Below are 132,572 nucleotides of genomic sequence, written 5' to 3'. Positions count from 1 at the left end.
ATGTCAGCAAGATGAACGCGAGGTATTTTAAAGCGTCTGCAGGCCGGGACTGAATGTTTGCTGGCCCCAGCGTACAAAGCAGAAATGATCAAGTTGGCCCACCAGTCCCCAGTAAAACAGTTTATAGGTGAATTTATTTTACATTTCTCTATGCATTTAAATCCAAAGCAGATCAGAAATGAATCATTGGTGCACTCTAACACCTTAATGTGATTAAGTAAAGTGAAGTAATCATTTGGTGGAACGAATACAACAACCAAGAATATTAGTCTTTGCTGTTGTGCTTTTACAGAACTCCTATCAAGACAATTAGAAAAGCAGATCAAGCCCTAATTGATTTGAAGTACCACACTTGGTCAATACTCAGCACACAAAACAGGACCTACACCCTTTATTCTCAGATCCGTCATCTGTGTTTGCAAGGCAGACGCTACAAGAAGTCAAATTAATGCACGTTTTCTGCTCACGCATTTCTTTTTATTCTACACTATGTGGAACTTGTAGATCCACGACTGGGGACACTGCTGGGGAGGGTTGCCATAAGATGTTACTGCATCAGCCTGGATAATTTACCCCCCCCCCCCCCCCCCCGCGCAGTCTATTCTGGCCAACTGAACTGGGATACATGGTGTGGGAACATAATGTAAAGGAATGTTTGAACGGAGTCAAAGTGGATTCAGCAGAAACCCGACCAAACCTGAGCCGCGTGTCACCGGAGATTTAAGCCGCTTTCCAAGCAGTTCATGAGGAAGGCGTGCTGCGTTCGCAAGTCGGTAATCATCTGTCTGAATACAAGTCTGGCGCCCAGCTGTGCGTCGGAACTTTAAAGCTGCATAACCTCGGATCATGCAAAATGCGTACGGGACGCGCTCCTGAGCGGGAGGCGCAAGTCGGTACCGGGACTTTTATCACAAAGGAAATAAAGGGTGAAGAACGAGGGCAATTCAAACGACCACACCGATGATCTCGTGACCCCAGCGCGTCGTACCAGCGAGATGCTGAATGCGCACGAGTCGCCACTGCAGATGAAGCGGAGGATAAACCCTTTAAAGCCCCTGAAGAAAGAAAAACCCTGGAACCGTTGACGTTATGATGCGGCGCAAGCGACGGCTCACCTTTTTAAGCCGGCTGTGGATCATTGTTTGGAAGACCTGAGCCACGAGCAGGGCGATCCCCACAATCAGGAGGTGCGCGCACACGATGCCGGTGGCGTAAATGGCACAAGATCTCCGAGTCATGATACAGGACGGACACAACTTCACTGAAGTCAGATATACCTTCTACCCCCCCCACAAAAAAACAAAACCAAAAACAGAGCAAAAAGCAGCTAAAGAGATCAAACAGTCTCACGAGCAGCTGCTGGGGTTTGAAGTCGTCTCTCCACCCGCCCAGCTGTGGCCCCCCCTTCGGTGAGACTGAGGGTGAAAAATACTCTCAAAAATCTAACGCTATAAACCGGGACCTGGGGAGCAGAGGGGGGGTCGGACCGCGCTGCTCGGGAGCGGCGGAGAAGTGAAACGGCAGCGCGCAGCACACCGGGGCGTAAAGAGCCGTCGCCCCCTCCCCTTCCTGAATGGACCCGGTCAGGCGAACAGCGTCCTCCCGGGGAGGCTGCATGGGCGGTGGAAAGGTTCATGGAAAAAAAAAAAAAGCAGAGACGGCCCTTGCTTACATGGATTACGCTGCAAACATTATAGGATTCAATCAGAACCAGCTTTTACGCATTGGTCCTTTATTTGGGCGCCTTTACGCACGCCCCTTGTCCTTTGCTATTTACCCACTAAAGACTTTGCAGGTGGGGATCTCATTTGAAGCTCCTCGCGTGTATTAATTAGGCTTGCGATTCATGAATGAATGAAAGGAGCCGGAGCGTGGGCTCTCACACGTGGACGCGCTCTTGGTGATGTTGGTAATCCGTCCAGGATTATGTGCAGATCAATGATTTATGTCACCGTAACAATATTTGCTGAAACTCCACCGGTCTCTAAAGACGCAGCAGAATGCGAGGACGGCGGGTTTCTCGCCTTTTATAAGCGTTCCCGGATCTCGCCTGCTCGCGTCACCTTAAATCGGCGCAGCGGGAACATGAATAATGCGCCGTTCAGGCGGCCGACGATCGGCGACGCGCACCCTTTGTTCGACCGTCTGGAACGCTGATTGGCTGCTGTCCTCACGGACCACCGTCTCGAGACCACCCCCTCTGCGCTGTGATTGGTCAGACGCTGTCGAGTACGATGCTGAATTTGATCGACTGATTTCAAGGCGGGGCTGCTATAAAGGAGGAACGGCGAGATGTTCTTCATCGTCGTCACCGCCGCAGGTTCCAGGAGAACCAAACACGATGTTGTGAAATTAACGGAATCAAAGTGGACGATAGAAACTAAATATTTATAAACAATTACAATTAGGAAACAGAGGTCAGTTTAGAGCAGGGTTGTGTTTTCCTGAACTTTAACAGAAATAATAAGAAACCCAATCCAATTTAGAAATTGTTTTATGAAAACTGTAATGCACACAGACATGACAGAAGACTTTTATTAAAGGTCATGATCCGTTTCCGGAATGGCGGCGCGTACACACCCTGCGGCCCGAGGCTCCCGGCTTTTCGTGCTTGTTTTGTTGCTGCTGGTGCTATTTTGCACTACTGCCTGTGATTCTCACTCTCTCTGTGTGTATTTAAGAGAGAGAATTTAGTTTATGTTATGATGTGTGCCTTAAGCCGTGGGCCTTCTCACGATTTTATTATGCTCGCATAATGACAATAAAGTATCTTGAATCTTGAATGATAACTCATTTTCTTGACTTTGTGTTGTCTGAGCTGTTGCTGCAATTGTATTAAATACAAATGTAAAAGAGACAGATTCAGAAATGATTCTGAAGTTTTAAAGTGGGCACATGCTGTATGTCACAATGGCATGAAATCAGTTTCTTAATGGTGAATCTGTTTGATGTCTAGAATACAATTCATATTTCCCAGGCGACTTAGATAAGGCAAATTCCTAGCATGCCACTCAGAGAAAAACATCAATGGCATTAACTTGGAGCCGTACTATGCTGCATTTTGGTGCTGATCAGTTTTCACACAGCTTTGGTCCTGTGAATGTTGATTTTTAATCAAATGTAAAAATAAATGTCAATTTTTCACAATGATTTGGCGAGCATCTTAAAAACTAGCACACAGAACATCCGGAAAATAACAATGCAATGAAAGACAATTAAGATTTAATTAAAAACTGGAAAATGATTTTAAATTGTTGGCCTTGGGGTTTTGTAGCCACCGTATAATAAAACAGTGAAAAATGAGGTGAAACATCAACCAATGCGGTTAAGGAGTTGATGTTTTACACATTTAAATTGCGTCAATCCTTAACCATGTCAAGCTCATGAATGTGTTACCGGACGGTTGACATATCGTCACATATTAATGTCACAAAAATGTCAAAGGTAACATTTATCTTGGATTCAGTATCTCTTACAGACTGTGGTATGGGACACTGAAACAGGACACTGGGAATTGTGTGTCATCTCCCTATTTACAGAAAACAAAGGCTGCTTTTACCCAAAATTCTAGAGGACAAAATATAAGTTGAGACGCCAGGTCACTTAATGAGAAGAGAAGGCTGAATAAAGCCGCCTACATTCACTCCCCGGTTCAACCAATCATTTCCAGAGGCAGCCAACTTTTTCACTGGAGTTATTTTTTTGGAGGAACACACGCTAAAGTGCTTCAAATGGACCGAAAGGTGAACGCGGTCATACAGCCGCCTCTTTCATAATCCATTCATGAATAAAGTGGGACAAAAGACTACAAATTTTCCTCAGGAAGTGATATACATCATGTTGTTTGATGTTGCTTACTGGAAGGAACTGGCTGGGCTGGACTCTTAACATTAACGTAATTGGGTGTTAGTTCATTGTACTAAGCCTAATGGCAATCCCAAAGGATGGGGCTGCAGGAGGGGGGGGTGGCATCTGTTCAAACAAGAGAAGTAAAACATGCTAAAGAAAATCATCAGGGGGGAAGGACAACAGTCAAATAATACAGCAACATTGTTCCTGCCAAAAGAAAGAGCGGGAGGGCGAAGAGCTCGGGGTAAAACAGTTCAACCTTTGTAATGGTTTCTTTTTATGTTTGGTCAGCAGAGCGACGCTAATTTTTGGAAAATGTTTTTTTTGTTTTTTGTTGTTGGACACTAAGACAGCTTTGAAGGCTCACAAGAAGCTATTTGATGACTAGAGTTTGTTGTTTTTTTTTACATGAATATTTCCGTGCACAGCAGCATTAAAAGGATTCATGGAGAGAATAAGGAAAGAATTCAAGCTTATCACAACAAGAACATTTTTCCAGAGGTTAAATCATTTTGGTCAAGTTTTTCAAAATAGTGTCCCCACAAATCGTTCATTGTGTCCTAACGGTTCCTCCGCCCTTCCCTCAAGAACTTGCACCGATGGCTTTTGGTTTGCCCTTTGATGGCATGGCTATGGTGCAAATGGGGCTAAACAGTGAGTACATTTATTTGGATACAAAAGTGCATTCATGCCTTTGGAACACAAACTATTTTGTGAATGCTTCATAGATTCTGCACCATCAGCGCCGAGGTGAAAAATGAGTTGCATGCTCACTCTGGTGAGCCTCATATTGTGTTTCGGATCATTTAAGGCCGTCTCCCTCACCCAGTAATTAAAAGAGAATCACAACGTACTTGTTCTTTTCGCTTCTTTTTCTTGCATTTTTTTATTTGAATGGATTTTGCAGCACAATTTTAATGCAACACATTTTGCATATCTTTTTTTTTTGCGTTAAACACCCCCCCCCTTCTTCACTGGTTCATTCTGAGTTGGAGTGCAGTTTGACTGCAGACACAGTCACAGCTGCTTGAGGTTTGATGGGTGGAGTAAGGTACTCAAACAATGATTCATTTCTTTCAGACTCACATATCATTCAAATTAAAATTTGTTGCACTGTAGCAAATAATAAAGCCAACGCCCTGGTTCACAGTCATTTGAGGAGATAAACTGAGCCTGCAGTTATGCCAGCAGCCATGGAGCTATATGCAAGCGGAATGGTGCTTTTAGCTGCTGTGATGACAGCTGATGACAGCAGGTTTAATAAAATTTGCTGATACAGCCGTGGCTGATGGGAATCTTTTTAATTTTGCAGGAATTTGATCGGAAATGACACATTTCTGAAAGGTTGATATTTTATACCTGGATGATGGTGCTAGATGGAAAGTCAGAGTATCACCAAATATATCATTCATCTTTTCAACATTTCAAGCAAGCATTATCTTCCAATGTTTCTACGACCATAGTGTTTTAAACTCTAATAGAAAAATCACTGCTGGAAGTTTACAACATTAGTTTGATTAGAGAATTTTCACTTTGGTAGAAACTGCTAAAAAAAGCTAATACAATACAAATACAATCTAAAATAGGATCACAAAATTAATCTCAGAGCCACAAAGGAATCATTTACAAATCAGAGCTGCTTTTCTTCAGCATTTCTACCCCAAAGCAATCGGGGAGTAAAATATTAGAACCAACCACATAGACTACCAGTCACATTTCTTCACGTGTCCTCCTTATCTGCAGATCCCAACTTGTTCCAACAAAAGAGAAACAACATTAATGCTTTCTGTAAATACCGCATGCCAGGGTAAGTGTTGTTCTCCACCCCACAGGCACTGCACCAGAGTGCAGCCTGGTACCAAGCATTAAGTCACTGTACTTTCAAGGATCAGACAGTCTTTGTGAGGCCAGAGACCGATACACAAGCATGGCTGTGGGAGTGGAATCCAGTGAGGAGTGGCAGACCTTTTCACTGGAGGTGATTAATGCAAACCGAGTCGTTAAGTACTATGCAAAGAGTACACTACCCTGAATTTATTTCTGTGCCAAATTCATTACTTGCTCTCCTTGGAGAGGATCACAGTGACAAAAAGAACTTGCTGTGGTTGTAGGAGACAAAAGAAATGTTGAGTTTTATGAGAAATCCAAAAGGTGTGGCCAAACAAAAAGCAGAGAGTTTGGTTCCAGTGTCCCGTACTTCGATCGTTATGCAGCAGTGACCACAGTTATTGTAAGATTAACGTATCATTTTAGATTATCTGAGTATTTCCACTGTCTTCTATGTTCTATTTCCAGTCCACCAATTCGGATACAAGTGTTAGACTTTCTATGCCATCATTTATCTGGCAGCTAGTAGTACCATAATCCTATAAAATAGGAAATTTGGGGTTTCCAACATTTGGTGACCTCTCATACAAAAGTAGCATCGTCGCTCTCACCCTATGCCCTCTCCACTCATATCACAAGGCACTTACATATGTGTGTGTGCGGAACACATATGGCAATAAAGACTTCTTTCCCTTTTTGTAAATAATTAAATGTTTATTACTTTGTGAATATAATATACACTTGATCTACATTTGAATGGAAATTTGATTATGAGCTTTGCTGTAAAATTATAAATCACTATATTATTCACAAAATGAATCAAATGGGAAAAATAAATAAAAAATTGTGCTGCTGAACAGAACTCTTATTTTCTTTGACCCACACATACAATCTCTTGAATGGTCCCAACAGCTAGTTCAGGTGCCACAAAGCCCAACAGGTTTTTTTTCCATGATATGACATGGGTGTGTACATGAGTATTTATATATTGTAGTTTTAATACATTCATTTAAGTACTCTGCACTGTCATAGCATGTATTGTGTTTGGATTCTCATGGCAAGACTCTTTTGTTTATTTATTCAACAGCAGTTAAGTGATGGACTGACCATAGCAATCCTTTGTCCAGCTAGGTGTGATTCCTTTCCCACCATTCAGCCAATGTGTCGAACAGGAGACTCCTTGTTCCCACATAAAGTGACATTCAAAAATGTACGTGTTAAATTAGGAATTCTGGGAAGAAGCACTATCAAACAATATAATAACAGCAGTAAAACAATAGCAGCATCCAAAGCAGTACATATTTAAAACATGGAAAGTGTTTGTGGTGCTAATTTCTTTTTTGCATGACCCTGCTTAGCGCTGTTAGCTTATATAACAATGCATGCCTTGTGCATAGTCTGACAAAATCAATGCAGAACTTAGCTTCACTCACCGTTATAACATGAAGAAAAAACGAAAGCTGCAATTCGTACAGTATATTATGTATAGAGGGGAGCTCAAATGAAACAACAGAATAAACCTAAAGCTTAAAACTAACTTGCTGATATAGAAGTTTGAAAAGCAGGTCATTTCATCTGGCAGCAGCAGAATATAGAGTAAAATGATAAGTGTTTAGACAAAAAATTACCAAACTATTCTATTAATATTAAAAAAATGTGAGTGTTTAATTTTAAGATGAATATATTTTGGCCTTTTGACTGCTGGTGGGACAAAAGAAGCTCTTTAAATGTGTTATATTGGGCTCTGGGAAACTCTGATTTCAGATAATACCCCCCCCCCCCACAATTGTCAGATGTGTTTTTGTTCTTTATTTTTATATAAACATAGACACGCAGGTCTACTTCAAACAAAGGAGTCAACTTCCACAACTGGAGGAAAATCCGACGCAGAATGATGAAAAATAACGTACAAAAACATGGCCTGCACAAAGGAGGTCAAAACCTTGACTCAAATGCTGTGTACAGAGAGCATGTTAGGGAGTTTTGTACATCCTCTCCGTTTTATTGTTTTCTCTAGTTGCTCTGTATCTTAGAGGTTATAGGGAGCTGTTAAAAATGGCAGTCGACGTTTTTCCATGCCAAGCCTGCATACGGCAAAACCCTCGGGTTGTACCATAAACAAAGACATTTCCTGTGTATTACACCATTTCCCTGAATTGTACTCATCCTGTTGATGAAAATTAGAAAGTCTCTGGCGGAAAATTACTGCTGTCCTGTTGTGTTTTCTTTTAACTTTATTGTGAATGTATGGTATTCAACAACAACAACAACAATTAAAAATGGCAACACTTTACTATTAACAATTCCAAATTACATTGCTGAAAAATACCTTTGAAATTATTACAACTCAAATTGTACCAATTCACTATTCCTCCACTGAACATACAGCACATCAACCGATCCGATGCCTTGGAGCAGTTCAAGTCCTAATATTTACTCTCGGAAAGGGGCGGGCCCATCAAGTCAGGCCATCTAAGAATAACCATTTAGAGAGGAGTTTGTAGACAATGGCCAATTACACAGGTGTCCTATTTCAATATTTATACATCAGGATGCTTGAGAAGGAAATCCTTTTGAAGGGGAAAGACGAGTGTGGAGTATACACACAAATTTCAAGCACTTCCTTGCTGCAGTCATGAAGATGGAGGAGAAAAAGAGAACACATCCAAAAATAAAACATGAAATTGTATCTGAATAGGGTTTGTGCTAAATTTACACTTGGAGAATTTAGATGGCTGGTTTTCCTATGTGCTTTAAATAAAGTTCAATCAACAATTGCCAGGTTCATACATAATCAAATAAAGCTATCCCGTGAATACTAGTTTTGAGACATGGCAAAGTTTTAAGTAAGCACCCGAAGCGCAGACCTCCACCAAGTAGCTCATTTCCCTCATAATTAGATTTACATCATCCACATGGTTAAAATGTAATATTTTTCCTGACCTCATTCTGGATCAGATCCAGAAGACATTTTGCATGATAGTGCATATCGGACCCTTTTATGACTGCGATTTCTGGTGAGTGTATTGAATGCATATTTTACAAAATATTATTTTTTGAAAAAGCCTCAACTAGAGTAATTCCTCGAAGTACGAGTATACAGGGGTCAGGGGGTCGTGGACTGACGACAATTGGGTCCGAGGATTTTGTCGTAAACAGAGTTGGTCGTAAGTATTAAAATACCGACAGTGGTGAGGACAGCCATGATGGACGGCTTAGAGACTGTGACTCTGAGGAAAAGACAGGAGGCGGAGCTAGAAGTGGAGGAGATGAAGATGCTGAAGTTCTCCTTGGGAGTGACCAGGTTGGAAAGGATTAGAAATGAAACAATTAGAGGGACAGTGAAGGTTAGACGTTTTGGAGACAAGGTCAGAGAGGACAGACTTCGATGGTTTGGACATGTCCAGAGGAGAGACTATATATATGCAGGTCCTCAGCTGTCCAGAGGGAGACTGAAAATGCATAATGGCCTGACTTTTGGCCTCCGCAGTTCACAGGACACCCCACCTGACTTTGGTATGTGGGAGAAAGCCGTTAAAAACTTTGTTGGGAGACTCAGTCATGTGAGGAAAATCCAAAATCCAATTACAGATGGGAAATTCCTGGCACCGCACTGAGGTAACATGATCGTAACAACGTCCCCCATTCATATAACCCTATCGGCGATGCTGCATCATGAACATCAGGACAGTCCTGTGACCGCACGAGAAAACTATAGGCAGAAGAAGAGGCCCAAGACAACTGGAGGGATAAATAAATCATTAAATAGTAAACAATAGTCTCATCTGCAAGAAAATGGATGGATGGATAAACTCAACATTTACTGCTGCTTTAACCACTCAGCAATAAATACAGTTATTTTGTAACATTTATACCTACAATAATAATAATGAAAGAGGTGTCTAAGTCATTCTAATCTCAAATGTGCATTCAGATGCCACTGCTCTACGGGTACTATCAAAGCCATTGTAATACTGGCAAACAAACTAAAACAATGCATTTAGACAGTTCACCGACTCCATAGCAACCGGTTAGAACTTTAGTTTGTGGCTGTGAACAGAGAGATCATCAGTGTTGAATAAAGGGAGACAGGAGTCTCCCTGTCCCACTGGTATTTCCCCTGGTGTCTGAGTCCAGGGACATAAACCAAGGCTAATTAACCTATTCATCAGTGATTAATTACAAAGCCACAAGTCAGATACATTTAGCACATCTGGATGAAAACGCTAAGGAGTTTTCAAAGTAAAAGTTCGAGTAAAGGATTTTCATCTATTGAGTACAAGTACACAAACAATTACTTTTTCCATGTAAGTAGTATTTAAGAAGTATATTGCAGTGTTTTAATGTAATACATTTTTATCGACAGTATTGACAAATTAGTGTTGCATAGCCTAAGGCTCAGTAAATTGTCTAACAGGGACAGCCCCTTAGTGCCCTGATACTCACATAGTAGGGTCAGTGTCCTACTGTCAGAGGACACAATCAGCGTTAGTCATGTTGGAAACGACAAAACTACATATTAACATCACCTCTTCTGTTTAATTCTATACTGTAGCAACCGCCACTCAAACCACACAAGAGCTGTAACAGTTAAACAGGCTATAAATGTACTGAGAGGTAACCAGATATCAACAGTGGTGGAATGGAACCAAGTGGGCTACTTTTACTCAGCTACAATATTAGGCGCTTGTAACTTCAGTATTCTCATTTTACACTACTTCTTGCTTTTAATTTATTACAATTTCATTAGCAAATAATTTAATCTTTATTCTACTTCAATTTTGTTCTCAAATAAGAGGAAGTAACGTTAAGAGACATTAACGAAAGTAAAGATGTAACAAGTTACAGATCATTTACAAAAAACGAATGTTAAAATGGTGATGCATTGGACTTATCTTCTGCTTGTGGAGAATGAAGAGTTAAATGTTACTGAATATATATATATATATATCAGATAAGATATGTCAGCCCAACAAACAGTTTTAGGTCAAGAAGGAGCAACAACCAGGTGAAGTACCTGTAGTTTTGTCTGAAAAGCCAAATAAAGTGAGAGTAAGGGCCACTAAACTAGTAACTAGACTAATCACACAAATTCAAGAGGAAGAAACTGAACTCGTCACGTTAAGGACCGTCATCCGACAAAAAATCTCATGACTATTCATGTGCCGTCACAACAGCTGGTTTGCTGACAGAATGAGCAGCTGAAAGAGATGCGTAACCTTAGCTGCAAGGAGTTCTGTAGTAAACAAATGTCTTGGACTACCAAGGGTAAACAGCAACAGGAGGAGGGCATTCAAAAGGACAGCATACTCTGAGCATGATGGGAAGGATGACACTGTACAAAGAACTCAAACGCAACCACATCTAAAATTTTATTGGCACAATGAAATATAAAAATACACACGATTGGTGATTTCATAAAACAACCCTTTGACAACTTCATCCATGGAGCCTTTCAAAATTAAAAAAGGGATCTTTCTGAAAGACAGAAAACAAGAACAAGACCAAAAGTTACACCCAACAAAGGATTCAAGGGACATTTTGTCTTGGTGAAATACTGGCTTTATGAAATTTAGTGAAAGACAAGTGTAATAGGGAAATCCTATTGCTTCAGAAGACCGTATAGGCGCTTCAGTTGGCCCATCACGTCCTACCGGACTCCGAGCTGCGAGTTACAGGTGACGTAACCAGTGTGAGAACATTCTTCTCATTTATTCCTTTAATGCATTTGACGTGTGTGTTTATGTTGTTCACCTTTCCCCCTCAGTAAATATACAGTGCAGCATGACGCTGTCACATACAGCTGAAAAAGCGTATTCAATAAAAACCCACCAATGGTATAGTCAGTGTGAGCAGACGGCTCTAAGTAAATCAGAGAGATCTCTTGTAATTGTTGTTCACTCTGCTCACGGTGGTAGGATACATTGTGTATATAATGTACAATATTAACTACTTACTGATAAGAGGGACCAGCCTCTGTCTGTTATGTCTATTTAATGATCACTTTTGGCTGTTAGGGTCAGAGGTCAGGAGAGAGTAGACAGGAGACCTGCGCCCGAGTGACAGCAGCTGTGTGGCGGAAGCGTGCCTCCCTGCCAGGACTGCACTTGGACCTGGGGAAGTCACATATATGTTTGAGAATTCAGTATGAATAATGAATTTTTATTTTGTGGAATTTAGTCAATTTTAAGTAAGACTGAAATAAAAACGTTTTTTAAACAGATAATTTGTGCTTTTATTAATCAATCATTATTTGAACAAAACAAAAAAGCTTGAAAATTACAATTAATGATTTTATCCCCCCCCCACCCCGATTGATGTTGTATGGCAACGGGTGACTTTATGTTGGAAAGTGTCAAATGCAGAGCGGCTCAAGACTCACTCTCACTGAGGAATGCGTTGATTATTTTCCCATTCAGCTCAGATGTCTTCAGAAAAAGCAGCTCACTGGACAAAGTTAATGAACAGTCAGACATGAAAAGCATCAGACGATACAGCCTGTAGGCCTTTACTGCACCTGGGCACGAGTTGTGATCATCTATTAGCCTCACAGTCGTTCACAAAGCTGTTAAAGACACCCAATTTGGTTACGTCTGGGCATGGTCCCTACCTGTTACAGGTTTTTCTTCTAAATCTGGAAACAGGCTTGACCTCTTCGTGCTTGTCATCACTCCTGTAGGTGGCAAGGGAAGAAAAAAATATCTCATCACATTCCATGAATCCGTAGCACCCATTTATGATTTGTGTTCCAGGACATGTTTGCCATGCTAGTGGAAAAACACAATTTGTGCTGATGTGGATAAACCATATCCCTCATCACAACAAGATAATAGAAGAATTATATATATATAAAAAAGCCCCAACAATGTTCAAATATACCGAAAAAAATTAAACCTAATTTGAAATGTACAACAACTTTAGAGCCCAACATACCGGTATTAATTTCTGATTAATTGTGTTCATTGGTTTTTGAACAGAAGTGGACAGGCCATGTTTAGTTGCTTACACATGCAAGGACATACAAACAATGGTAAACCACCTTTGGTGGGGACATGAAGATTTATTTTATTTTAACTTAGTTGGAAGATAATTTCTGTTAATATATAAAATACTCTGAACATAGAAATCCTAAATTGTAACAAAACTAGTGATCTATAAATCTCAAATGAAATTAAAATGATTTCCCCTCACATACTGCCAGAATAATGAGGGTTTTGTCACAAATAGCAATGGACCAAAAGAGAAAAGGAAACTTTTGGTGAAACAAAGTTCAGGAAACAGGCAGCATATATTATCTGGAGGACTAAATGGTGAGCTTGAAAGTAAAGGCAAACACACAACATTGGCTTGTGTCACCATGGGCTTAGAGAGGTAAACGTCCATACCTCTAGAACCATCAAGGAAATCACTTAAACCATTAATAGTTTTAAGAAAAGCAGCACAGCGCACTTAAGTATGGATATCCCATTCCTCACCCAAATGCCTTCTTGCTCATTTAGAATCACATGATTCTCAAATGTTATCTCAGCTAACCTCAGAGCAAAGCTGCTCCTTCTAGCGTGTGGGAATGCAGTCAGACATACAGTTTTGTTCTGTGATCGTTCTCCGGAGCGGACCTCCTTCTGTGGAAGCTGCTGACTGTGGCGTTGTTGTCTCTGTGTGGTCTGTGAGCATTCTCCGAAATCACCGCTTCCAACCCTTTGACCAGAGACTTGAGCTCTCGGGTGGGGCTCTCCTGCTGCCTCTTTGTCTTCAGCAGCCCAAGGAGGACAAAGGGGACAATGTGAATGCACTGCTGTGAAGATGTTCACATTTCATGTCGCTTATCTGATAGGCTAGCAAATGAGGCGAGGAAATGAATTTCACACATAGCAAATATATAACTATAAGACAAAACAAAACACGTTATGGCTGTGCTGAACTCATCTAGCTTTAGGGCTTCTTTCATTCCCACAGAATTGTGATGACGTCTGTGTCTGCGCAACAAAATAATCTATTATTCACAGCTGCCAACTGCAAAAGACAGGGAAGGTGTAGGGAGTTCCCGACTGTACCGTGATCTGGGTGTTGAAGGTATGCTGGAAAGAGGGTGGATCATTGAGTGCAGATGGGGACATGGAGGATAGGTGAGGCAAAGGTGCATTCAAAACTGTGTTCATATTTTGACCTTGGAGCTCCTGAAGAGAAGATAACTCAGGTCATAAATCAAGAGTTGTTAAGTTGTTGTTCAAGTGTGTCTAGACATTATTATCAGACAAGAAAAAGATAAAGAGGTTATGATGCTTATTGTAAAGCAACTAGAGTAAATAAGGCCATATTACACAAAGAAATGCCGTGCAGTCTACAAGGTTTGTAAGCCTTACTCGCTTTTAAATAATAATAATTATTATTAAATAATAATGCGTAAATCAGGCTCTACCTTCAAATCCAGGGCATGTCGAAGTTTCATACCGAAAAACTCCTGCTCCTGCAGCTGGACGAAATCTTGACATTCTGCAAAGCTCTCCGTCATCTTGAGGAAGATACAGAGCACATGAAACGATGGCACAAACAGAAGCAGAACTGGACTGATAAGGTTCTGTTTGGTCTGAATATATAAACATACGTGTCTATTTAGTTCCAGAGGGAGATAACTGGGGAATGGTGACCCAAAACCTTTCAGACAGTAGATCATGACCATGATCACAAGCTGTTTGCGTTTTTTGTTTCAAAACAGAATATATGAAATATAGATTTCCTGACATGACTATTGCTCTGTCTTTAAAGGGTGATATTCTTTTACAGAGATTGGAGTGCTCAGTCTTGACTCGACTGTATGATTTGGTGGTAATGTATTGACTGGAATAACAGCCGACTGTGCGTTACCTTGTGAAGGATCGTCTCCAGCTGGCTGATCCGGTCTCTGAGCTGTTTGTCTTTGGAGTGAAGGGCCTCCAGCTCGTCGCCAAGCTGTCTCTTTTCCTCTTTAACGAAGGCAAGTTCCTGGAGCCGGCGCTGGTTCTCCAGGATCTGGGAGCGCTTCTCCTGGACAGGATGGGAAAGTTGACAAAGAAATGAAATAAATGTTGGACATGTGCAAATGAATTCACTCTATTTTGTTTGGTTAGAGTTTGTACTTGAATATGATAATAGTATACAATTAACAAAGATATAATAATAGCTACCGGTACTCTGCTTCAAGGTTTAACAAACACGCTCTGGCTGAAATGATATCATTGCTGAAAAGTCACTGTTTGCTGTTTTCATTTCTACTTGGGTCGAAGAATGAGTACATTTAAAATAGTTTAAGAAATTTTAAATGAATGATTAGAGATGTTCGGATAAACAAAGAATTGTTTAAAAAAAATAAGACAAAACATAATAGATCCATAAAATAATGTTTAAGTGAAAAGTTATTAAATTCTCCAAATAAAAAATCAATTAACTATGTGTACTTGTACATGCAACTCAAACACTGATTTGAGTGACATGCAGTGTACTTCATGAACTGATAATGTCAGACACTGGTTTTCACCTGGTGCAGTTTGCCCATCGTCTCCTTTAAATGCTGGATTTTGCCCTGCAATGTGTCGATCTGCTCTCTTCGGGCAGTGATCTTCTCCTGCATGTCCAACGCTGCTAGGAGGCCTGAATAGGGAAGAGAATCCACACAAAGATAGATCCACAGACGGCGAGAAAGAGGGCAGGGAGTTGATCAAAGCCTTGCTTATTTCATGTACACATGTTCTTTATTATCATATCAAATCATATTTCTCACACTGGAATGTAGAAGGAGGAGGATATCTAATAGCTGAACTTTCACTGAACTATACCGATTAACTGATCTGAGAATTGGCTTCAGTCCTAGATTTCTTTAAGATAAAATATATATATATATATGACATTTGATCACAAACTAAATCATAAGAATGCTCTGATGTTTCTTTGTACATGAGGTCTTTTAATTAGGTTTCAGTTTAATCAATTAAACCGTGTCCATCAGCTCCTTCCAGGGTCCTCAGAGTCCTCTTGACCTGGCCCAACTCATCGTGGACATTCCTGAGCTGACTCTGGAGCTGCAGCACCACACCCTCCTGCTCCTCCTCCTTACAGCTGTGGAGCTGTTGCAGCTGCTTGTACTCATCTGAAATTGGGCCCGAACAAACACATACGTTACATCCACTGAGAGAAACACACTTGCAAATGTACACAACGAAAGGGCTCGGTTGACAATGAAAACATACCAAACATATGTCTTTTTTTTTTTTTTTTTAAACACAGCATGATAAGACGATCATTTGCCTGTGAGAGCAGAACTCTTTTTAGGAACAGTAGTAAGTACAAGACATTACTGGTGAATGTAGACTTTACAGTTTACAAATTTGCTGTTTTCTCCAACAGGACAAATAAAAATGTTTGTTTATAAAGTAATGTAATCTGGTAACTAATTGGTGATTAGTTACCAGGGGACCCTCAACCTACTCTTGAGATTGAGTGACTCGATGCGCTGGAGCTCCAACTGGATGGTGACCTGCTGCTTCTCTAGACCGTCCTCTTTGACGAGCTGAGTTTGTTCATCCACAAAGGCTTGCAGCCGTTGCTTCTCACGCTCCACAACAACCAGGTCTGACTTGTGTTGGTCTAACTCAGCCTAATCAGCATACAGAACAGAAAGGTGGAAACGGGAGAAACAGTGGGAGGCCAGTGAGCCAGGGTCCAAACGTGTACTTTGATGATCTCATTATATTTCATTCAAGTTCTCGGCCTCCTCACTCTGAGCTGTTGATTCTCCATCTTTTGCTGATTTAGCTGGTTGCTGAGGAGGCTGTTCTCCTGGTGAAGATTGTCGATGGAGAGGGTATGCTGCTCCACCATCATCTGGGTGCTCCTCTCCATCTGCAATCTTAAAATACTTATCCCCTTCTCTCGGTCATCCAATGTCTCTCCATCTCCAAGTCGGGTCTTGTATTGTCTCTCAGCCTCTTCCATCCTGCTGAGATGCTATAAAAATAAAATAGCTTGAAGTTAAAGTTGTATGAACCACGAAAACAGGCAGGTAGCATGATTGTATTTAATCTGAACAGAATGTGTCATGCATTATCCCCTCTAGAAGGATTTACACACACACACACTCTATACCTAATTACCTGCTGAGCTTCTTGGTGCCTCAGCTGGACTTCCTGACATTTTTCCTCCAGGAGTTCTTTGAATTTTCTCCCCTCCCGAGTCCTCCGTTCCAACAGAACCTGTAGGGAGGTTTTCTCCTCCATACCCCTGCAGAGCTGCTCCTCTGCCACCTCCAGCCTTCCTCTCAGGGCCTTTAGCTCCTCTTGGTGTTCACACTGCTGCTGATTATCACATCTCTGGGAGGATAAAGAACAGTTTGACAATGTCAAGAAATAGAAACAAAAGCTAAGGACCAAACGGATAAAATGTTATTTGTTAGGCGATGCAATTTCCATTTCTGCTAAGTCACAAGATTGTTGCCCCATGATGCCGATGTCCTAGTAATGTAATGTACAGTAGAGAGCACAGGCTGTATCATCTCAGTAAATAAAGCGACAAACACTATGCCCTATCCAGCACCTCCATCCGAACCAGGAAATCCAGTTTGATTCCTCCGACTCGTGAATTCAGTACTTAAGTCATCGGGTTTCACACCACCAGCTCTTAACTTTACTCCACCCTGAAGTACGAGACGCCCCTCAATAAATCCAAACACAAAAGGCCTAAGAAGCCTGGGATGGAAGTCCTCATTGTTAAACAGCCACCACTGTCAATGAAATTTAGCTGACTGGATTCCGGGAGAAATACTGAAGGATTATGTTTTAACGTTTCTATTATGCTATTTTTTATTCAGGTTTGTGGATTCACTCTCTGACTCTTGGAAGTTATAGTGCAGGCAACAAAATTAAAAGCTATGCTTAAAATTATGTTTTTCCATCAGTTTTAAACTTCTTAGAAATGTGTATGATAAATGACAGTACCCAATTCAACAGAAATTACCTTTTCTTATACTTTTTAAAATCTTTAAATTATGATCTTTGCTAACCTGCATCTATATACACTGGGTACAATATAAAGGGAACGTGACAACATGCTGGGTTCATTGTATTTTTCTTTTGCCCAACCTTAATTTGGTCAAGCTGAGAGTGAAGCACCGCTGCTTGTTGTGAAGATTTCTCCTTCTCTCTTTGGGCAGCCACCAGCTGGGACTGAGCCTGAATGAGCTGCTGCTCCAGGCCATTAACCTGCATCACAAATCAATAAAAAAAATACAAATAAATTCAGCCCAACATCAGAAACATCTGCTTTATTGGCAAGACAAAAGTTCCTTATATTCCTAATGATGTTTGGAATTTTATATGATCCTAATAAAAGGTACTTGTTGATTATTGCATTTATCTCATTTTTGTAGTGAAGTGGATAAATATTAACTTTTAACAACCCCAGTGTGTCAGTGCTTCTCTCAAGTGCATTATTCATAACATAATTACATCCTTCCCACCTTATCTTTATGCCTGCAGAGGGTTGACACAAGTTCACTGACCTGACACTGATGAAGTAACGTCTGTCTCTCTGTAAGTTTACTGGACATAGAAATGACATCTGTTTAGACAAAAAAAACTCCATCTATAATTCAACAATCTCTGATCATTTAAGAAGTCTCTGATATTATTTGAAAAGCAAAACATGGAAAAACAATGTAGGAGCTCTTCTTACTTTAACAACTCCAGCTTGACACTTAAACTGATGCCGTTATCTTTTGACGAGCACAGTTTATCAGTCAACAGTGACATCTCCTGGCCAAGACTTGCAATCAGGTCTTCCATTCTGAGACACAACAAAGAGAGAGGACTTGTGGTGTCAGTAAGTTAGATATAGTGACATAGTTTTTCAGATTTTAGTCAGTTGTTCCATTTTAGCATTATGTAATAAAACGCTCACTAAAAAGGACGACAAAAAAAAAAGATCACATTCAACAGGCTGAAAATACACCTGTTCTGCATATCAAGAAGAAGATTTGTCATGTAGCACGCTTGTACACACACGGAATGTCGTTTACTCCCGACTATGGGCCCGTCTAACAACCACACACATGCATACATATATACATTATGTAGGCCCAATGGCATGTGCGCAGAGGGCATAGGGTGATGGCCGGAGCGGTGGTGGTGGGGGGTCCGTGCCTTGCTCAAGGGCACCTCATCAGTGCCCTGGAGGCAGACTGGCCCCTCTCCAATCACCAGTCCATACTCCATATTTTTGTCTGGGCCGCGACTTGAACCAGTGTCCCTCCGGTTCCCGACCCACTGAGCATATTTCTTGGAATTTCCCCTTCTAATAAAATTTGTGCTGAAGTGGTCACCTGAGGTCAGACACAATGTCCGGCTCCATCTGGACCTGACGCAACTCAGTTTGCAGATTCACGATGGCTTTGTCTGAATTGATCATGTCTTGTTTAGGTTGTTCCTGCGTCTGAGTTGGAGAGAGTAACATATTTAATTCAGTCATTCAGACTACATCAAAACATTATGGCTATAATGTATGAACCAGGTTGACCTGCAAACAGACAGCCATCTATTGCGTTCTCAAACACCTCCTCTTCAGGAGTACCGGCACTTATATTTCGGGGAGTTACCTCTTGGATTAAACTGTTCAAATCACAGACGATGGGTCGGGCAACGACCTGCTGACGGTTTGGAACAACAGTGGGATCCACGGGTGAGTCATCTGTTCAACAAGCAAAGGAAGTTTGAAATACATGTCTTTGCTCTAAAGGTTTAGGGTTGGCGGAATATACCCTTGTATGGGCGTTTTCCTCATCTTAAATTCATGAAATAATATAATTTGATCTCCCATGTGTTTTTCTCTGACACATCTGAAAACTGATATTTAGATTAAACTGCCATAATGAAATATCCGATAGTTTTGAAGAACCTTCAGCTTTACCGCTTCGTGGGGCGTTCAGGCGTTGCACCATAATGTAGATGTTGTGAAAAGTGATACAAATATGCTTGTTAAACAATAATCTTTCATCTCTGAGCCGAGCTACTGCTGCATTAACAACTTGCCGGGTGACACTGACATCACTCACTGTCATTTGATCTGTGGTTGTGGCGGCTTCGCCCAGGGGTCTTGTGGATACTATACGTGTAGCCAAACCTCTCCAAGGTTAGTTTGGTAGCATTTTCCACTTCATTCTGGAGCCTCTGGGTTTCCTTTGTGCGTTTATCCAGCTCTTCACTGCAAAAAAAAAAAAAAAAAGATTGAAAAAGGACAAATGTTTCACTTATATCACAGTACCGGTAGTATTAAATAACAAGTGGAAAAATAGTCAGGGTCCAAATCATGACTTACTATTAAAGGGGTCAGGCGACAGATCTATGGTACAGGTACACCTGACCGCCCTTGTTTTTTCTGTGTTATTTGCTGTACATTTCTAGATAATTGGTATAATGTGCTTTCTTTTATTATAAATAAATAGCCTGAAACAACAGTTCCTGCTTTAATGTGTTATGAGAGTCAGTCTTGCAGATCTATTAAATACATAAATGCTTGGCTGCTCGTTAGTTTCATGAGTTGAACCCTCAAAGCACACCAGCTCGCCGTTTCCAAACTGAGAGGTTTTCTCGGTGTTGCCTTTACCTCAGCTCATCCAGAGTCAGGCTGCGAAATCTCAGCCGCGGAGAAGCGTCTCTGATCTCTGTAAACAAAGTTCGAAAAAAAAGCCTCCAAGTCAGGACAATCAAAAGCGAATTGTCTGACAGATAGTTCCCAAGCCCAGCGGGTTGTAACTTACCACATGTTCCAGCTTCATCTTGCGTTGGCTTTGCTTGGGTCGGTGAAGATCTCAATTCCAAAATGTGAAAATCACCATTGCTGGTGAGCGCAGGGCTCTGCGGAAAGCCCGAAGACATCCCAGTTCACATTTGCAGCGAAGCTTTGGTGTGGCTGAACATTAATAACGCGCTAACTCGGCCGTACCTCATAGCAACGAGCGATGGGACGAACAACGCTGGCGCGTCAGCACCGCGTCGAGTGCGCAAGCGCGAAAGCCCGGCTTGGTGCGCGTATCGCTTTAACACAAACCCACGTGACCGATGCAGGAGTTGCGTCGTCCGGATGTGCCGCGACAAAAGGAAACAAAATGTATCGACTTGTTGCGGGTTCGCTGTCGCTGTGCCGACCGGATTTCCGCTTTGCTCCCATTCATGGATCGTTCTCGGAAATGTGGGGATGAATCCATTTTTAGTGTTATTTCATATGATTGAACACTTTGGTTAACAAAATCCCATATAAACATTTTAACTCTGATTTTTTTTTTACATACATTTGCTATATTTTACATGCAAACTCTTCAGCATTTACACAAACAATCAGAATTTGAACCCTTTGAACAACTTCACTCAGCAAACAAGTGAGAACATGATATTATACAAAGATTATCATAGTTTAAGTAAGAGACCAGCAATGGAAAAAAGATTAAATGTTATTTCACAGGCTGATGTTGGGTTTACAGCTTGCAAGTTTTCCCATTTTGTTTACCTGCAATGATTTTAGATCTACAGCAGAGGTCACTGTTGAGTGACCAACACAGTGTCGACACAGTTTGTGTAATGTATCGATACGCTCCTTGAGGTATCAATAACCCATCACTAATTAATACTACTACTAATATTATCCGTGTCTGACCAGCTGTGATAGTTATAGGCTTGGGTAAATACATTTAACACTGAAATGACAGCTTCAGCAAACGTGAACACTTTGAAACATCCGCTTGTTCCCCCCGCAGCATATGACGTAAGGCGTTCTCATTGGGTATCCAGTGTTGCATGCCGGTCATTGTCGTTTTTGATGACGAGTGGCTGTTGTTTGTGTAGCCAGGGAGGGATCCTCCCTTTCCAACAGGGAACAAAGCTCTTATTTTTTTAAACTTTTGAGGCCCATCATTAGTCATCAGGTGGAAGTATGAAGAACTGGAAGGTGTAGAGAAATTGCAGCGCTATTTTTATTTATTTTCGTGGTCCTCGGTGGCGTCTGGACAAGGTAAGAAGACCGTTTGCAAACGAGCGTTGCATGAAAGCCTTCGCTTTGGCATTCTGGATGATGTTGTTGAAAATGTTAAATAATTTTCTGATGCAGTATAATATCGTTCCTGCTTATAAGTGTGTGTGTGCGTGCGCGTGTGCGCGTGCGCGCGGTATTTAGGTTAGGTAACATTTAACAACTAATTGCATGAACGCAGCCCCTTATAATAAAACATTAATGTCGATAATTGTTTTCTTACCCTTTATATTGCACCAACAGTGTTGTTGTGATACCAGACACCGTGTTGTGGAGGCCTGGGAGACGCTTCATGTCCCTCTCTGTCTGTCTCCGCTGTCTCCCTACGCTGCACAGTTTAGGTTCTGTTCGATGCCCACACAGATTGATTGGTACATGTTTGTGTTTGTTTTTAAGGATGAGGGATCGTCAAGTCATTGACAGCCTGCTCTTGAAGGAATTGAAGTCGTGCTGTGCTCAAGAGGACAGCTTTCTTCCCAGAGAGACGGGCCTGAAGCTGATGGAGTCAGCCTCCACAGAGGTATACTGTACCCCACTGACACCGTTTTACCGTTCTGCTTTTAGCTTTGTCGGTTTCCGCCGTTAAGCAAATAGAAAGCAGTTATACATCGCTGCTGAACGAAATGGCGCTGCAGCTGTGGACTCTGTTACTCCCAGTATTTTGTCAGTAAATAAATGGCTGACCTGTAGTTTAACTTTTACAAGCTGTTAATTTTTAAAAGAAGGCTGAAAGCTGGCCTCTTTGCTTTAGCCTTTAACTTGCTTTTACTTTGCAAGGACTTGCTTGAAAGTCATCTGTGCGTTGTACTTCCTGTTCTGCTGCTTCTCAAATGTCTTTTATTTTATATATTTTACACGTGATATTCTCAACTTATCAGTCACTTGTATTTCATCTTCATATCATCATTGCTTTTGTACTAATTATTACTATCATCAGTAGTCCTACGAATATTATTTTTACAAAGATTTGTATCTTCTGTTTTTATGTCCTTTCTGTATATTTTAAGCACTTTTTCTTTGCTGTAAAGCATTTCAGCTGCATTTCTTAAAAGACAAGTACCATTGGGATAAAATGATTGTTCAGATTGTATTGCTCCGATACTGTTTCCGTGTGTGTTCTAATGAACATTGGTGCATTTTCAGAAATACAGTGGGGTGTCTGCAAGAAGCAGAGACATGAAGGTTGAAGAATTGTGGGGCCTGACCAGTTTCTTTGGCTACAGCACCCAGACTTTTGTTCAGGCTGTCAGTTTGCTCGACAGATTCCTCACAATTATGAAGGTAGGAAATGAAACAAACCGTTAAAGTGTAATACTGTGCTTGTTTGACTTTAAACCCTAAGATCCTTACTCATAGCTGTCACTGCTGTACTCTATTGCGATAGGTGCGGTCCAAACACTTGCCCTGTGTTGGAGTCAGCTGTCTTCACATTGCAGCCAAAATGGCTGAGGAAGACAGCAATGTCTCGCCCATCCATGATCTCATCCGCATCAGCCAAAGCAAGTTCACCGTGTCTGATTTGTGCCGCATGGAGAAAATCATTTCAGAGAAGCTCGGTGTGGAGCCTGAACCGGTCACAGCCTTAACATTCCTTCACCTCTACTACTCAGCCTTCTCATATGGGCCTGCTGGAAGGTAAATATTTCACCCCCCCCCTCTGCTTTCGCCATTACTGCTGTTGTGCTGCTCAAATTTGCATGGAGTTGGTCAAACTGATTCTGCATAAGGTTTGCACTGGCAGATCAACTTCCCTCTCTATTTTAAGGGAGGAGATCCCAAGCATTGGGAGTCTGGAAGCCCAGCTAAAAGCCTGCTTATGTCGGCTTGTTTTCTCTAAAGCCAAAGTAAGGATTGTTCTCAGGCGGCAGAGTCGCATTCTTCACTTTAAATGATGGGATTTGCTAATCTGCTGTTTTTTTTCTTAACAGCCGTCAGTGCTGGCGCTGTCCCTCGTTGCTCATGAGTTTGACACCCTCCATTCCATTGCCTTGTTGAAGATTGTCCAGCAAATCCAAAAACATCTGAAGGTACGAGGACCTGTATCCAAGAATGTTTATTTTCGAAAGTGACTGGCAAAAGAAATGACTAACAAATGTGATGAGAGTCATGAGACACCAGCGGCATTTTCTTTTTTGTCTAATTAGTCATGATAATAGAAAATTTACGAAATCTTAAAACATTCAAAAGAAAACCTTCACAGACTTGACAAGTTGCCTTTTTGGTCAAATTTGCATAAATAAATTGATTAATCAACCAATCTTTTAAATGCTAGCATAATTCTCCCATAAAGTCCTTCAAAGTGTCTGATTTCAGATTTATCCTTTGGCTTGTCTGGACATATTTAAATGTCTTTATTCCAGTATTTTTGACTTTTGTTTGATTTTTATATTGATTTATTGATGATGGCCTATTTTGAGGGCTATTTCTATCGTTCGCCTCTGAGATGTTTATTGCTTTCACAGATCAGCGATGGTGAGCTGCTCTCCTGGAAGGAACGTGTGGCAAAGTGCATGACTGAATACTGCTCAGGTGAATGTATCAAACCAGACAACAAAAAGCTTATTTGGATCGTGTCCAGGAGGACAGCACAGAATCTACAAACGAATCACTTCAGAGTCCCCGGCCTTCCAACGATTCCTGAGGGGAGCTGGGACGAGTGTGAGAGGTTAATAGAGCACTTTTTGCTTTTCATCCTACTGAATATTCTCAACTGTGATGTGAGATATTGACAAAATAGGCATGCTTGAAAAGAATCTTGACTGCGGACTAACTTTGGAGTCTGTAAATGCTTGAATCAGCTACTAATTGAAACAGTATTAATAACTTCTTCTCCTACAGCGACGAATCCAGTGAGGATATGAGCTGTGGAAAAGACAGTCCATGGGGCTCACCAGGAAGTGATGGTGAAGGAGCCTTCTTCCCCTCCAACTTTCTGAAGTGCAGAAAATGATGAGTTGCAATCGCGCAGTAGCAACAGAAGTGGAAATGCCCCCTGACTTATAACTTAAAGTTGTCACCATATATCAGAGCAAGCCTGCGTGTTTCACTTGCCATACCATGTGTACTTGTAGGTATGCCAAGTGACAGGTTTTAATCATTAAGTGCCTGTGTTAATTACATTTACTGTCTGCGTGTTCAAAGGACGTATCGTTGTAATGCAAGAGGCAATATCTTTGCAGCCTGAACGTAAAATATCCGATTAACTGTTGTGACTGAACTTGGCACATTCCAGGAAAAACAGTGACGCACAAGAGAGATTTTATGGTTGGTCAGTCATGAGGTACAATTATTTTTAAATACCAGCCAGCCAACCAGCACATCTTGAGCTTATTTTAGTATTTATACTTGATACCTTCAATATATACAGCACTCTAATAATGTATCCCATATGTGTCCTACTGTGACGTATGGTGTGAAATTACCATGTTGTATATGCACGGAGACATAGAAATATGTGATTATGAATGTATGTTGTTCGTGTTTAACAAAATATAAGCTTACTGATAAAAAGTGTTTGTTTTTTTAAATAAATGAAATTTTATGTTTTGTGAATGCTATGATGTGAAAAACTAAATTGGAAGTGTAAAAAAACCAAAAATTAAAGTCCTTTTAAATAAATACCTTTTTTGTAAATGCAATTTGTTCCCACCTTGTTAATGAATCAAAAAACGAGCAGGAAATACAGGTCAAGAAGATTAAACTGCCAGCATCTGAACAATGCATGTAATCATTGAGACTAAAAGCTTAGGCCTACATTTCCATGAAAAAAAATATTGCAGCATCATGTATAAACCTAGAAAATGGAGCGCATAAACCTCCGCCAAGCACCTCATTCCCCTTATCGTAATTGGATTTACATTTTCCACATGGTGATCTGCATCATCAAAAGACCCGTTACGACTCATTTTTGGTGTGTGACTTGAAAGATAGGATTATTTTCTCAACTATAAATTGTTTTTTTTTAATCATGACGGGTAATCGTTCTCAAAATTTCATGGGCTTGAAATTAGACCAAGACCTATTTTCTGATTATTATTTTTTCTAGATCGATGCGGCAGTTTTTCCGCAGTCCTGCTAACAAACAAACAAACAAACAAACACACCCAAAATCATAAAATCCTTGGAGGAGATAAATATCAGATTTTACTGTTACACGTTTACATCTTATTCGCTTGGGGGGGAGGGGGGCGGGGTTCCTTCATAGATAGCGCTGTGTGGGGGAGGAGGCGGGGGAGGGGATGCTGATGCTGCTGGAGGAGGACGGGGCTTGTCTTTCAGCTGACGGGGGGGGATGCTGAATGCTCCATCTCTCATTAAACCGGCTGCCTGGAGGAGAGTGTGAGGAATCAGCAGCAGGCAGGCTGGAAGGGGAATGAGACCCGGGACATCTTCACCATGCATCCATCCGCCCACCACCAGCCGTCCATTTTACACGCTCACACGAGCCGCTGAGAGCCAGTTTGTCTGTCTTACAGACGGGCAGCATCAGTGAGCTCCCCCGGCGATGACAGCATAGCCGCTGCCTCGGGAATGAAAACGCTGCCAAGATGGTCCGCATCGCCAAGGCCCTGGGTTTGGTTATTCTGTGCGTCGCTGTGCTCATACTGTCCCTCATAAGTTATGTGTCTCTGAGAAAAGACAGCCTTTTCGCCTCCTCTAAATACATGGGAGGCCCGAGGATTATGTTCCACGCAGGATTCCGGTGAGTACTAGCAGATAGTAGATGCTGCGACATAGCTGTAAGGCTGCATCCTCATCAACAGATCGCCGCACCGCGAAGGTGTTTAGTCACATACATGGGACTAATAGTAATTATGTTTAAAATAATATTACTATTAATAATAATATTCTTTGTCCCACGTGCACTAAGACTGTACAACTACTCACTGGGGGGCAACAGGAAGAGTGCAGAGCATGGGGCGGGATAGACAGACAGACAGACCAATAAACATGGTCCATGGCCCACATTTATACCAAACTCAAATGCAATAACAAATCTAACTGTTATTTATTATTTAATGGGGATACTCATGTGGTGTGTATATTTTAAACTTTTAAATTTTATATCCTTTTTTTCTTGTACCTGTTTTTTGTACTGTGGTGCATCCAGAGGACTCTGTCTGCATGGATAAATAATGTGTATCGTATTGTACAAAGTACTTAGAGACGAGCTGGAAATGTTCAAAAGTTGAAAAAACAACAACAGCAACACCAACATAGAAATGGAATTCTTTCAATGGCATATGTATAAAAATAGAAGTGATGTTTCCAGGAAAAAATTTAATTATAATGGGGATCATAAAATAGTAAAGAAAATATATCATAATTAATGTACTGGTTGCTATAGGTAATAGAATGTAGGTGGATCCATGATTTTATATTGAACACATGAACAACATAGAATGACAAGATGTACTAAGTACATAATTATTTTATGGAAGTGCAATGTTACTTTTAAAACATAGATACAAAATAAACTCAACAAATTCTGGTGTATTATTATTTCTATTATTTCTAATGGAGTCTGTATCATGTGCAACATTAATCCAGTAATAATCCAGTAACAAAATGTACTTAATTTTGAAATGGCCTGCTTTGCTTTTGGTATTTTGCTTATGCTTATTAAAACATTGTTTGTATGATTTTTTTTTACTTGTATTATGTTAGTATTTCTACAGTGCAATATTGCTTTTAATTGAGCAAAAACATATTTGTTTGTATTTGCAGCAAGTTTCTATCTAGACTCAACAACCACTGAAAATCATTGTGGTGCCAAACATGAATTGCTATTTGAATAATCCTTTAAATTAAATAGTGAATAGCTGCCTTTTCTATTAAAATAAAGGATTGTTGATTACCGGGATAATCATTAATGGCTATTTCTGTCAAATGTATCCAGGAAACCTTCTGGATACTTTGAGACAACTATTATAAGACAGCACCAAATTAAAAAAAGAGACAGTTTGTAACATTATTACATTTTTATGATTGCTGTTTGCAGGTCTCAGTTTGCCATGAATTTCCTAGATCCCTCCTTTATCCCCTTAACTAATGCCCTGAATGAGGAGCTCCAAGGAAAACCATCCAAATGGAAGTTCAACAAGACTGCTTTTAATCAGCAGAGGTAAGAGACTTTGATTCAGCTATTTCTACGGTTTGTCAACATTTTGCTTCTGTCAAAGCTGAAGTCCGGGGATCATCTCATTAGTTAGTCTGTCTAGTTTTAGAGACTAAGCAAGTGGGTCGGAGCTGTGTACGGTAATCTTCTACTCAAGTAAAGAAAGAATGCCACACTTCAAAAACTACTTTACATGTAAAAATTAGAATGGTTAGAATTCTGCAGCTGTTATGTTTACATTATTCCTTTTGTAGAAAGTGTCATATTTTACAGACTCTTTCTTAATAATGGATTCCGATGTACAGAGACTTTTTCAAACACAAAGAAGGGCTTAGCAGGAGGGAGGTTTTTCATTGGTTACATATCATTTCCTTTTTTCCAACTTGCCAGCTCTGCTCTGGAACTGAGTATAAGACACTTTCAGAACCTTCAGCATCTTTTAAATCACTTCTTCAAAAAATATCGCTTGAAAAAATATCTTCAAATTCTAACATACCATTGTTGCCATCAATATATGCTTATATTGTGTAACTAACATTGTGAATATTCCATTCTATAACTTTTATTCATTAAGGCTGTTGTCAGTGGTTAAGTGGGTATTTGCATTTTTTATTATTGTGTAATAGTTGGACCTTGTTGCAAAACAACAGATGTGTTAAATGATCTTCTTCTTTCCCAGGAAAGATATCTTCAGCTACATTGACATTCCCAACAACTTCTCCCTCACAAAGAACAGAGTGCGCGTTGGCCAGCTGATGCACTTTGACTACTCCAGTCACAAGTACGTCTTCTCCATCAGCAACAACTTCAAATCCCTGCTCCCAGACACTTCTCCAATCCGTAACAAGCATTACAGCATCTGCTCTGTGGTGGGCAACAGCGGCATCCTGACTGGCAGCCACTGTGGTCCTGAAATCGACCAGGCCGACTTTGTGTTCAGATGCAACTTTGCCCCCACAGAAATTTACTCAAAGGATGTGGGCAGGAAGACCAACCTGACGACCTTTAACCCGAGCATCCTGGAGCGGTACTACAATAACCTGCTGACTATTCAGGATAGGAATAATTTCTTCCTCAATCTCAAGAAGCTGGAGGGAGCTATCCTGTGGATCCCTGCCTTCTTCCTTCACACGTCCGCCACGGTAACCCGGACCCTGGTGGACTTCTTTGTGGAGCACAAAGGCCAGCTGAAGATTGAACTGGCCTGGCCAGGAAACATCATGCATGACGTCAACAAGTAAGAGTGTTGATATGGCTCTTGAGAAATCATAAAATAAATTACTAAAATATAATAAGTAATAACTAAGTTGATCATAGAACTTTTAAACTTTAAGTCAGGTGTTTTTTGGGGGGTTGTGGGGGCTCATAACCTCAGTTGGATGGAAAACATGAGAACGTACAGTCACAAGGTAAAAAAAGGATTATGGTGGGTTGATAGTGAAGGATCAGTCATGATATTTTGCAGATTTTGGCTATAATAACTTTTTTATTTTTCTGTCACAGGTACTGGAAAACTAAAAACCTGTCCCCTAAACGTCTCAGCACTGGAATCCTCATGTACACGCTGGCGTCTGCCATGTGCGATGAGATCCATCTCTATGGCTTCTGGCCTTTTGGCTGGGACCCAAATACAGGCAAGGACCTGCCTTACCACTACTACGATAAGAAAGGGACAAAATTCACCACTAAGTGGCAGGAGACCCACCAGCTGCCCAGTGAGTTCAAGTTGCTCTACAAGCTGCACAGGGAAGGCGTGATTAAACTCAGCCTGACGCACTGCACTTAGACACGCAGTGAGCGGTGGGTGGTCTAAGCGCTGGCTCCAGAGACCTTCGTCCGGCTACATGAGCTCAGCTCAATGCTTCTGTTGTGACCCACAATGCATGATAATTATTAAGGGACGGCAGCATTCTACAAACACACTCACACGACACTGTAAGTTCACATGAAGATGTCAAGCGTACTCTGGATTGAAATCACAGTTGTTGTCGTCTTGTGCTCCGGTTAGGACATGGATGCTCCTCAGTTACTTCCGTTGCTCTCTGTTTGCATGGCTGCTTGCTGCGGCGAAACAGCTCAAACAGAACAAACATATATTTTAAACCGGGGTTCTCTAGGGGATTCAGCTGTGGAAACACAAAGAGTTAAATTTTCCTGTGCTGTTTGACACAAGGTTTGATTGATTCATCACCTTTTAAAACGGTTCAACGATTCCACGATCGAAATCACTGCCTAATCTCAGGGAAGGAGTTAGATCAGTGTTTATTTCTTTTTGTAATTAGATTCAACGTTCCCAGAGAGCTGCAGAGCTGCAGTTCCTGTTTCTAGGACCCCCACCCACCCCCCCCACTAGGTGTCAGACAGTCTGCACTACTCTGGAAGATGGGATTTGTTTACAAGACTGTGCTCTCAACATTTGTGTCTTTTATGCTCTGTAGAATGACTGTCCACTTCCAATTTTGTTTAGATTCGTAAAAGAAATTTGGAATAATAATCAACATTCCTATAAAAAGCCATAATTCATAGACGTCTGATGGTGTGTTGCCATTAAAAGGCTGAGGTGTACAAAGTATTCCTGGACATTTGAAGCATCCACTCACGACAGGCCTGCAGCCACGCTAGCAGCAGCATTTGAGTCATAGCGCTTTTATCTTTGATAATTGCACATTGCTGTTTATCAATCCTTGCCACTGTGCTGAACGTATCTCTTATATAAATATATGGCTGCTCAGCAGTTTTTTCTTTGCTAATTATAATGTGAATAAAACTTATAAACATCTTGTATGTGAACATTTATGCTTCACCTCAGATAGATTCTCATCACGACTTTTCAAATAACGACAATAACGTCCATGACGCTCTGTTGCTTCCATATTTGATTAAACACAGTATTTGTTTTATTATTTTCAATGATTCGCTTATTTTGTTTTTACAGAAATTACATCTGTGGGTTGAACTTGAGAGTCTTTGACGAAATACCTTCAGAACAGCCATATATAATGAAAGCATCCTGACATCCTTGGTTTGTCCAAGAATCCAGGATGCTGATCAGATAAACAAGATATTTCCAATCATTATGTTTGTGTAATTGAAATACAGGTTGCACCAGCTATCTGTAAATCTATTACAAAATATTTTCTTTTTACAAGTTCTAATCCATTTCTAGTCCTCTTACAACCTCACATTCGTTGCAAGACTCAAGGCAGTCGCTGCTGCTCCTGGATAATACATAGTAGTCATCTGTAAATCTACCAAGTGAAAATCTGCAGATCATTTAAATCAGTAAAACTGCACCAGAGACCGTCTTGAAAAAAGCAATCAAAACCGCATATAGCCCCATATCAGCCCAATCTGTATGTGGCCTTGAAAGATAATCAATAAGCATGATGGCATGTTATGTCCGCCTGTCGTTCTCTGAATCAAAGCTGGCAGAAAGAAAGGGGTTTCTTTTCCTTGAGTTGGGTGTGCATGCTTCAGTAACCAGGTTCTGTGTTCCTTGCCCCAGCCCGACCCACACTCTTTACCTTTTCTGATTTTTGGATGAGCAGGGACTTGGATAGGGCAAACATGGTGATAGCTGGAGCCAGCTGGTGAGATTATTAAGGGCTCTGCAGACACCCGTTGGTGACGTCGCAGTGGCTCAATCCACGTTTTGTGATATAAAAGCTTCTTTAAAAAAAAAGATACATTGTTGAACTTTAGATGGTCTGATTTTTTTTTACAATAGCGCACAGCCTGGATAGGTGTTTCCTCAATTAACAGTCTTTATGCTAGTTGGCTCAAATCAAGTACTGTCAAAGTCTTTATTAACATCCAAATGTAATCAATCAAATGTTTAGATTTTGGTGATAGGCCCACAACCCGGTTACAGATACAACAATTGGAAAATTAATGATTGAATATTATTTTTGCAGTGTAGTTTGAAATCTCCTCAGATTAAAACTACTATACAGTTTAATTTCACAACTCATTCATTATCTTTTAAACTGAGCCGTTATGGATTAAACCTACGCTGACACCTTAATGCCTTTGTTGACAAGACCTGGACAAGCCAGTGTTGATGATGACACCAAACAAAACAACATTCACAATAATTGAAATATTAAATCTAAGGGAATAGAACTTCTTTGTTTGGCCAAAGAGCTGGAACTGGCTCTAAAAAACATAATTTTGTAGTTCATACATTTTTTAACCAGTCTAACATCTTATGACTTTAATCATGCTGCTAGCGTGGCTAAAATCATCAGGAAATTGTACATTGAGGACACATTATATGAATTATTTAACATGTACCAACTAATAATATTTCTACCACTATTTCAATTAATGCTACAAAATATTAATGAAGAGAATAAACTCTTTATTTTAGAACTCTTGTCGGATAAAGGTTTTATTCATCATGTAACCGTTTAAATTCCAACATTTGTGATGTGAAGCAGATAACTGAATGATAGCTATACTTTTCTGCATCTTGTATAAATAGCATGATCCATTTAAAAGATATGCATGTGAAGCACTAAAAACTCTCTTAGACAAGTTTTTTTATATATATCATTTTTAGGGTATTAATTATAAAATTATTGTATTAATTAAGAATATTAACAGTTTCTTTTCATGCAAGATGTTTGAAGGCTAAAAACAGAACACTGCTGCTATATTTCACTTGGGACCAAACCTCTACAGATCAACTTAACGATGAACAAGCCTTATTTTCTTTCTATGTAGCTCTTGTGTCTGAAACAGAAAGCCCCAAACACCTCATCACATGATCATCTCATGATTGCAGCAAGAGCTGCTCCTTACAAATTCTGGCTTTGGCTTAGTTCTAATAAACAGCAGTGCTTTCTTATACTCTCACCAAGTGTGTGCTTTTTGTGCTCTTTCAAATTTACTGCGGTTGACATTTGCTTGATATCCTGTCTCACACAGATACCTTTTTGTTTGTCTCTTTAGGCAAGATGAACATAGTCAGATAGTCAACTTATGTGTCTTGTCTCGACATCACAGTGCAATCACTACCAAGAACCATGATCTCCATGACATATCTGATGAAGACGTTTAAAAATCTGAATTCTGGGGTGATGATGTCATAGACGTGTACATTTAGAAATGATTTATTTTCCGTACTTCCTTAGGAATGTTCTATAGGTACACCAAAGAGTATAGTTCAGTGTGTGGAGGATAATGTTACTTTAGTTTGACAGCAATTCATTTGAGATTTTCAAAACTGTATTACAACATGCATTATATCGATATGGAATATCACTTTTTATGCCACAAAATCATTCAATACTTTTTTATTTATGGTGTCAGCCATAGTAATGTAGAATTTGTATAGAATATATATACATACAGATGAATATATTCCAGCAGGTTTCTCTTAATGTTCAAAGTCAATATGTGTGTAAACAGTAATTCTACTTATGTCTGTGATGATAACGGCAAAGCTTGCTGTGCAATGCATTAACAGGACAGGACAGTGACATACATAATCTGGACATAAAATGTCTTTATTCCTACATAGGATCAGCTCCAACAACCCTTTAACATTCCTGTACTTGTGTTTGATCTGCATGATAACTTTGTTCCACAATGCATAAAAAAGCTTGGCTGCTTATGTACATTTTGTAGAAAAGTCAGACCACATAAATGGACTTTGCAATGTTGTTTGTTCTAACAAAAACAATCATCCATATAACAAATGCAATCATGATTTAAATGTTTTTTTAAAATATTATTGCAACTTGTGATGAATATACACTGTGTGCCTGCATATTTCTTCCATCAAATGTGTCAAATAAAATAATAAAATAATTTTTTCCAACATGACATTAAAATATGGTGATTATTTGGTCCTTTCTTTTGTTGAATCACAACCATTTGGTCCATCATCAGGGTTTTTGGAAATGACACACATTCAGCTACTATGCTCAATCGTAACTGAAGTATCCTCTACCTTATTTTTTCTCGCAATGCAGAGGTGAATAAATAAAAGTATAACAATGCTGCTTCAAGTGAATTGCAAAAGATTTCCACTACGAGCTTGGATTATATTTTAGTTGAGTCAGTCGAACTCCAGAAAACAATAATATTGAAAAATGCAGTGCTAACTGGGACAAGTGTAAAGGAGAGCCTGCTTCTAGCACCATCAGCAGGCACACCATCTCCTGGCATGGGTTCCCTGTAAACCTTGGCCGGTGACAACGCTGCCGTTGAGTTCAGAGCCACGGCCGCCGTAAGTGCTCTGTTCCATCCTCTTCATCACCAGGTCCAGCAGTGTACTCACGGCCTGGTCCACTTCAACACCCGTCAATGCACTCGTCTCAAAGTAGGGGATGCTGAGGAGAGAATATCAACCCTATTTGAAGATGTTTTTTTCTGCGTGTGATCTGTGTTAACTGAATGTAGATTCTAAATGTGACCCATGTCACAGCTTGTATATTTCTACTAGTATTTCAAATAAATACAGATTTACTTTTCTTTTCTTTTTTTTTTTACTGCTTCTTCGATTATGTAGTTCTGAAAATAACTGTTGTCATATTTGATTTCTTCTTTTATTTACATGGTTCCAAGCATTTATCTTGTCACTTATTGGGGTTCCTGGCCCACAGGATGAAAACCATGTTCTAAAAATGCAGCAGAAAAATCAGAGGAAGGTTGAAAACAGCTCACTAACACCTCCCTGTGGGTAAGAGCAGCATCGTGTCTTTAGTGCTGGTCAGTCAGTCAGTCAGTCAATCAGACAGACAGACAGATGACAGTGCCTCACCCATATCTGTCTGCCAGATCTTTGGCCTGTTTCATGTGAACATCCCTCACATATGGCAGATCTGCCTTAGTGCCCACCAGCACGATGTCTGGACTGTCACAGTAGGCATTGGCCTGCAGCTGACCTGGAACAACACAGGCTGAGACAGTTAAACCCATAAGATGCAAATAGACATGCATGAGCAAGATTGAAAAGCTAAAGAAATGTCTGAAGTCGAAGTAAAAGGAAGTTTAGCATCCCTCTCCTCGTGGCAACCAGACAAAAATCATTGATCTGACAGACAATTGATCGGAAGCATAGTGGGCCGCTGAGACGACACATACTCATCCAGTTCCTGACGTTCAGGAAACTTTGCTGATCGGTCAGGTCAAACATCAGCAGGAAACCCATGGCATCCCTGAAGAACGCTGTGGTGAGGCTGCGGAACCTGGAAACACACGGACAACTGGTGTACTTTTAGGCATCCTGACAGTCATCCGGTCCCGACTAAATCTTCTCAGCAACTGTTGGATGGGAAGCTAAATCCCACTGATTTTTGTGACGTCCTGTTTTTGCTACATCACAAGACATTTGATGTGAAATGATTCAATATATGGGTTTTCTATTCTTATTCTAACCTCTGCATGAATTGTAAGTAATATGGTGGGCCCTTAACTTTTTCTTTATTGTCATCATCAGATCGGAAATAATTCAATGCTTTTATATCAGAGGTGTCAAACCTGTTCCACGAAGGGCTGAGACACTCCAGGTTTTCTTTCCAACCATCTCTCCAGCAGCTGATCTCACTAATGAGCGCCTTTTCTCAAATTGAAGGAGGTGTTGATAATTACAATCACCTGGTTTAGTGACCGGCTGGAAGAAAAACCTGCAGCGCTTCGGCCCTTCGTGGAACAGTTTGGACACCCCTGCAGTTTATACCCAAATAGCAGCATAACCAGTTGCATTTCCATCAGCCACAGCCATAGTTTGTGGTCAACGCCCCACACTAATGGTGTGTTCTGAGCTCGAAGTGAAATGTGTCCGATCTTGTTCAGCATACAAACTTATACAGCTCTGGGTGTTAGCAACTTGCTATCTAAGTATTGAAGTTTATCTGAAACAAGTTGAAACTTTTTAATTTACTGAACATTTGTATTGCGCCATGCACATAATTTGCATTTACAAGTGACAGACTGCATTTAATATGCATTTTCTTGCTGTGTGAAAGATTCTAGGGTTAAGATCTGTTAGCCTTTAACAGATTCGTATAGCTTCTATCTTGGCACTCGTTTTTGTGATCACAGCATATTTTATTTTTTTGGCTCGTTCCAATAGTATTTTTAATTACATTTTTCAATGTTAAATACATTCTGAATATGATGTCAGATTTACCTTTCTTGTCCCGCCGTGTCCCAAAGTTGAAGATGGACTTTGAAGTTCTTTTCTGTTCTCCCATCGGCCCCCGTCTCTGTGTACACCTGAACCAACCACAAGGCAAGATAATCCAAATCAAACTCTGAAGTATGATTGATTTAGATCTTAAATCCTCTAGTCTACGGGCTCACTAAACCATGAGGTTCTTTGTATCACTCACCACTCTTTTTTCCCTGAAGTCAATACCCACTGTGGTTGTGAACTTGCGGTTGAACTTGTTGTCAGTGTACCTGTGGAGAAAGGTGGTCTTTCCCACCCCTGAGTCCCCAAGGGCCAGTAGCTTGATCAGATAGTCATAGTCCGAGGTTGTCATTGTGCGGACGATTGCGCTGCCTGCCACAGAACATCATTATGTTGTTTTGATGCATGCTGTTAGATCAGTACATTCCAAAGAATTAATTCAAAGATGCAAAGGAAATCCAGTACTGACAACTCTCAAAACAATAGATGAAATAGTTTTCAGTCTACAGATTCAGGATAATAACAGGCTTTGTCCCCTCTCATTAGCCACTGATCAGAGAGGTACGAGCACATGACTGAGGTCTGCTTCCACATGAGCAGTGAAATGTCTCACTGGTTTTCTCTTTACCCTGAATGTATAAAAAAAAGTCTGTTTAGCAAACAGAACTCCTTTCATTGACTTGAAGATTCAGTGCAGACAACTCAACACTGCATGACACCACGAATGTCACAGCAATGATACTGCTACATTTCCAGCTGGGGCAAGAGAAGACAAAAATGCAAGCACGGATAATTCGATTGGACCATGCAAGAATTCTTTGCGTCCCCAAGGGCGCAAAGAATTCTTAGGAATCTATTTTTGGGAATATAGAATGTTAGAAAAGTAAAACATTTAATTTAGCAGCAATTAAAACATGGGGCAGGAAAAGGAAAGCTAGCGTGATTTCCAACATGTAACACTGATGGTATTAAGATCTTTGCAATGAAAGAGATTAAGGAGAGGCTGAGTGATCAATCCTCCGACACAGAGAGCAATCTGATTTAAAACTACCATCAACACATTTCTAGGAGGAAACTCAGACATAGCTGATCATTTCCAAAAAATATTCCCATGTTCAAATGCCCATCGACAATTTCAAAGCTCCTTTAAAATGATTAAAAAGTACCTTACCAGTCTATCGGGATGAAGTGCCAGAGTCCATTTGAAGGCTGTTCAACTTGTTCTGTACAATATAATTACTGTCATGATGCAATGGCACATCCATTCCCCTTCTTTCATGTGATCCAGGGAGGAGTTCAAAGCAGAAAAAAAGATAGAGAGGCTGTGCCTTACTGACTTTGGCTTAATGGCATTTAATGAGAAAAAAAGGTCCTTTGAAAACTGGACCTCTGTTGAAGAATAATTTGAGCCGTTGTGGAGTTCATTAGAAATCACCCAACCGCTTTAGAGGCTCGATGAAGGAATCCTTCCTCTGTGGACGTATGTCTAAACAGTACACAAGCGGTTAAAGAACAGACTTAATTCAGGTTTCCCTTATATTTTATTTTGCAACACTAAATGCATATTAACTCTGGTACAAAAACAAGAATGCCACAGCTAAAACTCAAAATATACTCAAACTTCCCAAGTCCTGCTCATGTCAGCAGTGTTGGTTTAAATCACAAATGACATGTGGCTATTTATTGCTGACTTTAGGGACAGTATTTTTATACACAAGCAAACAAAACCAACGACACCATTACATTAAAGCACTGCAGAGAAGCAGGTTTAAGTTTTACCTCATATTTGCGCACAAGCTGAACGATAACATTTGAGTCAGTAGCTTGTAAACAATTTAACTCAATCATTAATCAATTATGTGAGGCTTTTATTATTCACTTAGATGTGGTGCGTCATTTCCTTTGCATTTGGTCATCTATTTCCATGTTGCCGTCTTTTTAATCTTCAAAATAAGTTGATAGGCAACAAATGATTTGGTCGTTATGGTAAATCCTACACGTAAGATCATGAATACTGCCTACAGCGCTTAGAGAGAAAACACAATTTGACGTCCCATAAAATCTGCCACAGAATGATCTGGTGAATTATAATCTAGATCTGGTGATGCAGAATCCCATTTCAGACCATCATGAGACTATTACTATTAGATACAATGACGTAACGCCAAAGCTGAGCCGCCTTGGCAGAAGCAAAGCAGCGCTGCGTTCGCTAAAAGAAAATCAAAACCCCCTGACCCAACTGTTCTGTGCTGAATGGATATTTTATAATGTTAGACGCACTGTTTATTCAACAATTCACCAAAACAAAAACCATTTAAAAAAATGAAACATTTAAGAGAAGTAAAAGATTAACATGTCACTGTCTCTCTCTAACTGGGTTTGAAATACTTCAACAAATTGTTTTCTTGACTGGGTTTTCCTGGAGCCTTTCTGTCTTTGGCCATCAGGCTCCTTGCTGGTTTCCTGGTCGGAGAATTCTTCAGGACCGGATTCTCTTGTTTCCATTCAGACATGAGCTCCATTTGAACATCCAACGGAAGTTCAGAAAACACTTTGGGGTCCACATTCCGTGGGAAACAGAATGACAGCCTGCCTTCTCCCTTGACCTTTTCTCCTGCATCCACAGAACCCTGCCGGTCAGGGGGGCAAGAGTCATCAACTGCTTCTTTTACGTCACTGGCGTTTTCTGAACCTGTAAATGACTTTGAAGATTTGTTTGTCATTGTGCTGGGGGCATCATTAGCTGTATCTGAACTCAGTGAAGTGCTGGGGAGAGAGTTTGCATAGATTGGTGTTAACAGTTCCTTCTGAATCTCCTCAGGGAGAAGCCTGAAAACTTCTGGGTCAACATTTGGTGGCAATGGATTTTTCAGCTTGCTGTCACTTTTGTCAAACTCTGATCCGTCTGTGCTGCAGAATACTTTTAGCAAGGAACGGTCTTCGACAGCAACAACAGGGCTCCCATGAGATGCTGCATCAGAGCTCCGGGGGCTTTTTATGGGAGCAGCTTTTTGAGAGGAATCTTGAGAAGTCAAGCTGTGTGCGTGGAACTGATGATCCATGAAGGGACCCCCTCTCTGAGATGAATCATCCTATTGGAGGACAAAACAGGAGATGCATTAACTGAGGCCAGACAAATAATTACATGTAACAAAGCATGTATGCAGGACTTACAGAGCTGCATTTTTGACTGTTCAAGAACTTTTTAATAAAACAAACATGTAATCCAAACCTGTTTTACAAATCATCTATCCAAGAAATTAATATACCGGGTATAATGGGGAAAAAGGTAAAGGGACTATAATAGATTATGGCACTTTTTAGTACTTCCACAAGAGTATTTACCGTAGTATATATTAAAAATAATTAATCTGCCTATTTATTTACTGTTTTATAGTTATTACATTCTTATTATTGTCGGAAAAATAGTCTGCAGGTATTTGGAAAGAATATAGATACAATGTCACTGTTGTACCTGACATTGTATTCGTCTGGAAGACATTCGCTCGGTGAAGAACGAGGTGATGGAGCCCTTTCCCCTCGTCTGCAGGTTACTGAAGCAAACATTGATGAGGGTGAGGTGGAAGGCAGCACTGCTGTCCACCAGCTTGTGGAAGAGCTTCATGGCCAGCGGGACCAGCTGAACAACAACGTCTTCGGTTCTACCTGTCCAGAGATCACCGGCAATAATGCTTCAGCGGTAGTTTACGACACCCGAGTCCACATTTGTCCAACTCGGAGAAACGACACACACTTTTGAATATTACAAACGAAATAAAAGTGCATTTACGCACTGCAAAAAGTTGTATTTCTAAAAACTTGTTGACACCTCTAAATGTCCAATTTCCTTTTATGAATCTCAAATCAACTTGTTTGGATAAGCTCAAATCAATCCTCTACAAATCCACATTTTACCATGAATTGTCAATGTATATTAAAATACTAATGTGTATAAATAACTACTTACTAATGCTGACTATTCATCCTGTACCTCTATTTATTTATAGACAATTTATTCAATAGGTTAAGTCATTTTTAACAAAGAAGCAGAGGAAACAAACGCTGACTTTTTATTAGACAGTAATGGTAGCTGCTAATATTAATGGTAGCTTCCTTGGAGAATACTTCTGGCCACCGGTGATCCGATGTTTACTATCCTTTGGCTCTGATTTTACCGTAGTCTTCACCAAAACCTGAAAAATATTTGGCTTTATGTTCTATAATATTCAATTGCTGGTCAATAAATTTGCATATCTTTGCCTGAAAATAGCGAATTTATCTGAGCTAATACAACCTGTTATTAAAACCTGATGAGACCAGCGACAGCAATGCGAAACAATAAACCTGCAGACCAGAGAATCAGGAACACTTTTGCTCCTGCTGTTGTTCGGTTTTACAATGACAATTGTTCTCTCTATATGCAATTGCTCTTTTATCTGGAATGGCTATTCATGTGAATATTTTATTTGTTCCTTTTCGGTTTGTGAATTTGAATCAAATTGGTACTGAGCTGTTGCACTGATGCTCCAGTGGGCTTCAGCAGAGTCCGTAATAAGGATGCTTATTTTGTGTTGTGTGATGAATGCTGAGAGTCCATGGAATTTTTAATTTCCCCATTTGGAGATTAATAAAAGATATCTATCTATCTAGTCAGAGTGCCTGCATGAACAGTAGGTATTCAGCTGATTGTTACTGATTTGCATTTTATATACAATTGAAGACAATACATTAATATTTTGTGGGTTTAATATTAAACTCGGTATCAAATTAAAAACTAAAATGTATTATTCCAGTTTACACATAAAACAACATCCTTGCTCCCTGCTGATTTATAAACCCTTTCAGCAGAGAACTCAATGGTGCTGCAGATGATTCATTTGGATGCTGAGTACAACTGAAAGAGTTCACCTATTTTAAGAGTATTCTTAAATTTCTCAAATATAACATTTCCTTTTATTTGTGACACGAGTAGAAATGCTGAAATGACTAGACTCTAGAGTTTGTGCAGGTGGAATGTCACTGTGACCATAAGCTTACCAGAAGTGAATAAGTGTCCTATGTCCTTGGGGACTGGACACTGACGGCTCTCCCGACTGAACCACTTGTTGGTGGCGGCGTATCTACGGATGGTAAGCCGAAAGGTTTGAGGCTGCCTGCCGTCTTTGTGCATCCTAGTTTTCAAACAGACGACAAAGTTAAATTTAGCGACTTCACAGAGAGGCTTTAAACAGACGACACAATATCCCACCTCTCCACCAGGCTGCTCAGCAGTTCTTCAATCTTTTCCAAAACATCTTGAGTTGAGGATATTTTTTTGAAGGAGTCTTCATCACTGAGAGACTAAAACATGAGGAGCATGTGGAATAAATGTTGTAAAATAAATCATTGTACATCATTACTGACAAATTAAAAATAGCAGACATTTTCAGAATTTTGTACCGAGTTGAAAACTTATTAAAGGAACCTGCTTTCTCTACGTTGCTTGGTCTGAAAGAGAGTGTCTGAAAAACTTCCTACCCTACCTGAGGGGCTCCAGTAGGTGTGACAGGTGAGTCATCAATACCAAGGGCCAGATTTTTCAAGCGTTGTGCGCTGGGACCTCCAAACTCTTTCACTAAGTCACTCAGTGGGAAAAGCTGCAAGTCTTTCACGCTGACCAATCCCAGAGCTTGAAGTCTCCTGGCAGTTTGGTGACCCACTCCTAAAAATTCAGTCTGGGATTTAGTTCAAGCCAAAACCCCATCAAAGGCCTTTGACTTGAAACATCTCACACTTAAGATGAACACCTTTACCCGGCACTTTGCGAAGGCTAGCCAGACAGCCCATTATGTTGCTGACGTTTTCTGGAAGCAAGGATGTTTGCTGATTGGGTTTGAAGGTGCCTGACACCAGTTTGGCCAGTAGCTTGTTTGTGGCGATGCCAGCGCATCCAGTCAGACCCAGTTTGCTGTGCATGGCTTCTCTTAGCTCCGCTGCAATGTGTGAACCCATCACCAACCTCGGGTGATCACGAGCTTCGACATCTGCACCTGGGCAGGAAAAGAAATCTGAAACTTATGCTGTGCATGGCAGCGAAAACACGACTAGAGGGAAACTATTTGCAATGCAAATAGGCTTTTTCAGGCTTGTTTCACAACTCATTTCCTTGTTTCAATGTGTCAGTTGATAAGACTCACTGAAATGACTGGAGACATGTCCTTTAAATGTAAAGTTACTGGATTCTGGTGTCTCTGCAAGCCTTGTGTCTACCATCTTTGTGACGTCCACAAAGTTTTCATCGAATCCAAGCCTCTCTACCAGTGGAGTATGAGACATCAGCAGCTCTGAATGGAGGGCGAAAAAAATGGGTAAATACAGAACGGGAAACAATCAAAACCACAATGTAACCTGTGAGTTATTATTTACTGTATGCGCAAACAAAGAGTGATACCACAGGGAGACATGTTGAAACAAAGAATGACACCCACATTCTTTATGAAACAATCGCTAGCTCCGTATTTCTTTATGATTCTATATATTTTTTGTCATTGTCTTAAGACTACTTACTTCACGCCCGATTATTAAAGGGAACGAGAGAAAACTCGTTCCCTTAGTAAGAAGACATATATTCGTAAATTTACTGAAAGTGTTTTGGGGTATATATAAATATATATTGTATGTGCCGTACTACCTGTCACTTTATATGACGTCTCTCTGTAGTGCGTTAGGTCTTCTCCATTAACCAGCACCAGCTGCGGACATTTCTCCCTAGCATGAGTAACGGACATCAGCTTGGTGACTCCCTGGTCCCGAGCCACATAGTTGCAGGTGACGACGATGTATTTCTGCTGAATACCTGATGATATGAGGAACATTATTAAACCTCAAATATATTCTGGTTTTTTTTAAAAGCTAACTTTTATGTATTCACTGCAGAGGTTGGAATAATCGTACCTAAAGGGACTCCTCTCAGTGCTGGGTTTCTGATCATTTCTACCTGAGCGTAGAAGCAATCCAGGTCGAAATGCAGAATGACTCTGTGTGCTGCAGGTATTGGTTCTGCTGTCCTGTCCACTCTGGGACCTACAACAGATGAGACAAACGCACAACGTGACGCAAAAGAATAAAGAGACTTAAACTGGTTCAATAGAGCAGAAGTCAATAATTACAAAAACAGATGAGAGACCCAGAGCTGCGACTCTCTGTCGGACTAAAAGTAAAGCGAAATTGAAGAAACACGTTTCGCAGCAGTCGACTTTACCAGAAGCACTGGCGAGGCTGGATGGGACTGAATCCACGAAACTACTCTTCCACTCGGTTTCATCCTCCTCCACCTCATCGTCACTCTTATCCATTTCAAACACCGTGAATTGTGTGCGTTTTTTCAGATTCCATCGGCCACGAGAGACCGCTTAGGTTCGTTTGTTGTGATCGCTGCAGGTAAACTACTTCCCAGTTTCTGCTTCACACCGGCGCCATCTACCGGCCGGGAGGGATCACTGCAATAAAGAGACGCCAGAATAAAATACAGTCACTTGAAATCAATTTCCGTGCTTCGAAATGTTTTGATACTGAAAACAATTATGAAAATATTTTTTTTCCACAAATATGTACACATATTTTGGAACAAAATACGAGTAATATTTAAACGCGACCTACTTCAGCGACTTCATCGGAAGGTATAAAGCTCTGCCGGAGCCTCCGCCTGCCGGCCAGCGGTCAGCTCAGCCGAAGCGAAGCGGCGTTTGTCGCTCCTCGGTGCGGTTTGTTTGGTTATGTTTCCCTCGTCTGGGCTTTTTGCTGATATAAACTGTCCTTTCTCACAGCCTGGGCTTTGTGAGCGACCTCACTGCTTGTACGAGCATGTCAAAGAACTTCGGGATATGGTTGGTGCCTCCGATAATTCATCGATAATTGAGTTTCCAGGTCAGTGTATTGTCGCGTCACAATTTCAGGCGTGCGCTTTTGCGCTCGAACGTTTTGCACTCGGAGGAACGTTCATGTTCTGCGTTCTGATCGATCCCTTTGATTCCATAGAAAGATTTGGTGAAAGGGTGAACGCAATTAACTTGATAATGAACATGGCGATTTATTTCCATTTATGTCCAATTGATCATCCTCCATCTGTGTTCAGACGCGAAAGCATGATCTGTTGGTTTCGTTGGATGGCTTGACCCACAGTTAAAGAACCGCTCTTCTTCAAGAACCAGCTTTAAGTCCCAGATTTCTGCCATAGATGGACAGAAGCGCAGAGTTTTGTCGTAAAATAAATTGATAAGGCGTTTTTCACACGGCTGCACACTAATTTCTCTGTCATGCTCCCTTTGAATATAGGATTCCAAAATGACTCTCTGCATGCTGACGCTGGAGCACCAGTGAATGAAAAGATGAAAGACCAGTGTCTCCAGGAGCTGGAGCGGATCAACAAGGAGATAGAGAGCGTCAGGCATGAGGTGGAGCAGGAGCAAAGACGTCTGTCTCACTACCAAACTGTACAGGCAGATGATCGGGTTCCTGCAGTGAGGTCATCAGATTCCGCGTTTGAGACTGTGGGTAAAAATGTACGAAGTTCGTATGGGTACTCGGCATGCGCGGACGATGCTAAAACACACCCCGGAGCAAGTAAATACGTAGTTGACAACTCGAAACCGAGGACTGATTTGGAGTATGACCCTCTGTCCAACTTTTCTGCTGACTTGCGATCTTGCAGCTCAGCAGGTAAGGACCACAGGTGGAAAATGGGAAGAAACGCTACGCCTTGTAACCAGAAGAAGCCAGTCCCAGACCGGCCTCAATTTGACCAATTCCCACTTGAGGACTCGAACGGAGACGACGTCCTGATAATCGACATTCCTCCCTTGCCTGCCAAAAAGGTTGCGAGAGTTCAGAGGCCTCCAGATTCTCTCAAGGATGCAATAAAGGACTCGAAGAAGGTTGAAGCAATGCCAAGTTTACTTGACTCGCCGCATCGGCGCGTAGCTAAAGGCACGTTTCCACCGGCATCAGCAACACGAAGCAATGGTTATAATAACTGTGCTGAAAACGACAGAGGGCCGTTTACGTTCTGTGAGAATGGGAAATCCAAAAACATACCAGCTGATGGCAGAGCAACTGGCTTTCCTGGATGTTCGAAGGCCCTGCAAAGTGACACCCAGAGAAAGACTCACTTCCAGATTGTGGAAAAAGAAGCAGACAAAGGTCTTGAACCTGCAAGTCCAGCCACCCCACACGAGCATGATCAAAGCGACCTGGTAGTGACTCCCTATGATGCGATCAATCACGATGACGAAACCCCCCAACAGACCACATCTAATTTTCTACCTAACAATTCTCATTTTTCTAAAGCGGGGGCCGCTTACTTTGACTCCCGATGCAGGGAACGCATCAAGCAAGCACAGACGACGGAACCGGCAGTTCAGAACATGTCTAGTAATCAGTGGTCTTCTGCAAATGTACCATTAGCGCTGCTGCCCATCCAGAAAATATCAAGCAAAATCCCCCCCAAAATGCAGAGTAACGCCGGTGTCGACCGAGCTCCACCTGGAAGCCACCTGAAGCTGGTGGAGCCGGCGTCCGCCAGCACCCAACAAAATCTGTCGGCATCGAGTTTGAAGGTCGGAGTTGAATCACAGCCTGCATCAAATGAGCAAGATTTGGAGAAAGTGAATGATGAAGGTACAATCGATTCCAGCTCTGACGAGCTCAACTATTCAGAAATGGAGCTGTCTGACAGTGACCCGATGGAGGAATGCTTCAGGATCTTCATGGAGGAAAATGAAAAGGGAAGTAAGCAGCCGAATGCGTCTGTAAGTATGATGGAGACACCCCAGATCGCAGATGCAGGATTGTCCTCAGTGAAGAGCTTAGTCTTCATTTTTTTTAAATTTAGGTTGGAAGTGTGGCCGTGGAGAAGCCTGACTTGAATTTCAAATCCCAAGAATTGTCAGGAAAGAAGAGGGTGGCTCACGAGGCCCAACATTCAGAGGTAGGTGCCACAAATCAAAGTCTTGATTAAGAGTTGCTAAAAAATGGTCACAAAATTGCATAAAAAAGAAAATGCAAATGTGTGCACTTTTTCCATTTTATCTATGAATTATATATGGTTTGTCTGAATTACCAGCTACTGTTAACATGTCATGGTTAGAAAAATGTGTTATCAAAATGTGATGCAATGTAATCAACCATAGAAACGTAGTAAAAATATTTGAGGTCACAAGAGGCCATCTTTTATTGGTGGATTCCCCTCTCCAACCTACAAACAAGAATGGGGAGCTGAAATTATAATGAGCACATTTTTTGATTGGTGTTCCCTGTTCAGCAGCCGTTGGCTAAGAGCAGGCCTCAGCCTCAGGTGCTGGTTCCCCGCCGCCTGCCTGTGGCGTCAGGATTTGCCTCCCAGCCTTCTATCGCATCCAGGATCCAGCAGGCGCACCAGAAAGTCTCTCTCCTGCCTGCGTCAGTTGAAGGAGGCCAGGCTTCAGTTTCTTCAGCATGTCAAAGGAGGCCAGACACAGATAAGGTGCCCGCTGCCACGGCCGACCCCTCTGAACTCCTGCCGGCTGCTCCTGCACAAAAGGGTGAGCTTATTTTATTCAAATGCCAAAATTGAAGGCTGATTTTTTTTCTTGGTGCTAATATGCTTCTTCTCGTCAAACTTGACGTTAACCTTTAGTAAAACAACTTGACCTACACATCGTGTCGTTTCTCTCTAAACTTTTCATGGAACCTATTTTTTTCTTCCCTTCCACAGCTTACATGAACTGCATACCTGTGGGAACGACTGTGATAGAAGTGGGCAACAACTTGCACTTTATCCTACCAGGGGGCGCCTTCGCTCTTCCTATTGCGTCTGGTTCAGTCCCGGCGACTTCACTGCTAACCCCGGTTCGACCGGTACAAGCGAGTGCCGTCGCTGTGAAACAGACCTACCATCCACCTGCAGTTTCCTCTGTGCAGAGACATCGCACGTCAGCACCTTTGATTATTCCTGCTCCAGTACGAAAACCCACACTGACCTCTTCCTCGGCCCATTTGAATCCAGCCACTTCCTCTGGTCTCAATGCTACTGTTAAGGTGAATAGTAAAAAGCAGCCTTTGTTAAGCCACATTTGCTGTGGCTAATTGTGTGTGTGTATATATATATATATATATATTTTTAAGCAGGTAGCTACTAAACGTAAACTGAAGCAGCAATGTGAAGTCGTTAAAGAGAAAGTGCCGCACGACGTCAGACAGCGTTACGTCAACATGTTCACAGAGGAGTTCTTCAAAACCACAGCCAGTGTTAACGACGCCTTCGAGAAGGTGAGATTGTGCCACTCGATATCATCCTCACTGAGAGGCTACTGTTCAGATACTCTTTTATTACAGCGTTGCCCCTGGTGTTTTTGACAGGCACTTGCAGAAGAGAGGACCGTTTACAATCGCAGCGTGAACAAGCTCAAATATCTGAGCATTGCAGTGAACGCACTAAAGAGGCTGAAGAACCAAAGTGCTGTTACTGTTAAAGGTGAGAGAGCCTCTGGAAAACTCATTTAATTCATCGGTATGTCATTCATTCGTTCTGTCTTTGTTGCAGATCAAAGTGAGACCAACAGCCAAAGGCTGAAAGGCAACATTCCACTTAACCTCAAGAAGTTTAAAAGACATGGTGAGGAGAATCGATTGAAAACATTTGTCATTTCATTCAAATATTTGGAGAACGTTTGGATGAATTTTGTATTTCCAGCAGGTGATATGCTATTTTATGAGAGTTTGAGGGACTATATTTTGACTGAGGACAGGCTGATCGAGAGCAACTATCCGGTCCAGCATCCAGAGAATCCTGGCGGTGCCGTTCTTTTTGCCGACAATAAAAAATGCAGCACAGACCGTAAGTGAAACCTCACACTTCAGCTGCAGCCAAGTTTGATGCTGTTGCATTACGTCACTAGAGGGCAGACTTGGCATGTGCTTCCCATCATGCTTGAGTTTTCTGTCGGTTTCACACGAGTGATGTGCGTTTTTCTGTTTCTCCGGTTGAAGCGCTAAAGAGGATCTGCTGTCGATGTGGCGCTACGTACTCCGTGAGCCACATGGGCAAACACATCCGTAAGGAGGAATGTAATTACCACTATGGAAAAGGAGTAAAGAAAAGAGGTAACCAGTAGTGTTTGCCTTTAAAATCATCTCGGTGGGCAAGTGTCCTCGCTGATTCTACGGTTTAAACTCAACAGTTCCGGGGGGGGTGGAGACCCGCTACAGTTGCTGTGAGGGAGTCATGGGCGCACCTGGATGTCAGGTGTTTATGGTAGGGAATGATTTATTCAGACTTTTTACGGTTTAATCTCCTTTGCCATCTTTAAATGTTCCAGATGGTATATAAATATATTATTTCCTGCTTGTTCTTCACCAGCTGCACGTTCACAATTTGCTCAGCCTGGATGGGTTTGTGTCGACTGTCCCCAGAGATGCCTCGGATACGGGCTGTCCTGGAGTCTACTCCTTGGATTGTGAAACGGTGATGATGATGGCTAATTTGAGGTGGTCATGGTTGTTGTTTTTTTTTAAAATGGGTTCTATATTTGGAGAACCACCTCATTTAAAGTACTTGCATCTGAAGTTGATATGAAAACTGGTATGCAGCAGTGTGAATTGAGCTTGTTTCTGAAGTGGACAAACCTGAATAACAAACTTGAACCGTTTTCAGCTTTTCTGAATACAAATAAACCAAAGTAGTTACTTGCTGACACTATGTGCCTACATGTTCCTGATGGCAAAACAATTATCTCTACAATTTATGCACCGCTCTTTGTCATCTTAGTGTTATACCATTCATGGTCTGGAGCTGTCCAGAGTGACATTGGTTAACTCGAGTCTGCAAGTAATCTATGACACCTTTGTCATGCCTGATCATGAGGTCATCGACTATAACACAAGGTAATGTTTGATATTTGACTGGATTTTATATTCCATGCTTTTCCCCTTGTGCCGGTCTCAAGCCTGGATAAATGCAGAGCGTTGCATCAGGAATGGCATCCGGCGAAAGAGTTGCCACGATAAATTATGCAGACCAATGTAAATAAGGAAGACATAACAGATGGAGTAGGGGTTAGCGTGAAGGAAGAGTTTGTGCAGAGTGTTCTGGAGGTGAATCGCGTGTCGGATAGACTGGTGAGTTTGAGAGATGGGGACTATATCGCTAGAAGGACGCTGAGGATGGAACTGCCAGGGAACGGGGCTCGAGGTCGACCCAGGAGAAGATGCATGGACGGAGTGAGGGAGGACATGAGAGTAACTGGCGTTTGGGAGGACGGGGTGAGGTGGAGGAAGTTGATTTGCTGTGGCGACCCCTTACGGGACAAGCAGAAAGTACAGCAGTAGTAGTAGATGCTTTGAAAACCTATTTAAATTATTTCTGTAATCCCAGAACCCTCCATACATTTCTCCATGAAAGTAAAGCTGATGGGAAAACTGAAACGCATTGAAATACCAGTACTGTAATTTAGAAATAATATGAATACACACTTGAAGCAAATGTTCTTGCCAATAGGTGAACGACACTCGATGTTCGCTTTGCAATATAAAAGATGATGGACGATGATCAATGATAATGACTAACTTTCATTTCTACAAATCAAATATTTATTTTAACCTGCCATCTGCTCTATTGAAAGCTTGTGTGACACTTAAGGTTTTCAGGCATCAGTGAGGAAGATGTGAAGGATAACCATGCCTCCCTGAGGGAGGTGCAGCAGACCTTATTGAGCTTCATTAGCTGCGACACCATTCTGGTTGGACACGGCCTGGAGACGGACCTCTGTGCCCTGAAGGTGATTACTGGAATAAGCTGCTCGCGTCATTTCAACTGCATCCATGTCTAACCTGTGATTTTTGAACAAACCCAGGGCTTTCCAAGAGCAAGCTGTGACCATGTTTGCTTAGGAGGTTTGGAGCCGAAAGTCAGTCAGATTTTAAAATGGCCACCGCAAAATCATTTTCAGCATTATCCAATGGATGCGATGTGGTTCTTTTTTTTTATTTATTTATTTTTTAAGTGAAGTTTTCAAATGTTTCCATTAGTGAGGAGGTGGACTTTTATGGAAGTTTGTACATTCTAGACCATTCATGGGCCGAGTGTTTAGAACTCGTTGCAGTGTATCTTGCTAAATAATGATGATCATTTTTGCCTCCATCAGTTTTAACAGCTGTTCTAACCTCAGTTTATATAAAAAAAGATTTGTTTTAGTTCCTCAGAAATTAACACTAATACGCCATCAGGGACAAATATTATTCGAATGAATGAACAACAAATATTTCTCAAGAGCATTATTATGAATTAAAGTGGTTTAAATGCAGGTTTTGCTTGTTTGAACTTTAGGAGGTATGGCTTCCAAATGAATGCTGTTGTCCCTCAAATAAATCCCAGTGTTGGGATGGAATTAAAAAGTTGCACTTGATGATATTCTATGCAGCATATTGTGCGTGATGTCCTCTGAGGAGAAAGTTACTTTAGGCTGCCCATCGTTTGGTGTAAGATGCATGAAATGTCTGTAATTTTTCCTTGCGTAATGGTTATTGCTCAGAGGGTTGAGCAGTAGTAAGTGCTTCAGATACCTGCCTCTTCACTCTAGTTGCTCCATGGGCTGGTGGTAGACACATCAGTTGTCTTCCCCCACCGTCTGGGTCCCCCTCACAAGCTGACCCTGAACAACCTCACTGCTGAATACCTGAGGAGGATCATTCAGGAGAGTGGTGGGTTAAAGCTGCAGCCACCATACTATTTAAATGTGGAACTACTTTTAAATAGTCAAAGCACTGTATCAATGTTTCTCCCAGTTTGTGGCCATGACACTGCAGAGGATGCCGCCGCCTGCATGGAGCTCATGTTATGGAAGGTCAAAGAAGATGGAAAACTAAAAAAATGAAATTAAAGCATGGTCACCATCACACACATTATGCTGTTATACAAGTTGGAATGTCTTACCCGTTTCAGGATCATTTGCTTTTGTTCTGAGGACATTGGAGTTGTTTATTTTCAAGGCTGGTTATGTCAGTTGATTTATTATTATTATTAGTGGATTTACGTTATCGGATTACTTTGCTTTATTCAGTTTAATCTTCAGCCAATGTGTCCACAAGAAAAATATTGGCCATTGAACGGTTGTCTGAGGAAGACTGGAAGGGTTGGGTGGGGCTATATTAACCAAATAAAGGCACATAATGAAATCCCGTGGTGTGTGTCTGTGTGTTTTCAGCCCGGCTTTAACCAGCCAATAAGAAATCAGCTCTAAATGTCAAATTGATCTCAGGTGCGGTCACAAATCTTGCGCACACCTGTAGGTAATTGCCATCATTATTGAGCAGCTAGTGTCGGACTATAATGAGGAGCAGGTTTATAGTGACAAAACAAGACAAGTTGTCCAATAAAACAAGAGTTTAACAAAAGTGCTGTAAACTGAATACTCGATAGTTATTTCAAAGTTTACAAGAATGAGATGCTGAAGAAAACCGGTCAATGAGTGAACTGTTAGATTCTTGATTCCCAAATGCGTTGAGCAGCAGCCAGTTCAGCCTTTGTCTTTGGAGGAGTGTCACAAAGAGTACTTTATCAATCCCAGTGGTAAATTCCATCAGCAACAGTGCTTCACTCAACAAAAGTTAGAAATAAGAAATTGAGAGCGTGCACATAGTGAATTGATAGAAATGTAATGGATGGTTTACTATGGCATGCCATAATATATATATATATATATATATATTCTATAATACCAGATATTGTAAACAGATTTTAGCATATTGTTTTATATTTTCAAATTAGTACAAAGTAATTTTTTCCAGAAGGACCAACGGACAGACAGTGAACTGCTTCCCTTCAGCCAGTTATTCAGCCTTTGCCTTTGGTTTTCCTGTGCGTCCGCAACACCTCCGTAAGCAGAATGCACAGGTCTTGATGAGGAGGAGTGCGAAGGACAGAATGACTGCCAGGAGGAACACCAGGACATCCAGACTGTGATACTGGTACCAGGTAAGCTCATGGGCCTGGACTCTCAGGTGCTTGGCTCCTTTGTTTCTCATGGTGAACTCGATCCAGAATACGGCCTCATCCAGAGGGCTCACTGGCCGGTCGTGGTGAATCGTGGACAGCCGCATAGCGCTCTCCTTGTACCTGTGAATAGGGGAATTAATGCTTAATTATTTCAAAAATTAAAATATTTGTGTTTAGCAGCGAGGAATCGCTGAACATTACGAGGAGCGGAATGCACTGTTGAGAGGGAGCACGTACATACAGTATGTACAGTATAAATGGCATGTACGTGTGAGGACCAGCTGTACACAAGAAGAAAAGTCCATCCGCTGGTTTAGTGGTAATCTCTCTCATTTGCATTAGATCATGCTCTCCCTCAGCGTATGTTGTGTTAATACCTGAAAACAGACCATGCAGATTGGATAGAGTGCTTACGATTTGTCATTGATGACAGTGTTGATTGCATCTCTTAGGTCTTCACTCTTCAACAAGTTCAAGTCTACGATAGTTGCAGCTCCTCTGGCCTTCATATAGATCATGTTTTCTGGTTGATCAGCGACCATCGGGATGCCCACCATAGGAATAGCGTGGTAGATAGCCTCATAAATCCCATTAGCGCCACCATGGGTGATGAAAGCTCTGGTCTTGGGGTGACCTAATAGGGTACCAACAATAATAACACGTGTAGTGTTTGTTGTTGTGTTGCAACGTTAGGCAAACAATGTCATTTTTATTTTTACTCCATACTATGATAAAAGAACCCTAGCTTGAATATGATGTTGGTGCAATGATTTATTAACTATTTGAAATACATTTGGCATCAGAATCTTCTTTTGTATGAATCAATCAGCTTAGTTGTGCCCCTTGGAATATGATGTTTGCAGATTACATTGTGATCTTCAGTGAGAGCAGGGAGCAGGTAGAGGAGAATTTAGACAAGTGGAGGTCTGCTTGAGAAAAGAGGAATGAAACTGTCACTGGACATTCTGCACATTGAGGTTTCTCCACTGGTGTTTGAGTGGAATATATGCATGCTCTGGTTGTGCTACTCAAGAACATTCATGAATATTTTGGCAACTTGTGTCATTTACCTGTAAGAAGGTGAGCCAGGCCCAGTCTGTAGTGCTGATTACTCTGGACCTATGACCTGGTTCTGGTTATATTCTACACAGATTTCTTGTTAGCATGGTTCTTCCATTTGAGAATTGTGGACATCACTGCGGTCTTGGAAACCTTCAGTGCAACCTAAAGTTTTTTCTTTCTTTTTTTACCTTCCTCATATCTATGCCTTCACTCAATCTTGTCTCTGGGTTCTACAAGCAGTTTCTTGGACTTCTGGGCACATGCTTTGTCAGCTGAGAGGTTTTATATAGACAATTATGTGCTTTACCAAATCATGTCCATTCATCACCAATCAATATAATTTATCACATGTTGACTCAATCCAGGTGCAGAATTATTTCAAAGGTGATCAAAAGGAATGGGCGTTACCTGAGCTACATTGCAAGTGCAAAGTCTCCTAATTATTTGCTTTCTCAGAAATGTCAAAAGAATTAAATACGTTAGTAATCAATGACTGTGGTGGACAATGTATTTCATTTAAAAGTACAAGTCATGAAGACTACTATTTCAAAGGATATTTCAGCAGCTTTATTGAAGTTGAACTTACCCAGTAGGTCATTCTGAGGGATCCAATTATATATTCTCGTGTTGGCAGCCAGACTCTTTGGTTTTTCTCCATTGTATTTCCACAGCACCTAATAAACAGCAGTAAAACCATTTTATACTGGACATCCATTCATTCTAAGCCATATTTTCCTTTATGGCAGTTAATTTCTTTTAGTTTAGCAGAATGTCTTAAACCTTCTCTAAATGTATTGATCACATTCACACACGTCATTGTTTCTCTTTGTCTTAAGTCCTGTACGTTTCGTCATTTATATCAAAAAATTAGATATTGTATTTACATTGAGTTTTACTCACAATCGAATGTTTTTTTTGCGCCATATGTAATACATTTGTTTGATTATATTTGAACAAACCGGTATGTAATGTATTATTTCTACTGGCAAGGGTCTCCTAAACCTCTGACCTTTTGTGGGATCTGAGCAAGCGCCGAGGCTATTATGTCTCCCTTCTCTGAGCTGATATTCTGGATAAATGTTCCCAAACTGAAGACCACAATGCCAGCATCTCCAGAACTCTGCACAAACTCTTCCATATCCTGTAAGCAGGAAACATTGTTTACATGCAAACCAACCAGCATCGTCTTCAATTTTCATTTAAAAAGTAGCGGTAATTGTGTATTTTCATCATTGTATTTGTCAGAAGAATTGTGGAGTTGTAATAAATCATGAATCAATCTGTGTCAGTGGAGACAGCCCTACCTCTGGCAAAGGTTTAGCAGGTCTGCAGTGAATCCCACCAACAAATTTAAAGTTGGGGAGGAGAGGACGAGGGAAATTAAAGTCCCAGTAGGTTCTGATCAGCCACATGTCTGCTCGGCCGATAATGCCACAGGCACTGGTTGGTGCTCCTGTCACAAGCAATGGATCAGTCACCCATTTAAAAGTAGCACCAATGTTGCAGGTAAGATGGTGAGCATTAATTTACGCAAGTTACTGTAATTAAATCCTAAACTATTTAAGTTCTTTTTTATTTTCCATAAAAATGTCTGTTACTACTTGTAGCTGAGTTACTCACCTATGATGTCAGAGTAATACTTATCTAATTGTTTCCAAAAAACTTTGTCCAACACAATATCCTGCAGTGCATAGAAGAGGAAGTTCCACACTCTCTCCAAGAAGTCCATCTTGTCAGTCAGTTTGCTCATAGCACCGGGGACAAAGGAAGGTGGTGCAGGAAGTTGACCACAATGTCTCTCAAAGACATTCCCGATGGAAAACCGCAAGGAGAAGACCAGGGGGATGCTTAAAATCTTTGCTGTTAAGTCACTGCCAGGGAAGACAGGATCAGCTAGGAGGAGGTCATATTTTCCTTCCTTCAGCTTCTTCATGATGGTGTCTGATTTCAGCACACCGTCCAAAAGCTTCAATGAATAATGGATGTTGACCTCCATCATTTCCATGAATCTGATGTATATCTGTAAGTAGTTCATATGAGGCATCTCGTATATGGAAAAATGAAGACATTCTTCCATGAATGCCTCAATGACCTCCATTGATACAGAGACATTGAAGGGTTTGTAGTGAAAGCGAGCAGGCTCACTGGCATTCATAAACATTGATGAACTCGGGACCAGAACTGTCACCTGGTGTCCTCTGTCGATCAGCTTCTCCAGCACAGGCTTTATGTTAATCCAGTGGCTGCCTTCAGTGTACCACACCAAAACGTTCCCTCCATCCGTGCTCCATGTCAAACACAGTGCCAGCAGCGTGCATACACAGAGACGCCCTTCAGCTTTCATGGTGGTGCTTTTTCCTGGAAGAATGATTGCAGCTACATGATTGCTTTTAAAGGATCTGCTCGTAGAAAGGTAATTATTAACTAATAAAATGTGACCTTCGGTTCATAGATTTGTTTGTGCTTCATGAACAAAGAGAAAGTGCAAAGTCCAAGAATAGTCTTCCACTTTAAAATATGTTTTAAATAATCTCTTTTTTTAAATGTCTTTTAGCTGTGGAACGATGGGAGAATACTCCACAACATTGTAATGATTTCTTTATTTGTGCATTAATGTGTGTGCTTGTATGAAAATGCCATGCTATACAATGCATACAATTGGATTGAGACTGTAAGGGATTTCTAAACCCCTCTTCTGGTTCTTGTTCTCCATCGTGGGTGCGTAGTCAATGAGGAGAATGTGCCTGGTGCAGTGTCGGCATGTAATCACATTGTGGAATCCCATCTAATATGGAAATTCCCTACAAGACCCAAATATCTTGTCAACCACCCGAAGAGACCAGGTCGGGCTGTCCTTTTTGAAGTCAATTACAGGAACACTGTAAAAATGGCCTAATGATGAAACTCTTTATATAAACTCAAGTAAGACAAATAACTACACTTATTACTTTTACACTTTCCAGGAGTCAGAGAAGTACCTGAATGTCAGGTGCAAAGGTGGCTGAGGTTAGTTGTGCTCCTTGGAATATGTCGCTTCATTGAGATTAACATATTCGTCTTGTTGCTGCCAGGTTTCATTCAGACAGAAACCATCAATGCTATGATCAGTTATCAGATAATTGATGAGAAGGGATTTAGAAGACAGAGATATAATACTTATAAGTCCACATTTAATTATTGCATTTTTGGTGTTTAAATGTTACTCCTGTGCTTACTTTTAGTCTACTGAGATGGGGGGGATAAACCGTTTCTTTAGGATGGTTAATGGGTTCCTCTTGTAAAGGAAGAAGAGAGAGGGATGTAAAGGTGTAACTCTGTCTCCTGGTCTGGACTCTGGTATGTCAGGGATTTGATCAACTAGAAATCTTTGTTAGATTCCTTGAGATTAGAGCTGCTCCTTCCCAGAAGTGATGGATGCTGCCTCTCCTATCATAACAGTCTTCCCACAGAAAATCTGTCAATTATCTGAAAAGCTAACACTGTTTTCTGGACATCACCTCATCAACCAGCAGTTGAATGATAACAGGTGTTGAAACATCTGTTCACTGATTGATTTAGGCAGGGATCCAGAGAAATCTATTGTGTCCGACATTGGTTTTGCATAAACACACCCTGACACAAGAATAGGTTTTGTGGCCTCTGATTGCCATTTTTGGTGAAGACTTCACAGCACATTCAACTGAGATTTGCTCATTATTTCCTTCTGGTCTTGGGTTCTCATCACGGTATTGCTTATGTGCTGTTAGTTTGGGGCCTCTGTTTGAGGTTGTGTGCAGGGAGGGTGGCCGTGGCTCAGTGGGTTGGAACAAGGGTTGGGAAGGAGAGAGTCACCGGTGCAAGTCAGGCAAAAAGAATAGTGTGGACTGGTGGCTGGAGAGAGGCCATTCTGAGGTGCCCTTGAGCAAGGCACCAATTACCCCAACTGCTTTGGGTGCACTGACCATGGTACCACCATCATCCTATGACCTGTCCACGTTACTTGGCCCCTACTTAAGTATATGTGTGATTGTTTAGAGGGCCCATCATTTGTTGTAAACAAAATTTGATGTTGTGAAATTCTTTATGAAATCGATTTAAACAAATATAAATACAGCATGATCATCCAGACAGTGTGTTAGATTTAAAAAAATGTAATCAGTGCTCTAAATAAATGGATGAATTGTCCACAATCTAAAAAAGGACCCAATAGATATTGTACAGTATCTGATTTTTGCATGATTTAATGTAATTAACACATGTGAAATATTCAATAGGACCACAAACAATCTGCCAGATGAATAATTACCATAGACATATTTGGTGCATTAAACATTTGTGGAAATGTGCTATAAACAGCCAGAGGCTTATCACCACAGTGTGATATTGTGTAATTTTGTTTGAATGACTTGGAAACTGTGAAAGGACAGTACCAGTACATTTCTAGACATAGCCAAAATTGAGTAGGCCAATCCAAAATCTAAATCCTGGAACACCACCTTGTTTCCAAAAAATAATTATGCAGTTATTGTGACCCGCCCTGATTAAAATGAAACATTTCCACAATAATGGTAGACACTGAAAAAAGATTTTGATGCGTTGTCTTAATATTTTCAAATTACAGTAGTGAAACATAATTTTTGCAGAAAGGCCAACGGACAGACAGAGAACTGCTTCCTTATGTAAATTCAGCCAGTTATTCAGCCTTTGCCTTTGTTTGTCCTGTACGTCCGCAGCACCTCCGTAAGCAGAATGCACAGGTCTTGATGAAGAGGAGTACGAAGGACAGAATGACTGCCAGGAGGAACACCAGGACATCCAGACTGTGATACTGGTACCAGGTAAGCTCATGGGCCTGGACTCTCAGGTGCTTGGCTCCTTTGTTTCTCATGGTGAACTCGATCCAGAATACGGCCTCATCCAGAGGGCTCAGTGGCCGGTCGTGGTGAATTGTGGACAGCCGCATAGCACTCTCCTTGTACCTGTGGATGTGGATAAATAGGGGAAAATGTGAATTAATGCTTAATTATTTTTATTTTTTTGCCTCACCAAGAATTAATAAAAGGTGCAAAATGTTTTGAATTATTTTGTATTTGTATTTATTCTAAAGCTTAAATATGAAAAATATTAAATGTGAAAATGTATAAGGCAAGAAACAATTTACAATGTAAAAATATAGTTTAGTAATGGAGTTGTGACTCAGTCTTGTAAGTCACATTGTGTAATCCTGGCATCTCTGCTCTGTTAGTTCATGTGAGTTCAACCATGTGACAGAATTGGCTTTAACCTGTCTGTGATAGTCATAAGCCAGTGACTTTACACACAGAATTGTAAAGAGGACATGGAAGAGTGAAATTTGAACCACTCAGTGTAAATCATTCACGGCCAACTGATACTATCTGATATTGATAACCTATTGCACATTCCATGATGGTTAAGTCAATTATATCTTTATTAGTACCTCACACAGGTATAGGCCACTGGGCCAAAGGAAGAAATCGCTCCTTATTGGACAGGAGGCATCATGTACACTGGGAAAAACCACATGTGGAGCCAGAATATTTTCTGATCAAACTCTGTGATTTACATCTTTGTGCCTTGTCACAGGAAATTTATTTCGCATTAGATCTGTCTGTGCCTGGTTTGAGATGCTGGCCATGCTTATGTGGCACCTAGTAACAAGGGTTGACAGAGAACCTTTTAATCTCCAGCAAGAAAACCAATATACAAGAAGAAAAGTCCATCCACTGGTTTAGTGGTAATCTCTCTCATTTGCATTAGATCATGCTCTCCCTCAGCGTATGTTGTGTTAATACCTGAAAACAGACCATGCAGATTGGATAGAGTGCTTACGATTTGTCATTGATGACAGTGTTGATTGCATCTCTCAGGTCTTCACTCTTCAACAAGTTCAAGTCTACGATAGTTGCAGCTCCTCTGGCCTTCATATAGATCATGTTTTCTGGTTGATCAGCAAACAACGGGATGCCCACCATAGGAATAGCGTGGTAGATAGCCTCATAAATCCCATTAGCGCCACCATGGGTGATGAAAGCTCTGGTCTTGGGGTGACCTGGTAGGACACCACAAAACAAATGTTGGTTAGCCAATTTTTAAAAAAATATATAAATTCATTCATTCACTCATCACTGTGCATGAAAAGAGGATTTTAGAAATATTTGCTACATGATGGTGCAGTAGGTGATGCACCATCACTCTGGTGCTCCAGAGTCTCCAGTTTCCGGAAGTGAAAAAACAAAACCCAGACATCCATAAGTCATTTACATTATATACACCCATATATATTTATAGGATTCATGTTAGGACTAGATCCTAAGATCACTAAATCTTCAGCACTGCCATTCTCTTGGGTGGGGGGGAGTTTGCAAAGATCGCATGGTACCCCCAATACAACCCGAGTACTACTATCTCAAAGGGTAGTTCAGCAGTTATATTATAGTCAAACTTACCCAGTAGGTCATTCTGAGGGATCCAGTCATATATTCTAGTGTTGGAAGCCAGACTCTTTGGTTTATCTCCACTGTATCTCCACAGCACCTGCAAACAATGGTAAAACATTTTTTATTTTTTTTACTGGAAGTGATTTAATTATATGCCATAATATCATGCATAGCAGTTCTTTACTAAACGCATGGGACAAGAGAGTTTTCTTTTGTTCTTAAAATATCTTTTTACGTTGAAAATATTTCAGTTTTGTTGATTAACTTTTGGTTTTAGAGATTCACATGAAATCCCCTGAATGAGATCTGTATCATAAACTATTTCATTGTTTCTGTATTCCTTTTGTCCAAATTTGCTGATCCATCAAGAAAGAAATGTCAAGTTATTATAACTTTATAATGTTAGTTTTTTATTGTTTTGGCATGGACCTTGTTTCAAAGCCTTATGCAATTTCTCCTAAGCTTCAAACCTTTTGTGGGATCTGAGCGAGGGCCGAGGCTATTATGTCTCCCTTCTCTGAGCTGATATTCTTGATATATGATCCCAAACTGAAGACCACAATGCCAGCATCTCCAGAACTCTGCACAAACTCTTCCATATCCTGTAAGCAGGAAACATTGTTTACATGCAAACCAACCAGCATCGTCTTCAATTTTCATTTAAAAAGTAGCGGTAATTGTGTATTTTCATCATTGTATTTGTCAGAAAAATTGTGGAGTTGTAATAAATCATGAATCAATCTGTGTCAGTGGAGACAGCCCTACCTCTGGTAAAGGTTTAGCAGGTCTGCAGTGAATCCCACCAACAAATTTAAAGTTGGGGAGGAGAGGACGAGGGAAATTAAAGTCCCAGTAGGTTCTGATCAGCCACATGTCTGCTCGGCCCATAATGCCACAGGCACTGGTTGGTGCTCCTGTCACAAGCAATGGATCAGTCACCCATTTAAAAGTAGCACCAATGTTGCAGGTAAGATGGTGAGCATTAATTTACGCAAGTTACTGTAATTAAATCCTAAACTATTTAAGTTCTTTTTTATTTTCCATAAAAATGTCTGTTACTACTTGTAGCTGAGTTACTCACCTATGATGTCAGAGTAATACTTATCTAATTGTTTCCACAAAACTTTGTCCAACACAATATCCTGCAGTGCATAGTAGAGGAAGTTCAACACTCTCTCCAAGAAGTCCATCTTGTCAGTCAGTTTGCTCATAGCACCGGGGACAAAGGAAGGTGGCGCAGGAAGTTGACCACAATGCCTCTCAAAGACATTCCCGATGGAAAACCGCAAGGAGAAGACCAGGGGGATGCTCAAAATCTCTGCTGTTAAGTCACTGCCAGGGTAGACAGGATCAGCTAGGAGGAGGTCATATTTTCCTTCCTTCAGCTTCTTCATGATGGTGTCTGATTTCACCACACCATCCAAAAGCTTCAATGAATAATGGATGTTGAACTCCATAATTTCCATGAATCTGATGTATATCTGTAAGTAGTTCATATGAAACATCTCATATATGGAAAAATGAAGAAATTCGTCCATGAATGCCTCAATGACCTCCATTGATACAGAGACATTGAAGGGTTCGTAGTGAAAGCGAGCAGGCTCACTGGCATTCATAAACATTGATGAACTCGGGACCAGAACTGTCACCTGGTGTCCTCTGTCGATCAGCTTCTCCAGCACAGGCTTTATGTTAATCCAGTGGCTGCCTTCAGTGTACCACACCAAAACGTTCCCTCCGTCCGTGCTCCATGTCAAACACAGTGCCAGCAGCATGCATACAGAGAAAGTCTGACCCAGCTTCATGGTGTTTGCTTGTCAGGGAAGCGATCTGTTTAACCGACACGTGAAAATCCACAAATCTAAAGTCAGAGCAGACTTCTGCTCTTCCTGAGCTGTAAAGCATGTTTAACCAATCAGATTCCAACAGTGTTGCGCAACGTGAGTTAGCAGAAAGAGGAAGTCCTTTCTGCACGTGGGTGGCAGCAGTGAACTTGAGTTGCCATTCCTATCTGTTAACACGCCAGCTGCCGTGCTTACCATGGCGCCATTACTAAGTGTTGGAGTGATGAAAGTAAACAGCAGCTCACATATATGTGAACATCATGCACAAATGTGTCCGTAAAACACTTATTTCTGGTCCAAACCGGAAAATAAAAAAACTATCATGAACAGAAAAATGAGAGTGAAGAGGATAATAAACAGGCAGAGTTAATACATAAAAATGTATACCTTAATAATTCCTAACATTCATGTACATGTTGCATGAATACATTTGGTGTACTGCTATTTTGTAGACAGTGTAGCCCACATTCAAATAATAATTAGTGATAAAACAAATATCTATTATGAGGGTAGAGCAGGATACTCATTGTCAATGACTCAGATTCAGAGTATTCTAGTTCTTTTAATTCTCTTTTCTAATTGTCACTGTATTAATATTGCAACAAATAAAGACTTTGAGAAGGAAGAGTTTTCTTTTGTTCAGTTTTATTTTGATTATTGACCCGACATCAAGTTCTTTTAGAAATCAAAAGAAAATCCATTATTTGCTAATACCAGAGAATAATAAAATCAGGTAATCTGGTGCTGTAAACAGACTGCAAACTGACATCTGGATTTTAATTCAACAATAATTAATTTGCCTTAAATTGGAAACAGTTAAGTGTATGCTATTTCTAAAACATTCACTGGCCCTTTAACAGCACAAATTTATTGTATTTATTTCTGCCTTCAAACTTTAAATTGTTAAGTCTGGCAACATGGTGATATCTGATCTAAAAAATATAATTACTTAATTGATTCTGATAGTATCAGCGTATTGATCATCAATCCCCGCCACTCTCTAGAGCTGCTGCATGGCTGCCTTAGTGCGAGTACATTACGTCACATGATGCTGCATGACGTGCCACTGTATAAATGTTGAAATGATTAAATATTAATTAGCTTCTTACTAATATTAAACTAGAAGTAACTAGCCATTGTACAGACATGAGGTTGAGGAAGAACATGCATATGGATATTTTGGCCAGTGACTATTATAACCACTAACCAGTACTCACTAATGATCACAAATTGCAAAATATGAATTTTACTTACTTGTGGAAACTGATGCCATGACGTTTGGACACTTTATTCCTGTAATTATAGCAGTTGTATGCAAAGCATTGCAGTCCAGTATTCTCTAAAGTTATCTTTCTTTTAATGTTAGGGCCTTTATTTTTCTTTGTTTTACACATATTAGCACTGATTAAAGTAGTTCTGGTGGTCCCAGAACGGTCCCTCTTCTGTTGTTATTTGTATGCTAGCCGTAAAATTGCAAATTAAAAATGTTTTCAGCAGTCCAACACTTAGCAATGGCGCAGTAGAAGCATGCGTCCAGGTCATGTGACACGATTCTATCTAATAGAAATAGAGTTTACTGGGTGACAGTTTAAGATCGCAGTGTGATGTTTTTGTTTGTTTGTTTTTTTCTGAGGGACCATTATTATTTTATTAGATGTTACGCGAGTTTGTGTGTTTGGATTCATCATCTAAATTGACTCTCTTTAACAGGCACATTTTAATAGTTGTAGTGTGAAACTTCTTCTTTTTGTTGTTCACTAACCATATTATAAAGTTACCGTTTTTGTTTTTCTCTGCATCGTGATGGATTATAAATAATATTTCTTACCACCTGAAGACATTCTGGATTTGGAGGCTCACCATGTAGCACAAACAGCGGGTCAAATTATTTTATTTATTTCACAAAATGTGTCAGCTGCAGCTATACAGCTTATGCAATCTTATGTGCAGATAGATATCCATACCCAAACTTGACTTTGGTGATGTACGAGTTTCACATGTATGGTTTCGAGTGATACGTCTCTTCGACTATCTGATGGATTGCTTTGATTCCTAAAATCAAGCTAGCATGCTTAACTAAGATGTTGATGATATTATATTTACTATTTCTTTAATGTAATGAATGTCTCCATGCTAATATCATGAGAATTTTAGCACGTACAGCTCAACTCTGTCTCACAGAGTATGTAGCTTGGCTGCAGACAGTGAGTCTTGAATTGACCAATAAAATGAAGCAGCTGATTTCAAGAACTGGCTCGGGCCAGAGGAGTCAGCTCAGTATGAACATTCGGAGGCGGGGGGGGGCGGGGGGGTTAGTGGTGTTGAGGCTCTGTTACTCTTGGGAAATGTCACCTCCAACTATTTGGGTGTCTAAATCTTAACTGGGTATTTTGGCCCCCTCATTAACATTGTAGATTCTTTTTGGCGTAGGCTTCAGGAGCCCCTGGAAAAACAAAAAGCATTTGAATACTGAATTCAATGCCCTGTTGAAGGGGACACTGGCTATTCAGAGTTTGTAAGTGTATACCGCATTGTTCTCAAGTCTGCACTATTGATACAGAGGGTGTGGGAGAAACTAGGTATATTAGGCTATTGTGTACATAATACTGGAAGTATTGAGTTTCACTTTCTATTGTATTTTCTGCTTTTCTGCATTCCTACTGCTTCCCTCCCATCTTGTCTTCTTCACTCTGTCTTTCCACCACAGGGTAAGGGTTACAGCGTTTTGCTTTTTGAAGTAGATATTTGCATAATCAGATTAGGATGTGCGATTGTCAGTGGGCTCCCCCATCAGAGAGTGCTCCAGAGGAGAGAGGGTGCTGCTGTCCACATCAACAATGGATGGCTCCCCTCCTCTCTCACCCTCCAACCAGCCTGCACCTGCATCCCACCCACCCTTCCGAGCTGCAGGTCGGGTGCGACGGCAGTCCAGTTTCGATGCGGTGAGAGTGAGAGCAAAAGCAAAGAGGGAGGGGGGTTGGAGTGCATGGCAGGAATGGGAGGGATAGGGGTTGAGCTGAGATATTTAAACATGCAGAGTGTGAATTGGCTTTAAGGGGATAAAGAGCTCAGGGCCTATCGGTTGGCACCCAACTCCAGAAATTCTTTTTCATGGGCGCCCCAGCCGGGAGAGTGAGGGGCTGCCTGCGCTGATCTGGGCCATTGTGATAACAGATTCAGACAGTGTGCTAGACCCTGATAAGGAAATGTGCTCTCAATAGACGATTACCCACATACTTGGGAGAGCATAGTCAATCAGGCAAATATACGTGGTGGGGGGAATGAGAAGTGTGCAGATTTGTTATTATTTTCTATGCAGAGTTTTATAATCCTGATAGAACGTTGGGCCAGAATAATGCCCATACTGTGATTGGAAGATGTATCAGCAAAATGCACGTCATGCCTTATTCCTATCCAGTTCCAGATGATGATTAAATAATTGAACATTAGGGAGTGTGAAATGCATCAAAACATTTAACATACTTTGCGCAGGTTTGATATTAACTGTCCTATTTCAGTTAGCCATGAAATTGCACAATTCACCATGTAATTACACAACACCTCTCGCACTGTTTAGGGAGAGCTTGACTGCTGTACGGCTGTTTTCAGTCTCAGTACAATATGATTTATAGCGTATTTTTGCAGGATTACAAAGAATCACCTGTCAGTTCCCACAGGCCTCCAGTCAGTGTGTCCAGCTGCCCTCAGCTCCGTTTACACGCTATTATCCAGAAGCCCCTTTTACACAGCATCACCTTTTACACAGAGTTTAAGAGCCAGGGTGAAAGCAACCAAAACGAACTCAGTGTTGACTCTACAGCTCAGTTTGTTGCAGCTTTTTGTCTAAAAATGGGGCACATTTTCTGCAGGGTCAATAGACAAGGCATAGAACTGTCTGACCTCCGTTTAAATGCAAAAATGGCTGCTAATATTGTAACAAGAGCACAAACAAGCAGCTCATTCACAGATTGTCAAATAACCCCAAAAATTAACAAGCAAATATTTTGAAAATGAACAACTTTGATATTAAGCAAATGTCAAATGTTGCTGTTTGCAGGTTCTCCAGTGGGAGCGTCTGCCTCTGTCTCTATGACGGTATGTTGGTCATGCAAAGCTAGCAATGTGAAGAAGTCATTTTGGACCATGGTTTATTGCTATAATTTTGCATTTTATTGACTAGCGATTACTCAATTAATAATAACAAAAATATAAGGGATTAGTGAATAAAAAACAAAATGAAAAACAGGAATCAGTTAGTTAGTTCTGTTATTTCTCTTGTCTCATTTTGCACCTTTATGGTTGATAGATATGACTTTGGTGCTACTCAATAACATGTGCAACATCAAAGTTACCATTTCCTTTACAAAGCTCCAGCTGCACGTTGGTCAAGCGGACAGTGTTTGACTCCAGAGTGACCTCAGACCCCGGGGTCACAAGTTAAGCTGTCACTTTCTCTCAGACCTCTGGTCAGGGGACGGCGAGCAGAGGTCAGCTTTGTGTCTGCGTGGTCTTCTCAAGACTTGTGGACAAATGTTTTTGGGCTTATTGAGCATGAATAGAGTCCGCAGCACTGCTCTTAACTTCAGCTTCGTTCCTGTGAAATGATTTCCTTCGAGTCTCAACAGTCTGCTCCAATTCCAGTTTGCAGTTTTTTGCCATTCGCATTCAATAAAATCAACATTCAATCTTTTATACTAAGGAAATGATTCAGTATGTGTGCCAATGCATCTCATAATCTCATGAAGTTAATTGGTTCTTATATTTATGGTTGTTATTTGTTCCTGGATCAGTTTCACAACTCTTTATATAAACTTCATTTGATGTGAGTACATTGGGGCTTGATCTTAGTACATTTACTTCATTTGTTTCAGTGTAAACAAAGTATATCAATAAATATTTATTTGAAATTCAGTAGGTTGAAAGTATTTTTTTATATAAAATGATAAGAGTAATACATATTTTCATAAACAAATAATTTATTAAATAAATAATTAAAATAAATAAATAACACTGTATACTGTATTCACAAGCAAGCAAAATAAGTTACAAAATTGGTAGAAGATAATTAACACACTCTTTGCAGGAGACAAATAATTCATAGTCTTTGGCTATTTGACATGCATGTTTTAACAAAATGAAATGAAAACACATCTATGTGATTAAATATCTAATTACTGCAAGAAGATTGTCAGTTTTACCAAAATTCCTCCCCCCAATCCTCCATACCACAACTTGTAAATTAACAGAAACTATTTTGTGTAAAAGGAGGAGAAGCAGGAAAACCTTCTCTAGCATTGACTCTTCTGAAGTCCCATAAAATTGTTAAATGAAACAAGGTCAGATTTAATCTTCTCAAGGAAAAAAAAGCATGTCGATTTTCAAAAGTGCCCTCGGCTATTTTGAGACAACTGCAGTCAAGAGAATTTTCTGAACCATTATCTATTCAAATGCATTGCTGAATATATTGCTTGAAATGAGAAATTCCTTAATCCCCTCTATTTTCCTCATCAGCAAAAACACCCTCTCACTGCAAAACTAATTTAGTTCCAGGCGGCTGGCAACCAGGAATATTAACATGATGTTTTAAAGGTAATGTTTTACATCCAGGGTTTTACACATCCATTCAAAATACAAATACATTTTCACATACAAATCATATTTCAGCACTGATCAGTGGGGAAGCTGATGTTTGGCGTCCACAAATACACAAATTTACAGCTTTTGCAATCAAATATTTTTGTCACACATGGTGACAAACTGCGGAGAAAATCAGTTTTTGAACCCAGCAAAAACGTAAGAAACTCCACATAAGAGGTTCTTTGTTTTGTAATTTGTGACTGTGATTCTACCAGGCCTCAGAACTGTCACAGCTTGATCCAGGTGAGGGGACTTCTGTGTCACTGGTCATGGCCCAGGAGTGTGGAGGGGACTGCAGTTGTTCCATGTTTCCTCTGAGAAAGGTGAGCAGAGAGGTAGGGGAGTGGCTGACTGGCTGACCGCTCTGGTTCTCCAACAGCTGCACCAGGAAGTTGATGTAACGCATAGCCAGACGCAGGATCTCGTTCTTGCTCAGTTTCTTCTCTGGAGGATGGGTGGGAATGAGCTTACGGAGCTCAGCAAAAGCAGTGTTGACATTGTGCTGGCGCCACCGCTCCCTTGTGTTGGTAAATACCTTCCTGGTCATGGCGCAGAGCGGAGCTGCAACCCACAGAAAATTAAAGCACAACTATTTTAGTCAATGCTTTTGTCGCAAAATGTCAAACGTGCAAAATTTCCAGCTTCTTGAATTTTAAATTGATACCGTGTGCTCATTTTTGTCATATGAGAACTGGATGTCTTTGGGCTTTGGACTCTCAATTAAACAGAACAAGACATTTGTTAATGTCTCATTGGAGATTAAAAAAATAAATTATATGTAGAAATTAATTTCTGAAGCAAATATTCAGGAGATTTATGATTTATGAAAATAATTACAAAAAGAAGAAAGTAGAGGAAAAAAATAAAGGCTCGTCTCCAAAAAAAACCCACAATATCCCTTCACATTATATACTTGATTTGATGAATTATTTAATTTCCCTCAAGACAAAAATAAATGCAAATCTTTAAAAATATATAGCAGATTTCTCACCTGTATTTGTGTTGAAATATTAGTTGCAGTGGTGTCCTTGTAAGGTCATCAGTTGTCTAGGACTCCGGTGTGAATGTCCACTCAGATGCGTCTTCTAATACTCGTTGAGAGATCCTTATGCGTGAAGAAGGAAAGACTGACAGACAGAGAGTGAGAAAGAGTATAAGGGAGGGAGGGATGGGGAGCAGAGAGCGAGGGGGGAAGACTGCGGCATGCTCGCATCCCACATTTTATAGCAGAGTCAACCCTATTGTGTGACGTGTGCTGTTGTGGAGCCGCTGGCATTGTGTGAGGCTGGTGTTAAAACACCACCTCCTTCCCCACATTTACAACCAAGGCAGGTGGTTTTCTGATCAAGATGTCCACACACCTTTGCTTTCTATTCCTGTCATACATGTTTTTTGCGTATTTGAAAGGAATCTGAGTCTATTTTGGCAGCTTTCAAAAACTTTTTAAATGACCATTTGTGCTGCTTCGATGATTCATTGCTTATTTAATCCTGGGTTTGCCACCCTGTGAGACGTTCATCTCTCTGATCCTTCTCTTACCGCTGTGGAAACTTGTTCTTTTCCCTTTCTTTGACATTAGACAGGGACAACCCACCTTACCCTCCACTGTGGAAAATACCTTGATATCACTGGGTGCTCTGCTATTGAATTCAGCCTGATTTGGCTACAAAAGCTAAAAATACCATATCCAGAATGACAGTCAAACAATATGGGGTTTGTTATGACTATGGTAATCTTGTTGAGCCATTCCAAGGGGCCACACATAAATTACAGAAGAAACAGCATCCTGACTCACCTCTCTCCAACCTCTCCTCACTCCTCTCTCTCGCTCTCCCTTCTTTGCCTCCCACTTTCAACCTCCATTCAGATAAGAAAACAAGACTAGTTTAACCAATTGTCGCTGTTCTTTTTACACCCTTCAAGTGTTGTTTCAAAGATGCAGCCTTCCATAAAAGTCCCTGTGTGGAGCAAGATTTACATAATCCGATTAGGGTCTGGGATTAGCTCCGGGCCTGGAGAACAGGCCCGACCGAGGCCGTTTTCTGAATTGGCCATTCACAGGCCCTCCTGCAAGTCCAAGAGGCTGCACCTGCAGGCCAGGCGCCCTGCTCTCCAGCTCTATCCAGCCTCCATTTAAGGCTGAAAGTCTGCAGACACTCACTGCGGAACATTTTTCACATTAGATTAAACCTGATTTGTTCTCACCTATCAATCAGGAATGCTGGAGATGAGTAGAGAATATGAACAACAAGCTAAGAAACCACTTGTGGAATTTCTCCCATTAAATGAAGTCCCAGCATCTGGGTATGTAGACACCCTGTGGGCCTCTGCATGACAGAATGAGATGACTTTATCACTATGCCTGCTTTTTATTCAGTGAATATGTGGGCAGTTTCTAGGCATATGATTGGCGCTGCAGCTTTAAAAAGGGGCTGAAACAGTTATGTAATGACATAAGGGAAAAAACAATTCAAGGAAGAATGGCAATTATTTGTGGTTTTAGCTGCTCAATGGCGAGGCGTTTCTGTTCTTCTCAGTCTTATATTATCTTAACTAAGAATATTGAATTCTGGACTACAATTTAAATCAAAATTAAAATCAGATTTATTGTCCAAGTTTTGCATACAAACAAAAAATTGGACTAAAGATAATCTTCACAAAAGATAAGAAGAGCAGTAAACGGTGTACATAACAGTAGTGTTTTATTAGTGACAGCCAGAGGAAAGAAACCGCCCCTGTGTCTGCTGGATTTAGCAGAAAGGATTCTGCAACGCTGACCAGTTTACGGTTTAGCTTCAGGTGGTTCCATCTACTCCAATGGACCACCTGTTCCACCGCCCGTCGGCAGGCTCGCTAACGTCCTGGATCAAATCCCAGACAGTGGTACCATCCACAAACTGCAGGAGTTTCATAGAAGGGTCCGCCAAGGAGCAGTCATTTGTAGCGGGACGATCGACACCCTCCTGTCAGTCGATGCATTTGTCCTTTGTTGTTTTGGGGAAACTTATTCAGCTTGGCCGGTTTTGCGTGTTGGTCTTGAGCAAAGCTTAGCAAATGGTGCATACACATCAATCGTGTGCTGGAGTGGTGCCTGTTGCTATGTGGAAATTTGTATTTCCATGGTAACATCTTACACCTATTCTTAAAAGGGTGTTTTTACGCACATTTTATGTGAGCGGTAGTTAATGTGAGCTGTGTGGATTCTTTATACTGAATTGTACAAGTATATAGGTATGATGCAAAATGTATCTGTTTTGTATATACATGTATAATATAAATTAAGATTAATTTATATTACTCTAATCACCCTCTCCAAAAACAGCAGGTGTAAACCTGGACAATGAACTACTTTTTTTCTCTCTCAAATAAAAATCTATGAGTCCATTGGCTGAAAATATACATCAGTCCTAATTTAAATGTAGTACACACATTCACTATACATAATGCACTTTAAAAAAAATCTCTTGTTAAATAAATAAAATAAACATGGATTTAATGTTGGCCTTAGTGGTTAAAATAAAGTTGGTTTTGAGCTGCCCAGTCTGTGCTTCCAAATTACATGAGAACAGAAGCAATTTGCCAACAAATGTAATGGTACAAATATGGGACAATACAATCCAGTTAAATTCCTTTCATCAGTAGCCGATGAAGATTTTCTTACTATTTGTTTTATAAAAAGGAAGGATATATTTATTACCACTTACTGGGGTCCATCATTGTAAAGTTATTGCAGTGCTTGTTGGATTTGGCGGCGGGAACCAATGTGACAACTACTTTGTCCAGTGGCTATACAAGGGCCTTATTCTTTATTGCCTCTTGCTGCAGTTAACTTCTTCTTCTTCTTCTTCTTTTGTGTAAAAAAAATGGTCTTCTTCTGCTGAGATTGATTTCCAACAGGGATGCATAATTATTCCCATCATGCCGCCTGTAATTAAAGATAGCATCACTCTGACCTTTATAGCAGCATTCAGAATAGGATCAAAATCTAAAGGATGGTTTTCGTTTAAACAGCCTGTTACTTCACACAGTAGCAGGCTGTGCTTTCCCAGCCAGTCCGGGGCTTAAGTATGGGTCAGGGGCAGTTACTGTACCACTACACTGCTATTTACCTAGCCGTCATATGTGCAAGGCTTTTGTCCCTGTGCCATTATAAAACAAACCATTTCGTCTGTCTCTTTGTTTGCCCGCTGCTCGTTAGAAGGCTGAGGCCAAGGAGACAAGGGAGAGCGGTAAAAAAACAAAACAATAACTGGCGGCTCATTGATGGTGACTGGCCAGTGCTGGCTTTAGCTGTCCAGAGGAAGAGAGACTTGGAATAGATGTCCCTGGGGGTCGTCTTTGTCTGGGGATCATTCCTGAGGGAGCTGGCTTCACTCTGCTGGCTCGTGAAGATAAGCACTCTCTCCACATGCTGAGAGACGATGATAAGGGGATTGCTTCACTAAATAAAAAAGAAAGAAAAAAAATAACCCCACCATCGGGGCTTCTAAAATGAGAGGCTTTATCATTCTCGCTGGGAAAGACCCTCAGTCCCACTCCTTCCTGTAACCATGAATTACAATTTGTTTTTCACAGGATGAGATTTTTTTTTAATGGGAGGAAAAAACTAGATATCAGTGAAACGTGCACATCCTTAATTCCCACATTTATCCTTTGTCTCTAAATATCTTCATTTTTTTTATGCTTAAAACACATTATGCAGATATTTTCTGATTATTTATTTACTATTTTTTACAGTTGATATGATACACAATCATAGCTAGGGTGCCTGAAAGAACTTATATAGGTTTGAAAGAAGTAATAATCACTGTAGCAGCGAATCACACAAATTGTTTTGAAGTAAATTAATATTAAAATATCAGTATTTTATATAGACTGGACAATTTTCATCCCGATTATTATTAACTACATTGCTGCATTTTATTTATTCTTGGACATCCTAAACAGCTGTTATATAAGCATCCTGTCTGCAAGTGCTCTGGCTGTAAGTGTTTTCTGTGATCAGTTTTGTGTTTTGAATGTTAATTACCTTCGCCAAGGATGTTATGTTTTTGACGTGTTTGTTTGTTAGTCTCTTAAGCAGAATTAAGGAAACACTGCTGGATGGATCTTGATGAAAAAATGTTTTTTAACAGCGATCTAGATACCCGAGTGGATACCAAAAACTAACTAATGTTAGCCTGCTGATTGGTGCCCTCCTGCCTTTATCCACCAACCAGAGGGAATCTGCAGCTGATACTACTGAAGCTGTGGACTCTGTTACGATAGTAAACTCTCCAGTACAGAGTTAACATCGTGTGTTGTGCTCCGTGTTACCTTATCTGCCAGATAAGAGTCTGCCTGATACCTGAAGCACTTTCGTGAGACTGGGTTTAGGATAAGATTCAATAACTAATTACCTCCTCGATCTTCCTTTCTATAAACATATGGGTTTAGATAAACTAGGCATTGGGGTGTGGGCGGCTCGGTGGCGCAGTGGTAAGCACCGTTGCCTCACAGCGAGGTGGTCGCAGGTTTGTCTCCGACTTGTGGCCATTCTGTGAGGAGTTTGCATGTTCTCCCCGTGTCTGCGTGGGTTCTTTCCGGGTTCTCCGGCTTCCTCCCACCACTAAAAACATGCGGCCTAGGCTGATTGGTGATGCTAAATCGCCCGTAGGTGTGACTGTGCGTGTGGCTGATTGTCTGTCTCTGTGTTGTCCTGCGATGAACTGGCGGCTTGTCCGGGGTGTCCCCTGCCTCTCGCCCATTGACTGCTGGGGTTGGCTCCAGCTTGGCCCGCGACCCGATAACGGATTAAGCGATTGGGACAATGAATGAGTGAATGAAGGTGTTGGAGTGCTAGCTCACTTTCGTATTTTTTGTTTTTTAAGGTGTTGTTATTAGTTATTATGTGCAACAAGTTCTAAATTCCATTTTGTTTTCTTAATTTCAGCAGCGTCCACTGCGCAGTCACACAAACAATGATTTTTTTTTTTTTTTACCCTATTATGGGTCTTTCTAACAATTACACACACATGCTTACAGTAATATCTTGACATACGACATACATAATTAGCTCGTAGGTCAAATACATTTTTCTTATAACTGAAATTAATCCGTTCCCTCGGTTTAAAAACACCCAAATCAACTCTAATAACAATGGAAAACGTTTTTACATACACACACACACACACCACCATACAAAATAATATAATAAATGTTATACAGTATTGCTGTAATATAAAATGTGGTTTTATTATGTTTTAATGCCACAGCATTGAAATGAAATGCTTTATTTATCATTACAGTAGTCCCTCGATATAATACGGTTCATCTTCCGCAACTTCGCTGCTTTGCTGAGTTTTTTTATTAAATTTTTCAGATTTGTTTTTTTTTGCATTGAAGCGGCGCAAGGACGAAGAGGCGCGACCGGAGGAACTGTGAAATGCGCGTGAGTTGCTATTAATAACTTCTTATGTGTTCAACCTCGTAGGTTGATCATTAAAATTAAATTCTTTATTTCTAAAAGCTATCATATTTATTTGTTAAGCGTTTGTTTTATAGCGTTCTTATTCTCTGTGTAAAAAGAGGATTTTTACACAGAGAATAGGTGGGGCCAAAGAGCCGCATGCGGCTCCGGAGCCTCGTGTTGCCGACCCCCGCCCTAGAACAACGGGCCCCTCGAAACAACCACACACTAATATATGCATCAAAGGGCCCTAAGCACGCTGAGAGGGAATAGGGTGAAGGCGCCGCCATTATCGGCGCACCTGGAGCCGTTGGCGGGGACGGTGCCTTGCTCAAGGGCACCTCGGCAGTGCTCTGGAGGCAGACTTCGGAAGGCTGAGGCCAAGGCCAAGGAGGCCTTTCTTTTTTTCAACGCTAACTAGATGTTGCAGGGGCGAACTGGAGCATCCCGGAGAAAACTCAGTTATAATTCACTTTTACGTAATCCTGCTAACAAACGCCGTCAAAAACTTTCTGGCAGTTTTATGCCTGATGCCATTCCTGCCGCAAGCCATTGATGCGTTCTTGGGCGAGGTGCAGGAGCGGACCCCATCTCATCTCTGTGTTGATGACTGGAATTTACGTGGGAGATTGTCAAGAATTTATCTTGATTTGTTTTCGTTCTTTTTTTCTAACTAGACGTTGCAGGGGCGAACCGCAGCATTCGGCAGGAATGGCATCCGGCATAAAACTGCCAGAAAGTTTTTGACATTGATGCGTTCTTGGGCGAGGTGCAGGAGCGGATCCACTGGTCATCTCATCTCTGTGTTGATGACTGGAATTTACGTGGGAGATTGTCAAGAATTTATCTTGCAGGGGCGAACCGGAGCATCCCAGAGAAAACCCAGTTATAATTCACTCAAATTGTTCCGTTAGTCCTGTAGTTTTACCAGATGATGATTTGTTTACCACTGAAATAAGTTTTTTGGCTTTGGTTGGGTGTTCAGGTGACGGCTGATAATCCTCGCCAGTTGTTTATCAGTTTTAGGATCCTGCATCCTCAGCGCCAGAAGAACTGAAGTTTCACCCCCAAACTCTTTACACAGGTCCTTCACAATTTGCGTGCCTTTTTTTGATGCTGTTTCCAGTGAGATGCTTAAAGTTCCTTGTTCAATTTCATTCCAGGTATTTTCAAACAGCCGCTCCATAATGGTGTCTTTGTCTCGTAGAAGCTTTGTATGATCAACAAATCTATGTGGCAACATCTCCATTTTCTTAAATATCTTCCAAACCACCTTCTCTGTGATGATATTAACAAGTGTTTTGTCTTGTGTTTTTTTCTTTGACTCCTTGTGCTCTAAGTCTGTTGGTTGTCCATCCATGGGTTGTCCATCCATGGGTTTTCCATCCATGGGCTGTCCATCCAAAGGTTCTACTTCAGGGAGCTTTGTCTTTGGGCCCTCTTTATTGGTCACAACTTGGGTAGACGTAGATGTCTTAGCCAAGAATTCCTTCAGCATCTTACATACATGTTGAACAATGACATTAAACTTGCGGGGGGGGGTCACAGTTTCAAGCATTTTACTCTCTTCAGGTTGCTGAGAGCTTGACAGGGCAGAGTTGACTTTCTCCTCGATCTCTGTGTTTAACATAGCCTTGAAATGTTCAGAGCTAACACTATGGGCTTTGCCGTTGAGGCTCAGGGCTTTACCAAAACTCTCAGGAATGATGTCACCCATGACCTCCTGAACACTCACTAGAGACACGGCTGATTTGCTCTGAAGAGCCTGGATTATGACTTGGGAAGCATTGTTGATTATGTCCAAAAGCAGCTCTGAGAGCTTCATTTTGGTGTCATCATCAGGGGTTCCTGATTTCAGTCGGAGCCACTCTTCAGACGTTAGTCCTTTAAAAAAGGATTCGACGAGTGGTCGAAAATAATCGAGTTTGATCTCCAGGGTCTGCTGTACCTGTGGTTCCATTGGGACGGTTTGTATTTCACAACAAGCGATTTGACTTTGTTCTTCAATCATCAAATCTGGTGTTTGAATAACTGTTTCACAATTTATAGATTCAAATACATCAAAAACATCAAAGAACACAAACTGTGAAACAGTTGTTTCAAATACATCAAAAACATCAAAGAACACAAACTGTGAAACAGTTGTTTCAAATACATCAAAAACATCAAAGAACACAAACATCCTTTTATTTGTATGCTAAAATGTTCCATTCTATAAAATCCATAAAGTATCTGCCACGCATCAAAAGGTCATAAATTGTTCTTTTATCGTTTATAGGCAGGAAGGGCAACCCGATCAGCAGGCTTACATCACTGGAACACATTGCTGGCGTAGGCCCCGCCCTTCAATTACAATAAATGGGATAATCCGGATAAGTGAAATCCGCAATAAGTGAAATCCGCAATGTAGTGATCCTTTTTTTTTTTTTTTACAATTATTATACATGTACATATATGTTTTAAGGCTGTAAAACCCCTCACCACACACTTTATACACTTTTAACAGTCAGGCATTAATCTTCATAGATTGTTTCAGTCTTATAGAATGAAACCAAAGATCAAAACCTGTTTTCAGAACAAAACATTTGTTTGAGAAATAAAGATATATAGTACGTACAGTAAACATTTTCCTATTAATAATGTTAAGGCGTGCAGGTCGAGGAAAGAGCCGCTTGGAGTGCAAAAGAACAAATATTCTACTCGTGCTCTCTTTAGCCTCTCATGGGCTGCTTTATTGGATAGCTTATAGTGCGCACTGGGGAACAGCAGCGCGGCTACATGTATCAACAGGAAGAAACAAAATCTAAAAGGGACGTCATACGTGACGTGTATGCTCCTACAAAATAATAGCCTCTTTTTACACAGAGAATAAGAGCGCTATAAAACAAACGCTTAACAAATAAATATGATAGCTTTTAGAAATAACAAATTTAATTTTATTGATCAACCTATGAGGTTGAACACATAAGAAATGATTAATAGCGACTTGCGCGTATTTCACAGTTCTTCCGACCGCGCTGCTTCGTCCTTGCGCCGCTTCAATGCGCGTTCAAGTGCAAAAAAAAAAATCTGAAAAATTGTATTAAAAAACTCCGCGAAGCAGCAAGGTCACGGAAGATGAACCGCATTACATCGAGGGACTACTGTATATAAAAAATGTATCCACACCGGGTATCCGGATCGCTGTTAAAATTTAATGGGGTCTAAATTAGACCAATATTTTTTTTCATCAAGATCCATTCAGCATTTTTCCGTAATCCTGCTAACAAACGTTGTCAAAAACATAGATGAGCGACCTCCTCCAAAGCAGCTCATTCCCCTCATTATTAATAAACAATTTATTATAAACTAATCTTCTTCCTCTCGGCTTGTCCCGTCAGGGGTCGCCAAAGCAAATCAACTTTCTAGTCGGTTACGAAGCGCAAAAACGAAGAATCAACTGGACTTGTCAAACATGAACATCATTTGGTTCTTTATTGACACTTTACATCAGCTTTGACAGATTTGTTTAGTTTCATCATAAAATTAACAAACTTGCAATGTTATACAGTGAAGCTTTAATGCAAATGCAGCAGCACATATACATTTGCAGTGTAAAGACATTGTGCATCGCAAGAACACAATTTCAATTAATTACATTTAATGCAACATTTCTTGAAGTCATTTCTTCCTGCACCCATTGGTTTTATCAACCACATTTTATGACAAGCTTTTATTCCACTTGTGCACTTTTTATGTTTTGTTGTGTGTTGACTGAATTGTGGTGTGTCTCTGCTGGCTGTGAAACAAATTGCCCCTCACGGGGATAATAAAGTCTAAAGTCTAAAGACATTCAAAATTAAAATTTTCCAATGCTAAAGGAAATGATTCACCATTTGGGAAAATTTTCTCAAACAGTTAGATGAAAAGATTGATAACGCTGATAATATTTTTCTGCGCAATTGATATGAAGCTACAGCCATCATCTAGTTATCTTAGTATAAAGAGTTTGAGATTAAAATTAAATTAAATTAAAACTCAAACATAACGTTGATTAGTGAGTGAGCTTTAGAAATCCTGGGAGGCATTCATTTCCTGCAAGTTGGTCATCGTCAGATTTGCCTAGCATGAAACATCAAATAATTTGATGTTCTTTGATGTTTCAGCTCTCAGTTTCTTTACCTCACAATCTTTTCATTTAATTCTATGTGCAAAAGCACTTTACAAAGTTTTCCTTTACAATTCAAAGGAGTGAATGCTCCTTTTTTCGGAATGGAAACAATTAAGTTGTAAAATCACATAGCAACTACTTTCCTATGAAGGCAAAATAAGTAAAAGACAGGAAGTAGACATGACAGACTGAAATTCACAGTGGCAATGTCCCAGCCCAATGTACCAGTAACATCACTACACTATTCTAATAATTCAGAGAGTTGTTATGATATGATCAAAAGTCTACTCTATTTTAGTAATCATATGTAGAAAAATATATAATATGGGTGGTAAAGGAAAAATATCAATAAGACAGAGCTAAAAATAAGACAAAGATAAATAAAGAATGTAAGAACTGATGCAAATCCAGCAGACAATTTGAGTTACATTATTAATCCTCTGCACAATCTGTGGCTCATTTTTTGCGCTCTTCAATCTGCTCCACTTCACTGGACTCATCTACCACCTTGCCATTGATCATGGTCTGGGTTACAACTTTTACAATCTTCCTGGTCCTCACATCCGGGTCTTCTGGAACAGACAAAAACATCATGGATTGATACGTTAGTCAAAAAATGAAGTACTGATTTAGCTTTTTATATTTTGTAGAATTAAAATTAGGTAATTTTCTTTCTAAAACGCAGCACATATGCCAACAGGATTTTGTGAAAATGAGAATTGGCTGTTTATTGCATAGTCCCCTGACCCACACAAAGAATTGTACAACATACCCTTTGTCAGGTCGTGGCATATCCTTTGTTCTTTTGGTAGCCTACAGCAGTGTACATTGTTTTTTGATATGTACTATTGAGAAGACGATCTACTTTCAGCGTCAAATTAAAATCATCTTTCCATGAAAATCTCAAAAAATCTAAATATTATGTTATATGAGCAGAAAATATGATTACTGCGATGAATTGACGGCGGTGTATGAATGAATATATGATTAATTTAAGAGGAACAGTTAATAAAGAAAGTATGTGCGTTTTACATACTTAGAAAAAAACACCCACTTTTCAGATTTACTTAAAAAAGAATGGAAATAAAATACAAATAAAAATGTGTATAAAATGTAAAATCAGAGGGCACAGCTGCCTGCCTGTAAATTATTTTGAATCTAGATTGCTACTTACTTTTAGGAGGTGGAGGGGTTTCTTTCACCCTGTAAACCAGATAATTATAACACTTAATCCAGGTGAGCAAAATCAGCAGAGACATTTTCATTCAATATGCATGTATGATTAAAATATGATTGTTCTCTTTCATTCTTTCTGAGTTGCATGTGAATAGTGATGTCTAGGGGTCACTGGATAGTGGCCCACAGGTTAAATCCAGATCAAGTGAGACTTCTACCTGACAGCCACGTGTTTTGTCAGAATGGAAACAGGTGTCATCTAAGGGAGTTAAAACAGGCCAGTCCAGAAGAGCGACTTGGGTCCAACAATACAATAAGCTGCAAACATATACAGCTAATGATGCCTGAAGACATGCATGTTTAGTAAAGTGAGGTTTGGATCCCTAGAAACACTAGGAGTAAGGACATGGAAAACAAATAACATCCTTATTGCACAATAATCAAGAGCGCATCTTGCATAGCTTTAAGAGTTACAAGGTGCTAAGCATGCTTTTGACTTATTGGATATACAATCTAAATGGAAGACCCCGTGCTTTGCTTTATACTTAGTCCAAAATGTAATATTGGTAGGTGTATTTTATTTGCTTTGGACAAAGCCAAGATCAGAATTTAAGAAAAACCAGGGGTGAGGGTTAAGAAAAAATAAATACATTTATTCTGAACATAAGAAAGACAAGGTGTGGTTGTATTTGTGGGCATCGTCAGACCAGCCATCAGGACGTTTCTCAAAAGGACCACAAACGTGCACTGAATGTCCACCACCAATAGTAATACTGAAGGAACACAAGCTGCAAGAGGTTGATAAAGCCGTTTTAGCTCAGCGTGTCAGACTACAATAGTTTGAGATATATTGTTTTTTTTGCATTATAAGGCTATTTTGTTGTTCACAGGCCCAGTAGAGTTTTGTAGTTTAATGATCCTCACTCCCCGCTTACATTTCCTCTCCTTCCAGCAGCCTCCTATAGGTGGCAATCTCCATCTCCAGGTTCTGTTTGATGCGCAGCAGCTGTTCATAGTCAGTCTTGTTGCGTTGCATGTCCAAGCGCAGCTGAGACAACTCATCCTCCAGATGGGTGAGCGTGTTCTGGAGACGCTCCATCTCCAAAGAGTACTTGTGTCCAGTCTCTGACAGATTCCCTTCCAGCACAGCTACCTGTAAACAGAACAGACAGTTAAGATGATCAGTACAGCACATTACATTTCACTGACAAGCAAGACTTTCTGCCCTTCATATGTAAGTTCCAGTTTTCGTGATAGAGCTGACTTTAAAGGTATCAACTGTGATGAGTGGGATTACAACACAATACAATCCTCGCCTCACATCTTAAAAGGAAATAATTAACATTTTGGGGAAATTGTAATTTCCTTCTTGTTGATAGCTAGATGAGATGATTCAGCCGGATACCTTTCATATCAAATGTGAAGCTACAGAAACATTCTGGCCACCTGATGAATTTACCTCCAATATTCAAAGTCCTCTGAGCTTTTCGTCTCCAGTAACACCTTAGAAATAAATAGATTCCCAGTTGGTTGTGTCTGTGCGCTGGGTAGGGGGTGTTCAGTAGATATATTTTGTGATAGAATGTCACTGATAATAGTGGCCAATCAAAGTGTACTGGGTTCCTAACCCAGAATAATGAGCTGAAAGATGGTACTATGCTTCATGGAGTGGCTGAAGGGAAAAGCAGCGTTAGTGACCTCTTATGGTTCGACATTAATTCATGTGGTGGTCATTTGAAGATGACTGAGAAGAGGTTTAAGGGGAATAGATCCCTGTGAAGTATTAGCCCCCACATATTGCTTTGTATAATAGCCTCTTGAGCTTACACCTTCTCATCATCACTCAACAGCGATACTAGAATCCTTCAGCATGTTGTTATCTCTGCATTCAATAGCGTGCTCGGTAGGCAAACATCCACGAGCTATATTTGCCTTCACTGAACACCTGTAAACACTTTGATCTTTCCCCACATGTGGCAGATACACAAAAACACGAGCTTGTTTGACTTTGACTTCGTTACACTGACAGATTATTAGCGCAGAATAACATTGCTTGTGTACTTTGAAACATGAGTAGTTTGCTGACACGGAGAATGCAGCTGTTATTTGTGGACATACTTTGCATGTGTTCTGTGTAAAGGAGAGATACGATAGCTGGGGGTTGAGTTCTAATGCTAAAGGAGGTGGAACATATAATGAACTCCAGTGATTTATAAGTGCAGACCACAACCAAGCATTATATCATTTAGCAGCACCTGCTTGCGAAGGCTATCGAGTTCAACCTCCAGAGCCTGCAGGAAACGTCGTCTCTCACTGAGTTCGCTTTGGGCACAACGCAGAGCCTCGTTGCTTTCTTTGACCTCTGACTGCACAGCTTCCAACTGTGGACACACATTACAACAATATACGTAAATACAGGAATTGCAAAAAGATGAGAATGATCCCCGGAAACGTACTCATGCAGGGACTGACCTTCTTAAGGTACCAGGCTTCAGAATCTTCCTTGTTCTTGCGAGCGATGCTCTCATACTGAACTCTCAACTCAGCCATGATGGCTCCCAGATCAGGACCCTGAGCTGCATCCACCTCCACATTCACCTGCTCGTTGGCCAGACGTGCCTTCAGAGAATTCACATCCTGCAATGGTTTAAAGATGGGAAAAGTGATGGTAGATACATCTCTACCTTGCCATGGGTGTTTGGAAAGGAAACTACAGGATCTGTTAACACGTGTTTAATTATCTACAATTGGAACGAAAGTTATTCAACCCTTATTATGTACTAGGTCTACTGGCAAGATACACTATCAGCTGCTGGGAACAAAAAGAAAAGACTCAAAGATGAGTCTAAATAACTCAATTACACAAATACTCTCCCCCACATTGAACACAACCTGCTATTTGAATTGACATCTGCAGTCTCAAAATGATTCGAATAGTTGAAGAGCACACAACTGTAAATGAGATGTTGTGAAAACACGATACGATTGACCAACTCTTTAGCAGTAGGGTCCAAAGTTATTTCAGTTCAGGCCTAAATTTACCTAAGGGGTCCATGCTCTAACAATTGAAAAACTATACCTGATCTTTTATTTGTAATTTTTTCTTTCATTGTTATTGTATTGTTATTGTTATATCTTTTTTTATTTGAAAACAGATAGGTGAAATGTTTTACAAATATAAAGGATGTTTAATGTTTAACCAACAGTGATAGAATTAATTGATGTATTTGGGAAACTTCTTTACATTTTTAATTAAAATAAACTTGCAGTGAAAATTCTGTAGAAATGAATTAATGTGTGAATAAACTAACGTGGTAAATTAAATCTGAAATTGTCACAGCAATTGTTTTGTAATAAATAAAAAAAAAAATGTCACGCCTCGAGGCGGGCCGGGATCATTCCCTCACTATCCCTCCATGTCTTCACCTCACAGAGCTCCAGCAATCACTAGATTCCCATCACCTGTGTTCCTGCCAGCACCTGCAACCCATCCCCAATTAGCCAGCACCCTATTTAGACCCGGTTCATGCCACACCTCACGGCGAGATCGTCAGTGATGTTTCCACGCGTTCCAGCACCCTTCCAGCACCTGCCTCCCCCTTACCGACCTTGCCTGATCCCGGAATCCCGTCTGCTCACCCCCCACCTCGGACCTGTCTGCCTGACCTGCCTGTCTTACCCGCCAATAAAAGCTCTGTTTGCACTTCTGCTCGTCTGCCTCGCGTTTGGGTCCTAACCTGTCTTAGGCCGCGACACAATAAGACTTGATCTTACAGTTCTGTCCAGTTTAAAGTTTTAAATGCCCTTTTCTAGCAATAATTTGATTCCAGCCCTTAATTCCAGTTCATTATTTTTAATCCCCATCAGATTTCATTTATTCATTTCTTTCCTCTCACGCATCTGTGAGGGTTCATTCCACATCCTGGATACCACACCTAACTGTCTAAACACACCATCCTGGTGTGTGTTGTCTGGATATCCTGAAGCACCCTAACCACAAAGAAGGAGGTGTGTCTCTATAGTTCCAGTAACTCTATCATGTTTCACATTCAGGAAATTGTTCAGCCTGTCTTAGAACAACACCATTTTTGGACGACATTGACAATTTTGGGGAGAATCTAAATGGCTTTCATGTAGCTTCACTAAACTCATTTTGTCTCCAGCCTTAGCAGGACCTCACCTCATCATGATTCTTCTTGAGGAAGTAAAGCTCCTCTTTCAGGCTGTCCAGGTCTCCTCGCAGTGTGGCAATGATTTGGTCATGGTCGGACTTTGCCCTCCTGAGGGCCTGACAATCCCTCTCTACTGACTGGCACAAAGTCACCTCTGCCTCCCATCTACGTGGAAGAAAAAATAAAGCAAATGTTCTATTCAAAAAGAAAGGTCATCATTGGCACACATAGAAAGCCATGCAAATCAGAGTTTGGGCCTATCATACATCATCATTATATTTGAGTCACAGATCTATTTACTAAAACTTTCTTTTTTTGATTAGAATCAATGCTAATCTTTTGTGGAAAAGAAGTCAGTTACTTTCTCAGTAAGTGTTTGTATCACTGTAAAATTTAAAGTAAAACAATTCAAAACAATAATAAAAGCATTCAGGAAAAGTACTTCGGTTTTTCTATGTAATGTTCTGAAGTGGAATCCCAAAGCACAACATTCCAAGATGGAGGGAGACGTGTGAAAAATACCCTGCATAGAGCTGTGTAAAAAGTAAACACGCACTTCACTGCTTATACCATAAATCTCTGCCAATTGATGTATTACTCCTTCACATCAGGTCACAGAACATACCATCAACACACTGTGAAAAACACCAGTGGTGCACCATCTTTCCTTCAGCTTCATCTTGCCAACTACGGCTTGTTCAGAAATGGACGATGTCCCTCTGACCTGCTCAATCGATCACATCCTGAGCTTCCTGATGCCGTAGTTGTTTGCCTCTGAGCACCGTGGGAATGGAGCTCTTATTTCACATCCTAACATAAAAGTCATTTATTCACTTTGCTTTTCAGTCTAGCACTCCCGTGTGAACACTCACAGGCAAGTTAAAGAATGGAACCTCTGTGTGACACTCACTTGACCCTGAAGTCATCGGCTGCCAGCTTGGCATTATCAATCTCCAGCATGATCCGGGCGTTTTCCAGCGTCTTCTTTCGTACCTTAGCACAGATCATGGCAAAAAAGTTAGGACTGGTATGCCCAGAGGACATGATCATTTTTTTATTATTTTTTTTAATTTTATTTATTATTACGATTCATTCATTCATTTTCTTAATCCGAAATCTTGGTCGCATGATCTACTGGAGCCTATCCCAGCAGTCTCTCCAGTTTCCTCCCCACATGCAAAATAGGTGCATTGGTTACACTAAATTGTCCATAGGTGTGAGTGTGTGTGTGTGTGAATCATTGTCTTTGTGTGGTCCTGCGATGAACACCCTGGACAAGATGCCAGTTCATCGCAGGACCACACAAAGACAATGATTCACACACACACACACTCACACCTATGGACAATTTAGTGTAACCAATGCACCTAATTTGCATGTTTTTGGTGGTGGGAGGAAACTGGAGAGAACCCACGCAGACACCGGGGGAACATACAAACTCTTTACCAATAGACCCCAAGTTGGAGTTGAACCTGTGACCTTCTTGCTGTGAGGCAAAAGCGCTACCCCCTGCGGCACCGTGCTGCCATATTATTATTACCATTATTGTTTTAGTAACTATGGTTGGCAAGGTGACATATTTTAACAGGTGTGGATTATGGATTTTGGACCTGTTAAAAAGATTGCTGCAGGAGCTTTGTACTCTTTCTCTCATCACTACCGGCAACTAAGCAGCTTAGACGTGACTAATTGTGAGTGATGTTGACTTAGAGGACAGCCATGTTTTTATTTCAAAGTAAATGGAGAAAGCTGTTTTTCTGCTTTACAAAACAACCCTAAACTCCAAGGTAGAATATGAGCATCCCAACATGATATCAGGTGCATCGAACAAAGGATGATGCCAGCACCAAGAGAAAAACACACCTGTGCAATGAATAGGTGCTTCCAATAACACACAAACAGGGCAGTATGCAGTTTCTGCCAGCAGGAATCTCCCAATAAAGGAAAAACAAAAGACGTAGCTGGCGCTGGTTTGTGGGAGTTTCCTTTTTATTTATCAACCACTGTTACCAGTGAAAAATTATCTGATGTGGCTCCGTCAACATTGTTCAAGGACAAGGCAATTATTAAAGTTTTCATTCAAGTTACATTCAGTCACATTCACAGACATTGTTCCTCGCTCTCACACTGATTCTCCTCTCGTTGTCATAGCAACAAGCACAAGCAACTAAATTCTATCCAGATGAGAATACAACAATGGAAACAATGGTCTCATCACTTTAGAAATGAAAGCATGACATTTATCTTTGGGTTCCGTTATGGCTTTAATGTGTCGAGTAATAAATGTTACCAAGAAGGGTTATACAGTCGAGATTCACCTGACTCTACCTGCTGTGACTCTGAGCTTAAGTCTATCAATATGTACACTTCAAATACTTGACACTATTTACAAAATGAAACACATTTAATTTCTAACACTGACTACAATCAAATGTTCTAATAAATACATTATTAAATGTCATATGCTGCTCACTCACCTCCTGCCCAATGGCATGTGCCTGGGCCATCATCCCCTCGATGTCATGCCCTTTTGGATTCCTGTCAAGCATGAGCTGCTTGATCTTCACCTCCAGCTCAGTGTTGGACCTCTCCAGCGAACGCACCTTATCCAGGTAGTTGGCCAGCCGGTCATTCAGGCCCTGCATGGTCTCCTTCTCGCTTGCGGCGACGCCGAGTCCATTGAAGGAGAGGCTGGATCCCAGCATGTTGAGGCCGTTGCCCATTGAGACAGAGCGGGACAGAGACAGCGTGCCGACAGACACAGGAGGCTTGGAGCGAATGCTACGTCCGCTGTCTCTCACAGACATACTGGAAAAGGACGGCTGGCGTACAGAGTAGCTGCGTATAGAAAGAGTGGTGGCCATGGTGTCCACTGCAGAAGATTCAAACAGAAGCTTCAACAGCACGCTTATGAAACTGAATGTGTTCAGCTCCAGAAAACAGCCAGACACTGCAACATTTGTGCCAGTAAGAAAGACAAAATCACAAATGTTTACAATGTATTTGAGTTATGAATTAGACTTAAGTATATCCTTGACCCTGGAAAGGGCTGTTACATTGAGTTGTATTATTTTAATCCCTGTAGTTTTGGCCTCTATATCCATTCTAAGTCTCTGTGTGCATGCAAGTGTTCTTAGTCAGTTTGCATGTTTGCTGTGTTTTGTGACTCTCGGGGATGAATGTCTCTTGAGAGGGTTTGATTTGATTTCCTTGAGAAGCCTTCTCAGCAATCCACCTCACCCACGGATGACGTGGTGAGCCTATTTGTTATCTGGATTGATGACAGTTGAACTACAAGTGCTAAATATTAAACAGTATACTTCTGTTCTCGATAGTTATGATGTAAAACTACACACACAAAAAAAAAGACAAACACTTACACAGAGTTCAGTTCTTTAGTAGATATTCTCTTGTGCCGCTTGGTCAGGTCTCAACCCAGAGGAGTGAGATGTCGATGTTGCTGGACTAGATTTCACAGGTGAGTTTTGGTTGCAGAGACGCTTTGTTGGGGGGGTGGAGCCAGTTTTTGGTGTCTAATCCCATACAGGAGGATGCAACATGACACCCGGAAGAGGAGTGAAAAAGGAGTGTACATAGACTAAACTGGCTGGTCTCAAAATTGAGTTTGAAAAAAATAGGTCACTGTTGATAGTTTACGTATATGATATAGTTGATGCAACAATAAAACTTCACAAAAGCTTGCCTTTAAATATGGACTCAAATAAAACCCAATTATGCAAGGATGGGAATTATTTGATCAAAAGTAAAAAACACACAAAAAACAGTACCCTATCTCTAAATATATGGTATTATATACTTAGGTCTTTTTCAGTGCATTGAAAAATAGCCTGATTTACATTAATGTATGTCAAAGACACAAGATGGAGCGGCTTGAATTGATTAATAAAATAATCTGAACATTAGCTGACAGAAAATAAATGACTTGACTTTGAGTCACCATTATGATGGAAAACGATTGAGTATTATCTCTATTTCTATACAGCACACCGTCTGGCTTTTGTGCCATTATTTTTATCCATGTCTCCGTAAAGTAACAATCTCATTCCATCCTTGTACCTTTAAATTTGGACAAACCGGTGTGGCTGTCAGGCTGGAAACATTCGATGTGCTGTCTCCACAGTGATCTCATTGAGAAAGGGCACAATGCCCTCTGAGCACAGGCTTTACCTGAGGTTGCTCCGATGGGATGGAGAGAAATGGGAGGAAGACAGAACAATGGAGGGACAGAGTGAAAAGAAAGCAAAGAGCCCTGAGAAATGCGGGGTGTGGGTTTGGTCGGACAGGAAACCAGGTTACTATTAACGCGCGGACAGACAGAAACAAATGCAGGCACATTTTCTTTCTTTGATAAATGTCGTCTATCGGCCATCTCTTGCTATCAGATGCACAATCCTGTGTCTTTGTGCGGTAAGAAGTCTCTGGCGAGGATTCTTTTCTTTGTAGGATCAGATCACTCAGTGACACTTGACCTGGTTTGGTGCTTTCCATATCTCCACCCATTCCTTCCTTCCACACACACACACACAGTGGAAAAACAAATGACCTCAGTTTATGGTCACACAATCATATCAAGCCTTTAACTGCAAAAGAAGAAAAGAGCTCTTAGCTTTCTGTACGGCTCGGTGAGCTAGAGAAAGTTAGTATTTGAGAGATAGATATGTTTTATGACATGCACGAATGCTGCTTCTCTTGTATTAACAATGAAACGCTTGCTTGTAGTTGTGGCTGACTGGCTGTCCTAAATGAAACAACTAAAGCACTGTACCGCCACCTAGTGGATTTAATAACATACTACAGGAAGTAGCTTGAAACATCAACTGCTCTGCAAGGCATACATTGTGGGAACGACTCTGATTTCAAAGTTTAAAAATGTTGCTAAACAAGTTTGCATTAAGACATTAGACCAAGGAATCTACACTATAGGAATTTTTAAAGCAATATATAGCCAAATCATTGATCATCATGCAAGGAATATGCATCTGTGCAGTGTCTTTCTTTGTGTGATAGATTTATCTTACTTCTTGCTCTACAAAAGAGGAAACATCAGTCAGCACCTAATACATTTCAAAGGAAGCTTCAAAAAGGGAAAGTATTTTAGTGCTGCGGATGCAGGTCTACGGTAATTGTGGATTCAACATTTAAAGTCGACATACTTTAACTCACCGTACAGTTTTTTCACTCAACCTCCAACCATTGTGATTGCAGGCCGTTGCCTTTCTTGCAAATAGATTTAGGTTTCTTCGATTGTACGTTAGTGTTGCAATATTTTCCTAACATGTGGCAATTCGAACGGAATTTTATATCTAATTCACCGCAGGAGATTGGTTTAGAACTTTAGCTTCTGCTCCAGTGTCTTATTATCCAAACTGAAGTATGTGCTACAAGATTTAAAAATCCATTTTCTTCCTACCTAAAGTAAACATGTTGGCTGCTTGGATGAAGTGAATCATGTTTCAGTTTTTACCATGGTTTTCTGCCCTCCTGCTCTTCTCATTTGCTGCTGTAAGATACAGCTTAGACATAAAAATGTTTCTCGTTTTCTCAGAATGTCTGCTGCTACCTATGTACAAGGCAAAAGTGCAGAGCCAAATAAAGTTTACTTTGTTTAGGCATTGTTTTAAAATTTGATAGTGAATACTGTGTAGAGCTTTCACAGATGATGGTTAAATGGGAGGCCGGCATAATATCTACATTTAAACAAAAACAAACAAACCAAAAAGTAAAATCATATTAACACTCACACTCCTGGTTGTGTGTGTATTGCGCTCCTGCTCTGATCCCAAACAGCTCAAACTACATTAGATTTAGCAAAATTAAACAGTTGATTGATGGTTTTAACATATTCTAAAATTAGAAATGACTCATTGTGGAATTTGCCACTTTATTTGATAATACTCTTTCATCAAATTAATGTCAGACTCAAATGTCAGACACTGCCTTTCCAAAAACATGTTCTGTGCTCTGATGCTTTCCTCTCTTCTCGATTCTGGCGTTTCTCTCTCTGTTAAAGAACAGTGAGGAATACGTCTTTCCTTGTTTTCCATGAAAAGTCATTGCACAGTGGCATGGAGCATGGATAAGACCTTAAAGACATCTGATTTTAAGAATTTGAATCTACTACTAATCTGCTATGGGAAAATCATAACCCATCCTACTTCTTCTTTTTAGTGTTGAACGATGGCTGGCCATGTTTGAGAAGGGACACCATCACCACTGAATTCTATTCTGAATCCGCCACCTACTGATCAGGGGTGTGAATCAGTACAGTATCTAAAAAAAACAAAAAAACATCCTACAATACATCTGATTGGCTTACCATGAAGTAATTGCAGTAACCACAAACATGCGGTTCTTGGTATGAAGCGTTGAGTCTGAATTGTGATGCTCTCCCACTGGTCGTTACAGGTTTGTCGCCTGGCTTGTGGTGCATTCACAACAAGTCGGGGGAGATATATCATTTTTAGAAGGTTCAGAGAGAACATTGTAATTATTATTTTGTATACAAAATGAAAAGCAATACTCAGCGTCAGTCTGCTATTTTTATGTATAGTTCTTAAGAGTGAATCTTATATCTTCACAAAATAGTGAATATACTGTCTAAAGTTGTAGATTATGCATAGCTAGTAATAATGTACCTTTAAAATAGGCCAACTCAGCAATCCGTCATGTTATCAAACCATATATATAAACCTGTTTACATCTTAATAGAAACAATTTATATTTTTTTTATAGCTATTTCTTTTTTAAATTATCCAAACTTCTCATTGAGGTGAAACGGCTCATCAGCTATTTCCATACTTTGCATAGCTCCATCCGTTCACTCAAATAATATCCTTAAGTGAAGCAGGAAAATAAAGATAGAAGAACATTACAGCATCTGGCAGCACCTGAAACAAGCCAGAGGAGGAGGAGGAGGAGGAGGAGGATGAAGATGGCCCATGTTGCAATCTTCCATAGAGGTTGTGTTGACTGTTGTGCAGAGGAGCGCTCATCAGTTTGATGGAGGGAAATGTGAATATACTGAGACGAGGGGCACTGCAGTGTATCTGCTCATTATGCGGGGGACGCTGTAATTCGGAGATTGAGCGACTCTGCAATCAGAGGCCTATTCATTAGCATGGGGGGGGGCGCTTTCATCTGTAACCACTTGAGGCTGCCAATCACAGAGGGGGACGCATGACATGATGACTAAACAGAGTAGCTTAAATGCTTAGGGATGCTTGCGCTTGAGAAGAGACATGTCTAAGCTCAATCTTAAGAGCTTGTATCTGTGCGTTTTACAGTGCACTGCTGGCAGGTGGCCCAAACTGTGTCAGCCTGATAATCATCTCTCTGCTCAGCGTGAAATCTCCTTTTGTTCTTAGATTTCACAAGGAGTGTCATTTCCCTGAAATGATTTCTTCCTGGAGTGAGTAAAAGTAATTGATTTGGGGGGAAGTTTGTAAAAGAATGAGCGCACATCTATCTTTAGTTCACATCCTCTCGTGAGTCGCAAAGAATGCTCTCGGGCCAAACAGTGCACTTGTTCACAAATCAAAAATATAACATAAAAATGGGCCGGTGATCCATACACAGATCACTCTCACACACCTGCACGAGTTGTTGCTTATGAATCCTTGATAAAATATTTGTCATATAGGGGAACCATTGTGTGCATGTAGACGTGCTGTCTGCATGAAGGTGCTGCATCACCAGCAGTAGAAGAAACGTTGCTGTTGAATCTGTAATAATGCAGATGTTGCATTACATTTCCTTTCCTTTCCTGGGAATAGCCCTTAAGGGAATAGCCCTTAAGTCAGTTTGTAGGATTAGTGCAGAAATAGCTGGCCTGAGGTCATATTTCAGAAAGACTTAGATTTATCTCACATTTATCGTCAACTTTTGTGATAATAACTGAGTTTTGATTTTTGAGCTAAAATTCTGAACAAGTCCACTGAAGATCTGTTTTGTTTTGGGGGGGGGGGGGTTCCACTATTGTTTAGATGAACTTTTCTCAGTCCTCTGCAGCGGGCCAATGTCAGGGAGCTCGGTGCCTTTGTGTTCCCAAGCAATATGTTTCGTATTCCCTCTGATCTGAGAACAGTTAATATTGGTTCAGGCCAGTTCTAATGCACTTAGAGTTGTGGGAGACATTCTAAAGATGCTACATAAGAGAGAAATGAGGTAACACTGTACTTTATGCACTTATTGCTTTGACTTATTTCATATGATAAAATGAGACATAATGAAATCACTACAAACAGCGACAGCTGTTCTGCCTGTGGGGAACAGCTGTTGTGGGTTCTGCTGTGGTTGGGTCTGTGGCAATGCAGGTGGTAGCTGTTCCCCTCTCTGCTGACAATTAGCATGAGCTAAGGAAGCACTGGTATGATTTGAAGTCTTCTATCATCCCTTGGCTTCTGACTTTTTTGTGGAAATAATTATGAATTAAATAATTGGTAGACTGGTGGGACTGGAAAAAACAGGAATTAATTTCAGCAGAACTTTTAATTAGAGCCTTCTTTCATCCATCCAATTTCTATTTTTTTAATTTCTTTACAATTTTGGTTTGTGGCGTGTGTGTGTGTGTGTGTGTGTGCGTGTGTGGGGGGAGTCTGTCCCAACCTAAGTTGCCCATTCATCACATAGAAAGACAAACAATGATTCACACTCATATTTACATATATATATAGTATATACAGTATATATATATAGTTTTTTGGTGGTGATAGAAAGTTGGATTAGCTACCTGGAGGAAACACACAGAGACATGGGGAGAACATGAAAACTAAAGTCCCCACCCTCAGGTGGATTTGAATCCAGACCTTTGCTGTTGTTAGGCAGCGATGCTACCCACTCGGTCCCTGTGATGAAAAACCACAGCAGTAAATAATTGCCTGTCAAAATGATAAATCATGATTAATGATACATATTCATGAGGTCTGCAATCACCATTCATGGATGGGAGCAATTTGCAAACAAGAGACACAGTTTTCAGGTTTTGTATGCGTAGTATAATTTGTTGTAATTTGAGAGATGGCCAGGCTCACATGTTATTGATAGCTCCACTCATTTTGCTAGCTAACCTAACTGGCTTGCTGCATTGCATTTAATATATGTAACGGTGGTATTTATCCTTTTCCAGCGTGCATATGCCCTAATGGGCAACTGTTTAAAAAAAAACACTCTTTCCAGCAACATTTGTGTTTTTTTGTGTTTATGTGTATTCAATATATGCATAACTGATAGTCAATATAGGCACCGTTGTATTTACTTAAATTCTCATGTATTAATATCAGCATCAAACATTATTGTACTCTGTTTACTCTAAGGACTGAAACTAGAAGTGTAAGGGTGTGGTACACTAGTTTAGTGTTAGGGATAAGGTTAGTAGTAAACAAAGAAGAAAAAACATTGATTCGTTTGGTAAGTTAGGCTCTCACCTTTACGCTCAAAGCAACCCATTTATGCTTCCCATCACATGCCATTAAATGCTGTCACTCAATTTGGTAAGTGCAGATTATATGCTTTGAAAGGCCACGCAGCAGCCAACAAGCTGCCTAATCAATGACCACACTGAGTGATTATGTGAGAAAAAGAAAAAGAAAATAATTCTTAAGTGAATATGGACTAACGATATTATTAATGAGTCATTATTTGGGTGTAAATTGGAGATGCTGTGCAGATTTGCAGCAGGTTATCACTGTTTCAAAAATTGTTTACCGCAGATAAAATCTTTGTTGGCTTTAGTTTGAAAATAGTGTCACACACACATGTGCACGCACACACACACACTATAACAGCTCCGAAACATTTTTATTAAACTATATTTACATTGTACAAATACTGAAATATTCAATTTCAAGACAGATTCAAAAGTGCTTTTTAAAAGAAGTTTTTTTTCTGAATAAATAAGAATTTCCATTTTCTGACAACAACACAAACAACAATAAAGCTGGGAATGTGCACCATCAAAAAAACAAAACACATGCTGAGGTTTTATTACTGCTACAACACTTGTTTGTTTTACTTTTAGAGCCCATACTGTAGCTGCGTGAGTGGATGAATAGAAGATAAAATCCTGACCTGATGGTTTGTGTCCCATTAAAAAGAGGGGGAAAAAATAATAATAAAGGTGGTCTTCTCTGCATCATGAAAAACAACATAAAAACACGATGTTGGCATGGAGGTGGGACTTGTCTCCAATCGCCTCAGTCTGCAGTCTTTAAAGACGGTTAGGGTGAGGTTCAGCGTAGCAGTCTCATGGCGAAGAATCCGATCGCCAAAGTCCCTGCTGTTCCACGGGATTAGTCTCCCAAACAGAAATAACTGACAGTACCTCCCCTTGGATTTATTTCACATCAGAGTGGTGACGACCCAAAAAGTAGATACAGGAGTTCAGCGGCTGATTGGGAGCTGCGATAGAGAGATGGGTGGCTGGGTCAAGTGGCTTGAGGCAGTAAGGACGGAAAAGGGATGAGCTGCACAAAAAAGAAAAGCAAAATGCAAGCTTGTTAACGTAATTCAGTTAAAGAACGTGCTGGTGATGGTGGAAAAGAAATATCCTAAATGTGTAAATGGTGAGGAAGGAAATTAAAAATGTATTTAGGATTCCATCAAGATTCGCCCAGAACGTTGGCGATTACATAACTGCCGCCTCGGCAGAGGTAATAAAGTCCTTGGGTGAATCACTAACAATGTTAGGAAATAGTGGTTCAATGTACTGTAAATCAAAGCTTGCATGCAGTTTCCCTTTCTGCTTGAGAACAATAAGGCCTGGGACTCACTGTCCAGGTATCCGTGCAGGGCCAGCAGATGTGGCTGTTCTGGGCTGCTGAACGGTGAATAGTGGATGTCGTCTGCCAGCGATGGAGGCATCCTGGACAGTGGAGCGCTCTGCGAGAAGCTGCTTAGAGGTGGCTGTTTTTTGTGTCGTGCGCGGCAGTTCTGAAACCAAACCTGGGAAATATAGCAGATATAATATTAGAAATTTACAACAGACACATTGGAAATCAGGGCCAAGGTTTGATTCCATTTATTTATTTGCCAGATAAATCATTCCAGTGTAGTATGACAGGCCAAATGTACACAGATTCAACATTTAAAGTCGACATACTTTAACACACCTTATTTTTTTAGAATAACTATTCAAAAATCTTGAGATTGATTGGCGGGATAGAGTAAAAAGTCGATGGATTGTGTAAACACATGGAATTTAGTTTTGGCAAAAATCAAGAATGCTTTTTTTTCCACGGAAATGCAAATATGTTAATACTGTTGTAAAACAATATCACAGCCAATCAATAAGAGAATAAAACAGCTTGAGGTGACCTTTGATGAGAAACATGAAAAAGCACCCCAGCCAGTCACTAAGCTGCTACTGTTCAGTGAACTAAACACAAAATAAACTACAATGCAAAGATCAATATGACAAATGAGGACATGTTACAGCCAAATGTGACAGTTCATTATAATCAGGGCTATTGATTTATTGATTGACAGCTTAATAGACCGATCAGTTTGTGTGCAGGCCTCACATCATGAATTTCATCAAACTCTGAAGTGCACTCTTCTTCACCGAATCCCACGGTTCAGAGAGTGTTCAATGAATCACTAGCTATAAATCTGAGGTCCTGGATGCCTACTCTGGGCCTTTAATCCTTCAAATTGTTGCAATTTTGGAGAAATAATCTGCTTAATTTTGAGGGTTTACAAGCAAGAAAGTGGCCCCCTATCATGAATACTGTATGATTTGGAGATCATTGAACCACACCATGAGACAATTCTTTGAATCCAGTATCCATTATAACTGGTATCATATCTTAATCTGTTTATTGCTTTGTTTTTTAGATGCTACAAATATCAAGAAAGGTTTACCATGAATTTGTTAATTAGATCCCAACAATTTCAAAACAATGTTGTTTGTATCATGTTATTGTATTGTGTTTTTCTTTTTACATCTACCAATCTCTTAAAAGTGTTTGGACCCACGGCAGTAACTGCGATTGAATCAAATATTAAACAGCATCACCGTGAAATATATGAATGATCGGCCCCTACTTGTATGACTCGTCGACTCAGTCCCGTCATTTCTGCCAGTTTCTGCAGCGTCTGAGCGTCAGGGTTGTTGTCCTGGGCAAACTGAGACTGCATCACCTGCAAGGACACGCTGCCTTCAGCCATGAACTCATGCACACATGCAACATCATGAAAAGCAAAGGCTAACACAGCACTAGACTAGAACACATACACCCATACACACACATCAGACATAACATCATGCCTGCAGTTGCTCAGCAGTAAAGGATGTCCGCGCCCTCTTGGCTGGCTTTGGTTGGCAGTCCTGATCGGATGGCAGCGCCCCTTCCAGAGTCAGTCCTGTGCCTTTAAGGAAGCACAATCCCAAGGTCACTCACATCTCAGTGGTTCTCCTGGGATGTTATTCAGTTACAGCTCAAATCTCAGTCACGAGACAGAATATTTGTCCAAACAACTCATTTAAATTAAAATGTTCTCTTTCAGTTTTTTTTTGTTTTTTAGTATTAATAAAAGGCACATCGTCACCATTTTCTGCAGCCCTGCGGAGGTTGTCCAGCATGATGTCATAGTGGCTGCGGCAGAGCACCCTGCCCTCCACCAGGCCGAACTCCTCGCCTGTGGACAGCTGCCTCTTACAGGAGAAACAGGCAAAACAGGCCAGGTGGTACACGCTGCCTCGGGCCCGCCGGACCCAGTCACTGGCGTACACCTGACGACCACACTGTGCACACTTAGTGCCGAACCTACTGTAAGGAAGAAGGAAACGTCAAGGTGAAGATTGGCGTCTGGCAACAGAGCTCAGATGTATCTCATAATGTAGCCGTTGCACCGTCTTGTATGTAGCTTTGGAGATAGAAATCATAACTTAATGATCTATAGGTTCACGTTTATTTGTCACTCAGTGCTGTTTGCAATGGGAGGTTACATGTAATGAGACCTTGGCTCGCCCTGACTTTTGTAGTCGATAGTAGTCGAAAAAGTCACAATATAAAGAGAGCTGGAGTAAAACAGTATGTAACTGAAAGCAGCCATCCAGCCGTGTTCTGTGTGGTCAGGCGTTTTTATGTGTCAGTTAGTTTATGCTTATTTGATTAACAAATGTTAAAAAAACAAACCATAATCAAAAACTCCTAAATCTACGTGTTAATGAAGGACGTTTCAATGAAACAGGGCCATGAATTTAGCTATAAATAATATAGCTAAATTCATAAATATTGTATTTGATTAGTGAATCTTTCTGAAACAAAGAATTTAAAAAAAAATAAGAATTAGAAAAAAACATTATAATGCAGTTGGACACAGGAACAGTGTGGATTTGTTCACTGATCTGCTGTGACTCAGGTAGTGACTGTGAGCAGAAGGAACCAACAAAAAGCATATTTTTTGAGAATTTGATTAAAAAACATAGATTTACTTGTGGAATATTCTGAATGAATGAATGAATGTATAAATAAATAAATAAAACTAAAAGCCCATTATGGGGAACCCTTTTTTCCACTGAGAAAGTTGCATTTCCCTCAAGTGAAATCCAGATCTCTTTAATCAAATTAGATTAGAGTGCAAAGCTGATTTAGAAAAGCAAGGATCAATCAACGGCAAAAACACACAGGGAAAGAAATATTCAATGATTTATTATTTGGACAAAATAATTCACAGCTCATCAATGATTATTCCAATGTGAAATGTATTATTTCATCATCATTCATGTCAAGAAACAATTTAGGTTTTAATTCTATTCTATTTTTTAATACACATTGCTTTTTATTGTGACAAAAAATAGGAATGATGCTATTGAAATATGATAAAACAATTTTGATAAAGCATAATTTACAAGAGGAATTTTATGAGATTGATCAAAAACAAGAACATCATTAGTATCAGTATTTAGAGTTGCAAAGATGGAAAAAAAGAGAACAACAATTATAAAAGCCATTAGCTATGTATTACATTTTCTCTTTAAAAAAACAAAAATCTATTATTTCAATTTTTTCTTTACCCAAAAAATGCATTTTGAGAAATATTTTCATAAATACATTTATATCAAAACCAAAACGACAAATTAATACATCGATTTAATAAAATTAACTTTTCAAATCAATATTCTGATTAATTTCAAAGGCTAAGGAATTCATGTTTTTTTTTTTATAATTGATCAATTAGAATTGCACTGCGGTAATAGTGTGAAGTCTTTAAGCTGCGGTCGTATAGGATAATCAAAATATATAATTTCCACGTCTACTGTTATCTTAATTTTCATCAAATTCATTTCACTAATGATTTAAGAATAAGAGAGGCCGAATAAAAGGTGCATCTTACCTGAAGTAATCTAGTTTGCAGAAGATTTCTTTGTTTTTAACGTAGCAGCTGTTATGTTGGCGCAGAGACGCTCTGCAGACTGAACACTCCAGACACCCCAAATGCCAGTTCAGGTTGTTTACCTGTGGAGAGTTAAAATAGGCGTGGAGTGTGTGTCCGATAATTAAAGCAGGGCCATAACGTATCATGTATAATATTTTATAAAGCGAATTTAAAGAATTTTCAGAGCGCGCGAGAGAGAGAGAGAGAGAGAGAGAGAGAGAGAGAGAGAGCGAAAGAAAGAAAGAAAGAAAAATTAAAAATACAAGGTACACCCCAAATAACTGGTCTCCGCTTCTCACCTTCAGCAGATATCGGTCGTGGATCTCCATGCCGCAACTGGCGCACTGGAGTTTGTTCACTGGAGGGGAGCAGAGGCAGGCGGCCTCTGACGGGCTCGACTCTTCGGACTCCTTCTTCACCTCCAGCTTAGACTGCGTCAAAAATGAGTTTGTATCAAGAAGACCAATAATTATTTCTATCAGCATAAGAGTTTTTGCTTATTTTATAGGCCTATACCAGTACGTACATATTGACAGTACATAAATCATAGGTGTACACAACTCGAGCGCTGAAGAATAAGCCGACCAAAAACATTTGCGCCAGACTTCCAGAGTTTATATAATTTCTCCCATCGATATCCATGATTACAAGTACAATCCCGCACGAGTCTCCTGCTGAGCCGAATGTCGTTCATATAATCCCGACACACAAAATGTATGAAACGAGCAAAAAAGAGGAATCAACGAAACCCGACACAGATCGAAGGACAAAGAAATAGAAATGTTCCAAACCAAGCTGCCAGATGTTTGTGACTCACCATTTTCAGGTCTTGAACGCTGCCTATTTGGACAGATGATTGAGTTTGCTCTGCGCATTACGCATCTCTGCCCCAGCCCACACTACATCCGGTCCAAAACAACAAATATCAGTTTCTCCTGCATTTAAACCCTGACTACAAAAGAAAATGTGATCCAATTTAAAAAAAAAACTATGCACGCTCAGCAATTTCCATTGAGCTCAATGGGATTTTTTTCCTCCCCGTGCAATCAAACGCACTGAAAAGAAAGGGTGGCACCAAAATATATCTGCAATTAGCAATGGATTGAAATGCGTCGCATGATAAGTGGCAATCCAGTCTCAATTTCATCTGGCAATCAAAAAAAAAAAAAAAGGGCCTCACCGAGCCACGAAGCTAAGTGCGTAAAAAGCGGCGCATCCTAGTAGTGTAATCGAAAATCGAACAATCTCCAAAGTGAAGTGGCTCAATTGAAGATCGGTCTATTCATAACAGACAATGTGCAGAAACTGCAGCTGATCTCGAGGCATAAAGGAGCTTGATTGTCTCATTCTCACGATGGACCCATTTAAGTACTTCAGGCTCCCCCGGGTGATTACAGCTGCATTCACAAACTGCGCACACAGAAAATCTGCGTTTTGGTGGCAAACCGGTGTCCGTGTTGTCCTTCATTCTGTCGAAACGAGCTGAAATGCAAGATATGTAAATTACCAGTTATGGTATAAATATTGGAGCCGGCAAAATAATAAGCAATGGCCAAAAGGGAATAAGAAAATACTTCTCAGAGGAACCCTCCTATCAGCGGCCGAAACACCGTCCAGTAAAAGTTCCTCCAGATTACATCACAGGAAAAATATCCATAATTCAGATGATCGTTTTTTGTTTTTTTTAAAACGCGTCTTTTCTGCTTTCTTTGCCTTCAAAGCGAACAATAGCTATAATCCAACTTCGTCAACTTTGCGGGAATCAAACCAATGCCACGGGTGGCGCCTCCCAGACAGACTCCCACTGCAGCTCCGCTGTTGCTGCTTCTCCCCGCCTCGTTTACACCCTGTTCAGAGTCTGGAGCGACATAACGTCTCGTTTTGTCTTTGGCTGCAGATCGGAGGTCCGAGATTGTTTTGAATGAAACACGTCACTTTATCACTACTGATAGCTGATTGATGAGGGGCGTGACGCACAGCCTTACAGAACTTTTATAAAAAAAATATTATTATTAAAGACTTTTTGTAGTTTCATTATAAAAACGCATACTCACACTTATTTTAGTAAAAGAAATATTCACCAGCTTATGTTGTGGGTAAAAATATAATGTTAATTTTAATTATGCTGACGAAGTTGAGTGATTCAGAGGGGGGGGGGGGGATCCCCTCTTAGTGCTCACATTAATGGGCAGCAATGAAAACTGAAATGTTTTCCCAAAATGACTTTGAACAGACCATTTTCCTCCTTTTGTTTTGGCTGAATTAGACAAACTATATTCATGTCATATGGGACAAATCTTGTTGGAAAATTAAATGTTTACATGCAAGACACAAAAGTATTACACTGATGCATTGACTATGGCTGCTAAACAGTTGTTTGGCAAGTGCATGTGAAAACCTTTCATGTATTCTTAGGAATTCCCCCAGACATCCATCCATCCATCCATCCATCTCCCTGTAACTCCTGGACCTGCAGAGAGAGAGAACATAATGACTTAAATTACATGTTTCTGTGTAATCAATGACACTTTGATTCCTATTGATCAGTTAAAAGCATCTATATCAGCATTGTCCTCCGTCTCTTTATTTTACCCGCACCTGTGCATTAAGGGTCAACGTGTAATGGACGGGTCACGATGTAGAACCACTTTATGGAGAGAAGACTGTCACTTCTCATCCTTTGCCATCATTGTTTAATGATTTTGTCCGAGGATGTTGACCAACTTTGAGCAGGGTTGTGTTTCTTTGTTTGTTTTTGAGTCGATTTTTTCTTTCATTGGTGGCATGTCACAAAGAACCAGCACAAAGCAGCGCTGTGCTTAGCAGGCAGTCCACAAAAATGTCTGTGTGAATAATGTTATGTCATCTTGTGACAAGAGATGGAATCTGAGGCCAACATTTGTTCGAACAAGGCTTGAACATGTTTATTGCTTCAAAGAATTAAAATAGTTGGCTGGACATAATGCACAAACTAAAACAATGGCTGTTCAAAAATATGGCTCAATGTTGTGGAAAGAACCATTTGTATATTACTGAGAGCCTTGAATAACATCTGGTTTATAATTATTTCATAGGAACACGTCTGGAGCAATGGATGGGCAGTACTGGGCCTCATTTGTTGTGCGGGGGGGGGGGGGGGGGGGGATGTCAGAAGGGTTGGCAGTTTGGGTTGGAAAGCATTTAGAGTAGAAATGTCCTCCAAATTTGAGCCCAAATCCTTCTTCTTGCTGTGTGCAAATTTAAGGAGAGAGAGAGAGAGAGAGAGAGAGAGAGAGTCTCCAGCCAGTGAATGTTTGCCTCTATTGGAACTTGCAGAATGAATGCGGTGTTTGAAGACTCACCATCCAGCGGTGTCCTGCATTCAACAGGCTACGTCCACTCTGAGATCAAACCCATCTAGATTACAGTCCTGCAGCCAAGCTGTCAACAAACAAAGGAAATGGCACATTACACCATCTCTCTCTCCCTGAAAGGTTGTACAGGAGAAGAAAAAACCCTCTCCAGTTATTTCACAAATATAGAGTTTATTTGAAGTACAGACAAGGAAAAATGAAGGGCTTTTTTGCAGGGCTTGCTCTCCATATGACAGCAATTTGGGGGTATTGTGTATTTTGGCCCGAGCTTGTGGTCTATGATAGATGACAGGAGAGAAAATCACAAGCCGCTGGCTGGAGCGCAGACATGTAAATTGCTTTCAGCTGATTACTGTATTCTGCTTGATATTTATCAAGTGGATCGCAGTATATACCTCTTTATTTACTGCCAGGAAGCAGCTGATCCATTCCACTGCTGGAGGGAGGAAAGAGGGATGTTTTTCATCTGCTGGGTAAGAAGGAGAAGCTTAAAATTGAGTGTATAGTCAATTAAGTGTACAGTTAATTGCATTTTATGCACCAAAAGCGGCATTAAGGAAATACAAATGTAAGTGTAACGGCAAGCATTCAACCAACAAGAACTGATTCTCTGGAGGTGGAGGAAACACCGGTCATCTTTTTTTTTAAATCTTTTTGTTCAATACATGATTGATTTTGATTATGGAGCAAGTTGGAGTTAAGCATCTTGTTCAGGAATGCATCAGCATGTCGAGTGTGATGAACGTTGATATGGTGAATTTGTTAGCAATTCATATTTTTATTTATAGAAGTTCGTATGTGGCATTATAATTCACTTAACAACCAATGGATTAAACTAGTTTCTTGAACATTTTCTTACCTCTGCTGTTGATGTTGACCCAATCCTTTGCTGCACGTTGTTCACTATGTTTTGCTTTACACGGGTTTAGTGCACAATGTTTCCTACTTTGACTGAAAGAACTATCTGCTGGGGCATTCATAATGATCTTACATGTTCCGGAAAAGCCGTGTTTCTCCTCTATTACAAGCAAGAAGTAATAGACTTGTCTACAGTATCAAGAGACTTTAGAGCTCTTTGCTGAATCTGACCTCCTTCTTTATCTCTTATTTGTATCTGACCCCTCAACCTCCTGGAGGATACTTTCTTTGAGCAGCTCATTATTTGTTTTTGGCACAATAATTCTACAGCACTCTACAGGCTAAAGATGATGTGCAGAGCACATTGCTTTATCTCTGTGTGATTTATTGTAGCCTGGGTCTGACCTCTGATCGGGATCCAGCTCTTTACCTCATCTCTAGATGTGTTTGGAAACCCGGGTCAGTGTCAAAGATTAGCTACTTAGCCAATCAGGTAACCAACTCCAGGAGAAAAATGACCTCCTTCCGACCGCTTGCGCTCACCTGCAGTGACCCGAAGCAATCAGGGGTGAATGTGGATCCTAATCACGGAAGACCCTTTAGGTCAGTGCGCACTCGCTTCGCTGCAGCCCTCCTCTCCTCTTTTTTCACTACTTCCAAAGACAGACCAGTTCAGAGTTCAAGTGTTTAAACTTTCACATCAAATAGCTTAAATGTGGAAAGTGCAGGATGTATTGAATGTTTAGTTTGACGCCAAAAGCAATATCCTGCCACGCAGCTGATGCGAGCAGCTCAGCGGTGTCAAATAGAGGTGGCTGGCACGCTGGCACTCTGACCAGCAGAGGAGGTATAGAAATATAATGATTTTCTTTGAAGAACTGTATTAATATTAATGAAAACATTCACATTACAATGTAAAAAAAATATATGGGTGACTAGTCAGATATAGTCAGCTGTCTTTCATGTAGCTTTAGCTTTGGAGGGATGGACCCGACATTTTAAGTCATTAGCACTTAGAAATCAGTGTGTGCCAATTGAGTAAATTACAGTGAGAAGGGTGTTTTTTTCCTCAGTGAACAGTGCCAGCTCTTTGACAGTTAATAACTGAGCACAAATCTCGCTCCTCCCATAGAGGAGGTGGTCTCTACCCTCTACGGGTCAGTGGGGAGTCCTTGCCTCAAGTGGAAGAGTTCAAGAATCTTGGGCTCTTGTTCACAAGTGAGGGAAGGATGGAGCGTGAGATTGGCAGACGGATCGGTGCAGTGGCTGCAGTGATGCAGTCGTTGTATCGGCCCATCGTGGTGAAGAAGGAGCTGTGCCAAAAAGCAAAGCTCTTGATTGGTCAATCTATCCTACTCACCTATGGCCAAAAGGACAAGATCCTGGATACAAGCGGTCAAAATGAGTTGCCTCCGTGACCCAGCCCCGGATAAGCGGTTGAAGATGGATGGATGGACATAGCCTTACAGAATAACATTAGAACTGAAATCTGTTCCTGGCCATTTTTTATATCAGCCTATATTTTCTTCGGTCTTTTGTGTTGGACATACAATCAGGCTATCAGAGCTTTGCTGCTGAGAATGACTACTTGCTGCAAAGGGAAGATAAAAGGAATTTAGTTTTCACACCTTGCCATTAAGTTAAAAAATTACCCATAATGTACAAAACCAGATGACTTAAGAGTTTTGGCAACCCTTACTGTTTGCTGCTTCTTCAAAAAGGTTACTCACAAGATCCTTGGTGGGCCGTGTTAAGGACCTACCACTGTACAGATAACACACGATGGCCATGCATGCACGCCTACTATTACTTCTCCCTCAGTTAAATTGGCTTGTTTCACAACTGAAGAGGAAGTGTGCTAATCTGCAACCCGATCCGGGGGAAGGAAGAAGTCAGGAACAAGCCCTCGGTGTTTTCACCAATCATATTCATCACAAGAGTCGGACATAGGCTCGTTTAGCGAGGGAGCAGGGCTTAACTAAACATTTTCTCCATAAAATAAATGCTTCCAGGTTACTCTCAGTCCAGGTTTCACTCAAAAGAGCATATGATCTCAATTACCAGGAATGCTTTAGGAAGCAGCAACATTTAGTCTGCAGCCTGCACCAACTTCACAATGGTAACCCGCAGCACAGCTATGCACAAAGAGGAATCCATTTCATGCACTTTTATGGTGGAAATCATTACTGGATATTTATTTCAGGATGTGTCTCATTCTCTTTCATATTACTCATGATTTTGATCATGAATCAGAGTGGAATCAAGCAGTGTTTCCTATTTGAATCTACAGATGATTGTTCAATTAAACACAAACAGTGTGTGGATTGGATGATGCCCACATTCCCAAAAAAAACAGGACTGATCACCAGCAAAATGTGAAACAGTGAAAAGAAAACTAAGAGAATCCCCTGAAGCAGACTGCCAGGAGCAGGCAGAAATGCATATAGAAAAATATAGCAATCCCATTCTAAAATTTACATCAAAAAACTAACATGCGCAGAGACATTTATCACCATTATTTATCACTGTGGATATTGTAATATAAGCCAAAAAGACAAGGTTGGATACTAACATCTCCAGTCCCAGGATGCTTGAGAAAATTCCATCAAGCTTGTGTGATATTCTTGAAAGCATTAAATAACGGAGCATTACTTATTCAAAATTCTGTGCCTGCCTTGGATTTTTAAAAGTGAGAAAAAGTTAGTAAATCCAAATGCATAGACATCTAATTTAAGATGTTTGACTCCTAAACAATAACACGTTGATGGTAATGGAGTATAATGGAGTCTTTATTAATTGGCATTTATTTCGTTTCGTTTCGTATGTTCGTTTTGTGAAACTGAATCAATGAATTTATTCACAATTCTTCTCAGGTCAGTGTGTTTGTATGTATCTGCCAGCAAGTGGCGATAGAGCATCTCCGATTTGTGTTTAAACTCCCAGTTTCTAATAATGATATGAATGAAGTATATAAAGTAAAGTTATAAATCCAACTTTTATCTCTTAATGAGATCTACACAAGATTGTTTTAAATATTTTTTTTCTAAAATGCAATGCACAAAGGTTTAGGTGAGAGAAAGTCATTACAGACGTAACTTGGAGACAAAAGCGGCTTTAGTATAAAGCATTAAAGGCTCATTTGAGGAAGTAAACCGTGTAAACGCCCATTCTCTGCAGCTGATAGTGTAAAGTCACTCAGACTCTGTCTGTGGGCATTGGCTATGGAGAGAGTAGTTTGTCTCTAAGAATACTTTCTACAGACACCGAACAAAAATACATTTTACTGTCAGACAAACAGAACAAACCACGTGGGACAACAATGAAAGGTGATTTATCTAATTACACATGAGATACGACTGAATGTGTTGTATGTCAGATAATATTAAGTTGCAATTCAGTTTTAGGATTTGATGAGTTCTCCATCTGGATTTTTGTCAACCTGCTGCTGTGGAGCTCCTCTTGTGTCAGCGACTCAAGTGTTGGTAAGTTTTTCTTGTAACTATCATGACTTTATTATCAGACAATCAATTGAGACGGTGGATTTGAAATTAAGTCGTTGTAACATTTGGTTATCTTTTTTTTTTAATCAAGCTTGTACTATAGAACTAATGTAGACAACTTTAGTATTTAACAAATTAATTATTTGACCCATATTTGGTGTGATTACTATTACTGCCATCACTATTACTAACATATTAAACCGTATACTGTACATCTTCTAATATATCTTGGAGCGAAATGCCACACAAAACTAGAAAAGCAATTGGAGAGCGCAGACCTCCACCAAGCAGCTCATTCATTTCTGATGGTCTGTGTCATTCTGAAATGACTGGATGAATTGATAAAAATAAACATAAACATCATTCAGTCTTTTGTTCGCTAAATAACAAAATAAATATTTGCTTATCATAGAAGAATGCATTTTTGGTCTGAAAAATAGTATGTATGAGGACATGTTATCTCTACTGTCATTCATAGCAAATGGGGGGTGGGGGTGGGGGTAGTTGCGGCATCTCATTTATCTCATGACAGGAAGTCATATTCTAAAGGCAAACATTTTTGGAGATATGAGGTGGTGGCAAGCAGGGTGATGAGGGAGGGTGAGACACTGACCTCCTCTAATCTCCTGGCCATGATGATTATACATACATACATACATTCATACATACATACGTACAAGAAAGTTAAATAAAGGTAAATATTTTCAAATTCAATTTTTTAAGTGTTAGTTATAATGAGTCATAAACACGATATAAGAGTCATGGCAGTTAATATATTATACTATTATATTTGCACCATCATTTGAACTGTGCATGCAAAGCAAACTGATTGTTTCCTGGTTCTTAGTGAACCCCTGTTGCTACTACCCCTGTCAGAACTCAGGGGTCTGCGTGCGATTTGGGACAGACAGATACCAGTGTGATTGCACTCGCACTGGCTTCTATGGACAAAACTGCACTGACCGTAAGTACACCAAAATACTGATTTCTAACATTAAAATGTGTGATTATTCAAATGTACTTCAAGTACAACTGTCCTTGGCCTGAATTGAATGTACGATTTGACTTCTGGTTAGATGCTGAAGATTAGAATGTGCCTTTGCTAAAAAAGTTAACTGCAAGGGTCTAAAGGTTGTCAGTTTTAATAAGCCAAAAGCAGATTTTAATTAATTTATAATAAAGATTAATAAAGGGTTTATAATAATACATAATGTAAATAATTTATTCACACAACAATGCCCCTCTAATTCCCTCGGATAAAATCCCGATCTCAGTGTTCTCGATCGTTGTGTGCAGCGGAGTTATGGATGAGAGTTCGTCTCCTGCTGAAACCCAGCCCTTCAGTGGTTCACTTCATCCTCACCCATTTCCAATGGTTCTGGGATCTTGTCAATGGGTCTTTCCTGCGGGACACATTCATGAGATTAGTGCTAACAGGTAGGTGAAAAAAATAAAGGCAAAAAAAAAAAACTCAGACCGATTCACTCAACTTGCGGAATCAATATGACAGCAGAAAAAACAAAATCGCCTGGCTTGCTGCTCATTTTTCCCACCGTTGCTTTGGTTCTTCTCTGATATTTAAAGTAACAACACACGTAGATCTGGTATAGAACTCTGTTTCCATGTGCCATCATCAGAATATTGAATGTATCCTCCACCTGATTTGCAATGAAATCTACTAGTACTGGACTTTACATGAATTTATGAAAGTAACTTTCCATTCAGTGTTAGGTTTGATATTTTCATGGGATCTATGGACAGTGAGATTCATAATATATCACCAGCCTTGTTCTATAAATCTATAAATATACTGCAGTTAACATATTGCCACATTGTCCCAAAGTTAGAAGCGAGTTGATTCCAAGTCCTCCAACATACAATACCAGATATGGATACCTCAGCTGGGAGTCCTACTACAACATCTCCTACTACACTCGGCTCCTTCCTCCTGTCCCTGATGACTGTCCTTTGCCCATGGGAATGAAAGGCAAGAGCTACACATCTATACGGAGATGGTTATGAGCTTGAATTCATCTTAACATGTTTTTTTTTCTATTCAGGCAAACATGTTCTTCCTGATCCCAAAGTGTTGGCTGAGAGGTTTTTCAAGAGAAAGAAATTTAGGCCCGACCCACAAGGCACCAACCTGATGTTTGCCTTTATGGCGCAACACTTCACCCATCAGTTCTTCAAGACCAACCATGAAGTTCAAGGGGGCTTCACCAAGGCTTCAGGACATGGGGTGACATACAACCGTCAGCCACATCCAGAAATAAATCAATGTCAAAGGCTTAAATGATACATCCTGTGAAATATCAAGCAGAAATATGAGATCTATTTTCATCGTTTATTCATTTGGATTGGTTTTTTTTTTTTTTTTTTATGAATTAATTAATTTAATATCTTAATTCCCCTCTCACTCACGCAGGTAGATGCAAGCCATATCTATGGTGACAATCTCAAGCGACAGCTTCAACTCCGGCTTCGGAAAAATGGAAAGTTGAATTATCAGGTATTTGAAATAAATGATCAATGTTTTAGGGAATAAATATGGTAAGGATGAAATTACAGAATTATAGGATTGTAGAATCACTCAGAGGTCTGTACAAATATGTAGAAAAGTCAGTGGCAAGTTAGCTTAGTTTAGCATGACAACTAAAGAATAAAATAGAGCAAAAACATTAAGCCTTTCTTTAGTGTACATGAGATACCATTTATTTTTACACTACTTCATGCCTTTGTTCCAAATTCATACTCTAAATGACAGCTTTACTCGACAGTTATTTACAAATTCAAATTCTGAATGCAGAATATAATAATGATAAACTTAGATTAGACTAACCTGACATATATGTAATTTAATGCAGTAAATTGACGGTAATGAGTGGGCTACTCTTGCAAGCCAAGAACATATGATTGAAGGTGAATGCAATAACGATTTGATTATTGCTATTTTTTGTACCCATCATTTGTTTTTAAAGCGCTTTTAAAAAAAAACGCTTTTACTTCCTGTGTCAAGCTGAGAGTTGTTGCACATCCAACAGATTGAAGTGATAATATCGAGCGGTAAAGGAAACACAATTTTACCTCTTTATGAATCGCTTGTGATCACGGCTTGACATCTTTTTTATCTAAATGCTGATATGCTTCAGACTGTTAAATAAATAAGATGCAATACTTTTGACAATTGGCACATTCCCCAGACACATAACATTGTTATGCAATGTTATGTGTCTGGGGATCAGGTCGTTGAGCCCCCTGTTGTCGACTGCAACCCAATCCACAACGCACCCATCCCCTCCCTCTTTGGTTGATGATGATGAGTCAGGCCCACGTCAACCTTTCTGGATGAGCCCGGCAGAGCAGAGACCCGGCTACAGTGCACCCGCATAGGAGCCCCGACCCCTGGTCTGGCTCAAGGGTGGGGCCGGCCCCAATTGCGTGGGATTATTCGGGCACTCAAACTCCCCCACCACAATAAGGTGGCAGTTCAAGAGGAAGCTTCTACAACTTCAGATTTATAATTCTGTCATCATACCTTCAAACAACACTCAACTGTTTCTCTTTACAGTTAGTAAACGGTGAGATGTTCCCTCCGACAGTGTCTGAAGTCCCTGTTCACATGCTGTATCCTGAAGGCTTCCCTGAAGAGCTACGTCTGGCCACTGGTCAGGAGATATTTGGCATCCTGCCGGGTCTCACCATGTATGCCACCCTATGGCTACGAGAGCATAATCGAGTATGTGACATTCTGAGAGCAGAGCATCCCACGTGGGATGATGAGCAGCTTTTCCAAACCTCCAGACTCATCATCATTGGTGAGAGCCAAGTAATAAGTATGATTATGTGTTGGCAAATACTTTCTGACTGAATGATTTGAACAAATATAGAACATCACATTTTAATAGCAATATAGATATACACACACACATATAGTGCAGTTTATGAAATAATCTACATATAAATTTACAGATTCAAATCAGAATATTAAACAAAAACTCTGGAGACTTTTTCCAGATGCATGAAAGGTAAAAGAGTCATAGAACAGGAGTTACCATTTAAATATGTAAAATACACACATTCTAACGTAAAGAGAAGTTTAGTAGGAGAAAAGAACCCAAGCCAACTGAACCCCAATTCCAGCTATTTCCCAAGCTAAAAATCAAGGCTGTTATATACATGTCAGATATAAATCAGATATATCAGAGTTTCTTTCTACAATGCCACATTTAAATGTATAAAAATATTTGAAATGCATGCATTTAACTATGTGAAAATAATCAAAGTAACTTCAGTTTCTTTTATTGTCTAACTAACAGCTAAATTTTCAAGGACATTCCATTTACTAGAATTCAGATGGAAGAAATGCAGCAAATTCTAACATCGAGAACACATGACACATTTTCTGCATTTTTGCTTTAAAAATAATTGTCTGTAAAATGTAATGTAATGTAAATGTAAAAACTAATCAAAGGGATAATGGGGTCATGTATTTCTGGGTGTGCCACTACTGTACCGGTAATTAAGATACTATTATGTTATATTATGTGGACAATAATATTGGTATCAAATGCTCTGTTGCTGTTAAAAATCGTAATAAAATTCAAGTGGAAAAAAATAAAATAATTGTCTGTATATGAAGTTATCTGTTAACCTGCAAATTATTGGCGTACTAATTGCTTTTCTTCTAGTAATTTTTGATAATGTTTTGCTTCATGCATGATTGAGATACACTATTTCTGTTGTCCTTCAGGGGAGACCATCAACATCATAATAGAAGACTACGTGCAGCATCTGAGTGGCTACCTCCTGAAGCTGAAGTTTGACCCCACTCTGCTTTTCACAGAGCGTTTCCAGTACAGCAACCGCATCGCTCTGGAGTTCTGCCACCTCTACCACTGGCATCCGCTGATGCCTGACAGCTTCTTCATCGACGGAGATGAAATCCCATATTCCCAGTTTCTGTATAACACCTCCATCCTCATGCATTATGGGGTGGAGAAACTCGTGGATGCCTTTTCTAGACAGCCAGCCGGACAGGTAGATGTTTCTAAAGTAAAATTTTATGATATTGCAAATAATCAATTACATTTACTCACTGGATTTAAGTGGGCATCTTTTACCATCACCATATTTAAAAGGCAAATTTGTACATTTTACTAATTCAGCTGTTTAGCAAATATGGCAAATCATGGCACTGAGATGATTTCTTAACTGAAACATGCACTTATTGAACTTATATACTTGAGTTTATTTATTTCCTCAAACTTTGAATATTAATTCAACAGTGATGGCTTACGGAAAGGATCCATAACATCACTTAAGACTGCTAAAATCAATCGGTCACAGATAGAAACTTAGTGGACCATATTGATCTGAATTGGATATGCAGACTAAAAGAATAAATGAAAGCATGAAAAAAATTGAATTCTGCACAATAATGTTATTTTCTTGATAATCTTTTCTGAGTTATTGAAATAATCTTTTTTAAATTTGAAATTAATTCATATTTACCAACCAGTACTTCATCAGTAATAAAAACTAATAACAAAAATAGTTACCATTTATACTCTTGTCTGAAATAACCTTTATAATTATGAATGTAATTTTTTTTAAAATAAATGAATAGCCTTGTGCGCCTCCCTTTCCGATTAGAATTCAGTGAATTATCGGAATGTCTTTATCTTTCGTGGAAACTCCAGTGAATGTGAAGCACATATTTATAATCAACAAACAGCCCCAGAACCACTTCCTACAATCAAATGATAATATTCTTATCTTTCACCATGATATGCATGCAAACTACAATTACTGTTTGCCCACATTAAAATGCACAGGGTTGTTGTTGTCAGTTAGGATGATTAGCATTACTGAAAAGTTGATTAAAAATAATATTGTCATGACAGTTTTTTACTGTGTTGCAGATAGGTGGAGGTCAAAACTCTCACGAAGTAGTGCTCAAAGTGACAGAAATGGTCATCAAGGAGTCGCGTGTAACACGTGTGCAGCCATTTAATGAATACAGGAAGAAGTTTAATCTGAAGCCATACACGTCTTTTTATGAATTTACTGGTAAGTGGAAAGAAATGCATGACTAGAAATTGGTTCTGAAACTCTTCCGGCACCCACATCTGAAATGAAGAAGCCTCTTGAAAGAGAGGCAACATTTCTTTGAGCTTTTCTTGCAAAATCCAGTTGATTTTATTCATCACAGCGATCTACCACTACCTGGATGACTGACAATCTCCACAGAGACCTACCTCTCCAACCTCTTAAAACATTTATTTCACAAATGTAGCATAAATATTAAACTTCAGACATTCTCAGTTTATGGCAGACATACATAATGCTTTTTTTATTTTGTTTATCATTTTGTAATAAAATAAAAAATTAATTTAAACTGATTTCTTCACTCTGGCAGAAAACAAACTTTGTAGATTTCTTATTGTGTGGACTGCAGCAGGGGAGGAGGGTTGTCTTGTGGAACTTCCTGCCGTTTTTATTGAGTACTCCTGGTATATACCGTAGTAGCTACAAATGCTTAGCTTCTTGTGAGTAGTCTTAAAATTCTTATTAAAACTCTTCTCCCTTTTCAAAACAGATGACTCAGAGATGGCCAGAGGTTTAGAGGAACTGTATGGTGACATAGATGCTTTGGAGTTTTACCCTGGGGTTCTGCTGGAGAAAGCACGTTCAAACGGCATATTTGGTGAGAGCATGGTGGAGATGGGCGCTCCCTTCTCCCTGAAAGGTCTGCTTGGAAACCCCCTTTGTTCACCTGAGTACTGGAAGCCGAGCACCTTTGGGGGAGAGACAGGCTTCAATATCATCAAAACGTCCTCTTTAAGGAAATTGGTGTGCCTCAACACACGGTGGTGTCCATATGTGGACTTTCATGTTCCACGAAATGAGGATACACCAAAGAAATTACAAACTGACCTTTAATAGATGTTCACTTGTCTGTCTGTCTGTCTGTCTGTCTATCTATCTATCTATCCATCTATCTATCTATCCCTCCTTCCATCCATACACATATAAAAGTGATATATAACTAGTATAATGCGAACAGTGAAAGACGTTGCACTTAAGACAGTTGCGTTCCAATATCGGTATCAGGTTCTAATTCTGACATTGTGGTGCAATCGTGCACCAGTCTAGATTCCCCACTATCCTTTCAGGTGTGTTATAGCCACCACATTCAGTATTCAGTATAGCCATTCTATTCAGTATTCAGTAATGAGTGGATGCAGAACCTGGTGTAACAATTGTGAAGTGTAAAGTGTTTGGTTTACACACACATCTGAGTTTCCAAAAAATACCCACAAAGCCCTTGGCCGTATTGTCTAAATGTTTATTGATGCAGCTCATCTTACCCACCTTTGGTTTTAAAAAAAAGTGTTAACAGTCAAGTAGTTTACATCATGCATATATCATGCATCGGCTAACAGAGTGCAGCACACATCATCTCAAGAAAACAAACGCAAACAGAGTAAACATGCATCTTCATCAGTGTAGTACAACCATTGCAAACAAGCATATAACCAAGCTGCTTATCATGCTGTCTTATATTTTAGTAAGAAAATAAATACATTAATAAAGTAAAATATATGAGTGGGGTTTGTATTCAGGAGCAGTCTGTAGGCTGCACCAGTCAAACTATAAAATGACATGAGTACTATAGGACAATTACTTTTATACCAACAACTTAAACACTCCTGGTGAAAAATGTGTTGCTGAGTAAGACGAGAGGATCCGTGCCTCTCTCGTCTTTGTGTTCAATATAAAGATGAAGCTAGGAAACATTAAACTTAGCTCAGCGTTATGTCTGAAATTAGGTAGAAAGAGAAGCTGGCCGGTGTCAAAGTTCAAAGTGTGAAGATCAATAATAAACATTCTGTCATCCAGGACTTGGTAGATCTCTGTGTTGAATAAAGTCAACTGGACTTGTAGAAGAAGTATGAAGACGTTTCACCTCTCATCTAAATTTCACAAAGAACGTTTTAGTCATTGTGGCTGTGGTGGAACAGAGGTGGGCAGAGCCTCACTCTGAGGACATCGGGCAGTTATTCATTCTCCTGACTGTTACCTAAAGACAAACTGAACAGAGGTGCAGTCATTGAAGTGGAATTAGATGGCGAATTCAGGAAAGTGCTAGTACCTACGGCCACTGAAGCAGTGGCTGCTGGGTACAAATGGACATCTACTGCAACTGTAGTTGAGCCCAAGGAGACATGGTGCGACAGAAACAAGGGCGGGTTGCCAGGTGAGACACTGAGGCTGTGGTGGATGGGTGCTGCACACATCTCAGCATTTTGCAGGGTTAATGATGAGCGCAGGCCCTCCCCTTGTTTCATTGGTGGAGAGGGGGAGGGTGAACGGGTGGGTAATGATGATGGAGGAGGTAAAGCATCCTGACACGGGCTGTGGTTGTTTCCTCTGTTGCTGGTCCAATCTTCAGCACACTGTAGCTGGATGCTGGGCTGAGACAAACTGGACATCTCGCCCTCAGGAGTGGGATCAATCTAAAATAGTGGGGAGAGAAATACTTGTGAAATATTACCTATAAGGATGAAGATTTTGAAACCAAAAAAGGTATAAAAATACTAAGACATTTTATGCCTATCACATTATTATGGCAAAATATCTACCAGAAGAAGGTGGGTAAAAAATAAAATAAATGTCATTCTAATTATCTAATTTTATTTGTTTTGTTTGCTGACTTTACTCACATTATTAAAGTTAAGGTAAGGTTTGATACACCCACCGCTGAAGCAACAAATAGCCTCATAGAATTAGGACCCCCCCCCCCCCCCTCCCCCAGCATACCATGTTACTTACAGAATATTAAATGCTTTTAGTAGCATGACAAAATGCTTTATTAATATTGTGTTAAAAGCACAACTGAAGTTCAGAAATGTATATTTGATGACAAACATGTTAGATAATTAAAATGATGTGGAAATTCTCACCTGCAGGATCACAGATGTCAGCAAACATCACTTACCACTTTCCCATTTTAAAATTGAGCAAAAGTTAACATTTGGAAAGTTTAACTAATTTTAATAATCTAGAAAACTCTGCTGTTACATGTCACGCTTTCATTGTCCATGGGACCAAAGTTCTGTATGTAACCGGATGGGATGTAATTAGGTAGGCAGGTGTGGGAGGGAGCACCTGTGGCCCATTTACCACTGATTGGGGGGGGCGTATATAGGTGCTTCCCCTCCCTCGTTCCGGCGTCCTCATTTGTGTTTTCCCCGTCTCGAAGGCAGGTTGGCCGTAGACTGTCACTGCCTTGTCTCTCCTTTTCTTTTGTTTCTAGAGTCTTAAATAAATATTTTGAATTAGCAGCTGCCGTGCTGGTTTTCACTGTGAGTGGACCTGTGGGTGGGGAAACCCGCTAAAGCGAGCTGGGAACCCGACGGAACACAAAATAGATCTTTAGGTTGAAAGGCCTAAAGTGGCGTTGTTGGCAACATTTTGTTTAGCCCCTTATGCCCGACACCACATTTAAAAGAAAAAAAATGTCACCAAACCTTTGTGTCAAGAATGGGCTCAGGATGAGTCTCCACAGTCACTGACTGACTTTCTGGACTGGGTTGTGCATCCTCTTGAAAATCCTCAAACGTGGGCTCCATCAGCACCGAGACCAGACTTGGACCTGGAGGCTGGGCTCGAGTGTCTGATGTGTTGGGGTTCTGCTCAATCACAGCCATACACTCATCGTCTTCAAAAGCTCTGCGTGAGACACACACCATTCTGGATTCCTGCTTCTTTTCTTAAAATGGTAAAAACATTTCATTGTCATTTCTTTCCTAAATAATTTACCGATTTTCGTATGGTGGTCCTGCAACTCGACACTCAGCGTGTCGCATGGGAACACCTATGTTCCTTTGAGCTGTGAAGAACACATGATAAATCATCTCAAATGTTGCATGACATATTTTGTATCTGACTTCGTCCAGGAATTCCATCATCAGCACTTTTGACTTTATTTCCTGGACAACTTTGACGATCACTATCATTTGTGTGTACTGTGAGCAAAAAGCATGTATTTTTCTGTTAATAATCATTTACATATTTTGTTAAGGCATTTCTAGCAAAAAAAAGATTATTGTGTTCAGCAATTTGGGGGCAAGGAGGATTTTTCTGACTGATTTACGTACATTTTCAGTAGTGTGCCTAAAAGTGCAAACTATTTATCATGTGAAAATCCCTTTAACGTAGATAACATTTGCCATTTGGCTCATTCTTAAAGTCATTCATGTGAATACTTCACGGCAGGCCAAACTATTCCTACAGGATGCCTAAGGCTTTCTGGAAGTGGTAGAATCTCATAATGTGCTGTAGTTGTGATAAAAAAAAATGTGATGTGGCTGAGGATCTCTGACCTGCTCTGCTTGTTGGTGCATGGTCATTCTTCTGGACCAATGAATAGAAGGTAACGGTGATGAAGATGAAGGCTAAAGACACACCCACTCCCACCACAATGGGGATATCATGCTTCTCCAATACAGGCAGCCATGATGGAGATTGTTCTGTTACTCTGGATTTTGGAACACAATATAAAGTTAAATCCTGGAACATGTTAGAATGTTCATTGTTCATTCCATTCTGATTTATTTGACCGACTGTACCTTTGGTCATCGCTGGTCATAGGCGATTGGGATGTGTTCCTCTTCAGTAAGTCTGTAAGGTCAGTGTCATTGGTGGATTTAGCTGATTTAACTGAGTCTGCCTGCTTACTGGAATTCACTCGTACCTGATCAGACATGCTAACTATATGGACACCAGGGGTCTCAAGATCCTGTGAAGAATAAGCATTGGAGGACTGATCCGGAGGATGGACAGCTGAGATTGAAGGCTGGATTTCAGTTAAACTAGATATTGATGTAGGTGGTTTTGGCAGTCCAGACAATTGAGATATAAGCACTTGAGATGTTTCTGAGAGTGCTGATGATTGTGTTTTCCAGCGGAGAGGTTGATCCAGGTCCTTCAGTTGGGTTCGGTAGATGTTTGTTGAAGATGGCGTTGTAAATAACTGGTTCGGCAGAGTTTGGTGAAATTCATCTTGTGGGGAAGAAGACTGTTCGGCTGCGTGACTCGTCTTCGTTTGAGCAACAAGACTCTCTGATGGGGTGAGTGGATATGAATCCAGATTAAGAAAGGGTCTGCTCGCTGGAAACTTTGACAGTGGTTGAGACATGAAAGAGTCTGTGACAGATTCTGTGATTTCACTGACTGTAGACCAACCATGAATGTCGGTGCCCCGATGATCTCTGATTTGATGGTCAAATTTAGCTTGTGACGAAGCCAGTGTCAAGTGGGTTTGACTTTCAGCAGGTAGGTTCAGAGCCGTTAAACCCAACACGCCACTGACTGCCGATAATGGTGGTTGACTATTTGAAATTGAAAGAGGATCAATAGTCACTGGCAGTTGAGTGTAGAGCTGTGCTGAATGGGAGTTCTGACGTGAGGGAGGTGGGAATGTCTGAGACTGCATCTGAGTCGTTAATGGCTGGGGTGAGACGGTCGTTGGCTGATACAGATTGTGTTGTAAAAGATGGCCAAGTGACCTTTGTGGAATCTTTAGCTCAGCCACTGCCCCCTGGTGGTATGTGGAATATGTGGTTGTAGCATCACAGTGCGATAAAGAGCCTGGAAATAGTAAAATAAATGATTTAAAAAACAGTTAATGCCTTCTTTTCTTTGAAAAACTAATAACAATTTAGCCAAACTAATGGCTTTATCTTGGAGAACAATAACACGACTAAAACATATCAAAATGCAACAAACACCAGCATGCACATACACATTGGTATACGTACAAAGATTTTCAGTTGACACCACATTTATTATTTTACTTGTATTTTTACCTTTATGAACCCTCCCTGCTATGTTATCAATCCACCTTTTACTGTAGTACCCTTTCCCACACGCCTAGAAACACTTTTGTATTCTAATGCAGTAACAGTAGTGTATATTTCAAAACGTTAACGAAACTTTCACAAAAAACACAAGAGCAAAGTAGACACAACGCAAATGACACACGCTGATGCTAACTGGATGAGCAAAGTGCAGATAGAGTACTGTACCGGTACTGTATTTTATATGTTGCAATACGTACTGTATATGTGTTGTAATACCTGTTTTTTGTTTTGTTTGTTTTTTACAATCTTTTTACTGTTTTATTTTTATTAGGCTAGAAAATGCTTATTTTATCAATAAAATAAAGAAAATAATGAAAATGTATACATCGCGCAAAATATAGCAGAAAATCCATGATATCCACGGAAAGTGAACCGCGATGTAGCGAGGGACGACTGTATATATCTTTTGAGGGAGCTGCATAAGTAATTATGGCTGCATATTACCACAGTAACTAAAAACATGCTGCTCAGTGCATGTTATTTGCTTTAATGTGGACTTATCACTGACCAGATTGTGGCTGGACTTTGACCCTGATTCTTTGACCTTGACCCCTAGCAACAGGGTAAAGCTAAACTGGGCTGACCATACTACAAGTGTACACAGTTTGACAGCCAAAACTATTTTATTTGAATGATCACTTATATTAGGCTAAACAGGTGAGACTGGAAAGAAAACACAAGATGTTTTGATAAAGTCTAATTGAATGGAGTATGTGTTACAATAAGTTAATAAAGCAATTTAATTTGAATTTAGCGTGCATATTGGGGATTTTATTTAGCTTTTAGACTTAACGCTCTGACAGGTTATGTAATATATGGCAGCATCTTAGCTTCTTAATGATTATGCATGATTTTCACTGTGTTGAGTTTGGGTTGAACATTTTATACTTAACATTTGTTTTCTCTTCAAAATAACTGAGAATAGTACAAGCGTTTGTTTTCCACCATAGCATAGTTGAGTGACTTCGATCTAATGTGATGTTTCAAGAGCTTAGTTTGACAAACAAATAAATAAATAAATAGCCCAAGCAATAGAAATGAAGGTCAGAAGTTTGAAAATCCAAGTAGTAAGTTCATACATGTGGTCTTATCATGCTGTTCCTGAACATGTGGAACATGTGTCCTCTTAAGATGTTGCCCAGACACAGCATCACTGAACTGGGAAACCGTTGGCTCTTTGCTAGCGATGGTGTCCTAGAAAATATTAAAATGATGACTTAGTTATGGGACATATGTGAGTTTTGACACAATCGGCAGCCACAAAATACGTACGAAGCAGGTAACAGGACACAAATGTCAGAGCAATGAAGTTACATATTGAAAATGGAAACTCTGCATGTGAAGTTACAAAAGCTCAAGAATAATTCATTGATTCTTGACAGAGACCAAGCATGAAAATGACAGTCTCCAGACAGATCTGCAAGTAAAGCACTCTCGCCACTCAAACCGGAATTTTCACATCAGTCAATACTCACTGCAGACAAAGGTCTTTTCTGATTGCTTTTATCACCATGTTGATGTTCAGCTTAGGACAGGGGACAGTGTGAAAAACAGCACGTGTGTACAGGCCGAGTGATTGTAGTTCATTATGGAATATTATTGAGTACACGACAAAGCCTCAATGTACATTATTCTCATAGCCCAAACCTGAAAGTACCTGTAAAAATGTTATTAAACTAATCCACAAATACACAAATACCAACTCTGAGAAAGTATTGTAAAAATAAACAACATATTACTTGTTTGTTTTTTATCTATGACTACAGGTGGTATATGTCGGCTGACCTGTGACCGTGAGGATGGTAAGTCTCTGATGTCGCCCTGCTCGATTCTCAGCAGTACAGTAATATTCCCCTTCATGATAGTGCTGCACATTGGGAATGTGCAGAGTTCCATTTTCTGCATGATTGATAAGATAAAGCATAAATCACAGAGAATTGAAACCCAGTTGAGATTTTTCCTCATTAAATTCTGAATATGTGATTCGAATGCTCTTGATAACATCAGTTGTTTCACAACTGAAAAAGGTTTTAATGAGTCCCTGGTGGGAAAAAAAGCATGCTGAGAAATTAAAGCAAAATGTCTAGTCACACTTAAACTCACCATCAATGTGTTTGTCTTCAGTGGGAGTGATGGGGGACTGTGTCTCTGCTCTTTCCCTGGTCCAGCTATATGTGATGGGCAGAATCCCCACAGCCCTGCAGGGCAGGACTGCTGTGGCCCCAATCCCGCATCTCACCTGGCCTGCGAAGGTCACTATGATGGGACTGACTGAGGACGAAAGAGTGACACCATATTGAGTCATATTCTGCACCGCATGCAGAAATGAAAAAAATATATTAAATTTATATTGTCTGAAATATAGTGATTTATTACTTTGAATAGTTTTGGCAACCATTTTGAGCAAAGAAGCAATTTTGCATCACGTGTTATTGCTTTGGGCCTGTTTTCTCGATTAATTAATTAAGTGTTTGATTCAGAAACTGTTGGACAATGTTGAAAAATGTTGATAACTTTATTTGACTTTATTTGCTTCCACAAGTACTAAATACATTTTCCCCATTCTCACTCAAACACTGTTGATTAATAATTAAGGTATTTTAAATATTGACTATTAAAGCTGGATTGTTTACTTCTATTTCTGCCTCCAATGTCAAACCATGGTGAAGCCCAAGTGGCCCGTGTGTGCACAGTTTGTGTATCTCTTTACATAAAACTTGTCTTCAACAGCAATGGCATTTCAACTATTTCTATCTTCCTTCGAGTGTTATTTTGTTTGAAACAATTAAGCGCAACATAAATGCAGTTTCTTTATTTGGACAGAATTGTTGATTAGAGTTTTGCATTACTTCATCATTCGGTTATGTAAAGTTTACCAGCAACCCTCAGCAGTGAGGCGTTTTGGCTTTGGCCCAGTGTGTTGGAGGCCACACACACATACAGTCCCTCGTCGTATTTCCTGGCTGACTGGATGTAGAGTGTTGCCTTTCTCAATCTGTGTGAGAAAGATTCATATTAATAGATCATATGCTATGAAGGTAACTTGCAAAATTATATTAACCATCATTCTTGAAAAATCTCAACACAGAAACTTGCCCTGAAGAAAATTTGCCTCCAGTCTGCTTTGAGTGTCCTCTCTTCACCCAGGTGATGGTGGGGGGAGGATGCCCTGACACCTGGCACTGCAGCAGAACCCGAGCACCCGGGGGCACTGTCAAAGTCTGGGGCCACAGTTGAGCTGATGGAGGGCCTGCGAAGAGGAGCAATTATTATACATTTACATAAAGTACATAAATGTACTTCAGCAGGCAGTTTCTATTGCCATACCGAGCACAGTTATCACTGCTCTTCTAGAGGTGAGAAACCTTTGCAGGTGGATGTTGGATGCCCTGCAGAAGTAGCTCCCACTGTCATGCTCCTGTACACTGCGGAGAACATGTCAAAGAACACGGCTGTGGAAACCTTCAAGAGTATAAACAAGGGATTTCCCTGAACATTAATATTATGCACAGCATTATTAGAGGCAAGTTATAATGGTTTGGCACCCCCTGTCATTACACTATGTATACACAAACAAAATCTATACAGGTTAAATATATGTGAACAGTTTATTTATTTTTCTGTAAGTCTGACTATTAATTTATGTACCTACATTGTATCACAATGCTTTACAAATAAAACAACAAACACACAAATCTATCACAAACACTCTGCCATTAAACTGCATCACACAAATACAAGCCAGAAATGCACTTTTCACATCAGCATCTAATGGTCTTTACTGCATGCCCAGAGTTTATATGCTGCACACACCTGTGGATGAATAGGTCTCCGTTTTGCAACACAGTTATAGAAGCTGTGGGGATGAGAGGTTGGTTGTTTTTAAACCAGGACACCTGGGCTTCTGGTCTGCTGTACGGTGGTCGGCAGGCGACTGTAACGTTTTCTCCTTTATTCACTGTCATGTTTGTGGGATTCTGGATGAAAACCCAGTCCATCTCTAGCAACACAACGATGTCCATTATTTAAATCTAGGAGCATTATTCCTGTCTGCTTCCCATTGTGCTGCAAGAATCAACTAGGCATTTCATTCATTCATCCATTCATCCATACATTCATCCACTCATCCATCTGAGACAATTGTAATCGTCACATCTTCAATCGCTTATCCAAATCCTGGTCAGGACTCAGGGGCTATGCTGGTACCTATCCCAGTTGGTTATACCTGAGAAGGGAGGTACACCCTGGACAAGTCGCCAATTTATCACAGGACCAAACAGAAAGACAAAAACCCATTTGAGTTTACACAAGGGGAACTAGACTTTACAAAGTCTGATTCCTCTTTTGAGGCTACTGGGCTTAAAGTGCTCAGTTTAGAAATCCAGAATACAAACTTTTGAAAACATCAAATTGTTTTTCGAGGATAAGAAGATTTTTGAACACTATTCTTGAAGACAAACATAATGGTTTTATAATTAACATGAACTTTATTTAATAGATCAGTTACATGATTAATGCGTTGAAGGTACGGAAACGGAATACTGCTTCAGGCATCCTTCTGATGAAAGCAAGAGAGCCAAGGAAGGATGAGCCCATGCAGCATTAAAACATCTGGATTAGTGCATACAGTACCGGCTGGAAGAAGGTAGGCTGACCGTGACTGGATTGTCTCTTTTTGGTTGGATGCTTCACAGTGATAAAAGCCTTCATCCTCCTTGGTCACATTTCTGAAAACAGTCAGAAATAAGACCAGAAAACTGGACTAACAAAGTACTATGACTCATGCAGAGCTGACAAACCCTCATCCCAGGAAAAAGCACTCAATGTTATCTTATGTCAGACTGAGAGATGATGGTGTAGAGCCAATGAGAGCACTTCATAAACAAGTAATAAATTAACATGGTGTCAGTGGAGCAATGCATTCTGCTGCAGCTACTGTGTGGCGCATGTCTCTACTGTCAGACTTGAAAATTAAAACAAGTTTAAATTATCAAGCTACAACCGATTTCTACAGTATCTGATTGATCAATAATTTACAGAACAACCAACAGCAACAATTAATATTCCGCTTGTCCCACCTGAATGTGAGCAGCTGTCCATTGTTGTGGAGGCTGAATGAGGTCGAGCGGCCTTTCAGCAGGCCGTTGTCTTTGAACCAGTGCACCATGGGAACAGGGAAGCCATAGACAGTGCAGCGCATGGAGACCTCTGTTCCCACAAGAACCGTGATGTTGTCGGGAGCCTCAGTGATCTGCAGCCTTTTAGGGACCCCTGCAATGTAGGTGCCAATGTTTGAAGATGTTAAGGCTCTAAAGAATAAAAAATTAAAATTAGCAAAGTAAAAATGAAGATTGTGAGATTGCTCAGGAATAAGAACCATAAATTCACCTTGCACAGTTAGCTTGGCTGGCCTGCTCCTCTTGCTGATGTTCAGTAAAGCATTATGCGTGACACAAATGTACGTTCCATCGTCTTCTAATATTGTGTTGAAAATATGCAAGGTGCCTGAGGTCTTCCTCTCGTCACCGCCTCCGTACGCTCCCTGAACAGGAACACAGTTTGCAGCATACAGTATGGTAATACCTTTTGGTCAAATAGGTATTATTTGGAATAGTAGTTGGTACATCAAGAATTCATTTTCTTCTATACTTCATTAAGTTACATGGAGTAGCAAGGATTAGTGTTTTGTTTCATTTTGCACCCTGAAGCTTTTGAGCTCAACTGAACTTTGCCAACTCACCCAACAACTCAGGTTGAAAACTGGATTCTCCACAGAAGCTGTAGATTTCATGGTCTAACTTAAAAGGAGCGTAAAGCAGCTCCTCTCTTAGTCCCATCTTAAAATGTCGTTTCAGAGGTTGCTTGTTTTTTATTTTTAACACCTCCTTAATTCCAATTTTAAGATAAATTGCTGACCAAAAGGCTGACTCAGATAACAAGTTCTACCTGAATGCCTTTTGCAGCCTTTTATTTTAGAACTATTACAGCGTGTACTGAATCAAGGGTCATTCTCTCTTGACTTGTTTGTTTGGCTATTAAAGCACTACCCCCCCTTTGGAAATAGATCAGCAGTCGCCGTGCTCACCTGAATCTGCCTTGCTCTTGTGACCAGTGTTCCATCTTTAAGCCAGGTGATGCTTGCAGGAGGTGAACTTTCACCTGACACACACTGGAAGAAAACTCCCTCACCTTCTCTCACTGTCTGGTCCTGGGGGTTGAAGAAAACATCCTCCAAATCTGGAAGATGATTATTGAAGCTCATTGTACAAATATGAGTTGTTGTTGTTTTTACACCTTTTAATTGAAAGATCCATTTTTGTTTCGCTTATGTTCCTACTCTATTATATACTCTATATACTCTACTTTTATTTCACTACAGTTACAGTCAAAAACGCAAAAGTTCTTCTTTATTATATTGAGTTTCCATCAGAAACCACTTCTTAAATATGAAGTGTTTTTATATCAAATCTACATCCCCTAACAGCTGTTTTTAATCATGCTTCAGGTTGGAAATACAGTAGATGTGCTTGGAGTTGCATGAAGTTACTATTTTCTTGTTTGAACGATAAGATTTGGAAAATTACTCTCAATACACCTTCGATAAGAACCGCTGTAGAACTTCCCAAAAAAAGATCTTGTCATACATAATAACTTGTATAAATAAATAAAAAAGGATATATGAGACCTTGAAAGCTCCTAAATTTACCACTGACAAGTTAGCATAATATTTTTAATTCTTGGAACATACATTCTCGAGGTGATAATATTGGTGGTTATGGCATTTTTACAAAAAGATTTATTTGAATGTACAACATTAACGTTATTAGTCATTTTATATGCTTGAATTGTCTGAGTGCTTTCTCACAACTCACCGAGCTGGAATGAGACTGCCACGCTGGACAGGATGAGTAAATAGAGATGGGAATCCATCTGTGTGAGCAGCAGGATGGAGACACAAATAACGTATCCTACTGCAGTGCACCCTGGGAAGCATGAGGAAATGGCCGTGCAGCTTCATCCATGGTGTCTGGTAGGAAAGTGTTTAATCATAAAATACATTATTAGAGGTTAATTCACTCAACTTAATCTGTTGCTGCATACTGACATAGTGTATCATTAATAGCCAATTGCCCATAAGTCACCTGGAGCATGTCCTAAACAATGTAGTAAAGTGTAAGATATCACACTAAAGCATTCCTGCATGCTGAAAAGCACCTTACATATCGTTGCTTTCCAGGGTTAATCTTGTTCATCAAGTCAAAAGCAATAAATTATCAAATATGTTATGTTACTTCAATATATTACACACTGATTATTTATTTGAAATACATATGTATATCAATAAATTGACTGACAGTCAAACAAGTTTTCCATTAAAACTCACTATAAATTTGTTTTGAACTTTACATGCACAAACAAACAAATATTAGTAAATAATTATTATTATTACTTAAATGATCCCTATAGGAAAATTGTTTTACATTTTTGAACACATGTACATTACACACATGTAAGCAGAGCGAATGTTGAGTGATCCAGTGGTGGGAGAAGTCTGAGGGCGTCTGATGCCTTGCTCGAGGGCACCTTGGCTTTGCCCACACCACCACTTTGACCCACTAAGAATTGAACTCCGATCACTGGATTCGGAGTCCAAAGTGCTAACATTACACAATTTAACTATGCAGTAATGACTTGCTACGTTGTTAAAATTTAAACAATCACATGCAAACTACTTTTTTATTGTAAATAAAGAAATAATCTAAACAAAATAATAATTTAAAAAAAATCAATCAGCAAAACTAAAATAGCACTTAAGCTATCTGATTGTGTTTGGATGTAGTCGGTCATTTTATTGCTTTGATTTTAGCAGAGTGATGGAAGAATTGTAAATGTTTCAGTGGCATTCTTCAGTGATTTAATCTCCCGTTAACACTCACCACACCATCCCTGCATCTCGAACCATCCTGCTCAGCAAACACCCCTGAATTGATGTTTGTGTAGTTTTACTTTTGATCAGTTAATAACAAACATATTCAGCAGATTGCCCGTCTTTCTCTCTCTTTGTCAGTCTGTCTCACTTGCTATCAAAGCAAGCAGAGCAAAATGGAAACATGGAAAGGGCAGGGCCCTTTTCATTTAACCTCATTTCTATCTATCTGTAGCACCACAGCAAGGTCAGCTTTGTCCTTTTTTGTCCCTTGAATTGGTCCCACCACTTTATAGAGCTTGCAATGTGCCCCTTCATTAAATGAAAGTGACATGAAAAGAGGCTGCAGAGCTTTGTACTGTGAAGATCAGTTGCTGGCCCTCTGCACAAAAAACTGCCTGCCTGACCACGTTGGCTTTCATGATTGTGAATATGGCCATGTAAGAGGTGGCCCTTTATTGCCTTAATAAATAGTAAATAGATGGGGATATTGGACAAATTATGCAAAAGACATGCTTTTATACTGTGTGTTCTGGCATTATTTTTTATGAAGAGACACGACCCAGGTCATTTTTTTCATTTAACTTCTGCACTTTTTTTTCAAAATTTCCAAATATCTTTTCACAATTTCCATAAAGTTATCTATAAAACATTTTACAATCCAACAATCTCCTTGAGAACATATACTAATAATCAATGCAATACAATAAACAGCAGATGGTCAATATAATCTCCAACTAAAATAAGTTTGATTTATATCTAGAGGATATTCATTTTTACTACAAAATGGCATCATAATATCAGCATTGAAGCTTATAGACAAAATAAATCAAGTATAAAGAGAAACAAATATAATTAACATTATTATTACTGCTAATATGAAGTAATTTTAATATGAATGAATCATAAACCTTCAATAAATAGTCATTTAGGCATTAGCACATTGCAAATTATTGTAACACTAAATTAACTGCTTGTTTTGCAAAGAAAAGATACTTATTCCACACATGTCCAAGGCTTGAAATCAATCCCTTTGTCTCCGCCGCAGCCTCTGCAGAACCTCCGTTCTACCGATGCATTCAATGAGCCTCCAGCTGAGAAGAGCTGGAAGCAGACAACCTCTCTCTCTCTCTCTCTCTCTCTCTCTCTCTCTCTCACACACACACACATCAAATAGATTTCCTAAACCTCAACCTTCAATATTACTTTAAGTAAATTATAATGCCACATACAAACTGCTTGATGTGTAAATAAAAGTATCCATTGCTAACAAATTCACCATATCAACTTTCCTCACGTTCTCTTTTCTCAGGCAAAATGTAACAGTGTTGGATTCAGGACAAGATCAAACATAAAGACGCCAGAATAGGAGAAACTTGTGTGTTCTCACAAATCTGTGTGAGAGCATGTGCTGGCGACGCGTCCGAGATGTAGCCCGCCTCTCACCCATAGGAGGAAGATGGAGAACCCGGAGAAAACCCACGCAGATACGAGGAGAACATACGAACTCTGCACAGAAAGGAATCGAACCCAGAAGATTCTTGCTGTGAGGGAACAGTCTTACCCACTATTCCACGTGAAAGACAAATTAATAATTAGTTAATTATTAAATTATTATTTTTGATGTTTAAAAAGAAACATAAAGGGATGTAAGAGATTTGTTCAGAAAATATTTTAATACATGATGTAGAAAAAGAAAACACAAAGATTTTACAAATATTTTGAAGCAATAAATACATTATTACATTTAGGAACACTAAAAATCTATGGGGTGTCTAATGTCTAGATATAATGAGATGAGCGTTGGTGTTTTAGAGATGAATCACAACCACAGAGATGAAGGATGTGAGGAGGAGGAAGACCGGAGTGATGAAGATAGGCCAAGCAGCTCCATGGAGCTCAGTCAAACAGACAGCTTGCTTTAACATTTGGTGAGTGTCAGCGCTAATGCCTGAAAACAGCAAGACAAATGCTAATAAACAGAACCACAATGTGAGTGAGGTTCTCCAGCTGCTGCTGCAGGTGGAGGTGTTCCTCTTTCAGAGTCTGGATGGTGTCTTGCAGCTCGTAGGCATAGCTGCTGGCTGAAAGCAGAGGAGCCAGCCACAAAACTGTGGTGACTTGGAGGATTGAGAACATTGTAGAAGTAAGTACCGTACTAAAAATTGTCACAAACAAGTTCGTCCTGTGTCCTCTTGTCAAATATCCTGTCTAATCCATCTGCAGCGCCAGATTGTTTGAAACTCAGACAGAGAGTAATTTAATTAGAGATCTCGTCTATTTCTGTGTCAACATTGATTCAGCAATAAGTAGCTAAAAGCTCTAGGCCTGCTTACCACTCTAAAGAATCGATTGTTCGGTTTTGAATTTGAGTCTAAAATGGAGACATATATTGAACATTTGAGTAGGTGCTGCTTTCATCCACTATGTTTTCAACACTATACTTTATTTAACCATCATTGTTGTTTTATCTTTTGTTTTCCTTTTTAATGGTAATACCATCTGACTCCATGGAGAGTTTCTAAATTATGACCAGTATGGATGACAGTCAATAAAAGGTTAAATAATATGTGTTAGTTATTTGACTACTTACAATGAAAAAATATTGGTATTAAATATATTGTGTTGTGCATAATTCTATATGTTGGATATTACTTTAAAATGTATTTCATGCTATTCTATTCTCATGATAAAAAATTCTCTATGATAGATATCAGGGAATAAATGGCAGAAGACTCATTTAACATATAATCTCCAATGGCCTTGATCCAAAAAACATATACCGGTAATAGAAAAATAAATGTATTACATTTAAATACAGACGGTCTTTATACGTATACAGTAATCTCAAATCGTGCAAACTTCATTGTAATTGTAGCAAAAGAATATGTTTTGACTCAGTAATAAAGGTTGGACATAATGATAGATAAATAGATAGATATGTTCTATATATATCCCAAAATAATTTCTGTATTCTATATATTACTGTATTCCAACAGTGTATGATAGTATATGAAGAACGATGATTGGTTTGGATGTACAGATTGCAGAATATCCAATATCCTCAGAATGAATCATGGTCAATCAGTCATAGAATAGAATAGGTCTTTATTGTCATTTCAACAAGTTCAACAATAAATAAATAAAGCAAACATGTCAAAATTAGATAGAAGATAATATAATACACATAATACGTATAATATTGATTGATACCGTTCCTTTACTGACATAAGGGACATCAGGTAGGCTATGATAACCATATTGAGATCGGCACAGGTAGGATGTGGTGTCGCCATAGTATGTTGCGTATACTGTATTCGCAACATGTATATTTGTTTGCTAGGAGTTTTAAATAAAGTTATGTTATCATTAAAAAAGGGGGTGGGGGATGTTTCGTCAACATTAACATCCGGGTCACTTCTGGTCGCAGTGGATCCAAGATGGCGACGCACATGTCAAAGTGTAGAAGTTGGCGTTGTGTTCAAAGGTATTATGTGTTTACAATATTGTTGCCGGATGCAGTTTAAGTTCAGAGAAACGACACCATTAATATGCGCACTATGTTTATGTCATTCCACTGCCAGGCTTAGTTACGTCATAACTTTGGTGGGTCTTTATCACCCAAAATTAGCCTGTTAGCGTGATTGGCCAGAACTACATCATGAGTGAAGCGGTGAATGCTGTAAAGCACATTTTGGATGGTGATTAGACTCTTTTTCAAGCTGTCTGGACGAATTCGTTAACAGCTTTGTCTCCAGATGACCATAATAATATATATGCTGTAGTACTCACCAGCTCTCAACCTAAATGAGCATTAGAGAGATTTTTGTTTGTGCGTAACAACGTTCTTTACCACCGTAAATGTTGAATGATGCAATATATTTGTGATTAATTGATACATCCCTCCACTCGAATTCAGAGACCTGATGAAGCTTTGACTAGTAGCAGCACATCACCCATTGTTATCTAGCCTTATCGCTACCAACAATAAGACGTAGAATAAGAATAGAACATAATATTATTTCAAATACTTTTCCTTGTTACTTAATGCTATTTATTCATTAATTATTGAATACCAGTTTTCTTTAATTTTAAGCATAAGGTAAATTACCAATGTAAATCAATAGGGAAGCGTAGGAAAACTGGTGTACTGGGTTATAATTACTTTTTTTCCAAATTAAATATTTATATGCTGTTTTCATATCTGGCCTCTTTGGAAGAGGTGAAATAATTATTGCTTTGTTCTCAAAGATTTGGCGTTGCAGCTTACAGAAAGTACAGCAGTGGCGGCGGTTACCCAAATGTCTCTCTCTGCTCACCACTGCCGGGGATCCCCACGCCAGTGTTTGCATCGGTGGATGCTCAGGAAAAATATGAAACAAAAATCACTACACTAGAAAATGGGCTAAAGGTTGCTTCCCAAAACAAGTTCGGTCAGTTCTGCACAGTTGGAAGTAAGTTGGAACAGTGAAATACAAATCTTGAGTATTTGCACATCTTTTAGGACCTGGCTACATTTTTGTGTTCGTTTTGTGTTCCTTATTTTCAGTTTTAGTAAATTCTGGATCCAGACATGAAGCAAAGTACCCAAGTGGAATAGCACACTTTGTAGAGAAACTTTCCTTTTGTGTGAGTGATAAATAATATAAATATAAATACCACAGAACAAAATATTGAGCTGTGGGAAGGAATGTTGAGCAATTTCTTTGTATCTTTAGTCCACAGCTCAGTATGGGAGTAAAGATGAAATTCTCCTCACTTTGGAAAAACATGGTGGAATCTGTGACTGCCAAACATCAAGGTGTGTGGTCTTAAGTACGATGTATGTCTCCGTCTGTTGCTACTTTCAATATGTCAATTAGATCTGCTGTGGGAGATGGATGGAAGGGATTTTGCATGCGTGATGCATCTTTTATTTTGAAACGCAGAGATACCACCATGTATGCTGTGTCTGCTGAAGTGAAAGGACTGGACACAGTGGTTAATCTCCTCTCTGATGCCGTTCTACAGCCTCGCCTGCTGGGTAGTACTGCGTTTATTTCAAATAAGAAATCCATGGAAATGGTGCAAAATGTCTGACATTGAATTGTTTTCATACAGATGAAGAGATTGAGATGACCAAAATGGCGGTGCGTTTTGAGTTAGAAGATCTAAACATGAGGCCAGACCCTGAACCCTTACTGACCGAAATGATACATGCTGTGAGTCCCTCCAACAGCAGCTCTCTGTGAAATCCATGCTGTTATTAGTTTGACTTTCTGCTGTAGATGTAACACTTTCTTAAATTTGCTTTAAAAATGTAGAACGTACAAAATGTGTACAGTGACTTATTTTTGATGGAAATATTATTACTTTTTTACGCTTTCTCCACAATTAAATATTTTCTTAAACAATTTAAAAAAAGTATGACTTCATTATTAGAACGTCAACCCGAGCATCATTTTTTCCAACCCTTCTTTAGCTATCCAATCCTTTTGTCATTCTGTGCTTTTGATAAGCTAAAAACCAACACCTGAGGCTGGAAAACATAATAAACTGCAGTTGAAATGTTTAAAGCTCCGTCCCCTAATGATCAATCTCAGGCTAAATTATACCAGATCACTGGGGCTTTCTTTACCTTTAACATTTTTGAACTGTTCTTTATTTCTAGGCTGCATATCGAGACAACACAGTTGGACTACCACGCTTTTGTCCTGTAGACAGTGTAGACAAGATTGACAAGGGAACACTTCACAGCTACCTGCGTAACTACTACTGTCCTGAGCGGATGGTGCTAGCAGGCGTCGGCATAGAGCATGACCAGCTGGTTGAATGTGCCAGGAAGTACCTGCTGAATGTGAAGCCGGTGTGGGGAGCAGCTTCCCCAGCCAACGTTGACCTCTCTGTCGCGCAGTACACTGGAGGCATTGTCAAGGTGAGTTCTTGGTATTATTGATACAAAGTTGTTCAGATCATTTCTCCAAAAATGCCTCTTCATGTGACATTTTAAGTTGTAAAATGGTGGCGGAAAAGAAGTGGTTTGGAATTGTCTTTGTGTTTGATGATATCATCATGTTTTCATGTGTCAGCTGGAGAAGGACATGTCAGAAGTGAGTCTCGGTCCAACCCCGATCCCAGAGCTCACCCACATCATGATCGGCCTGGAGAGCTGCTCCTTCCTGGTGAGTGTTTGCCGGGGCTGCTGTCTCGGACGATCTCCGAACAGGTAGCTGATATGTTAACAGCAGCCACCACACCCAAAACTATTTTGCATTTTCAGGAGGATGATTTCATCCCATTCGCAGTGCTCAACATGATGATGGGTGGAGGTGGCTCGTTTTCTGCAGGAGGACCTGGGAAAGGCATGTTCACTCGCCTGTACCTGAATGTACTTAACAGGTGAACGCCTCTCAAACCAACAATCAGCATCGTTTTAGCATGTAATCAAGCACTGATAAAACATTACCCCATTGGTTATTTTTATTTCACTAAACGTATTGTCTGCTGTAGGCACCATTGGATGTACAATGCCACCGCCTACCACCATAGCTATGAGGACAGTGGTCTGCTGTGCATCCATGCCAGTTCAGACCCGAGACAGGTCGGTACAAGCTCAGGACGGCAGGGTTCAAATATTTCACTGTAACTTGAGCATGCTCTGTTTTCCAAAATGGCTTCCTTGTGTGAATGACTGCATGCATTCATCCACAGGTGCGGGAGATGGTGGAGATAATAACCAGAGAGTTCAATCAGATGGCTGGAAATGCAGGAGAGGTAGTGTCTGTTTCACCATCGGGACAGACTCAGTAATATTCATCACTGTAGAAGGACAATAAAGGTGAGTACTATTGTACGGTTTTCCCTGTACCTCCAGATGGAGCTGGAGAGGGCCAAGACTCAGCTCAAGTCCATGCTGATGATGAACCTCGAGTCGCGGCCAGTTATTTTTGAAGATGTTGGCCGCCAGGTTCTCTCCACGGGAAGGAGGAAGCTGCCACATGAACTGTGTGATCTAATAAGTAAGTAGTGATTCAAACTCATTTTAAATTGAATGATAATTAATTGATCTTGTGATTTACCAACACATTTTCCAGGCAGTGTGACAGCCAGCGACATTAAGAGAGTAACCACCAAGATGCTGCGCAGCAAGCCTGCGGTAGCGGCTCTGGGCGACCTGACAGAACTACCCTCTTACGAACAGATCCAAGCCGCCCTGTCCAGCAAGGATGGACGTCTGCCCCGCATGTACCGCCTCTTCCGATAGGCCGCGTGGCCATCGGGTTTATCATCTCTGACAAACGCCACTGTAAATGAAGCAGACTGCAGGATTACAGTAGTGTTCCCTCCCACGGTGGAACTCGACACAGTTCACGCTGGGGTGGGGCAATCCTGCATATTCCTGAGAGAAGAGTTGGGATTTTAAAACGATCACATTTTACTCAACAGTGTCTACATTTAACTGTAGTCTTTTGTATTTATCGTCTGTGGACATGAAGCCATATTTAACTGTTTATGGTTTAAGGAGTTTGGCTTTAAAGGGACTATTCACTCCCAACGCCAAATGTTATTAATGCCCCAATTTAATTACTCTAGTCCTGACCTTGTTTGACTGAATGACATTTCAACACAGGAGCACATACTAGTTTAACTTTGAGAAACATCTTTATTTGATTTCTCGTGGATTGGAATGATCAGTACTGCTGAGTGGCTCC

General features: G+C 40.1%; 14 protein-coding genes across 14 annotated transcripts in view; 5 read left to right on the top strand and 9 right to left on the bottom strand.

The window, feature by feature from the left end:
- The window catches only part of scarb2a (scavenger receptor class B, member 2a), a 10,683-nt gene extending 9,445 nt beyond the window's left edge, over positions 1–1,238 (bottom strand). The window contains exon 1 of the mRNA XM_068761070.1: positions 1,116–1,238. Coding sequence (XP_068617171.1) covers positions 1,116–1,238 — 123 coding nt within the window. The remainder of the gene's footprint in view (positions 1–1,115) is intronic.
- A 9,795-nt stretch (positions 1,239–11,033) lies between these two features.
- Positions 11,034–20,576, bottom strand: LOC137918123 (coiled-coil domain-containing protein 158-like). Its single transcript, XM_068760873.1, is given in 21 exon segments — positions 11,034–11,154; positions 11,634–11,789; positions 12,059–12,123; positions 12,287–12,349; positions 13,260–13,437; positions 13,733–13,853; positions 14,096–14,188; positions 14,542–14,700; positions 15,191–15,303; positions 15,647–15,799; positions 16,138–16,306; positions 16,429–16,656; positions 16,803–17,018; positions 17,787–17,906; positions 18,206–18,245; positions 18,379–18,489; positions 19,025–19,175; positions 19,219–19,389; positions 19,754–19,902; positions 20,305–20,353; positions 20,462–20,576. Coding segments are annotated over 20 exon segments (2,577 nt in total). The 3' UTR covers positions 11,034–11,154; positions 11,634–11,676.
- A 1,544-nt stretch (positions 20,577–22,120) lies between these two features.
- Positions 22,121–24,700, top strand: LOC137893113 (cyclin-G2-like). The gene is made up of 7 exons (XM_068738555.1): positions 22,121–22,243; positions 22,867–23,004; positions 23,108–23,358; positions 23,489–23,567; positions 23,652–23,750; positions 24,186–24,388; positions 24,562–24,700. Exons 1-7 carry the CDS (start codon positions 22,121–22,123, stop codon positions 24,671–24,673), a joined length of 1,005 nt encoding a protein of 334 aa, XP_068594656.1. The 3' UTR covers positions 24,674–24,700.
- A 1,570-nt stretch (positions 24,701–26,270) lies between these two features.
- Positions 26,271–29,627, top strand: LOC137893122 (alpha-N-acetylneuraminate alpha-2,8-sialyltransferase ST8SIA3-like). The gene is made up of 4 exons (XM_068738565.1): positions 26,271–26,425; positions 27,725–27,847; positions 28,521–29,078; positions 29,345–29,627. Exons 1-4 carry the CDS (start codon positions 26,271–26,273, stop codon positions 29,625–29,627), a joined length of 1,119 nt encoding a protein of 372 aa, XP_068594666.1.
- Positions 29,628–33,989: 4,362 nt separating this feature from the next.
- LOC137893149 (ras-related protein Rab-27B-like) lies at positions 33,990–36,336 on the bottom strand. The gene is made up of 5 exons (XM_068738593.1): positions 36,184–36,336; positions 35,982–36,067; positions 34,934–35,037; positions 34,611–34,734; positions 33,990–34,179 (listed from the first exon to the last, which is right to left on the bottom strand). The coding sequence occupies exons 1-5, from the start codon at positions 36,334–36,336 to the stop codon at positions 33,990–33,992; spliced, it is 657 nt and encodes a 218-aa protein (XP_068594694.1).
- Positions 36,337–38,340: 2,004 nt separating this feature from the next.
- On the bottom strand, positions 38,341–43,339 carry poli (polymerase (DNA directed) iota). Its single transcript, XM_068760900.1, has 10 exons — positions 43,225–43,339; positions 42,918–43,046; positions 42,655–42,819; positions 42,161–42,307; positions 41,777–42,013; positions 41,507–41,685; positions 41,233–41,324; positions 41,022–41,155; positions 39,460–39,650; positions 38,341–39,076 (listed from the first exon to the last, which is right to left on the bottom strand). The coding sequence occupies exons 1-10, from the start codon at positions 43,316–43,318 to the stop codon at positions 38,354–38,356; spliced, it is 2,091 nt and encodes a 696-aa protein (XP_068617001.1). The 5' UTR covers positions 43,319–43,339; the 3' UTR covers positions 38,341–38,353.
- A 399-nt stretch (positions 43,340–43,738) lies between these two features.
- Positions 43,739–51,117, top strand: zgc:152968 (uncharacterized protein LOC564848 homolog). Its single transcript, XM_068760896.1, has 17 exons — positions 43,739–43,889; positions 44,298–44,984; positions 45,060–45,769; positions 45,853–45,948; positions 46,285–46,540; positions 46,714–47,036; positions 47,124–47,267; positions 47,358–47,472; positions 47,542–47,613; positions 47,692–47,835; positions 47,988–48,101; positions 48,179–48,252; positions 48,358–48,462; positions 48,766–48,881; positions 49,636–49,774; positions 50,576–50,696; positions 50,781–51,117. The coding sequence occupies exons 1-17, from the start codon at positions 43,739–43,741 to the stop codon at positions 50,867–50,869; spliced, it is 3,456 nt and encodes a 1,151-aa protein (XP_068616997.1). The 3' UTR covers positions 50,870–51,117.
- A 707-nt stretch (positions 51,118–51,824) lies between these two features.
- LOC137918149 (UDP-glucuronosyltransferase 2A1-like) lies at positions 51,825–55,396 on the bottom strand. Its single transcript, XM_068760899.1, has 6 exons — positions 54,673–55,396; positions 54,357–54,505; positions 54,062–54,193; positions 53,639–53,726; positions 52,405–52,624; positions 51,825–52,110 (listed from the first exon to the last, which is right to left on the bottom strand). Exons 1-6 carry the CDS (start codon positions 55,394–55,396, stop codon positions 51,825–51,827), a joined length of 1,599 nt encoding a protein of 532 aa, XP_068617000.1.
- A 2,328-nt stretch (positions 55,397–57,724) lies between these two features.
- LOC137918148 (UDP-glucuronosyltransferase 2A1-like) lies at positions 57,725–61,294 on the bottom strand. Its single transcript, XM_068760897.1, has 6 exons — positions 60,571–61,294; positions 60,255–60,403; positions 59,960–60,091; positions 59,499–59,586; positions 58,882–59,101; positions 57,725–58,010 (listed from the first exon to the last, which is right to left on the bottom strand). Exons 1-6 carry the CDS (start codon positions 61,292–61,294, stop codon positions 57,725–57,727), a joined length of 1,599 nt encoding a protein of 532 aa, XP_068616998.1.
- A 5,884-nt stretch (positions 61,295–67,178) lies between these two features.
- Positions 67,179–67,517, bottom strand: tal2 (T-cell acute lymphocytic leukemia 2). The gene has a single exon (XM_068738733.1). It carries the CDS (start codon positions 67,515–67,517, stop codon positions 67,179–67,181), a length of 339 nt encoding a protein of 112 aa, XP_068594834.1.
- A 10,507-nt stretch (positions 67,518–78,024) lies between these two features.
- On the bottom strand, positions 78,025–85,780 carry krt1-c5 (keratin, type 1, gene c5). The gene is made up of 8 exons (XM_068760811.1): positions 85,394–85,780; positions 83,827–83,909; positions 82,925–83,081; positions 81,217–81,381; positions 81,000–81,125; positions 79,680–79,897; positions 78,743–78,771; positions 78,025–78,140 (listed from the first exon to the last, which is right to left on the bottom strand). Exons 1-8 carry the CDS (start codon positions 85,778–85,780, stop codon positions 78,025–78,027), a joined length of 1,281 nt encoding a protein of 426 aa, XP_068616912.1.
- A 7,534-nt stretch (positions 85,781–93,314) lies between these two features.
- Positions 93,315–97,841, bottom strand: lhx6b (LIM homeobox 6b). Its single transcript, XM_068760870.1, has 8 exons — positions 97,830–97,841; positions 97,613–97,744; positions 97,272–97,393; positions 95,481–95,701; positions 95,200–95,300; positions 94,977–95,072; positions 93,704–93,875; positions 93,315–93,397 (listed from the first exon to the last, which is right to left on the bottom strand). Exons 1-8 carry the CDS (start codon positions 97,839–97,841, stop codon positions 93,315–93,317), a joined length of 939 nt encoding a protein of 312 aa, XP_068616971.1.
- A 4,197-nt stretch (positions 97,842–102,038) lies between these two features.
- On the top strand, positions 102,039–111,969 carry ptgs1 (prostaglandin-endoperoxide synthase 1). The gene is made up of 12 exons (XM_068760869.1): positions 102,039–102,127; positions 102,657–102,919; positions 104,923–105,006; positions 105,872–105,988; positions 106,321–106,461; positions 106,868–107,011; positions 107,085–107,266; positions 107,453–107,536; positions 108,596–108,842; positions 109,778–110,064; positions 110,949–111,096; positions 111,626–111,969. The coding sequence occupies exons 1-12, from the start codon at positions 102,039–102,041 to the stop codon at positions 111,967–111,969; spliced, it is 2,130 nt and encodes a 709-aa protein (XP_068616970.1).
- A 16,347-nt stretch (positions 111,970–128,316) lies between these two features.
- The window catches only part of pmpca (peptidase, mitochondrial processing subunit alpha), a 5,045-nt gene continuing 789 nt past the window's right edge, over positions 128,317–132,572 (top strand). Inside the window, exons 1-13 of the mRNA XM_068738359.1 lie at positions 128,317–128,368; positions 129,133–129,335; positions 129,431–129,510; positions 129,600–129,682; positions 129,810–129,904; positions 129,982–130,082; positions 130,532–130,795; positions 130,950–131,042; positions 131,141–131,259; positions 131,371–131,461; positions 131,572–131,634; positions 131,735–131,879; positions 131,955–132,572. The exon at positions 131,955–132,572 is cut by the window's right edge and continues 789 nt beyond it. Coding sequence (XP_068594460.1) covers positions 128,322–128,368; positions 129,133–129,335; positions 129,431–129,510; positions 129,600–129,682; positions 129,810–129,904; positions 129,982–130,082; positions 130,532–130,795; positions 130,950–131,042; positions 131,141–131,259; positions 131,371–131,461; positions 131,572–131,634; positions 131,735–131,879; positions 131,955–132,124 — 1,554 coding nt within the window. The 5' untranslated portion in view covers positions 128,317–128,321 and the 3' untranslated portion in view covers positions 132,125–132,572. The remainder of the gene's footprint in view (positions 128,369–129,132; positions 129,336–129,430; positions 129,511–129,599; positions 129,683–129,809; positions 129,905–129,981; positions 130,083–130,531; positions 130,796–130,949; positions 131,043–131,140; positions 131,260–131,370; positions 131,462–131,571; positions 131,635–131,734; positions 131,880–131,954) is intronic.

This window comes from Brachionichthys hirsutus, chromosome 4, assembly GCF_040956055.1.
Source record: "Brachionichthys hirsutus isolate HB-005 chromosome 4, CSIRO-AGI_Bhir_v1, whole genome shotgun sequence".
In the NCBI taxonomy this organism is placed as follows: Eukaryota; Metazoa; Chordata; class Actinopteri; order Lophiiformes; family Brachionichthyidae; genus Brachionichthys; species Brachionichthys hirsutus.
The sequence above is the reverse complement of the archived record's forward strand: the minus strand, read 5'-3'. Positions and strand labels throughout refer to the sequence as shown.

What these genes read in the sequence shown, in the direction of transcription:
- LOC137893113 (XM_068738555.1), top strand. Translation starts at nt 22,121, where the DNA reads ATGAGGGATCGTCAAGTCATTGACAGCCTGCTCTTGAAGGAATTGAAG. An exon ending in TCATATGGGCCTGCTGGAAG is followed by an intron (nt 23,359 to 23,488) that starts GTAAATATTTCA and finishes CTCTATTTTAAG; the next exon opens with GGAGGAGATCCCAAGCATTG. An exon ending in AGCTGGGACGAGTGTGAGAG is followed by an intron (nt 24,389 to 24,561) that starts GTTAATAGAGCA and finishes CTTCTCCTACAG; the next exon opens with CGACGAATCCAGTGAGGATA.
- LOC137918149 (XM_068760899.1), bottom strand. Translation starts at nt 55,396, where the DNA reads ATGAAAGCTGAAGGGCGTCTCTGTGTATGCACGCTGCTGGCACTGTGT. An exon ending in TTGCTCAGATCCCACAAAAG is followed by an intron (nt 53,727 to 54,061) that starts GTCAGAGGTTTA and finishes GCTGTTTATTAG; the next exon opens with GTGCTGTGGAAATACAATGG. An exon ending in ACTGTCATCAATGACAAATC is followed by an intron (nt 52,111 to 52,404) that starts GTAAGCACTCTA and finishes CCCTATTCACAG; the next exon opens with GTACAAGGAGAGCGCTATGC.
- ptgs1 (XM_068760869.1), top strand. Translation starts at nt 102,039, where the DNA reads ATGACCTCCTTCCGACCGCTTGCGCTCACCTGCAGTGACCCGAAGCAA. An exon ending in ATGGAAAGTTGAATTATCAG is followed by an intron (nt 107,537 to 108,595) that starts GTATTTGAAATA and finishes TTCTCTTTACAG; the next exon opens with TTAGTAAACGGTGAGATGTT. An exon ending in CTCCAGACTCATCATCATTG is followed by an intron (nt 108,843 to 109,777) that starts GTGAGAGCCAAG and finishes GTTGTCCTTCAG; the next exon opens with GGGAGACCATCAACATCATA.
- zgc:152968 (XM_068760896.1), top strand. Translation starts at nt 43,739, where the DNA reads ATGTTTCCCTCGTCTGGGCTTTTTGCTGATATAAACTGTCCTTTCTCA. An exon ending in CGGACCTCTGTGCCCTGAAG is followed by an intron (nt 49,775 to 50,575) that starts GTGATTACTGGA and finishes TCTTCACTCTAG; the next exon opens with TTGCTCCATGGGCTGGTGGT. An exon ending in GAGGATCATTCAGGAGAGTG is followed by an intron (nt 50,697 to 50,780) that starts GTGGGTTAAAGC and finishes TGTTTCTCCCAG; the next exon opens with TTTGTGGCCATGACACTGCA.
- LOC137893149 (XM_068738593.1), bottom strand. Translation starts at nt 36,336, where the DNA reads ATGACAACCTCGGACTATGACTATCTGATCAAGCTACTGGCCCTTGGG. An exon ending in ACTTCAGGGAAAAAAGAGTG is followed by an intron (nt 36,068 to 36,183) that starts GTGAGTGATACA and finishes TGGTTGGTTCAG; the next exon opens with GTGTACACAGAGACGGGGGC. An exon ending in GAACGTCAGGAACTGGATGA is followed by an intron (nt 34,735 to 34,933) that starts GTATGTGTCGTC and finishes GTGTTGTTCCAG; the next exon opens with GTCAGCTGCAGGCCAATGCC.
- tal2 (XM_068738733.1), bottom strand. Translation starts at nt 67,517, where the DNA reads ATGACCAGGAAGGTATTTACCAACACAAGGGAGCGGTGGCGCCAGCAC.
- LOC137918148 (XM_068760897.1), bottom strand. Translation starts at nt 61,294, where the DNA reads ATGAAGCTGGGTCAGACTTTCTCTGTATGCATGCTGCTGGCACTGTGT. An exon ending in TCGCTCAGATCCCACAAAAG is followed by an intron (nt 59,587 to 59,959) that starts GTTTGAAGCTTA and finishes CATTGTTTGCAG; the next exon opens with GTGCTGTGGAGATACAGTGG. An exon ending in ACTGTCATCAATGACAAATC is followed by an intron (nt 58,011 to 58,881) that starts GTAAGCACTCTA and finishes CCACATCCACAG; the next exon opens with GTACAAGGAGAGTGCTATGC.
- poli (XM_068760900.1), bottom strand. Translation starts at nt 43,318, where the DNA reads ATGGATAAGAGTGACGATGAGGTGGAGGAGGATGAAACCGAGTGGAAG. An exon ending in CAGCCTCGCCAGTGCTTCTG is followed by an intron (nt 43,047 to 43,224) that starts GTAAAGTCGACT and finishes CATCTGTTGTAG; the next exon opens with GTCCCAGAGTGGACAGGACA. An exon ending in CTGAGCAGCCTGGTGGAGAG is followed by an intron (nt 41,156 to 41,232) that starts GTGGGATATTGT and finishes TTTGAAAACTAG; the next exon opens with GATGCACAAAGACGGCAGGC.
- LOC137893122 (XM_068738565.1), top strand. Translation starts at nt 26,271, where the DNA reads ATGGTCCGCATCGCCAAGGCCCTGGGTTTGGTTATTCTGTGCGTCGCT. An exon ending in ACTGCTTTTAATCAGCAGAG is followed by an intron (nt 27,848 to 28,520) that starts GTAAGAGACTTT and finishes CTTCTTTCCCAG; the next exon opens with GAAAGATATCTTCAGCTACA. An exon ending in ATCATGCATGACGTCAACAA is followed by an intron (nt 29,079 to 29,344) that starts GTAAGAGTGTTG and finishes TTTCTGTCACAG; the next exon opens with GTACTGGAAAACTAAAAACC.
- krt1-c5 (XM_068760811.1), bottom strand. Translation starts at nt 85,780, where the DNA reads ATGGCCACCACTCTTTCTATACGCAGCTACTCTGTACGCCAGCCGTCC. An exon ending in CTGCTGGAAGGAGAGGAAAT is followed by an intron (nt 78,772 to 79,679) that starts GTAAGCGGGGAG and finishes TCTGGTTTACAG; the next exon opens with GGTGAAAGAAACCCCTCCAC. An exon ending in AACCCCTCCACCTCCTAAAA is followed by an intron (nt 78,141 to 78,742) that starts GTAAGTAGCAAT and finishes TGTCTGTTCCAG; the next exon opens with AAGACCCGGATGTGAGGACC.
- lhx6b (XM_068760870.1), bottom strand. An exon ending in ACGACCGATATCTGCTGAAG is followed by an intron (nt 97,394 to 97,612) that starts GTGAGAAGCGGA and finishes AACTCTCCACAG; the next exon opens with GTAAACAACCTGAACTGGCA. An exon ending in TGCAAACTAGATTACTTCAG is followed by an intron (nt 95,702 to 97,271) that starts GTAAGATGCACC and finishes TCTTCCTTACAG; the next exon opens with TAGGTTCGGCACTAAGTGTG.